Source organism: Aulonocara stuartgranti, assembly GCF_965226115.1.
Source record: "Aulonocara stuartgranti genome assembly, chromosome: 7".
Taxonomy (NCBI): Eukaryota; Metazoa; Chordata; class Actinopteri; order Cichliformes; family Cichlidae; genus Aulonocara; species Aulonocara stuartgranti.
Genome location: NC_138945.1, coordinates 63573520 through 63717698, shown reverse-complemented (window position 1 = coordinate 63717698; position 144179 = coordinate 63573520). Strand labels below are relative to the sequence as shown.

The following is a 144179-nucleotide window of genomic DNA, read 5'->3' as shown; positions in this document are numbered from 1 at the left end:
GTGGGGCAAAAAAGTATTTAGTCAGCCACCGATTGTGCAAGTTCCCCCACCTAAAATGATGACAGAGGTCAGTAATTTGCACCAGAGGTACACTTCAACTGTGAGAGACAGAATGTGAAAAAAAAATCCATGAATCCACATGGTAGGATTTGTAAAGAATTTATTCGTAAATTAGGGTGGAAAATAAGTATTTGGTCACCTCAAACAAGGAAAATCTCTGGCTCTCACAGACCTGTAACGTCTTCTGTAAGAAGCTTTTCTGTCCCCCACTCGTTACCTGTATGAATGGCACCTGTTTGAACTCATCATCTGTATAAAAGACACCTGTCCACAGCCTCAAACAGTCAGACTCCAAACTCCGCCATGGCCAAGACCAAAGAGCTTTCGAAAGACACCAGGAAAAGTATTGTAGACCTGCACCAGACTGGGAAGAGTGAATCTACAATAGGCAAGCAGCTTGGTGTGAAAAAAATCAACTGTGGGAGCAATCATCAGAAAATGGAAGACATACAAGACCACTGATAATCTCCCTCGATCTGGGGCTCCACGCAAGATCTCATCCCGTGGGGTCAAAATGATCATGAGAACGGTGAGCAAAGATCCCAGAACCACACGGGGGGACCTGGTGAATGACCTGCAGAGAGCTGGGACCAAAGTAACAAAGGTCACCATCAGTAACACACTACAACGGCAGGGAATCAAATCTCGCAGTGCCAGACGTGTTCCGCTGCTGAAGCCAGTGCATGTCCAGGCCCGTCTGAAGTTTGCCAGAGAGCACATGGATGATACAGCAGAGGATTGGGAGAATGTCATGTGGTCAGATGAAACCAAAGTAGAACTTTTTGGTATAAACTCAACTTGTCGTGTTTGGAGGATGAAGAATACTGAGTTGCATCCCAAGAACACCATACCTACTGTGAAGCATGGGGGTGGAAACATCATGCTATGGGGCTGTTTTTCTGCCAAGGGGACAGGACGACTGATCCGTGTTAAGGACAGAATGAATGGGGCCATGTATCGTGAGATTTTGAGCCAAAACCTCCTTCTATCAGTGAGAACTCTGAAGATGAAACGAGGCTGGGTCTTCCAACATGACAATGATCCAAAACACACCGCCCGGGCAACAAAGGAGTGGCTCCGTAAGAAGCATTTGAAAGTCCTGGAGTGGCCTAGCCAGTCTCCAGACCTCAACCCCATAGAAAATCTGTGGCGGGAGTTGAAAGTCCGTGTTGCTCGGCGACAGCCCCAAAACATCACTGCTCTCGAGAAGATCTGCATGGAGGAATGGGCCAAAATACCAGCTACTGTGTGTGCAAACCTGGTAAAGACCTATAGTAAACGTTTGACCTCTGTTATTGCCAACAAAGGTTATGTTACAAAGTATTGAGTTGTATTTTTGTTATTGACCAAATACTTATTTTCCACCCTGATTTACGAATAAATTCTTTACAAATCCTACCATGTGGATTCATGGATTTTTTTTTTTCACATTCTGTCTCTCACAGTTGAAGTGTACCTCTGGTGCAAATTACTGACCTCTGTCATCATTTTAAGTGGGGGAACTTGCACAATCGGTGGCTGACTAAATACTTTTTTGCCCCACTGTATATCTACTTCAGATTACTTTGATATAAGAACATTAATTTTAATTTAAGTTTTAGAAACAATTTAAGAGTATACAAACAGCTGCTTCAGCATAGTTTGCACCATATCCCTTTAAAAGAAGCTAGTGACAAAGTTTTATTGTAGTGCTGTTTGAGTAAAATATTTGTTATAGGTCTGCACAATTATGGCTAATTATGGCCAACACAATTACAGTATCAATACTGAGGATCATGATTATGCGTCACAATTGTTTATACATTTTAGTGACAAAAATCCATCCATCCATCCATCCATCCATCCATCCATCCATCCATCCATCCATCCATCCATCCATCCATTTGTATTAAAGCAGTAATTGTTTTATTAACATAAATTAAGTGCATTTCACTGCTAGATATTACTAAGTAAGTACAAGAATCTTAATGAAGTTTTCTATGTGGGCAGGAGTGTAAATGAGTGTATTTTCCTGTCAGCAGTCCGGTCAACAGGTTGTCTGGGAGTACATATCGAAGGCTGAGCAGACTGACCCCTGTACATACATAGTGTGAGCACTGTTGCACTGACTGTGGCCCTACAGACATGACCAAAGTTCAGAGGGCTTGGCTGGATATTGGGCCCTGCTATGCATAGACTTTCAGACACCCTGGAGTGAGGCTGTTTCTGCATGTCTATTCTGAAAACAGCTAATCTCTGCAATACTGGCCCACTCTTGAAAATGATGGCATTTTTTCTCAATACTAATTAAAGTATTCCTCTCAGTTTTCACATCTTATCATCTCTGTTGTTTACTTTTTTTTAGCTGCTGCTGGTTGTAGGATTTGTTTTAACTAATTATTAAAATAGGGAGTTTGTGTGCTACATGGTCCTCACACACTCATTTAGGTCATCATTTCTATTGGTTTTGATAACTCCACGCTCACAAAGAAAGTCACACGCATGCACAATGCATTTTGGTGAGAATGGAAACATAACCTGGGCTCACTTTAAGAGATAGGGTGAGAAATTGTTCCATTTAAGAAGCTCTCAAACTGCAGCCAGTACTCCTCTGCAGCAAAAGGAGCCATTTCAGGTGGGCAAACCTGGAACACCCTGGAGAGATAATGTCTCTCAGATGGCTAAGGAATGCCTCGTTATCCTCCAGGAAGAGCCGGAGGCAGTGGTTGGGGAGCAAGAGGTTTGAGCATCTCTGCTTGGAATGCTGTTATTGCAAGCTGGACCCAAATAAGTGGAAAGAAATAGACTGAGTCATATATTTTTAGAATACTAAAAGATTGTAATGAGCTCGTAAGAGATTTTGCATGCTCTTTATTTGTTTGTTTATTTGTTTGTAATCAGGCAATGGGACTACAGATGTTTTATTACCAGTTTCGTTATAGTCATGATTTCAATTTGTGCTGAATACAGTGCAGAGCTGAAATAATAGACATTATACAGAGTAAATATGCCTTTTAAAGTTACAGTGCTTAAAGAGGAGATTCCAAGGTTGCTTATCTGTCTCTGCTCTTTATGCATTGTTTGATTTTTTTCATGTGTTCCCAGATCTCAGAAATATCCAAGAAGAAATACAGCTAAACTTAAAACGCAGTATTTTGATAAAATAAGGTGAATTTAATTTTGTGAAAAATGTATATGTGTGAGATGAGAATTGTAAAACTGATATGAGTGGTGGAATATGAGAATTTCTGGCCCCTTTCTGCTCCAGGGGTGTTATTCATTAGCCACACTCTTCACTCTCTTTAACAGTCCGTATGAACCTCTTCTGTCAAATTCACACTTGGTTTTACATTTCATCTGCCCCACCATTACTTCTACTGTCTCCCTTGCTTTTTGTCTCATTTTCCTTCCCCTTCTGCTTTTTCTGAGTTATCGTTCCATTCTGCAGTAATGAGCGCGCTGTTGCTGCAGGCCTGTCCGTGCTCTGTTTTAATCCTTCCTTTCAGCTGGAGGGCCATTTAGAGCACAAGCACCCAGAGCCTATTTCAAAATTTAATTAAACATTCTTGGTGTTGCTGTTTGACTCTGCACTTTCTTTCTTTTTCTTTCAGACATGCATATGCTTGCATACTCACACATACATTTTTCTTTACTGTCTAGGCCCCGCCTGCTGGCCTTTACGTACAAGCCTGTAAAGAGTTGGGATAATAAAAACACAATGAAAAGATTTGCGAAGCTCCCGAACCCATATTCTAAACAGACACCTTTTACTATTTCATGAAAAATACTGTCTCATTTTGAATTTCATGAATTTGATGCTGGCAACACGTCCCAAAAATTTAGGATAGGGCTGAATTACTGCTGTGTTTCGACACCTTTTCTTTGAACAAAAGTTACAAATGTCTAGGAACTGAAGTTTTCAGTCACTATGTTTTCCAAAAAGAATTTCAAAATTTGATTTGTCTGACCACAGAACAGTTTTCTGTTTTGCCTCAGTCCATTTTAAGCTTTGGCCCAGATAGGGGAGTAGAACTTCTGGATCATATTGAGATTTCTTCTTTACACGACTGAGCTTAAATGTGCATTTGTGGACAGTGAACCGTCTTTATGGACAGTGATTTCTGGAAGTGTCCCTGAGACCTCGCAGTGATTTCCATATTTTTAATGTAGTGCTGCCTGATAGTCCAAAGATTGCAAGCATTCAATACTGATTTTCAGCCTTGTCGTTTGCGCACAGAGATTTCTCCAGAATCTTATGATAATATTATGTACTGATGATATATTAAAAATCAACTGAGGAACATTACTCTGAAATTATCTTACAGTTTGTAGATGCAGATTTGTTGCAGATTGGTGAAATTCTCCCACTCTTAACTTCTGAGAAATTCTCCTTCTTTAAGATGTCAGCCTATGAATGAATGAATATTCTTTATTGTCATTGTCACAGGTACAATGAAATTGAAAGATGTCTCTGGTCAGTGCAACATCACAAAAGATAAATACTTAAAAACTATAATTAAATACTTAAAAACTATAATGATAGGATATAAAAGATAGAAATACATATAAAATACAGTATTCTCATACCGTAGATACACCCAAGCAATCCAGGCCTAAGGCCCCATACAGACACTCAACATACGACCTAGTTGATATATCACTCAAACAATCAATCACTCAATCAATTTGTTAGCGCATCCAACAAAACATGTCTGAAAGCATTCCAACATCAAGGGCACAAATGACAACAGGGGCAATGAAAGTCATCTACTTTTAGTAGCATTGAGACATGATATTGCAATTGGGTAGAAACTGTGTTTGAGTCTGTTAGTCCTTGTGTATGTTGTTCTATACCGTTTACCTGAAGGCAGCAGTTCGAACATGGAGTGTCCAGGGTGTGAGGTGTCCTTTATGATGTTATGGGCTCTTTTGAGGCAGCGGGAACTGTGTAGGTCTTTCAGTTTGAGGAGAGGGCAGCCGATTGTCCTTTGGGCAGCGTTGATTACTCCCTGGAGTGCTTTCCTCTGAGCCACTGTGCAGCTAGCGTACCATATGCCTATGCAGTACGTTAGTATGCTTTCGATGGAGGCTCTGTAGAAAGACACCAGCAGTCTCTGTGTGATGTTGTTCTTCCTAAGCACTCTCAGAAAGTACAGTCTCTGTTGTGTCTTTTTCAGTAGCTCAGAGGTATTCACACTCCAGGATAGGTTTCCCTCTATGCTGACTCCCAAGAAGCGGAAGTCTGCCACCCTCTCCACACAGTCGTCGCTGATGATTAGTGGTTGGATTTCTGTCTTGTGTCTTCTGTAGTCAATTATGAGTTCTTTGGTCTTTTTCGTGTTTAGGAGAAGGTTGTTATCCTTGCACCATGAAGACAGCCGCTCCACCTCATCTCTGTAGGCAGACTCATCTCCCCCAGATATGAGCCCCACCACAGTAGTGTCATCTGCGAACTTTACAATGGCGTTGCTCTGGTGGGCGGGGGTGCAGTCGTGTGTATAAAGCGAGTAGAGCAGTGGACTAAGCACGCAGCCCTGTGGCGACCCAGTGCTTAGATTTAGGGCTGGAGATGTGTAACATCCCACTCTCACTCTCTGTCTGCGGTCGGTGAGGAAGCTATTGATCCACTTACAGGTGCTGTGAGGAAGCCCTAGGTCTTTTAGCTTGGCGTCCAGTTTGTATGGAAGAATGGTGTTAAATGCCGAGCTATAATCCACAAAGAGCATACGCACATAGCTTCCTTGCCTCTCCAGATGTGTTAATGCTACATTGAGTGCTGTTGCTATGGCGTCCTCTGTCGATCGGTTTGCTCTGTAGGCAAACTGGTGTGGGTCAAGGCTGCTGGGTAGGGCTGCTGTAATGTGGTAACGCACAAGTTTCTCAAAGCACTTCATCACCACCGGGGTTAGTGCCACTGGTCTATAGTCATTTAGGCTAGAGATATGAGATTTCTTGGGCAAGGGTATTATGGTGGAGGTCTTGAGGCAGGGTGGGACGTTTGACTGTTCAAGGGATTGGTTAAAAATCCTGGTGAAAATATAGGCAAGCTGGTCTGCGCAGTCTCTCAGCACACGTCCTGGTACGCCATCTGGGCCGGCTGCCTTCCTCGGGTTAACAGCCCGCAGGGTGCGCCTCACTTCATGCTCCTCCAGAGTGATGATGGTACTGCTGCTGTGGGCTGTATGGTGTAGCTGTTCCTCTGAGGCATAGGGTGCAGTGACCTCAAAGCGTGTGAAGAAGATGTTCAGCTCCTCCGCCAATGCTGGGTCACCTTCAGCCATACCTGATTTGGACTTGTAGTTTGTCAGCTGCTGGACACCCTGCCACACCAGCCGGCTGTTCTTACTCTCCAGGTGGTTCTCGATCTTCTTCCTATAGTCCGCCTTGGCCTTCTTAATGCCTTTTTTCAGGTTGGCTCTAGCCCTGCTGTAGCTCTCCCTGCTTCCGGACCTGAAGGCGCTGTTCCTCTCTTTTAACAGCTGCTGGACTTCCCGGGTCATCCATGGCTTTTGGTTGGTGTAAACCCGGATCTGCTTGTCTACTGTGACAGTGTCTATACAGTGTTTGATGTAACAGAGGACACTGTTTGTGAACATTTCCAGGTCTTGATGTTGGAAGATATTCCAGTTGGTTCTGTCAAAGCAGTCCTGTAGCTGTTGAGAAGCGCCCTCTGGCCATGTTGTTATAGTTTTAGTGATGGTCGACGCAGTTTTCCTGATTGGGGCATATGCAGGAATTAGGAGCAGGGATAAATGGTCAGATTGGCCCAGATGTGGTAAGGGTCTTGCCCTGTAGCCCTTCTTGATGTTGGAATAGACTTTATCTACTTCACATGCTGGTGGAAATTAGGGATAGCTGTTTTTAAATCCACCTGATTAAAATCACCCGCTATAATGTGCACTGCGTCAGGATATTTATTGAGTTTATTGTTGATGTTCGTGTGCAAAAGCGCTAGTGCCACGTTAGTATTTGCATCTGGCGGTATGTAAACAGTTGTTATTACCACAACAGTGAACTCCCGTGGAAGATAGATGGGCCTGCATTTGACAGTCAGATATTCTATGTCCGGAGAACAGTGACGGTCTATGATCACTGTGTTTGTACACCAGCTGTTATTCACGTATATGCAGATTCCCCCTCCTTTTCTCTTACCGGAATTGTTTGTTCTATCCTGGCGCTGTGCGGTGTAGCCTGCCAACTCAATAGCAGAGTCCGGGATGGACTGATGCAGCCAGGACTCAGTGATTAGAAGAATACATGAGTTTTTGATGTGATTGTCCGTTGTTATTTGTAACCTTAGTTCGTCCATCTTGTTCGCCAAGGATCTGACATTCGAGAGATATAAACTCGGGAGCGGTGGTTTGAAAGGCTTTGTCACGATCCTGGGTCTTAGGACCCAGTGTTTTGAGTTTTAGTTCATTTTGATGTTTATAGTATGTTTAGCTCATTAGGCCTCCTATGTTGATTTGCTTATTAGTTCCCCCTTGTGTTTCAACCCATGTTAAGTCTCCCCTGCCCTTCATGTCTCTCTGTGCCCCCTCTGTTCTGTTTATGGTGTGTCTTTGCATGTTTGAGTTTCTTGTTTTCTGTCACCCTGCATTGTGCATTATGTTCTCATGGTTGGTCTTTTGTTACTCCCTCTAGTCTAGTCTCTTGTGTTCAAAGCTGAGTATTTCCCTCTGTGTATTTTGGTTCTTAGACCTCTGCCTTATGGTTTGTCTCTGTTTCTTAGTTGCTGTCTCCACTGTGTCTAGTTCGCGTCTCTGTGTGATACTTCCTGTTTTACTTTGAAGGTCCATGCCTCATGTGAGTGTTTCTAGTTTTGCGTCTCTGTCTCGTCCAGTCCTGATTTCTCCCAGCTGTGCCCTCCTTCTGTGTCTCATTCCCTCGTTAATCCTCTGTGTATTTAAGCCCTGTGTTTCTTTTTGTCAGTGTCGTAGTCTCCATCATAGCTGTGTGATTTTTCCCTGTGGCTCCTTGTGCTTTAGTTTTCCCAGTTTAGTTTATTTTGTATTGTTTTTCGTGTCCCACTCCACGCCAGCAATAAAGCTGTGTTTTTTGAGTTTACCTTTTGTCTCTGTGAGTTTGCGTTTGGGTCCTACTTTTGCCTGCACACAGCCGTACTGTGACAGGCTTCCTCCTTAGCCTGGTTAGCACGCCAGCCCGGCAGCCTCGCTTCCTCCTTCTCTCTCGTCGCCGTCTGCGTCTCCCTCCCGCCGGAATAGTAATCCAAGGAGCGCCCGGTCTCCTCGCTACTTCCTCTGGTATTTTGTGTGAGTGGATAAATTCCATGGTCACGCTCACACGGTAACTCACTCCGATCTTAAGAAGATCATGTCTGCTGAAGATGTTATTCGCTTGACTGATCGCGCACAAAACAAAACACAAAACGTACAAAGATAACCAAACACCACACTGACCAGTGGTACATCGAGCTGCTGCAACTGTGTGCGCCGCCATCTAGCCCACATCCTGGATTATCATCAGTCTGTCGCAGGGCTAATGAAGTGTTCACACTCAAATTCACATTAATAGTGAATTTAGAATCCATAGTTAATCTAACCCTTCTAACTGGATGTCTTTGGCCCTTCTGTGGTAGCAGGAGTACCTGCAGAAAAACTTCGCAAACACACGGAGATCATGCAAACTATGCACAGAAAGACCCTTCATGAAGTTTAATTCAGTTTTTATTTATATAGTGCCAAATCATAATGTTGCCTCAAAACAGAAAACCCCAACAATCGTATGACACCGCCTAAGAGCAAAAGCTGTGGCAACAGTGGGAAGGAAAAACTCCCTTTTAACAAGAAGAAACCTCTGGCAGAACAAGGCTCAGGGAGCGATTCTATCTGGCAGATGGATGCTGTTTCATCAAACTGCTATTTGATTTACCAATTAACTTAATTACTTGTTCCAAAAAATGTTCCAAAAATGCAAATTTTTCCAGTATTTTTTGCCCTTGTATCTATGTTCTATTGTGAATAGAACCTTACACAGTCTTCCAACTTTCAGGGAACTGGGGTTGTATAAGAAAATCTTCCATGACTGTGTGTCAGCTTTTGCTCGCTGTTCTAGAATGTCACGGGAGCTGCCTCATACACGCACGGTTGATACATTTGATCACCTATCATACTTACTTCAGTTCATTTTTTAACACTGGCATCAGTGATTCAGCATGTCATTAAAATGTGTCAGTCATTCGTCAGTCACTCAAATGTTTATTATACCCAGTGATTCCTCACAGGTGCATTGGAGAGGCTTTTATGAATCTTTACAAGGTAAAGAGTTGCAAAATAACCATATTATTCCTCTACTTAGTGATTAGAGGAGGGCAATTTTAGCATTTGACAGGGTGGAATTTGCTCCTGGCATATCCTCAACCTCATGTGGTTCATAGAGTTGAAACTATAAATCAAACCATTATTTCATCACTATTTTACCCCACATTAACCCAACAGTTCATGTAATTCACTGCAGAGTAGCCACGAAAGTACAAAGTCTTGTGCAAATAGATATCTGAGACAATCATGCAAACAAATTTCTTGCCTGCAACTTTGATGATTTATTTTGTGTGTGTTGTTTGTGTGGTTAGCTTGGCTTGGCACATGTGTGGCAGGTTGTCATGGCATTACGATAAAACTCTCTAAGCTCTAAACCTTATTAGGCGATTGGATTTTGTCTTTCATAAACATGAATGTACAAGGAGCTGGTCTTACATGCATGTAGACAAGCTCTTACATACATAAACAAACACCATAAAAGCAAACAGATGGACAGGTGTACGGCATTGCCCTGGTCAGTTATGCTCATCAACCAATCAGGACGGTGAGTTGGTCAATATAAGTTCTTTCTTGCCAATGAAATGATGAGGAGGACCAGAATACACAGCGCTTGTTCCACCTCCCTGTGAATGTGTGTTATCTTTCCTAGACTAACACAGGCCCTCATTCATACTCAGGTCTTTATAACTGGCCAAAGAAAGACTAATTTGGGTGGAGGTTTTTTTTTTTTGGTGGAGGGGGGCAGCATGGGGGAGCTGTATTGTTTGCCTAATCCGTAGTGACTGGGAAGTTGTACACTGTGCAAATAGTGCATATTTGAGCAGCTCCGCTCCAAAGTAAAGCTCCTTCTGCCTTAAACGTTGAGATAAGCACTAGGCTTGGTTTTATTCAGAAAGCACTGTCTTAACGGTCATATTTTTTGCGGTGGGGTGGGGTGGGGGGGTTTCTCGTGGCATTTTGTCTTTTGTCTTATAACAGATCAGATAGTGTCACAGGGAATATTTTGTGTTGTTGTTGGGACAATTTTTATTTTACAACAATTTAGCTTAGCTCTTTGAGAGAAACTTTCAGGTGAAGGTTTTAAAAAAAGCTAAAAAGCTGTGATTGATTTAGTTACACCAAAATGTCCTATGTGATTGGATGTTAGGGCTTTAATCCATTTCTAAAATGACAAACTGATAGCCAACTTTAAACAGTAGTCTGCCCGTGAGGAACCCACCTACCTTCACAAACACACTTCCATCACATGGATCAATAAGCAATCATGTCATTGGCAACCTTGACCAATTACTTTACAGTCAGCAAAGTTTTGTCAGTCATTCTGTAAGTTAGATGAAGTCCAGATTCATGAGTCTCATCTGGGGCAGCGTGATCCCCTTTTACTTTTTATACTGCTGCAATATTTTGTGCAATGGTGAAGTGCTCTATTCTAAAGAGAGGAAATGGAACATGTCTGCGAAAGTGGGTTGTACAGAGCAGGGTAAGCAGGGCACAGTCAGAGTGTTTGTGGGTTTGATAGTAACCTGGCACTGTCAGGCCTCGTTGAAATGTTTACCCTAGTGTATGTGGAACAGATAGGCTCATATTGTAGCCCTGGGCTGCATGCCGAGGGCTCTGACAACGTGTCAGTGTAATTATAAAAGTTCTGACACAATGCCTTCTCAATGTTTCTTGCTGCATGGCCCAAGGCTGACTTTTACCAGTGCTACATTACATTAGCATAGCACTGGTTTCAAACACTACAGACTTTCTGGGTTGGAGTGCACCAAAAGGTTTGATAAGGAGTATGAGTACCAACAGCTAAATCTGGTGTTTATTCATTCATGTTTAAGGCTCAGTAAATTCAGACAGCTGCAGCATTTAGAGGCATTGTATTACCATTTGAATTATTGCGATAGAGCTCTGCATCAGAACTTTAAAGGCCTTGTGTAGTTCAGGCCTTTCCTAATCGTCCTGTCATCTGCATAGAACTGCATAAAACTGCTGCTCACAATGGAAGCGCAGATCAACACCAACAAGGCTAACTTGTCTAACAAAGTGCTGCTTTATTTCTGCCACCCTTTAAAACACACAAGCTATAATCTATGGGGGGAGTGTTTGGATTTGTGGTCTGAATCTTTCAAAAGCAGTGCTCCCCTTTCTTCCCTTTTTGCTGTATTGAGGAATTCCCTTATCTTGCCTCACCAGTGGTGTAGCACAGAAAAGAGCAGGCCGCTTCATTGTCAATCCCTTAGAGTTCCAGTCTTGTTTGATAATGTTTTCTGTGGGTCACTTGACAGCCCCCCCTTCCTTCTCTTTTTTCCACCCCTCCATGCCCTCTCATTGTTTGCCTCTTCTATTATTCTCCTAACCAGATTCAGGGTGTTTTTGAGGTGTTTGGCAGGGGGATGGAGGGGGATATTGAGAAGTGGGATGAAGGGAGGATAGAGAAGTTTGTCATTGGTTTGAGAAAGAGAAAGGCCTCAGTCTGCTAGCTGCCAGCCAGGGTGAACCTAAAAGGCACCGAACCATATGGAGCCTCCCGACAATCAAATTACTATTTTCTCACCTCTTCTTCTCCCACACTTTGTCCTTCTTTCTTTTTATTTTCTTAAAGAAATTAGTGCAGAGTTCTGCATTTTTCACCCCAAGGCAAGGGGCACAAGTGAAAGATGTGACCAAATTCCACCAAATGAGATCACCTCTTGTCCATCAAACCCTAATGAATCCTCGGGGGGCAATAATGCTTGCTCTAAAGGTGAAAGCCCAGAGTTAGCCAACATTCTCAAGATTAAAAACAAAACAATATATAGCATTGCCTAGCATAAAATAACACAGGAAATATATCCATGCTTAAAGTCTAAACAAATTGTTTTTGCAACATATGACTTAGCAAAAGCAAGCAAAAGGTTTTACTCTATAAGAATGTTTTCAGTTGAAACAATATTAGCTGAACTTAAAGACTTTTTTGCACCTGCAGCAAAATGTTTTCACGATCTTGTGTGCGAGCTGCTTCTGTTTGCCATGGTTACAAGCTTCCCTCTCATCATTTAAATGGCCAAGGTGAGTGGAGAATAACCGGGGGGTGTTCCATGGGACAAGAAACATGCACGTGTTTTGGGCTAGAACTCACGCCAGAGTCAATGCCTGGGTGGCCAATTAGCAAAAAGAAAAGAAAAGACCCTGTGCCATCAACCAATGACGGCTGTTCAGGCAAAGAAGGGTGATGGTTTTTTTTTTTAATGTTTTCCTCTCCCTTTCCTCCCTCCCTCCCCGCGTTCCTCTTTTTCTCTCTAACTCTGTCAACTTGGTGTCCACGGCAAAACTCTGTCGGAATACCCAATGAGGATTACAAGAGTGGGAGCAATGGCTTTCTAGAGTTGTGTGTGTCTGTGTGTGTTTATGCATGTATGTGTGGCTATGTGTGTGTGTGTGTGTGTCTCACTTGTTTGTGGAACAAAAATGTCCTAGTGTGTCCCAAGACAGACATTTGGCTGTGTCCCATTGGCTATAGAGGATTACAAACCCTCTCTTTGCCTCTTCACACTGGTCCACAGTGCTTCACTCCCCCTGGCTAATGACCCAGTGAGACACATTCATTCCTTCAAATAGACCCCAGATCTGGGCTCATCTCTGAAATTTCCTCTACATTAGGCATTTAAACTCCAGGGAGTGATCACCAAGAAACTGGGAAAGACATCCTTGGATTCTTGTAGCCCCCCCCCCCTTATTGCTTATTGGGTTCACAAAAGACAACAGGTAGCAGCGAGCAATTGATTTTACTGAGCAATCACAAATTCTCATTTATTCCAAACTATTCCGTAATCTCTAAAGCAGAACCTAAATGCAGCATTTATCTCACTTGTTCATGGCTTGAAGGCAAACACTGGTGCTTAAAGTGGCAGTGGGAAACCTGACTGTAGACTAGCAAACTTCAGTAACTGCTCAGTATCACATACAAGTGTTGCTTCCAGAGATCAACAAGGTGGCGGTTTAAGCACTGTTAGCTGCATTTCTCCTTCTAGGCCTTCACATTAATGATTCGGGAGTAGACGGGGTGTAAGAGAGACCTGTGGGAGCCTGTCTTCTACTGAACTTTGCTTCATCTTCTCTCTCTGGCCCTCCAGATATTCAACTGAGCTGATCTTCCCTGATGCTACAGCAAGCCCTGAACATGTTACTTCCAGCAATACAACTTATTTCTATAAATCAGGATAGAGAGGAATGCAACCAATGATAGGAAAATCAAAGAGGAATAAAAATTAGTTTTGATCAGAGGGTTTATTTAAATGCAGAATACGACTATTCTATACTTTTAATATATCCATTTGTTGTAAAGTAAACACCTAGAGGCTTTCTGTGCATGCATGACTCATATATCACTGTTAATACTGCTCTGAATGACCTCTTATGGTTTTTTTTCAGTCCTGCATTGCTTGCTTTCACTCTGCCGCAGGGGAGAGTTGCATCAAAATCGAAGTTAATGTTAGCAGGCTTGCAGTGTCCCAATTAAACTTCCCAACAAACACATTTTAAATATACCAAATACACTCCTTGCATTTGTTTAGAAGTATAACATATGCAATTGTGTATTTGAATGACTGTATTGGTGGAGAAGCAGCTTGTTTAAATGACTCCAGCCCTTGCTGCTGAAATTGAGAATAACTAATGAGTGTGTGCCGATTGCTATGCACTCAGATGTGTGCAAGCATGCCATTTTTGTGTGTGTGTGTGTGTCTTGAGTGTACGGGATACGTGTTGAGGAGCGCAGGCCTGGAGAGGGGTGCTGCTACTGCATTCGGGTCTTTGTGGCTCTCTGTGAAGCGGGGTCGACCTTGTGGGGCTCTCCTCTGGGGCTCAGACAAAGCCAGTGCAGGATTATCCACCCCGGGACAAAGTGTGTGATTACCATGAGAAAACCGCCAGCTCCAGCCCCATACCCGAGGACTGCCAGGCCTGCTGGAGAGGTGGGCCGCCACTCATTAGCTGCAGGGAGAAGCTGAATGCAGGCGCACACTCAGTCACACGCACACAAGAAAACACAATGGCGCACACGCACACAGTGAACCACATGCTCATACTGTTACACATGTGTATGCATGCAAGAGTGCAGTCTGAAGCGGATGCACAGCAAAGTTTACAAAACTACCTCTTTATTCATGTTCCATTCATCCTGCACTGTGTGTGCACTATAACATACAGTATGAGACGATTCTCAGAAAAGCTGCTGGATGATTACACTGAATGTTGTACTGTATAAGAAATAAAGAGGATGCTTTTGTATAATAATTAAGTACACATCCAGAAAAAGAACATAAATAGTTTGCAGATGTTGAAAAACTGTGTTTTGGTACAAACTCTAACTGACCAAAACTAATTTTATCTGTGCAGAAATTCAGTGTTATGGTTTCCTTTATATATGTGGCGATGATGCTGTTTTATTTTTTTTTCCAAACTGTGATTTATTGTAATTTCAGGAAAAAATATTCAAAATATTATTGGGATATTATTTCAGCCATGACCTAGCTCAAATGCCAACCTGTATCTCCATTTACGTCTGCATGTACTGGTACTTATCACAGCCATGCTGTGTATTTTCAGCGTGTGCTCCACACACTGCCAGTGGTGACCCGCCCTGCTGTGATGACCCCAACGAGAACCACAGATCTCTTGTAGAGTTTGTATCTTAAGCCCCAGATCAGTGGATTTCCCACATCTTCACTGAAGAGTCTCTCTGTCTACCCTGGATTATAGGGATGAGCTGATGCTCTTCTATCTCCTCATCCGTCCCTCCGTCTCCTCGGAGGAGGATGAGAAAGAGACGTCTTTTGTTGGAACGAGGCAACCCACTTGAGTTCAGCAGGAGAGGCTCTGTGGCAAGGGAGTTTGGGGGAGGAAAGGAACATAAGGAGGGTGGATGAGAGATGTGATTATTGATGAAGACCCCTACCAGGAGGTGTACCTCCATGCATAGGCATTAGAAGACACAGGGACACATGACCGCTTAGAAAAGGAAAGATTATGAGTGTATTGTTTTAATTAGGTAGCAGCTCCCGGTCACCGGTGAGGTCAAGAGTTCGGTCCCCTGCCACTTTGACCTCTCACTGTTATGGCAGTTGTTTTTGACTAAAGCCACTCTTTTATATTTCTTTGTCTTTTGCAGCTTTGTGCTATTTTATGACCTCTTTGTTCTTCAGCACTGGGTGGTTTTGATGTAGCAGCGAGGATGACAGATTGAGCTGGTGTGGAGACACGTTTTGCTAAAACGTTCTTGTCATACTTTTATCTAATCCAATCCCCCTTTTCTTGTCTTTTTGTTAAAAATAAACTTTCATTAATGAAAGTGAAATGCACACCTGTTTTCACTCTGATAGCAATGATTTCGATTAACTTTGTACTTGGGATGGTATTTTAATTTGTCTGGAGTTTACATCTGCTAATGCATATAATCGGAACAGTGTTACATGGGCAAAAGTGATGAATATGTCATGCATTCATCTCGCTCAATGGCTGTCTTATCTCTTTTAGCGGCTCGCTGAAGATGGATGTCCATCGTCTGTTGAGTACCGCGGTTCCCATTATTGTGTTGGACTTCATTCTTTAAGACTTTGAATTTAAAACAAATTCTCTGAAGAGGACCAGTTCAGCTAGAATCCAAGCTGTGTGTGTGTGTAGCGGGTGGGGGGGCATTTATGTCAACATACAGTGCATGTGCAGAAAGAATGCAGAAAACCAGCTTTTGGGGAGCCGATTGAAATGTCAGCCAGTTTGCGCCTATTTATACTGATAGAGGTGTTTACACAAAGCAAGTTATTCTGCTAGGTTGGGTTTTTGAAGAGATTATAATCAGAGTATTTGGGACCATGCAAACAAATCTGTTTATACTTACATAACCGGCTGACTGTGGCTTGCAGCTTTCTTGAAAAGTGCTCATCCTGCAACAGATAGGAGATCTGTTGTAATGGCAGAGTGGAGCCAATTGAGGGGGAAAACACTGAAAGTGTATTATCTGGCAGAAGACGAAGGTTCACTAACATCCTTGTGATTGTGAAAGTGTAACACAACCGAAAACAGCTCGTAGCAAAATATGAATATCAATGTAATATTCAACGGTGCACTTTGCTGGGTCCCCATTAATAAATAAACCCAGAAAGTGCAAAGCAGATTGGATGGATGAATGGTTGCAGATAAAGGCAAATACCAGCAGAAAGTCATACGCTCCCACATACACACACAAGCAAACACCTTCCTTTATATTCACTACAGGGTTCACTACATCCACGCTTCTTTCCTTCTTTCAATCCTTCTCTTTTCCCTTCCTGTTCCTCTTCCCTCTCCAGGGTGGCAGACAGGTCACAGCTGTAGGGGGACGGCAAGCCTGTCACATGTTGCTTTGTCTCGGCCTTCACCAGAACATACCGCCACATGCTGCCCTGGCAACTGCCTTTCCTTTTAACCACCATACTGTAGTGTGGAGGAAATGGCAGCATTCCTCTTAGGCTGGTATTCTCTAGTGCCTCAACAAAAGGTCACAATTTCCCTCTTCTGGGTATGATTCATGGTTTGCTCTCTTATACGGGCTTGTTGATGTTTATATTTGACTTCTACTGGAGCTAAAATGAATTTAGATCTGATTGGACACTCAGCTATTTCTCAACCTGGAGATGGCTGCCAAAGCACAATTTGCTGAAGAAGGAATTAGAGAATGTCACGAGAGAGAAATGGATCGTGGTGCGTAGCTCTATAAATATTTGAATCTCCTTCTTCGAGCCCTAACGGCAAGAGGAGGCTCTGCCTACTCCTGCTCTCCTTACCAGAGGGAACAGGGTGGCAAGGAGTCTGATTAATTGACTTAAAAAGAACATAGATCATGTTTTTTGGGAGACCTAGAAAAAGTTTGGGCCTATCCTTAATATCCAACAGAACGTCTTATTCAGCAGTAAATTTGAACCTGTTATCAGTGAAACATTACACTGGTAATGCATGCCCTGCTTCTTCCCACATTCTTTTGCAGTTGCTTCTTTGAAGTGAACCATGTGTGGATAGAGATCTATTTTCTCGCAATGCCTAAAATCAGAGGTGGGACCAAGTCATTGTTTTGCAAGTCTCAAGTAAGTCTCAAGTCTTTATCCTCAAGTCTCAAGTCAAGTCTCAAGTAATGTCAGGCAAGTCAGAGTCGAGTCTCAAGTCACTGGTGTAAAAGTCCAAGTAAAGTCACAAGTCTGAAATTTTGAATTTCAAGTCCTTTCGAGTCTTAAAAAAAAAAAAACGAAAAAAAGCATGTTGCAGTTATATGCTAAATGTAAATATTAGACCATGTAATTTTTAAATCTGTGTTTTTCTCAACACATGACAAAATAGTGAACTTAGAAAATATACACAAATTGTGAAATTGCACCTCTTTAAAATGCAGCTCAATTAAACCTAGCTCCAAGAATAATTTTCACCGACAGTTCTGAGATAAGCTGCATGTTATTCTTGGATGCGCTTGTAGGACCGGCTTTAAAATCGCATGACAAAAATATCATACATAAATAAATGATATTTTTTTTTAAAATATCATTTAAAAAAAAAACTGTATCACCAACGTAGCCTGGAAAACATTTGCTAGTTAGATGAAGTCAGCTATCTCATCGTAGCATATTTATATGCATATTTATAATTATACGCTTCTTGGAGTGAGTGCATACACTCATGAAGTTTAGTAACTTCAGGTCACTGCAACAAGCCCAGGTACAGTTTACCGACGGATGGGTGCAGGACCTTGAAATGCACCGTGTAGAAAGTAAAGACCATCGTATGTATCATAAGTTTACCAGTCTCACAAATCGTCGTCATAAATACACATTCGTTAACCGTTTATTAATATAACCTTTGAGCTCAACGGTAATTAATTAGCAGTGGAAATAATTTCTGGTAGCATCACAGAAATGTAGCAGTGACAATAATACTGTATGCTGTAATCGCACTGGGCAATTAGTGATACAAAACAACAGTTTTATCCTGTGAATAAAAGTATATGTTTTTGTCAATGTACCATAATAACAGAAGCGAAACGCAATATTGTGTCAGGACAATTCACTATTTATGCACAATAAACACAATAAATAAAGGAGCATAGCGCGACAATTTCTGTTCAGCGCCAGACTTGCTTGTAACCTATATCACCAATTATGTTAAGAAAAATGACGCATTAACTACAACAGCAGACTGACCTGTGTGGAAATGCTTGGAGCAGACTAACCTGTGAGCTGGAGTGTTCTGGGACGTTATAATTGGTCTTTGAATGGCTGCAATCCAGGCCATCCGTCGCCTCTTTATTACTTCGGAAACATGGCTCGAACAATTTCTCTTCAACGACGTAATCCGATAACAACCGATCTCTTTACCCGTCGGCTTCCCGTGGCTGTCATGCGACCGGCTATTGCAGTTAATAATACAACAGCTTCTTGACATTTTTGTGTTTCTTTTTTATCGCTGTGTGACTGATTTCAATTGAAAGCCTGCGTGCGCTAGTACCGCTTGCCACGAGTTCCCAGAATCCTTTGCGGTTCTACCCGTGAATGACGTTACATTTTCAATCTCCATATAATATGCGTGTTAAATTTTATATTTGGGGTAAAATATCAAGTCTTTTCAAGTAAACCGGTTCAAGTCCAATTCAATTCCCAAGTCATTGGTGTAAAAGTCCAAGTCAAGTCACAAGTCTTAGAACATTTTTTCAAGTCAAGTCTAAAGTCATAAAATTAAGTAGCTAGCCGGTCGTCACGGCAAAGCTACGAGAGCGTCTCTCAGCATGGGCCCGAAAAAAGTTCTGTCAGCCGAGGAAGGAGACGATATTAAGAAGTCGCTGGAGTTTATGACAGAGGAGATTTCTACTGTCAAACTGCAGCAGAAAGCCATCCTGGACCTGGTCGAGGAAGTTAAGGCTCTCCGCATCCAGAACGCCGAGAAGGATCGGCGGCTGGCGTACCTGGAGAACAGAGTGGCGGATTTGGAGCAGTACACCCGGATGAACGATGTTATCATCACGGGGCTTCGCATCAAACCCCGGTCATACGCCCGGGCGGTCGCCACTGACAATGTAGGAGGGCCAGGAGAGGAAGATGTCAACTCCACGGAGCATCAAGTGGTTACCTTTCTACGGTCCAAAGGTGTGGAAGTGGATTATAACAACATTGAGGCTTGCCACCCTCTACCCCGAAAAAATGACAGTGACAAACCAGCCATCATTGTGAGATTTGCAAACAGAAAACAGAAAACAGCACTGTTAAAACAAGGAAGGAAACTGAAAGGATCCGATGTCTTCATGAACGAACATCTGATAAAAAGAAATGCGGACATTGCCAGGAAAGCACGTTACTTGAAGAAACAGGGAAAAATTCAAAATACATGGACCACCAACTGCAAAGTATTCATTAAACTCAATGGAACACCGGAACAAGCCAAAGTGTTGGTCATCAGAAATATGGAGGAGCTGGACAAATACTGAGGTCAACTTACTCTGGAGGTATGAATACACATGTGACGTGACACACAACACAACACATGGCACAGTCCAAAAGAACTTCATCTGCATCCGGCAACAATATCAACATGACTCATTGGAATTCTCTTTATGATAATCTGGAACTGAGAACATTTCGATACACAGACCATAATGTTCTAGACTTAGAAAAGGATATAGACCCGGAAAATAATTTCTTCTACAACATCAGCTGTAACTGCTGCTACTTCACTGATGAACAGTTTAAGCACACCATCAACACGGAAAATAAATTATCAATAATCCATTTTAATAGCAGAAGTCTGTATGCCAACTTCAACAATATAAAGGAATATCTAAATGAGTTGACAAATCCATTTGGAATTATTGCCATTTCTGAAACATGGATCAATGCGGAGAAAGGAATGGACTTTGGACTGGAGGGATATGAAGTGAATTTTGTAAATAGAAGGAACAAGAGTGGAGGGGGAGTAGCTGTGTATGTGGATAAAAACCTAAACTACAAGGTGGTAGAAAGTATGACAACTGTAATTGATAATTTACTAGAATGTATAACAATTGAAATTTATAAGGAAAAAGAAAAAAATGTAATAATTAGCTGTATATATAGAACACCTGGCTCTAGTATTCAAGTATTTAATGACTTCATAGAGGAAATATTCTCTAAAACAAATCAAAAAGTTATGTTTATCTGTGGTGATTTTAATATTGACCTGTTGAATCCAAAAAAGCATAAAATGACCGACGAATTCCTAAACACTATGTACAGTTTGAGTTTACATCCTAAAATAACCAGGCCTAGCAGAATTACACCACATTGTGCCACCTTACTTGACAATATTTTCACTAACAATATGGAAAACAACATTGTGAGCGGAATATTAATTAATGACATCAGTGATCACCTACCAGTTTTTGCAGTTTATGACACTAATTATAAGAAAAATCAGCATGAAGAACAACTGAGATACAGACGTGTAAGGACAGAAGAAACTATGACTGCATTTAAGAACGATCTATTAAATCAGGAGTGGGACAAGGTGTACAAAGAAGCTGATATTGATATTGCATATGGCATATTTTTAAGAATATTCATGGAGTTGTACGATAAAAACTGTCCAACAATAAAATACAACAGAAAGCACAAATATTCAGATAGACCATGGCTCACTAAGGGTTTACAAAATGCATGTAAAAAGAAAAATACACTCTATAGGGAATACCTAAAACAAAGAACAAAAGAAGCTGAAAATAAATATAAAAAATACAAAAATAAGTTGACCAATATTATACGTGTATGTAGAAAGGAGTATTATAGTAAAATATTGAACAACAATAAACATAATATGAAAGGAATATGGGATGTTTTAAACGGTATCATTAAAAATAATTCTGGACAACAAAGTTATCCACAATACTTTATCGATAATGGCAATATTATGGAAAACACTGCTGATAAGGTCAACAGCTTTAATCATTATTTTGTAAATATTGGACCAAAACTGGCAGAACAAATTCCTGAGTCACTGCCATCAGTAGAATGTAGTGAAAACCTGATTGATAGGAACCCTAACTCAATGTTCCTCACATCAGTGGAGGAAAAAGAAATAATTGACATTGTACACATGTGTAAATATAAAACATCCACTGATTGTAATGATATTGACATGAAAATCGTCAAGAAGGTCATTGAAGGAATTGTAGGACCTCTAACATATATTTGCAACTTATCATTTCAGACGGGAAAAGTGCCAAACAAAATGAAAATAGCTAAAGTTGTGCCGCTGTATAAAACCGGGGATAGACGCCACTTCACAAATTACAGGCCTGTTTCTTTACTACCACAATTCTCCAAAATCCTAGAAAACCTGTTTAATAAACGATTAGACAAATTCTTAGATAAATATAAATTACTCTCTGACAGTCAATATGGATTCAGATCAAAAAGATCAACATCTCTGGCATTAATCGAATCAATTGAGGAGATTACGAATGCTATAGATCAGAAACAGTATGCAGCTGGAGTATTTCTGGATCTCAAGAAAGCATTCGACACAATCAATCATGACATATTAATTAATAAACTGGAAAGGTACGGGATCAGGGGGGTTGTACTGCAATGGGTGAAAAATTATTTAAGTGACCGGAAACAATTTGTGAAGCTGGGTGTCCATTCCTCATCATGCTTGGACATTGCTTGTGGTGTTCCACAGGGCTCTGTACTGGGTCCAAAATTATTTATTATTTATATAAATGATATTTGTAAGGCATCTGATATATTAAAATTAGTATTATTTGCAGATGACACAAATATTTTTTGTTCTGGGGGGAATCTAAAGGAGCTGCTGGATACAATTACTTCAGAAATGTGCAAAATTAAAAAATGGTTTAACAGGAACAAACTATCGCTAAATCTAAGTAAAACTAAAATTATCTTATTTGGGAATTCCCTTAGAAATGCACAAGTGCAGATTCATGTAGATGGTGTGGAAATTGAAAGAGTACTTGAACATAAGTTTCTTGGTGTGATTATAGATGATAAATTAAACTGGAATCATATACATAACAAAATTTCAAGAAGTGTCTCAATCTTGAGTAAAGTAAAACACATTCTGGACCACAAATCACTCCACATTCTCTATTGTTCCCTGATTGCACCGTATTTGAATTACTGTGCAGAGGTTTGGGGCAATACTTACAAATGTTTGCTATCATCAATCTTTATATTACAAAAAAGGGCCATAAGGATAATCCATAAAACTGGTTACAGAGATCATACAAATCCACTATTCTTAAAATCAAAAATTCTAAAATTCACAGATCTGGTTCATTTTCTCACAGCACAAATTATATATAAAGCAATAAATAACCTGCTTCCTGACAATATTCTAAAAATGTTTTCTAAAAGGGAACGGGGATACAATTTGAGGGGGGAATTAAATTTAAAACATCCTCGTATCCGTACAACATTAAAAAGTTTTTGCATCTCTGTGTGTGGAGTGAAGCTGTGGAACAGACTAAGTAAAGATATGAAGCAATGTCCAAGCATGGCGCAGTTTAAAAAGCGGTTTAAGGATATGGTTTTTACAGGGTACAGGGAAAAGGTAGAGATTTGATAGGGTGTTCTTGTCTAATATTTTCATGTGTGTGCGCATGCACGGGTTTGTTGGTATGGGTATATATGTATGTGTATATGTATGTATGTATGTATGTATATATATATATATATATATATATATGTGTATATGTATATGTGTATATATATATATATATATATATGTGTGTATGTGTGTGTATGTATGTGTGTATGTATGTATATGTATGTAAAAACACCCAGCACGCCCCTGCGGGCGGTTTATCCTTCAAGCTCGGGTCCTCTACCAGAGGCCTGGGAGCTTGAGGGTCCTGCGCAGTATCTTAGCTGTTCCCAGGACTGCGCTCTTCTGGACAGAGATCTCCGATGTTGTTCCCGGGATCTGCTGGAGCCACTCGCCTATCTTGGGAGTCACCGCACCTAGTGCTCCGATTACCACGGGGACCACCGTTACCTTCACCCTCCACATCCTCTCGAGCTCTTCTCTGAGCCCTTGGTATTTCTCCAGCTTCTCGTGTTCCTTCTTCCTGATATTGCTGTCATTCGGAACCGCTACATCGATCACTACGGCCGTCTTCTTCTGTTTGTCTACCACCACTATGTCCGGTTGGTTAGCCACCACCATTTTGTCCGTCTGTATCTGGAAGTCCCACAGGATCTTAGCTCGGTCATTCTCCACCACCCTTGGGGGCATCTCCCATTTTGACCTCGGGACTTCCAGGTTATACTCGGCACAGATGTTCCTGTACACTATGCCGGCCACTTGGTTATGGCGTTCCATGTATGCCTTTCCTGCTAGCATCTTGCACCCTGCTGTTATGTGCTGGATTGTCTCTGGGGCATCTTTACACAGCCTGCACCTGGGGTCTTGCCTGGTGTGATAGACCCCAGACTCTATGGATCTTGTGCTCAGAGCTTGTTCTTGTGCTGCCATGATTAGTGCCTCTGTGCTGTCTTTCAGTCCAGCTTTGTCCAGCCACTGGTAGGATTTCTGGATATCAGCCACCTCCTCTATCTGCCGGTGGTACATACCGTGCAGGGGCCTGTCCTTCCATGATGGTTCCTCGTCTCCCTCCTCTTTCTTGGGTTTCTGCTGCCTGAGGTATTCACTGAGCACTCGGTCAGTTGGGGCCATCTTCCCAATGTATTCTTGGATGTTCGTTGTCTCATCCTGGACTGTGGTGCTGACACTCACCAGTCCCCGGCCCCCTTCCTTCCGCTTAGCGTACAGCCTCAGGGTGCTGGACTTGGGGTGAAACCCTCCATGCATGGTAAGGAGCTTTCTTGTCTTTATGTCAGTGGCTTCTATCTCCTCCTTTGGCCAGCCTATTACCCCAGCAGGGTACCTGATCACGGGCAGGGCGTATGTATATATATATATATATATATATATATATATATATATATATATATATATATATGTATATATATATATATATGTATGTATATATATATATATATATATATATATGTATATATATATATATAAAATTGTAGGTTGTGTATCCTTCAGGTGTTAATGGGGTTATTGAAAATGTGTATATGTGCGTATGTGTGTATATACGTAGGTATGGATAGATAGAAACATATATGTGTATATATTAAAAAAAAAAAAAATTACACATAACATATAATGTAATTACAAGGAGGTATTTCTGTAGTCTATTGATACTAGATAGTGGAAAAGGGGTGGGATTAAATAAGCTTATGCTTCTTCCTGCTCCTTTTTGAACATGGACGTTATTTGGAGTTGTGGTTGCTCGTTTTCCTTTTGTTTGCTTTGTTCATTTGTCTCTTTTAATTCTATTTTTTTTTATACTTTTTCAACATGTTCAAAATAAAGATTCAATCAATCAATCAATGACTCGAGTCTGACTCGAGTCCAAGTCATGTGACTCGAGTCCACACCTCTGCCTAAAATCTTCTATGTGTCTCTGTCTGATTTCTAGGTCTTAGTAAAATAGATTTTTTAAAATGTATTTTTTTAAGCCCATGTGTCATTTGTACAGGCAGGTCACTTAAGCATGGTAGAAAACATGAAACTGGCAATTTTTTCCTGAAATTGATAGCTATGCAAGTTAAAAAACAAAGTTTGGTAAGGCTTTTTAAAATAAATCTCTGTTTCCTTTGTCAGACTAAAGCCACAAAAGTAGCTACAAATAACGCAATGACCAAATCCTTGGAAGAGAGGACATTGAATGGAACTTTGCATAACCCACAATCACAACCGGTGAGAACAGGACTCAGGTTTAAAAGCTAATTGAAATGTAATTTAAGACATTTAACCCTGGGGTGGGAATCTGAGAAAAAATGAGAAATTGCAGAGGTTTTGGTTCCTCTCACACAGTTTGTGTTTCAGTGTGTGTAGTGCATCACACTATGAGATCAGCTGTGAGTATCACAGATGGCTTGGGGTCCTTTTGCTGACATGACTCTCATTTATAACCATCAGGGGTGAATGCTGCAACACTTGCCTCTCTCGTCTCTCCAAACATACACACACATGTTACAATCTGTTTGAAACTTAAAGGCATCACAGAGGTTTCTGGTCCAATTCCACTTCACTGGAATCAATAGAGGCCTGACACTTGATTGTTCATACTGCTGCCCACAAGGGGGGGTGTTTTGTCTTTGCCGATCAGTTATGACAGCACAACACTGCTATCTTAACAGATATGTTAGGAATAAAATGATAATTATTACACAGATAGTGAACTTACTGCTCCCCCTGTCATTTAAATGATTACAAGGATGCAATTTTAAATGTTTTAATAACTCATCGTTCCCTCTATTCAACAGTTACTATAAATTTTTGAATTCCATGAGTAAGGGAACTCAACAAGCTGTTACCCCCACTTCCCCGACCCCGCCACTCATCCTATCCATCAACACAACAACCAGCGATCACCGAAGAAAAGGGATCAGCTCCTTCTGGTGTGTTCCCTCGGCTCATTTAGCATAGGTCCCCACCCTGAGGCCTTTGGGCATGGCTCTGTGCCCTGACACAGGAGTCTGGGGGAATGCACACCCTGCTGAATGCTTTCTAATAGGTCAGAATGGTCTTTAATGAGCTTGAAGATGCAATGCTCCGTATGGCGTTGTTCACCTGGGAAAATCGCAATCTGTGCGTGCGAAGACCGGACACAGGCCTACATGAATAAACATACCCGCGCGTGCACGTACACGAACGCCAGAAACACACACGCAACTGGCTTTTTGCAGCTTCAGCACACCATTGTGCTTCTTGTGAAAAGAAGTGGAACGTGGTCAGTCACGCTTCCATTAGGGTCCTGTGTGTCTGAGGACTGATTGAGTGTGTGTGTGTGTTACAAGTTCCAATTTTGTCCTCATTGTCTCCATTCCTGCCTTCCCTACATCTCCAAAGATTGAATGAATATACACACACACACATATATAAAAAATAACTATGACAAAAATGGTAACATTTTTTAAATAGTCATTAAAAAGGTTAACAGTCAGTGTCTGCACCTTTCTTAGTGCTAGAAACTGTTCTCCAATTATCAGTAGTAGTTTCCTCTCTCCAGCCTTCCAGCTCCTCTTATTCTGCAAGTCTGATATCTGCCTCACAGGTCTCCAGGGTCTAATAAAGTAGCACACTGAATTTGGATAATCCAACATGTACTTTGTTTCCCCTGACCTAGGGTTTCTCCTCATTAATAATTCCTGTCTGCTGACCTTTTCTGCATAATCCTTATCCTCTACAATTCTCCAGGTTAGCCTTAATATATTTTTATGTCACTCCTGTTTAAAAAAAAATCAACTTCTACATACTTACCAGTTTAAAAAGTTTGGTGCATTTTTTTTCCCTTTGCTTCATTTGTCATCCTAGTTTTTATTTTGATTTCTTAAACATCATTTTGTTTTCGTGTCTGCTCCCGACCATCTATCTTCTCCACCCTTCCACCTCCAATTGTGTCTAAGCAGCTGCAGGACTTCGTAACATCCATGACCAGCAGAGAGAGGTGCTCTATCTGAAGAGGGTGTGAACGTGACCAAGCAGGGACTTCCCTCTCTTCCTTGGGCCACAAAAGCAGGATGGCCTGCAGCAGAACATCAGCACCAACAGAAAGACACCAGCTTTTGTTTGCATTTAACGGATGCTGCCCATTCACTTATGCACTCCCCTCCTCAATCTTTTTATTTTTGGCTTCTGCCTTATTTGAATCAGCACAAACTGCTATGAAAGGCGTTTCTCTTTCTTTCTTCTCTTTCTGCGCTATCAGAAATTAAATGTGTTCCACCAGCTTTACAGTTGAGTGCACATACCACACAAAAGTCAAAGGTGCCTTTGATGTCAACCTATGTAAATCCTTTACTTTCCCCCTTCCATTTCATTAAGAGTTCCCTGCAGATGTACACCAAGTCCCCCTCCTCACCTGAGCTTTATGGTTCCACTTGACAGAGCCTCAGTGGTCAGGTCAGCAGAGCACGGTGAGCCCCGTCTTTTGGGGCCCCCGAGTCAGGAGTTTGGGGCTCTTACTGCCCCCCAGAGGGTGTGCCTGTGGATGCAAGGGGAGTGCCCAGGGCCGCCCCGTTTGACAGCTCAACACGAAGGGTTTGCTGGTGACCAAGGGGCCATCAAGGGGACCTTAACTATATACTGCTTTAGTCAGAACCACACCCATCCCCCAAGCCTTAGGGGCTGTTGTTCCCTCAGAGAAGAGGGTTGGGTTTGTAGGAGAGACCAGGCGAGGAGATGCATGGCCCGGGACAAAAGGCAGTCCTCTAGCCAGCACTGTTCTGCATGGTAGCAGTTGTATTCTTCTCCCCCTTTTTTTTGGCTTTTCTTTTGGTTAGCTGCCTTTGTGGGGACACGATGGAAGCTGAAAGGGGCAGATATGATGGATGGAACAAGCCGGGGGGGAGGCCCAGGGAAGATAAGGATGGAGGGGCCCTGTGTCGTGCTCCCTGTTTGAAGGGAACGTGCGAGGCATGGGGTGGCTTTGGGTGGTAGGGAGACTTGGGCCAGGGATAGACGTATAGTTTCTATGCTGCGTGTGTTTCATTTTAAAAGTGTGAGGGTGGAGCTTGGGGGAAGGGTGGAAATATTGGTGAGGAGTATGATGAAAAGACATGAAAGTTCATGTATGGATGAGGATGCACGCATGAAGATAGATGTTGCGGGTGGGGAATTGTTAGGGAACATGGCACGTACTGAGGAAAAAAAACAAAAGACTTTTTGCATCGTGGGAGGTAGCTCGCAAGATGAGACCACCACATGCAGATCTGTTTTCAAGCTGAGGAATATTAAATATGGGGGAAGTATACATATAAGTGATTTTAAGATACCTAGCTCAATTTTAAATGTATGTGAAAGTTTAAAATAGTATCAATATATGGTATTTTTAAGGGGTAGACACTGGCTTACTGCCAGTGTATGTGGGATTGTAGTGAGTGTATATGTGTGTGCATGCACTGGGTGCTGCTTTATGTGGAGCTCGGTTCTCTGGGGGTGAAAAGACAGATGAGGGTGCAGAGCTGGGATGAGGCCACAATATTTCATCATAGACAGTATAGAACTAGGCCTGGATAAATTGTTTAAAATAATCATCATCATATGACTATCCTTTGGCCGACAGCATATAATACCACACGCACGCTACATGATGTTGTCATTAATTCTGAAGCTTCACACTGGTCTCCCTCTGCTCATGTATTTCATGTAATCTACAAAACACATCACATCACAAGGATTAGGAATTGAAGTATTCCCAAAGGATTAACCTCCTCCTCTGGCCTCCTTACTGCACCTTGCACTGTGGAATGTCCTCTCAGCAAATCAATGGCAGCCTTTTCCGAGACTCGCAGTGTCCACCTTGCAGTGTGGAATGTCCTAATCCACAGAGAGGGATGCTTGAGTGCTTATAACCACAGGAACACCTTTCAACACTGCATTAAAATAAAAAACCCACCCCCCTCCCCCTTTACACTTCTCCCAAAACCATTAATTTTTTCTCCATTGTTCAACAGAAATACAAAGGTCAACCAACTATTTGTTTTCAAATCTTTGGAGGTCACTCAACATGGCTTTGAGGCAACCAGTAAAAGTCTATCAGATCCACTGGATCTCTTTGTTGACGCATACAGACCACCTGCTGCATGACAAAATGCCTTACACTACATTTTCACTTCCCTCTCACCAAGAAAGATAGCAAGCCTCCTCCTGGTGCATCACAGATAGAGGAGAAACAAAAAGAAAATCGGGACAGACGCCAATCTTCCGCCCATCAGACACCAATCAGAGCCTCGCAACCTGCTGGCATCCCTCTGGAGGACTGAGATCAGTATCTGGCAGCATGCTGGTTGTCCAGGAGCAGGCAGCCTGGTGGCTGTCACCCAGTGCCCAGAGAGAGACATCCTCTTAGGGCTGGGACAAAGGTGGCCGGTCCTCAGGGATTACCCATTAGCATGCTAGTTTGTGTGTTTAACACTGGCCTGAATGGAAAGGACAAGAGCCAACACCCCGGCCTATTCTTAAGCAGGGAAGTGTTACTGTTTCAGCTGCTAATGCTGGTCTGACTTCTGCATATATGTGCATAAATGCATATATATTAGGAATTTTTGTTTCTATCGGTATGCTGTCTGACTTAATGATACCTCTGCTTTATTTTTAAGGGGGAACTGGATAGTTTTAAAGTTACGTACAAAAAATTATAAATGCATGTTTTAATATTTATGAACTAATCCAATAGAATTTAAAAGACTACATGTAAAGAGGCCTTTACATTTGTATATGATGAACATGTCCTTGACTTTTCTTTTGAATGGCCTATGAACTTGTACTTTTTTTGTTTTGACTATCAGACTGTGACATACACCGATTCAGGAGCAGAAATGCATGTTGTCTGCTGCAAGAAGTGCATATTTTTCACTTTTTCACATTTACGAGAATCTGTCCTATTCTGAAATTTATTGTAGCGTGTGAATAGGAGCAAGACAAGCCAGGTGGCAGTTCAAAGTATTGCTGATTTTTTCACTCAGAGAAAAAAGCTCATTTCTGAAAGGTCATTCAGCTATCTGTGCATTTAGCATCATCATAGTCTTTCTTTTCCTGCTTGTGTGTTAGACTAATGATGTGGAAAGACGCCTGTATGGAAATGTGTATTTGCGATTGTGTTTTGGTGTGTATGTGTGCCGACGATTGTGTGAAATGGTCCTCTTTTCTGACTGCAGTGTGTGCGATTATGTGCTCAGCCTTGCTGGCTAGTGGTTGATAATCACACTAGACGCCGTGTGTTTGTGAATCTCTTAGCTGAGGAGATTCCCACCGTGCTCAGTGTGTCTGGCCTCTGTGTGTTTTTGGGGTTGCACGCGTGACTCCGCCAGCTGTTCTATTCTCCTGTTGGCCCCCTCAACCCCACACAGCCCTTGTCCTTCGCCGACCCCTCCTTCCCTCAGAGGCCTGCTCTTCATCTGATAAGGGCTCCACTGGCCAAACCCTCAGCAGAGCTCCTCAGAGCTGCTCCTGCTAACAATACGCCCTCCTTCCCCTCTGTGCGCACACCATTTACATGTGAAAACACTGGGTCTTATCTTCAGTTCACTGGAGCAGTGGCACAACAGCCAAGTAAGTGTGCGTGCTCGTGTATGTGCGAGCAAAGTGGCCCTGGGAGAATTGCATGAATCCAAGCAAAATGAACAGTAAACACTTACGTGACTAAATCCATATTTATATCCCTCCTTCATTTTCTGAAATAATGTTATTAGAAATTAAATAAAACATAAAATATAGAGTAACCTCATCAGTCTCATCTAGTGCTAGCTGAAAGAATGAACCTCTTTATTACAAGTGGGATATAAGCCAGATTTTATCACACTTGCACTGTTTCCAATAGCTGAGAGCTATGGTAATGCTAAATGAAAGACCCTCAAGAGAGTAAAACTACTTTCTGGCTCATCTCCTTGGAATGCTGCCATGGTATCTGTTAACAATGCTTCTCATCTACATGAACATTAACATCGCCTTTCTCCTTACTACCATCATAACAGCCAACCCAGTTTCTAAACATAGTCCTCTTCCTGTCATTCTTTGCATCGTCTTCACTGTTCTTACTCCACTGACCTAATATATTTACAGGGATGGCCTCCACTGATCCAGCCACACACTATTCAGCAGCCTATGCAGAAAGTCCAGATTTCCTCTTATTCACCGGACAGAAAAAGAGAAGTGTGCAGGGTTTTAATTAAAGGTCTGTGTAGTTAAGGGCTTGGGCTAAGCAAACATGGGCCTCCAGCATCACAGTTTAAGATGAGGTAAAGGAGTGCGGGGTGATCAGAGTATAAGCGGCTTGCAATGAAAGGGGGAGGAGGAGGCAGAGGAGAGAAAATGAGAAAGGGCAGAAAGATAAAAACTGAGAAGAGTGGAACAAAGAACAATTAGGAATCAGGGAGCAGGTAGAACGATGGAAAGGACAGGAGAGGGCCGAGTGCTGTCAAAGATGGTATCACGCTATCTGTAAAGCGGATATTAGGGTGGGAGGGGCCAGATGAAACGGGGGGCTTTGAGGGATGTTGCAATAAAAATTGAGGTGGCTAGGGAGATAATATTTGTTTTGTACCCATTAAATTATGTGTAACACATTTGGATACTTGCCATGAACACAAATCATCTGACGGTATAAGTTTGAATTTTGTTTTTATCAAGCAATACATAAATAGCTGTACGCACACACGAACACAGCCACACAAAACAATATTTGATACGTATGCTAATTTGGCAGAACAGAAATCAGCTTCTGCACAGGCTTGAGGTTTTTTCATGATGGTGAAATGCTTCCATCTGTTGGTAGAACTGCGACATTGCATGACTCCGCGCAGCTGCCACTGAGGCATTCGAGAAAGTAGTAAAGGAAATCAATACTTGTGGGCAGAAGAGCACTGACTCATGCTAACTACTCACCAACCATCTCTGACAGAGGTTGTTTGAAAAGGTTAAAGAGATACAGCAGCAGAAACAACCTTGGGGTGGGCCATTTACTGTTACGGTTTGCAAATTATTTTAAACTGTTGCAGGCTTTGTTGCCTCAGTGCTTGGTATTTATCATGTGATTTTGTTGTTCACTGGTTGCTAAGGGGAACGGCCTTACTTTGAGACTGCCCCCCAAAATACACGGTGAGTGGCCTGAATATATCAAACCTAAGAGAATCCATAAGTAGATAAATCAGCAATAAAAGAATTAACATTGTATCATTGTTGAAATTGACTGTCAGTAAAATTCCGACATTTTAAATAATAAAAGCATTTTAGTTACCAATCCTCTTCACCTGACTATTTGTAAAAACACGTCATCAAAAACGCTGATTTGATTAAAAAAAAGATAATGGTTCTTGTTATTAAAAAATATATCATTAATATATTTCATTATTGCATCCCTTTGCTATGTTAGTTGCCCATTTTAATAGAAAAAATAAGAGAAAGCTGAAGTTTCGAAAGCTGTTTGCGTCTGTGAGCAGTTATATTTTATTAGATCAATTAAAAAAAAATTAAAACAAAATACTGGCAGCTGTCACCGCTACCCCTCAGCCTCCTAGTCAACACACCTGTGGTGCAAATTTCAAAATCCCACGTTATTCACAAACCCGCCCAGTGGGGTGACCACAATACCCCATCAGCCTTGTACATTTGAGAGTTAGCAATCCTTATTAATCATAATAAGTTAACAGTTGAATGTAATATGTAAGATTACTGTCCCAACTGATTTACAAAAAAGTGGTCCAGATTACCTGAGGTCACCTCACTGAAGTGCTGCACAATTTCATGTACTTTATTCTGGACAGAGAACGTGGAACATGGAGCTTCCAGGGAAAGTTTATGATTTCAGGATGAGATGATATTTTTTTAATTTTTATGTGTGTGCGACACAGAAATTGAAAAAAAAAAAAGTTTGAATCCTGGATGAGGAAGTTGAATCTTGGACGAGGGTGTCTAGTGATAATGGCCAAAACATCCGATGAATCCAAGGTCCACTACTGACGATGTGTCCCAAATCTTAATATGATAACCTAGATCAGATCTCTAATCCCCCCAAAAATGGCAGATTAGCTTGGGTAAAAGACTGAAAGTTGAGGCACACAACGATGTGTGCTGCTGGTAAAGTTTGTGGGCTGCCTTTCCTCATAACAGCCATCCCTCAAGATTCTCACCATTTAACGCAATGCATTATCAGGGACTACAACATCTAGTCCTTTTACTGAATTACTACATCTAGCTCATTATTGTGCTATTGTACTGTTACACTGTGGTATGTTGCTTTTACACTCTATCATCCAGATGATAATAACATTATTATCAACACCTGTATTTAAAAAAAATATTTAATGTCATAATGACTATTGTGACTCATGACAAATAAATATATAAGAATTGCATACAAAAAAGCCATACACGTAATATCTGAGTCAGAAATATTTATATTATTTCCAATGTACAGAATACAAAGGGTAAAAAGATCATCATGGACCACTTCACAAATATGTATGAGAACAAATGAGAAATAAAAAGAGAAACTGAGATATAAACTGAATCGTCTAACTGGTACAATCTGTCCTGAGAACCATTTTCCAGTTTTACAGCAATAACATGAATTCTGCTTTACCCAATAAACCTTTGCATGTTCTGATATAATAAAGTTACAGGCATAATAAATGTTCCTTTGGAGGGAAATAGGTTTATATAATGACTATCTTTGGTTTGATTGTTTTTTATTTTTGTACCTGCATCATCACCGCTGCCTCTAGGCGAGAACTAAAAACTTAATTTCACTGTTACACATTCATCTCCCACTTTTAAACTCCAAGTAGCCTTCTACTTAAAATAGATAACTTTCTCTATTTTTTACACATACATATGTATGCATGTGTGTGTGTGTGTGTGTGTGTGTGTGTGTGTGTGTGTGTACAGTGTTGAACAAACCATTTGAAATGAATAAAAGAGCATTCGGATATGAATTTTGTGATTCTAATACTACTGAGGATGAATTTTCTGAATCACAAAGTTATATAAATACATTACATTTTGGAAGACAGCGTGTTCTTAAAAGGTTGTCTGACAGCTTATTGTTGAATACCACAAACAAAGAAGGCACTAGCATAAAATAAGGCCTCAACACAATTCTTTGTATTTTCTATTTCTTTGTGTTTACATAAAATACTTACAGGCCTTCAGATAGAAATGCATTACCAGCAGGGTGGTTCTTTTGCTTAGAGGAATTATTTATGAAACTTAATACTTACATAACTTCTGCTCTTCTAACTATATAACTTATATAATCTATATAATTTCTAACTCTGGTCCTCTTCACATTTTCAGCTGGAATTTAACCAAATGACAAGAAACAGTGAACAAACAAATACTGAAAGGAAAGAAACAACCTCCACTCATCTTTAACAAATATCAATAAAATCCTATTAAAGAATCTGCAACTGTTAATATTTATCACTAGCCATATTATTAGTTCATGTTTCACATCAGCACTTCAATCAGATAAAAACTCTCTCTCACTGAGACGCTCCCGTTTGCCACAGCTACATGGGACTCTGTTAAGTCTGAAATCTTCTCAGCAGGATAGATTTGATCTATTATTAGAGTATTTTGCAGTTGAATCGAAAATAAAAGTCAGACATTGTAGACACGAAATCTAAAATTGAGAGGGGAGTGTCGCAAAGTGCTGCACGACTCTGACTTCGCTCTCCAAGTGCTGCAGAAAAGTAACGCACAAAGACAAATATCATCACTGACACACAACATTACATGTTAATGAATATGTTGATGAAATAGCTCCTACTTCTTTAGAGATACAGTTTGTGGTCACTGGTAGGTAATATACACAGTAATTCTTCAGGGGGAGAATTCAACCAAACTAGTACAGCTGTGATCCCAGCAGGGGGCGCCAACACACAAGCTCAGTCCACCAGGGAGAGATGTTCTTCAGTGATATGTCAGCAACAAGCTGAGGTCACTGTTCAGCCTGTCAGTCCTTGTTGAATCACCTCAAGCGGGTCTTTGCTGTGGACTGTCCTGGCATCATGCTGCCCTGCAGCCTGGTCCTTGAGTCCTGCAGTCTTTAAGGTCTATCAGTCTCCACTAAAGCAGCTACAGCTGGGCCGACTCCTCTCCGGAGCGATCGCTCGGCCGCTCGCCTGTGGCCACAGTTCTGGGTGTTGAGGGGGTGCAGGGATGAGCCGCGGGGTGGCTCACGGGGTCCTGTGGGGCCTCATATTGAGGAAGCTCGCCTTCTGAAGCAAGCTCTCCATCTTGGAGGTAAGGGGGCGGAGGGAGGTCAAACCAAGGAGGTCGACTAAAGACAGAAGAAACATTACACTGGGTTGTACAATCGTTTCTGTGCCAGCGATCAAGAGCAAGGAAAAAGAACAAAACAGGATGTATTCTCCCATCTGAGAATATAATGGAGTTAAGTAAGAACTATTTTGAACTGAAGTTTCACCTTTTCTCATTTAGTTTCCATTAATATGAATAATTATGCAATTGTTTAGTTTTTTCCCACTGTTTGAAACAAGAACACTGAGTGTCTGTTAAAAGAAAGCAAACTTCCTTCTTTTTATCAGGATCTCATTACTATTATTTTGCCATTTTAGCAAATGTTCTCTTTTTTGGAGCTAATATCTGAACAGGAACATTTGTGTTTAATAATAAATGAGTATACAACAGTTACACGATTGTTCATTGCAAATAACATAAAAGCACCCGTGGGAAGCATGCTGACAGATTTCTGATTGGAAGTAGATCATAGTTTGATAGAACAGCACATTTGAGCACTGTTATTTCTTTTCATTTTTCTTTTTGGATCAGTCTTAGGTTACAGTGTGAAAATGTAGAAATATGTATACAGACACTAGAACTATTTGTTCATCTCACCTGACATCTAGAACAGCTTGTGAGTATGATGGAGGGGAATCCATGGAAGGTGCTGAGGGATACAGGGTCCCAGACAGTAGCTGCAGAGCTCGAGGTGTTGAGCTGTATTGACCGGTTGTGGTGGGTGAGCCAGGGGAGAGTGCCGGACCTCCAGTGTGTAAGTGTCCTCGGTCCAAGATGACCAGACGGGACAGCAGCAGGGGCTGGTGATGGTGGTGGGTATGTGAACTTCCTCGTACGCCTCTGGGCAGCAGGACGCTGCGTTTTCTCTGGTGATGGAGAACCAAAGCCAGCAAGGCTACCACAAGGACAAAGATGACGGTGCTGCCGATGACGGCGTAGGTGATGCTAGGGTAGTAACGCAGGTGATAGTCCAGTGTCACAAAGTCCTGGCCAGGAGCTTCTGTGCAAGAGAGGAAGGAAATGAAGAGCAAACTAAGGATGCATAATGTAGGTGGATGAGAAAAAAAAAGGATTAGTGGTGCTGAGGGACTCAGAGGGGAATGGAGGAAGGAAGGATGTAGAGGAGGAGGAAGAGGGGAATTTAATTTAAGGAAGATGAGTTGTGGTGTTGGAGAGCCAAGGGAATGGAGAAGGGAGTAAAGGAGGCAGGCATGAATATCAAGCAGTAAATTGTTTTTAGGTTCATTTGGAAATGTATTCTATGTGATTCAACAGCGGCAGCCTCTCCTGGAGATGAGAGTGCTAAGCAATACGCATAAAGCAGTCAAACTCACCCGAAGAGCTCCAAGAGACAAAGAGAACAAATCAACCATGGTGCACCAGTGCAGAGGCTACTTCTAAAGCCTGGTTCATAAACAGGGACTCTTTAGTATGACAGAAAAAGAAAGGAGAGGGAAGCTAAATAATTCATAGTGAGGGCAAAACAGCTTATAGCATTTTTAGAAAAATGCAACTTGAAGATGAGAGCGGGCAGCGAAACACCAGGGGCCGTCACACTTTGCCATGTTTGTCCCAGGGAGATGCAGAGTTTGCAAACTACTCAAGAGTCCAGTGAACCTAATGTTCACAATGAGAGCTGGAGCCAAACACACAAGCGCAGAGCAGCCTACCTGCTGCATGAAATGAGGAAAAGGATGACAGTAATGCTACAGGGCACTGCAGCTTATTATTTTAGATAGGATGAGGAAGGGCCGCTTAAATATTTCCGCTGACTGATATTACAGTGTGAGAATTTCAATCAGGCGTCGGGATGGGGCTCATGTAAATGGTGTTTCAGCTTACCAGCTGACTGTACTGTTCTATTAAGGAGAGGCAGCAAGAGAGTGGAAAGAAATCTATTTATTACAGAGCTGCAGAAAGGATGTGCTGAGGAAAAATGACTATATCTAAGTATTTTACAGTTGCTATTTCACTTCAAATTACACTAATGCTAACTAAGGCTGTGAATATCAAACCTCAAAGTTCAAAATACTTTCCTCGTTCTCTGCTCAAGGTTTCCATTTGCTACTTAAAAGGCCATGTGCATTAAAGCCTAGGAAACTAACTTCTTCGTCCACAAGCCATCATGCAGACAGTTGAGGCTATTGCCCAGATAGCTTGCCAGGAAATGACCATTACAAGACATCTTAAGGTCAAATCAATAGTCTGAAAGTGCTTCTAACTGTAAGGATTAGATCCCCAGAAAGTGCAAGGTAAGGCAAGCCTTTTTGGAGCTTTTTGAAGTATTCTATGCTTATACAGACTTACAGGCTCTTGAGGGATATTGTGTTTAGTACAGAGTAGAGATCTTCTCCGCATTTATGAGGTAGAGGTACAGAGACCCAGAGAACAGAACCACAAAAAGCTCAAAGTCAACTAACGTGAGTCTTTCATAGTGATTATTATACCAGCTAAGATGCTTATGAAATGGAAGTCCACTTTCTGATTTCATCTGCATCAATTTACACACTACTAATATGCAAGGAAACAGGAACATATGTAAACCATCGGACTAACAAATGAAAGCTTTCCAGTTCAGTCCCAGGAGGATCTGCCACATCAAATATGTGGCGCTCCCTGCTGTGGTAACCTCTGGTGAATAAGTGAGCAGCTGAAAGTAAGGACGGAAATTCAAATCATGCTATGATTCCAATGTGTACACAAAGGGAAAGTTCTACATTTTTGGAGAGGGGACAGCTTGAAGCAGCAAAAAATTAGAGCCTGACAGATATTTAAGGAACCTGAAGGACATTTTTCAGGATTTTTAAGGCTGATATTGATACTGCACAGTTTAAAACCTTCACATTCAGGAACACTGGATGATATTTGTTAACTGATAAAATATAATATACCTTTGGAGTTTGTATTTGTTTATTTAATCATTTACACGCATATTGGCCGATATTAACTATCTGTATCTGCTTTTATAATGCTGAAAAATGAAATTTTATTTAATTTAAAAAGTAAGGAAAAAATGTGAAAGTTCTGATGTTCCAGTCTCTGCAAACAATTTTACAACAATTTTCTTGTATGTTTTAATATAGGATCCAAAACAGGAGACATTTTTTAACTTCTATACTAGATTTGAATGTAAACTAAGCCTACTATTGAATTGTGTTTTTATATTTACTCTTTACTCTTAGACTGCTGAACACAGCCAAAGCTGCAGCTGTAAGAATAAAAACTAAAAATGCCTTTTAAGCATTAATTTAATAAAATACTAAATTATGATCCATCACAGTCCTTATCTTAAAGACAGAGCTGTCACACTGATAAATCTGTTAACTTATACAGTTTTCTTCCCCAAAAAAAGCTTTGACTAGGCTGGACTTTATCAAAGTAGCAGCTCTGTTCCAGTTCCAGTAATTGTGATTGGTCAAATGGTGCCAGCACCACCCCTTTCATGTGAACACTCAGAAGAAACCCTTATGAAATTAGGCTTCATAATAACTTAATAATAATACAGTTTTGTGTAGCTGCTTATCCTGATTCCTAATGTTAGGGTCAGTAAACCCAGATAATGGAAGGAAACCCAGAGTGTAATGAAATCACCTCATAGCACAAAGCGCTAGCTGCCTCAGCACATGGACACAATAAGTTTTGACTGATTGAAAGCAAGTACAAATCATCACTGTGCAACACACAATAAAGCATAACACTATGAGAAACATTTTTTACAACCAAATTTTATTCTGATTTAACTGCTACGTAACATTAAGATATATTTATGCCTCTAATCAGAAGAATTGTTTGTTTTGACAAACCAGCAACCTTCTGTCGAGACAGAAGATGGTTTTCAGCTTCCATTCTCTCTCTTCCAGACACCAAGCTGCAGGTTTCCTCTGCCTACCTGACCTTGAAGGCCCAGGGGAACCTCTGCAGTGTGTGCGTGTTTGTAAGTGTGCTCACACATACTGCTGAATTCCCATCAACCAGCCTGGCATACAGCCTATTTGTGAACCAGCGTGTATAGTCAGGGCCCCCATGCCTTAATTAAATCTAATCTAATTCAGATGCTCCACCCGCCTGCTACCCAACCAGACACCAGCAACTAAAACAAGCCCCCTCGACCCCTCCCTTGTGATTTTTAAATTGGCCAGTCCTTCACGCTACCAATTAATTATGAACTGGACTCAGTAGAGAAAGGCAAAAACAAAGAAGAATCATTTCCATAATTACCTATTTAAATAAAAAAAAAAAAAAAAGGCGCAAATAAAGAGATCCCACCACTGCCAAACTATGCTGCCTATCGGGTTTCAGTGCAGCCTTCTGGGAGCAGAAAGAAACATACACAAAAGAAACTCATATTGCTGTAACATTAACAATGGGAGCCTATTTGGTGCATTAGCGGCAGAGGTCTGAAAGGCTGTTCAAATCACACAGGAGATAAAAAGACAGGGAGAAAAGAGGGTGAAGCAGAGACCCTCTCTGTCAGGGGGAGAGAGAGGGGGATGGATCCTGTGTGGCAGCCCCCCCACCTCCCACCCCATACTGTGTGCGTGATTGAGCCCTGCTACCTATTCTGTATGGTTTAGTTGAAGTTATGGTACAAAGAATGGTGTCATCATCACATGCAGAGATAGGTGAGCAGGTCTCATCATCAAAATGGAATTTTTGATAAGCTCTGTAATGATGCTGGAGCAACACGATACAGAACTTCAATAATTATCTATAGTCAGTGCAACACGGTGGATCTGAAACCAAATTATTTGTAAAAATATTCTAATAAATGATATAAAATGAGACACAAGGTCATTATTTACATGAATAAAAACATCTTGTCTGGGCTGGGCCTGTGGACTCTGCTGTGTGTTAACTTGCTGCCAGACTGAAGAGAGAGCGAGAAGGCACAGCTGGTATCTGTGCATCAATACTCCATTTACTCCATTTATTTTTGATGACAGTGACTCTGAGTCCCAGTCAAACTCCCATTCTTTACAGACACACAGTCACAGCACACGGGATATAATTATTTGCTTTGATCTGTAAAGCTTGCTATTATCTGCCCGTAAACCTAATTTCTGTGAGGAACAAGTTCACACATCTAGTGCAAAATCTAGTGCAGTCGTTTATTATATAGGATACTGCAAAGACTTTCGGCACCATAGACATTCAGATTTGTAAACATCCAGTGGCACAAGGTAGAAAACTACCTTATTTGTCTGTGTCTATATGTCATGTTGGGTCTTACACTCCACCTTTCTGGGAACTCCCAGGCCCTCCAAAGGCCTATCTCCCCTCACCACACTCCCTGCCGGTAACTGATGCCCTCAGGGGTTGGTGCGTTGGTGGTTCTTGGTGTCCGGGCTGGGCGCTCAGGTATGTACCAGCTCACTCCCGGTGACTACTTGGCGGTGCCTGGTGCCTGTTGCTCAGGCCTCATCCGGGGCAAAGGGGGCCCTCGGCCCTCCAGCCTCTGGGCCTGCGGCTCGGTTCACTCTGGCAGAGCTGGCTGCTGGCAGAGCCGGCTCCATGCCTGCTTCATGCCCTGGGGGACAAGGCTCTCTACATCCTCTAGCAGACCATTACATGGGGAAACCTTTTGAATACAAGCGTGCTGATCCACACAGGTGTGCACACGGGTGTTAATTTTTCATAGACATAAACTACACCTCTATTGGCTGCTATTTCCAAGCACATTGTGCGCTGTCGGTCCTGCTTGCTACACAACAACATTCAATATTTAGTATTTACTGCTGTTTACACTTAGCTAGATTAACGTGATGGTGTTGTGTTTAGTATGTTGCTCTGTTTTTTTTTTTGCTTGTTGTCTCTTCTTTTTCTCTCAACAGGTGACCCAGGAGATTTTATTTTCTCTTCTTTCTCTTTTTAAGTGCCCTTTCTCACGGTCCCTCTTCCCTTCTGTTTTTCTTTTCCTTCATTTTTCTTTCTCCCTTTCCTATCCCCCAGTCATGTCTGTCCCGTCTGTAACAACTGAAAATAAAATAAAATAAATAATAACAACAAAGGTCGATCAAATGGACCAATACGGCAAGGCCGTGATGATCCATTTGGCAAAGTAAATCCATTGGGTATCCTTGTTGGTCTTCAGACAACAATTCTGACGGCTAAAGAACCAAATGGGACAGGCAAAAAAAAAAAAAAAGGTAGAAAACTACCAGGAACTCCTGGGAACTGATGTAAAGTTCACATTTCTGGCAGTTTGAGGTAGCTTAACCGTGCCGAATGAATTCTTCAACATGACTAAAACTACAGTCGTATAGCCCTGCAATCCCATCACTGCATCACTCTTTGATTACTAAAAGACACACAATCAACAGAGATAGTAAACCTGCATAACTACAAGACCACTGAAAACCCTGTGAAAGTGAACCAGGAGGACTGCTACCGTTTTAAAGACACAGGTTGGTTTCACCAAACACTGATACTACAATTTCTGCAACTTGTTAATTGATGAATAAAACATGTCATCATAGTAGCAATCGCAACACATTTCTTTCTTTACTCGTCGTGAATGTCCTATTAACCTTCTCCAATAGCTTTGTCAAGGAACTCTAGCAGGACATTCCATTTGACCTAAATGTCATGATCAAAGCTCAACATCAAAGATCACTACAAGCTTTCCTGTCTTGTCAAACTAGACATGAAAGGCTTGAATACTTTCGTGCTGTTGAGCAACAGCAAAGCCGCTTGGCCACGTTTGACTTCATGATTCCAAAGTGAAAGGATTTCTCATCTTATTTAATTGACAACCATTACAAAAACTACACTTTTAAAATCCTGCTTTTTCACAATTTACAAAGTTGGAGCTTATGAGTGATTCCCAACCAGGAGTACTAACCCACAAAGTAATTCTATAGCTGTCAATGGTTTTAACAAAATAATTGGCTACAATGAAATAATATTACAAAAAAACAACAACACCATACTGAGTGGATAATTGGTTAGGATAAAAATGGTAAAAGTAATAAGTGCATTGTAGTATATTTACTCAGAATAATCCCCTTCATATGGCAGCATGTTGAAAGGGGCTGCACTCAGCGCCACTGGCACCTCTTACACTGCATCGACACTGCGTTTATAAACTCGTAAAGCTTCCATATGTGGAGGCTTGGGGAGAGGGGCGAGGTGTAGCCTTTCAAAGCCCCTCTAATCACATCAGAGTGCCTTCTCCCCACATCTCTCCACCTCACACTCCCCTCTCGCCTACACTCAACTACCTCTAGTGCCTTTTGTTTTCCCATCTTTTTCTTCTTGTCTATTGTCTGCCTCCCCCTGCATGGTGCTCCCTCCTCTCCTCTCCTCGTCTCTTTACTTGGTGTTTTCTTGCTGGTCATGCTGGTAATTTACTGTCATGGATATTTAATGTACTTTGCCATTCTGATACACCAAGCTTGAGAATAAATTAAGCAAAATTGTTATAAATAGCTAAAGGGATCATTTAAAAAAAAAAGAAAAACAAACAAACAAACCCCCTCATACACCTCCCATCCTTATCTCACTTTTTCTCTCCAAATTTTTACTACTTACTTTTCAGCAGTTCATTATATCCCACCTCTATTGATCTTATTACCTCTGCATGAGAGAGAAGATTTAAAGGAGCGCACAGAGGTCACAGGCGGTTGTTAAAAGAGGACACAGAAAGAAACATGTCCAAAAGGGAGAGGGAAGAGAGAGTATCTTTTGAAGCTTTATGCACACAGCTTTGCCAAACTGAACTCCACCTAAAATCTATTAAATGAGATACGAGTCATACAGACCCCCTGCTGTATGCCTTCAGTACCAGGAACACACTCCTTTTGTCTGCATCTCTTTGTGTCATCCTTTCTAAACCTTGCTAACAGTTTTTATTTTTTGACATCTTCCCTTTTTCCTATTTTTGTGTGAATTAGAAAGGACTAAAACAAGAATGGGAGCTGTCAGGAATTCAGCCTTGATCAAGCGAGGTCCTACTAGGTAAAAATAGCTAAATGATAGGCTTGCACTCAAACTGTGCAATTCTTAACTGGTACCTTTTATTTAAAACAACAATTTGGCCGATAGCTCATACTATTTTTTTTCCCCGATTTCATTTTTGTTCTTGACATTTTCCTACTCTGTATCATAAAAAAAAGACATCTTGAGTCTGAAAATTACAGTTTGACAGAATTTCAGGTCGTCGAACCTTATTCCATAATTTACTGAAACGTGCAAAAGTAAATGGAAATATAGTATACAAGACAAAAACTAAGTTGTACAAATCTATAAAGCTTAAGAACCTTAATTTGTCAGCACAACCTAAACTTTCTAATGTAAGCTTTCTTGTAATTTCTTTAAGCAGGCTTCAGGAATAGTTCTCCAGGCTTCTCAAAGGACATTCAAAGCTCTTCTTTGGATGTCTGCTGCTTTTTGTTCTGCTGTCTGTTGAGCCACACTGCTTCAGTAATGTTGAGGTCCAGACTCTGGGGAGGCCAATCCATGACTGATAGTGTTTTTCTATCCAGGTATGCTTTGACTGCACTGGCAGTGTGTTTGGGATCGTCGTCATTAAGAAAGATTAAGACATTGCCAATCAGACAATTTACAAATGGTATTACATCAAATTATTGGATTAAAATCTGATGGTGCTTTTCTGTGTTGATAATTCAACAAGATCCCCAAATCATGACAGAGCCTCTACCGTGTTTTACAGATGGCTGAAGACACACACTGTTGTACCTCACTCCTGATTTTCATCGTACATACTGACAGTCGCTCTTTAAAAAAGAAGGATGACCTGGACAAGAACTATCCAAAGAACAACTCAAGTTCAAAACCACAAAAATGAAAAAACATCTGGTTCCTTGAAAGGAGAATACAAAGAAATTAGGTGTAGCTGAAGACTGTAGCTGATGAAACGCTGAAGATAAAGCAGTTTAGAAATAAAAAAAATATAGCAACAACATGATGAATTTAGCAGAAAACATTAAGCACTCAGAAAGTTGATGTTTTCTGATAATATATCAGTACTATACAGTAAGATTTTGTTACCTACCAATCAGACAGTACCAAACGATGTGTGTACACTCATATTTTGGTCAATAGTCATTGGAAAGCACTTTCTACTAAGATTCACATGATAATGTAGGACAGCCTGTAGGCAATCAGAGATTAAGCTTCGACATCAACATATGCCTTAACTGAAATTAAAAACAAAAATTCACTGAGGAACTGCCTCAAAGCACATGAGACAGAATACTGGTGAAAATATAGTACATGTCCACAAACACAGAAAACTGTATGCAGCTACTGAAGCAAAGTGAGGGCCGATGTTAGTGCACAATAGGCTATTGAGAGTGCAGTGATTAAAACAAGCTCCAAAGCACTCTTTTGTCTGTCTTTAATCAAACTACTCTGCAGATCAACGGCTGACATGCCGCTGGGTTGCTGAGATACAAGCATTTTTTTTTTTTTTTTTTTAATGGAGCCCATTCCTTTGGCTACTTGCCAATGAATATGCTAACTAGCCACTGTCAGAATACACTTATCCGAAGATGAACGAGCAAAAGAAAAAGAAAAAAAAAGAAAAAAAAAATCGGCCTAATAAAAGACTCCACATATCTTAATTGCCACACTTAAAACGCCTCTGAATAAAGGGAATGAAGATATTTCCTCCCTCTGGCTCATTCCTGAGGGATAAGATAGGGGCTGCACAGATGTTCTGTACTTTCCCCATGCACAGAAGACTCATTTCACATTCACAAAGTCTCAAATTTAAAAAGCGCTCAAAGTAGGGTGGGGTGGAGGCTGTGTGTGCGTGGGGGGATGGGTAATCATCCTCCACTTTCTGCATTCCAGGTTTGCTTCAACCCCCGGAGTGCGCCTGCCTTCAAATGCTAGAGCTGATATAGGAAAGTCGCCGCTGTAGCCTATATTAGATATAGTAACTTTGTCTGATGCTGATTATGGGTACGAGGTTTCTGGCTGATTTGGAATTTCTCCTGCCACCGTTGCAAAAGCGGAGTGATAAAATAAGGTGTGCAATGGATGAAATGCCTACCATCATGTATTAGCACACTGGCGAGCAAAGGGAACAAGAGTGCACAACAACGGAGAAGAGAACCACTAGGTGTCAGGCTGTTCACATGTTTACACATGCACGGTGCAACGTTTAGTATTAGGCGGGCATCCAGGGTAAGGAGAGGGCGTGCATTGGGTTTGCAGAGTGTGACGAGGAAGCCATGCCATCTGGCTTCAAACACACCCACAAACAGATACACACGCGTGGCATTAAGACCCGGTCCATTGAATACAGCGTGAACATTAGTCAGGAACGTACATTCGTGAGCAGAACTTGCTGAAAGTTTAGCAGAAATAAAGTTCAAACATTTTCACGCGCACACCCACGTATTCACAGACAGACTGCTCTCAGATCCTCATACGAGTGAAAACAGCAGTACAAACAAAATTCCATAAATCCTTTCATCCTTGTCCAGAGCGTGTTAACTAAACCCACGCCACATGGTGATTAAAAAAAAAAAAAAAAAAAAAAAAAGTGGGGTGTGCGGGGAAGATACTACAAACCACAACTTCTTTGGTTCATTAATGCCTTTATTCTCTGTAGACGAGACTATCAGCAGAACGGAGTCTAGAGGGTGAAAAAAGCCCAAACTCTTAAAGTGATGGTTACAGTTTCAATGAGCACAGCTACAAAAAAAAAAAGGGGGGGGGGGGGATTAGAAAAGTACTTTCACTGTCTTTTGGAACATGTTTACACCTGCAGATAAACTGAAATCTGCATGTAGAATACAACACAATTGCCACACTTGGATTTAATACTAGCAATCTATCCTTCTCGTTGGCATTCTGCCTGCATTGTGATTTAGCTGATTTTTTTCCTTTAATTTTTCATGTACACTATGTAAAGAAGGAGAGTAGGTGTGAGGGTGGGAGGCTTATCCGTTGTCAACAAAAACACGCAGCAGAGGTAGCAACACTAGATTCTTTTTATTTACGGGAGAATGAGTATGTGCCAGTTGTTGACTTTGGAGATGAGAGCTTTAGCAGCAGAGCAGACATTTGTAGTGGTTTTATTTCGATCTCTTCACACCATCTAATGCAATCCAATCATTCTGAAATCCAGATCAACTCCAGCAGGAGTCTGACTGTTTCTCTCACATGCTGATAGTGTTAGTGTAGCAGATAGCGTGTTAGCACCTCACTAACACAATCCCCTTTATCTACTGCAGATAGGACACCCAGATACACATCAAAGTTTTGAGTTCCCCTCATAAATGGGACCCATGCCTCACATCTATCCCAGCTCATGTTTTCGGCACTGCACTCGAGACGTATGGTGTTTGCTTGTGTGTTGTGTCTTACAGATGAGACGCGTCCACTCAGGCAGCACTGATAAATGGCTTTTGGTACAGGCAAAGAAACTGTGAAACACTAAGGGATATTTCATCTGGAAGATACTTAAGAAACATGTGATGCCTTTTACTCCTTCTTTGAGCAAAGTCTGTAAGATCCAATACTTTCAATGAGAGTACATTAGTAAGTGAATTTGAAGCAAATGAAACAGTGATTTCTGACCTACTCCCATTGCCAAAGCCTTCTGAACAACTGCCTACATGCAAATAATTTCAGGCTGGCAGTATTTTCAACCAAAGAACAACAGCTCGATTTATTTCAGTCTGCTCTAAACACGCTTAACTTGTGCAGATCAAAATACAGCACAAGTGGTTGCTTTTAAAATTGCACTAGAGTGTTTGAACCCTGGCACTTTCAAATTAATTTAAACCCCTGCTCTCTCAAAATATTAGGGTTATGCACCCAATACTTCAGCATCTGAGCCTCCTTACTGTTCTCTGTGCATTACTCTTTTATAAACTTTTACTGCCAACAAACATCCTCCTGGTGGGATATAAAAAATTGATTGAAAGCTGCTCTGTAAGCCAAGCTAGGAAGCAAAGCATGTTAACTGCTCTGCAACAGTGCCGTTCCAGATCCCTTTGGCATCCTAAAATTAATATTCATGCTCCATGTTGTCACCCCGTTCCTGTTGCTCGTCATGTAGAGTGTCTCCTCTCGTTAGCATGCGTAGAGAAAGCGTGAATTAAGGACAGGCTGTGTGTATGCATGTGTATAGGCCTGCCAGTCTTTCTTTCTCACCTCTTTTTGTTTTTGTGGAAGAGAGCAGTGAAAAATAACATCTATATTTGTGCTTGCATGTGTTTTTGTACGTCTATCCTATTTCTTTCCTTCCATCTGTCTGTATATTCTTTAGTCTGTACATGTGTGTGTTTGTGTGTATATGTATGAGTGGTGCTTTAGGGAAGGAAGGTTTTCATGCTTCATCGGGCCTCTATTTGCCTGTCCTGTAATAACTTGTTCGCTCCATTGCTTGCCACTATCAGACCCCCCACGTGCCCCCCCCATAACACTCTGTCAGAGCTTACCGTGGGCGGCAAGAAGAGTGGAGGGGAGGTGGGTTAGAGTTAATGGATGGCTCCGGCATCTGGAAACCATCCACAGATGTAAAGAAAGAAGAACACAGTACAAGGACAGAGGGGAAGGACTGACTAAAAAGGTGAGGAAGTTTGCTTTAATCAGTGCAAATTACATAGGACGATTTAATATATTGATGTATTATACAAGGCAATTCAGAGAGTAAGAGAGCTCTGCATTGGTAGGGAATAATTATATCCCATATTTAAAAATAAGTAGCAGCATCTTTTTCAGCTGAGGTGGTAAACTATACATGTATTTTTTGGTTTTTGCATATATATTCAAGCATAAGTATGGAAAAAACTGTAATTGGTCAGCTGTGGGATTATCAGTTATTAACTTCAAAAAGTAAATTTCTCATCTAACCATGGCTGTGTTTTGTTTGGAGCTAGTTAAGTTTAAACAAGAAAAAAGAAAAAAGGGAAACTGAAAAAAAGAACAAACAAGCAAATTCTTTAAATAATTTAAAGGCTTTCACCACTTCAGTGTACAATGCAAACTATTAAATGTTGCTGCTATTGAGGGATAACAGGAGAGCCATGAGAAGTGAGACAAAAGAGTAGCCACTCAAGCAGAGTGGTGAAGTACTCTCAGGTATGTTTATCAAAAAAAAAAAGAGAAGAAGACAAAAAAGATGGGCTGTGAGTCACTGTTGACTGTATAGTTCACAGTGGCAGCAACAAAAATGTCCCACTCATCTTTCTTTTTGTAACATGTTGAAAAAGAAGCTCGCATGTGGGAGCTTCAACTCTTCGTTTTTACAGAAAACCTTTCAGTGGAGTGGCGTGGTTGTTGAACGGCTATTATTTATTTGATTTTTTTCCTGGAGGAAGAAGAAGAATGGGGAGGGTGAGAGGTTGCTCAAGATCGTTGAGAGGCTTTGACTACAAGCCCGTCCCACCGGAACCTGACGGGCATGGTCTCCATGGTAACTGTTCTTTGGGGCCATAAGGTGAGTTAAGAAAGAGCGGAGGGGCGGAGGCCAGCCTGAGAATGGACACAAAGCAAACTCAGATGCCTCACAGGCATGACCACAAATCCTAGATGTGATGGACATGAGTGATAGGGCTGGAGATACTCAGGTGTGTTTGTGGATGTTCATGAGAGATATATATATATATATATATATATATATATATATATATATATATATATTATTGATTGATTGATCTGCAAATGATGCTATCGTGTGGCTATTTGGATTAAAAAGTGACAGTTTTAGAGCCACACAGCACAGGAAAAAAACAATTTCAACCAAAGTCCAATTACTGACAGTCTGGCAGCAGCAACAATATATTTTTTTCTGTAACGGGACAAGTCTTCTAATAACTGGTTAGCACAGAAGCGAGGACTGCTCAGTACATCCCACATGTTCTCTGTTCTCACTGTACACACTCTTATCTATGATGTTGTTTCTCCATTCTTGTGTCAGTATCTCTCAAATCTTTTGTTCTCTTCACCATTAATTTAAGTTTCACTGTCAGTCAGACTTATTTCATGGCTCTTCAAAGCATTCGGATCTCCATGTTCCATCAACAGCATAGTCTGAAAGAGTTTCTCAGCTTAATAAATACACAGACGCGATTAAATGTGCATCCTTTCTCAGAAGCATCTGAAAAAATAAATCTATTTAAATGTAAAACATTGGTGACTGATGATTTTTAAAGTCATTCATTTTAAAAAGAAGTAAGATTTTTTTCTAATCAGAGGAAATGATTTTTTCTTTCTTGCTCATTCTGTTTGAGAATTCATTTGTGGAAAAACTCGCACTGGCTGACACAGCTAATCCATCACCATGAACATTACCACGTTTTGCTTCATGGTCATTGTGTGCTCTGCTTTTGGGAGGCATTTTTGGAGACATGTGGAACTGGAGAAGCATCTAGGTGTTAGGTTTCTTCATATAAATGTCTGGTGCAATTAAACCCCCATTAGGACTGTGTCAAACAAGGAAACAAGAAAGAAGTGTGGTAAGAAGAGGCGTGTCCCCAGCTGAACAGGAATCATGCACTAGCATTTATGTGATGTCCCCTAGATTATAATCATTTCTCATAATCATATCCATTATCATTTTTAGGGAACAAAAGCCAACGATGTAAGAAGGCAATATGAGTGTTATGTGTTTCTAATATCACAACACTCTTGAACACTCTTGCTTAGCTAGGACAACAACATGAAAAGCTGTCATCCTTACAAAAATGATCCACAGTAACTAGTGGTGGGAAAAACATTTAACAATATAAACCTGCTGTTAAGGTATATACAATAGCTGTCAGAACTGTCACAATATCCTTTTGTAAAAGCCTGCAGTTAAGACTGCTTATTCGACTCTCCAAGGGGAGCTGTCCCCACATCCACACACTGCTGTAATCAAACAAGGGAATGGTTATTGCTACTTGTTTTAAGTTGAGTGAGCATGTGTCTAGTGTAGATGTCAATTTTATTGATCATATAAGTGGCAGTGAAGTCATTAATCATTCAGAGGCTGCCACTCACAGGTTCACCTCCTGAGCTACTCCCAAAGTGCCCTGGTAACTGGCAGGTCTACACCTAAGATCAAAGCAGGTTAAATGGTTGCTCCTGTGCAGCTTATAGTATCTATGGTGAAATAATGACACACAGAGGGGCTCTGTGCACATCTGTATAGATTCTGTGAAGAATCCACCCGATGTCGTTAGCCATTTTTGGGTCCAAACTCTTCGGTTTCCAAACTCAAACAAACACTGTCATTTAGAAACTGCTCAAATTGTTTCATCTTCAATAAAAATAATCACTGTGGCTGCTTTTTTCCCCAGGTGTTACAATAAAGTTTAAAATCATGGCATCCACGAAAAAGATGATTTTGGGTTTAACAGTCTTAGAAGTCAGCAGGAAGCTAGCTCACTAGCTGTCTTCTAAAGATGAAATAACATGTTTTGACTGAGGGATTCTTAAAAAATTAAAATGACAGCTCTGCTATCACTCTGGACATAAATGAAGGCAGAAAACTAAACAGCAGGTTGTAGGGTTGAAGTTGGGCTAGCTGTCATAACATGAGGTGGCTACCTACAGAGCTATAGTTAGCATAATATAAACACATTAGCAGAGCAAGATGAATGCTAACTTGTGAGGGTTCCCGATGAGCAGAGACAAATGCAATCATATCTGAGCGAACAGACACTGAAAACCAAACATTTGTCAAGAGAACATATGCTGGTAGATTGTTTCGATGACTCTATGGAAAAATACCTGGCCCTAAGTTTCAAGTACCTTAGCTAGCCTCAAAGTGTTCAAGTTTTAAATATGTGGTGTCTGACAAACCGCAAGCCAGTGGACTGTAGGTATGTTATAAGGATTTAAAATAAATGTTTTTATTAAAATAAACCAATATATTTAACAATTGAACAGACTTAGAAGTCAGCAGGAAATTAGCCTTGCAAGTTTCCTTCTTGTCAACAAGATAACACCCTTAACGAAAGCAATAGGAAGCTGGACACAGAAGCAGCGTTAGTACGTCATCATTTAACAAACACAGAGACAATGTGTGACCTGGGAGAAAATAACATTCCCCTTTCTACATATGAAAGGTAATGTATGAAGAGCCTGTGTTATATTTAAACAAGAAAAAAATGGAACAAAGTATTAATATAGTAATATTTTGTCGATCCATCAATTTTCTTCAACACTGATAACACATGTACTCCGATACCATAATGCAGTTATTAAATAAATAATTATTCGAGCTTTTTGTTTTTGATAGCCATTTGTTTTCTTCAATTGCACAGACAATATAGATAATTCAGGTGCTGCAAATAAATTGCTGTATCGCAATGCCATCATTATTATCTGTTTCAGGAGTCCCTTGAAAAAGAGGTTTTTAATCTCAATGGGATTTTTCCTGGTTAAATAAAGGTTAATAATAATTGTGGGCAATGTAACACAACGGTATTATACTATACTGAAGTTACTTTATCGTTCCCACCCCTAGTTCTATAGAATACTTCACACAGGCTGAAACAAAGCAAGTTTTATCTAATTCTAAATTCTGCAGCACTCGCAACTGGGAAACAAACAGTGCGCTCAAGAAAACTGCTCACTATCCCAAACACTCATATTAATAAGCACAAAGGATTAAAGTTATCTGGCAATCTTTCAACAAAGAACAGTGAAGAAACAAGACTTTTCCTTTGAACTAAATTCCACATGAAAAACTTTACTTTGTTCCAAGTGTCTTTGTTTCTGTTTGCACGCAAAAAAACTACAGGCCATTCAATGTCAAATTCCAGCATGGGGTGAGCCTGCTCAAAATTGTTAAAGATAAACACAACGGTCCCAATTTATTCTGCCGGGCTGTGCTACAATAAGTCGGAGCTCAGAGTGAAGATAAGTGTGCAGGGAAGTTTATGAGCTGGGTTCAGATAAAATGGGATAAAACCTGTATTCATAACACACACACACACACACACACACACGACAGATATATAGACACGACAGATATATAGACACGACAGATATATAGACACGATAACATGGTCTTTTTCAGGCACACACATGCACACATACACAAATCATCATCACCCTGATACACTGCCAGCCCTCCCTTGTGTACACTTCTGTCCTATTCTTCTGCTGCTTAAGAAACAGAACAAAACCCCATGATGCCCAGTCTACCATTTAATCCCCTCTCCTTTAACAATAGGTCTGGTCAGGCTAACGGAAGCGTAAGGAGCCCCTGCGTGTTTTATCAAAGTCTAACAACAGAACAACATAGCCCACAAGTGAAGGTCTATGGCTCCTATTCATATCTTTCTCTAGAGTGGAATCACTGGCCTCTGTTTCAGTGATAAGAAATGAAGCATTATGGTCAGTTATGCAGCTCGTGCACATGCACTCTAAATGTGATGGTTAGAGTCGAAGAAGCGTGGAGTGATTGAGGGATACTGCTTAAGGGAAGACCGGTCCCTGTGTGCTTTCTGAGATAAGTGCTTGACCCTTTATGTATGGCAAAGCAAGCTGAAGCAATATGTGAAAAAAGCAAGTCATGCACTGTATGCGGTCTGAACAAATAATGAGGAGCTGTGCTGATGAAAATGCAGGAGGGAAAAAATTCCCAACAGAAATTTGATTTGTCTCACTAGAATATGCGCTAAGTATGTCACCATCTCTGTGTGGTTTTTGCACAGTCCCTATCTATTATTGCATCTTAGTTTTTCTTGCCTCGCTCTCCCTCGCTCCTCTTTTCTTTCCCTGCACACCGATTTGCATGTTTTTGAATATCAAGCAAAAAGCACAGTTGGAAATAGCTGACTGACATCTTCTTTAAGAACAAAGAAGACTGAAAGCAGTGGTCGATCAGTTGTGAAGACACGCTGAACGGTGTTCTGTGTAACCTCCTATGCTGACTAATTACGACACTATGGCTTCATTTAAAAAAGAAAACAGAAAATAAGAAAACAATAATCCACCTCACAGCTCATTAAAATCAATCCTTATAAAATGAATTATGCAGTCCATTATACAGTATATGTAAGCATGCACAAAAGCCCTGTGGCTTATTGACTAAACTGAAGCAGGAGAACTCAGTTTAACATTTGTAAGTGAAAAGGAGATTTTATTTAACATCTTTTGCTAATTCTTTCCCATGTTTTTGTCCATCTGCTTTGACAAGATTCTTTCTTTTGCTTGCTCATGAAAACACCCATGTGTATTTCATTTGATTCTCGCCCTTAAACATGGCTATGAAGATATCCCTTACACGTTTCCCAGTCCATATCATACAATTCGACTTCAGGTCTTTAGGCCTGCTAATCTTTTATACACCTTATTCTCAGCAAGAGCCTCAAGTGAGTTAGACATCCACATTAACCTACATCAACAACCGCCAGGCAAATATGTTAACACACACACACAGGAGCATCATTTCCAACGTTATTGATCCCCATTTGTGCACTCACACATCCACTGGTTTTACCCTGCAATTAATTATTCTGAAATAACACATGTTTGCCCATGATCCCATCTATCAGCACTGGGCTCAGGCATGCACGCACTTATTCTACAACATATAAATGACATCTCTCTCCCACATAACCGCAGCTGAGGCAGACCACACATCAAGCTGTCGCGCACTGTGCAACAGAGTCTATGTTATGCGGATCAAATTAATAATGCAGTTTTAAGCTTTGCATCATCCATAGCCTGAGGGAGTCATATGATATGGTTAGGCAGGGTGATCATGAAGCATGCTGTGGATTGCTTGTGTGCTGAGGCACAATTGTGCAGATACAAACATGACTACAGCTGTGTCCCAATTCCTTACTGCATGCTAAAGCTATGTAGTGCTGATGCACTTGTCTGTCTGTCCACTAAAAATAACTTCAAATGTGTACTGGCAGGCATCAATCAGTTTGATACTTTGGAATATTAATGCCACTTCACAAAGCAAATGTGTTTTCCTGAATATTTTGTACTGTACTGTTTTTCACGTTCAACATCTCCCTCAAGCCGTCTCACTAATTTCATTCAGCCTTTTCCAACAATAATTAGTTTAATTTCCATTTTGCATGTGGATTTTGTATTACTTGCATTGCATTAAAGTTTTTAGAGATAAAAAAAGATAAAACAGAACACACAAATGAAATTAAAGCTGGTATATAGGCAGGTGCAGAATTTCTATCATTAAAAACGACTGTGTGTACCGGTAATGTGAATTTAAAAACAAAACATAACAGCGCTTGCCAAAAGGTAAATTAACAATATATTTGCTTCTGCATGGAAATGAACTCCTGCTAGTTAGAAGAGGTTTGTTTCAAGAGACTTATGAGGGGAAAAAAAAAACCTTAGAAACAATAGAAATCAAAGAATATCATAGGCCTGAGATATTTCTATGCTAACACTGCTAAAACGTTTCCCAGTAGACTGACAGAGATGGAAGAAACTGCTTTGAGAAACTAGGCTAGCAACTATAAAACATCACTCGAAAGCCATCCCTCAGGAATGCACTCAGTTGGTCTAAACATTGACATCTATTGTGGATAGTATACTAGGAAATTGCCTGCAGCACAGTGCATAGAAAGCAAAGGTGTATAGAAAGAGTTTCATAATTAAAAAAGTAAATAACCACACACTACAGCTCCTTTGAGATCCTCGTTAGAGGCAGTAAGAGTTCAACATTTGCACCAGACCAAGTGTGTGGTTTTTCATCTCATATAAACCTTTTAAAGGCAGATATTTTTCACAATGAAACAATCTCATGGTTTGGAGAAGAATAAATAGTTCTTTGTAATTAAAAGATTTAAGTGAGGCTTCTTTTGGAACAAACACATCATGATAGAAGTGATGTGCAAATTTCTCATAGGGGGCAAAAGTCCAACTCTGGTAAATATTCTGGTAATCCCAGGCATAAGCAGCTACTTGTAGGTTGTGTTATGTTCAGTACTTATCCAGCATGATAGTGTTGTAAAAAGCAATACTGCAACACTATAACCTCAATCTACAAACAACTGAAGTGCCTACTTACTTCAAATCCCTATATTCCTAGTGGATCACAGCATTCACAAACACATACAGTACTTACCCATGTACAGAGAGTTACATACACTCCTCGTACACTCACTTCCCCACGTACAAGTTAAAAGTATAGGGACTAACTTGTTACAATAAGTCATCAGTTACTCGTTTACATGCTTGTTTGTTGAGTTCCAAACATGTGCTGCCAGTGACGTTGAGTGAATCTCCACAATCATAACATGGGTGAAGGGTGTTTCTCCCACTTTTTCTTTACCTTTTAAAAATTTCATTCACTGGTCATTATAAATGCGGATAAACAGGATAAATAGCTACTAAAGTCTGTCACACTGAAATATCAGTCGGCAGTAATGTTAAAAAAGCAAAACATGCATTCATCCAGCCATCCTCTTATCCTTATCAGGGTCACAGGGAGGCTGGAGCCTATCCCAAGTACCAAAAAGGTGGGGTACACCCTGGAGAGATCGCCAGTCTGTCGCAGGGCAAACACAGTGAGGCAGACAACCATCCGCACTCACATTCACACATATGTTTAATTTAGATTCACCACACCTACACCACCCACAAAACAGTCAAAAGAAACTCTCTCTGTATTGTACTGTTCTGTTTTATAACTGATTATAATTGTCAGTTCTTTTACACTGACAACACTTAAAATATCACCTATAAAACATTTCAGGAAAGTAAATACATCTATCCAGTTGACAAGGCTGAGGTTGATCAGACTGCAGCTTGTGTCCAGATGGCTACTCTGACCCCATGGCTCTCCTCTTCTGACCCATTTCCATTATTGTAATAAGCCATAAATACCTTTAATGTACTCACTCAGAATACACACAGATTTGCATGTATATATCCAGCAGGCACACTTATGCTCACTTTTTTTACACATTGCTTCTATCAAGAATAGCTGCTTAGAAGAATAACCAAAAGTGCAAGACAACAAAACAATCTGTCACTATAATTCACTATATGTGTTGCTCCTTTTCTGTCCCTGTATCCAGGCTCTCTTAAACTCCAGCATAGGATGTTTATGGCTCTGCCCTTTGGGTGGCCATATGGCAACATAAAACAATGAGAACAACACCAAGAGAAAAAAAATGTGTGTGAGAGAGGGTGGAAGACAGAAAAAAATACGAAGTTGGGTGTTAGGATGATAAAAACATAAAAAACACAGCAGGAACCAAGAAGGATTATGATCTCGAGCATTCAATTTAAGCCTTGTGCATGTGAACAAAGTGACCACAGACTGCCAGGGGAGGGGAGAGCAGAGAATAGAGGAGGGGAGAAAGCCTGTGATGAGTGGAGTCAAGACACTGGGCAGGAGGAAGTGAAACTGTAAAAACATGTGATGTGAAAAGAGCGGAGATGGGAGCCAAATGCTATAGACTTGAAAAAAAGTGGATGGGAGACTAATGTCACATGAGCAGGATGAGTCAGAAAAAGTGGCTAGATAACAATAACAAAAAGAAAAAGGTTCAGAATCTCAGTAATTACCATAAATGAGACCAATTTTGCATACAGGGACTAATCCAAGCGCTCTGATTCAAATATGACCCATTTGAAAATGCTATTTTCTCAATTTCTCTCCTTCTCTAACTCTCCTGTCAACATTGAAACGCCATTCTCTTTACCGTTTCAATCCTTTCCTGAGTCTTTTTTTCTACCCCGCTTTGTTTCATTCCCTCCTCACCACTCATGCTCGTCTTCAATCCGCTCACCTGACTTAGTCGTTTCCCTTTCCCCCGTGCCTCTCTCTGTTCTGCTTTTACCTTTACTTCCTGTACCTGTCTCTCAGGTTTCTGTCTGCTGGTTCCCCTTTCTGCAGATATCTTGTTTCCTACTTTCTTTCTAATCTTTTCCAGTCAGTTCCTTTCTTAACACTCCCTGATGTTTTTTCTCTTTCTACTAGCACCCACGGGCCCTTTCCCCATTTACGGTTTCCATTTCCCTCTGCTTCTCTGTCCTTCTGCATGATTCCTTGTCTCTTCATACAATGAATCCAGAGGGTTTTATCTTTTTTTTTTCCCCCCAATGGCTTTGCCACTCTCCCAAATCCCTCATCTCCATCAGCTCCCCTCCAACCCTGTATCACTCTCTCCTTCCCTATGCTTTCCTTCTCTCTTCCGCTTCATCGTCTTCACACGTTTTGCTTCCCCCCCCCTCCATGCCATATTCTACCCCCTCGCCTCCCCTCACCATCCTCTCACATTTCTATTTCTCACACTGACATGCAATCCCTCTTTTCTTTCTCTCCAGGGCACTCTTCTTTTCCCTCGTTCCACTTAAGCCCTCGCCCTTTCATTTCGCATTTCCCCAACAAATGCATTCAAGCCAAACACGCATTCGAGCACTTACATCACCACCCAAACACACATCTGCAGCCTATCACACCTTTGTAACTGTTGAGGCCCTGTGTCATTTCAGCAGCGCCTTAAGTACAACCATATCATGAGACAATGCGCTTTTACAGTGCTGGCAGAAAATGCATTTACAGGAAATAACCCAGCCCATTAATTACAGTGAGAGCTAGCTGGCCCCAATTCGTCACTCAATAATGCCCTGTCTGTGTACTTGTGATAGCTGCAAACCGGATAATGCTGCCACTTAGTAATTAATACTCGATCCGTGGCTGTCTCACTAAACAATAAATAAATGCACATCAGAGAATCATGGTAAGGCATCAGAGTGTTCAGAACCTAAATAATGACTGGAAAATTGACAGCTGCTGGAGGTTTGTCTGCTCCGATTTATAGTTCAGTTCATACTTTATTTAACTTTACCAAGGCTTTTTCAGCCCTATAGATCTGTGAGGATCCCCCAATGATTCACTCCCACAGACTAAACCTGTAATGTTACTCAGAGGCTCTGCTACTTATGGATGAGTGCATTAGACATGCCTAGAGAAATATGGTTGTGCCGGGGAAATTAAATTGAGCTCTAGACACACAACAATCTTGACATTTTTTTCCAAAATTCATCAAAGTTATATCCAAATGACTGAAATCCTATTCAGTCCGCCTCTTCGCTAAAGTCTTATCCTTTTCTCCATTTTCAATTCAAATGAATGCAGTTCTGAAATGTTAGAACAGCGTTTTTACTCGGCCACAAAAGGATGAACAGAGAAATAAAGTGCAGGGAACATTTCTAAGCGAAATCAAAAACAAGAAGTGATTATATTTTACTTTTAAGTTCTTTCTGCTGCACAGTGAACTTATTAGGGACTTCATTAATAATGTTTAAAGTTTCCCAAAAAAGTAGTGAAATTATCTGCCACCACTTTACAGCTATTGAGGACTTGAGCAAAATGACAAATGAGCATTCACCATTTAGCATTAGTTCAGCTTCAACACCTCTTGGACTTTTTCTTTGATGCCATATTGCCCAAAAAAAAAAAAAGTTTGCAGACTAGGCAGGTATATTTTCTAGGAAAAAAAAGCTAGTGTACTGTGAAAGGTACTGTAAATTACTTAAATGATTCATATGCAGAGATGGAGAGGAAAAGAGCGGGCCTCATTGAAGCACCACATACTTTTCATTGTGCTGTCAGCCAGTCTTTGAGTGTGAGGGGCCATACAGGAAAGGGGCACGTATTTCAAGCCAAGTGTCGCTGAAGCAGGGAAATCTGGCAGTTGAGGCCAGGTTTAACTTACTGTAATGTAAATGTGATGCTCGTTGAAGCATAAATCAGCACGCAAATTAGCTTGTTTTTTGTCCCTTTTGGGTATTTTACATTTTATGGTGTCACTTAAGTATTTTTTCAGTATTCGGTCATTCACCACTATTCCAAGTCTTTTGGCCATTGTACATCAGCCATCGATCCGGCTCTACGAGGGACTTAACACTTGTGCCCTTAGCAAAAACCCTGGACTTTCTTTTGACTCATCAAGCCAGGACACTTTTATAGAAGAGTAGCATCCTCACATACACTTAAAATCTATTGGTAAAATAATTCATCTGATATATAATTAGCAACCATTAATTCAAATGTTCAAATATATAAAAAAATCCAAATTCAAATCAGAAGAAGGCATAGATGGGTTGGATTTTCTCCTTTACTTTCATGCAAACCACATCCAATATAAAAGTAAAGTGGCGCATCCCATGCAGTCAGACAACACATGCACAGACAAGAACAAACTTCGTGTATTAGGACTCCAATTACAGACTAAGGTCATTTTGATCTCTACCTACTACTTTGTCAAAATCAACTCTCATGCAAAAAGAAAGAAAATAAAATTCATCTCCTGTGTAAGACATCTGAACTAGAAAGTCATCCTCATAAATCACACCAAGATTTATCCATCAATCCCAATGCCAGCTTCTGCACTGCTCAACAGAGGGACAGGAATGCCATTAGCCCTCACATTAAATGTTAATCAGTAGAGTACACTTCTCTGGAAAACAACCAACAGCAATCAAAAGAACAAGCATTCAAAATAGAAGTTTCCAAACTAATGGGTGATGTTACAAAGGCTACTGTAGTTCTATACGTGTCATACACATAGTCTACTTTCCTGACATCTACTTCCTCTATATCAGGCAGTTTATTCCCATTACTGACACTCTACCTCTTTTCCTGTTTGGCTGCATCCTATTATGCTCTTTCTCTGCTAATCTGTGCAAATGATTTGGTATGTTACCAATAAGTCCTTGGAAATGCCCTTCACTGGATCACATTAATTCCAAGAAAAAAAACAGCACATGAATATGTATTAATGTTTATATATACTGTCTGATACCATTTTAATTTAATATAAAATAAAATGTCCTAAAACACACAGATCCTCGTTGGCTGCCCTGTCTTAGTTTCTTGAATATTCGCAGATTCACTAATGTCAAACTCTGTTTTTTTTTGTTTTTTTTACACTTTTGGTTCATTGTATTGCAAAATTAGATGAAAAAGTACAGCTCCACCAAACACCAACAGTAGAGCTTTTGTTCAGAGTGAAATTCCTCCACTACTCAGTGGTTGCAGGTCATCACTTGACCGGCATCACCATGGTGACAGAATAAGGATTGGTTTAGGAGGGAAAGGTTGCTAATTTACAGCAGCCTGAACAGCGACGCTTGACTGATCCTGATTCAAGGACAGGGATGATTCATACAGACTCTGGTCCCGGGAGTGACCCCCCTGTATAATGGCAACGAGGCCCTTAAGCAACAGAAGCCTGGAACTGACAGTTAGCCTTGGTGAGAGGGAGAGGGTGGGAATGGATGCCAAAACGATGAAACAAAAGCACATACTTTCAGTTTAAAATAAAATAAAAGCACATACTTTAAATAGAATGCACACGACTGCATATAAACACAAACTATTTTATTCAGTTCCACAAAACAAAAATCCTACTATTACAACATCCAGACAGACTTAAAAAACAAGGAAACAGGAAGCAACATTGCCTTAGCTGTTGGTGGCAGGATCAAACTAACTGCATCTTGCCAACTGCTTGGCCTTCCTTTCTTGCAGACCAAGAGCTGAGAGTCTCTTAGTATTGCTTTGTGATCACTTTAAGCTACCAAAAGCAAAAACCTGAAACTTTTCCAAAGCTGAAAACCATGGGCGGTGACATGTGCAACCTCTCCTATTTGTGCCTGTCAAGTGTGCGTTGGCTCTGATGAACTGGCACTATTACATTCCACTCCCACACCTCAGTCTACTGCCATTATATTCCCCTACACTATTTCATGCTCCCTCCCACACCTTTCTATCTCCGCCGGCTCTCTGAGCTCTGCTGATGAAGGGCATGAACAGACCAACATCTCAGCGTCATATACGTCTCTACCACAAAAAATGCCCATGGACTAACTTTTGATTTTAATCTATAGCGCCTATATTATTTGGGGCCAAAGTCAAGCAGCAGTCAGTGGGGGGAGGATGTAGCTGTTTGAGAAGCTATTAGCAGACTAAAAGGATATCAATAGTGAATAGAGGCTCAGGGACTTTTAATCACTCTGCCATTCTTTGTTCTTTATATATCAGGCTGACACTATATATTAATGTCTAATTTACAGGCACTGTTATTGGGGAGGCTGGAGTTACTGCTAAGTGTCAGAACACAGTCACTGTATATACAGCCCTATTTGAATTGCTGGTGTTTATTGGCCCAGTAAATGACAAGGCTGTGAAGACAGGTTGTTGAATACACAGTGCTTATGCAAAATAGCAGATGCAGTGCTAGTGGATCTATCTAGAAGTTCTTACACAGCCTTAGGAGGATATAACAAATAGAAAGCTGCAGATTACTCTCTGTGGGAGGGGAGCATCCCTGGAGTTTAAAATGAGGGATTTGACTTCTCAGAGAGCGTGCTCACTATACCAGCTAGAAGGTTAAAACTGCTTATTGTACTGCCGGTGTGGATTGAAAAGGGTTTGTGGACATGTGCGGCCAAAATGAAGCTTTTTAGCATATTAGGGTTTTAGTTGGACAGGCGTTTTTGGAATACACCAAATTCCTCTGACAAGCACTGAAAACAAGTGATTCTCACTGAGAAGCTTATCGAAATGTACAAAAGAAACTGGCAGATTTAATTAAACACAGTCGAGTTATCTAAAAAAAAAAGCTGTGATTCAGTTTAATTTTTCCAGATCTTGGATCGTGTTTAATGGGTGGGCTAATTTTCATCAAACCAGTCAGGGGTCAGGGGTGATGCTAGCTGCCAATGTTTTGACAGTGTACTCATGTAGCAGATTAATGTTACACGTCAGCTCGGTGCTCAGTGTCTCACTCTGACTGACAGCTCTCTGGGGACCTGCAGCCAATGATTCCTCCTAAGGAGACATTAGTAAAGACCATAATGATGAAAAACATGTATATTAGGACAGTGCAGTTTTCAGGTCCCTGCACAAGCTGCACAGTGTTTTTAATGAGACATATTCAGTTGGCTTATTTATTGCTCGTTTCTACTGGGGTTTGAACATAGCCAAATAAGTATACTATACGACACACAATAAACAAAGGTCTACCCTTGGGTGTAATTCCCTAATTTTAACAATGATGCAAGACACACTTGTGTCAAAAATACTATAAATAGCTACAAATGCAATGCACATGTAACTGGCTCTATCTTGCAAACAATGTCAATGTATTCTATGACGCAATCTGAATGCCAACATATTTAAAGAGTTTCGGTATTCAGACCCGATGTCACCCCTTTTGTTCAAAGAAGGAACTCAATTACTGTTGTGAGGCTTTCAAAGTGTTTGTGCAGTCTTCAGGAGTTTAAAGATTTATTATTTGCCCAATTATTACCCTGATATTAAAACAAATGTAGTCTAGGGGAGAGGCAGCAGAGAGGGCATAAATCTTACTCATGCAAATTTGAAAGCTTATGCTAAACTTAATGCAGGGTTTTAGAGCTTTGCTACTGCATGCTTCACACAGTTTTTTGTGTATGAAAACACAACAGGAAAAAAAACACAATTCTTTGATGGCTGTGACTCTACAAAGCATGCCTTATCTTCAGAAATGCACAAAGCCAGCTGAGAGGTTTGTGAAGCCCTCAAATCATCCCCTGGCCCTTCTGTTCCTACCTTTACATCATTTCCCCTCCCTGTTTCTCGCTTCTAAACTTAATTAAAAAAGGACAAGATGAATTGTCTTTGAGATGGGGGAGGTGTGAGTTTTAATCATTATCACACTTTTCGACAGTCTCCACGCCATCTGATACTCTGTCTACTTGTGTTAATTAACGTGTAACGACGCTGATGTGAGTGTTTCAACTGCTTTTCTTAAAAACCTCTAAGGGGGATCTCCAGTTTTTAAAACAGGTCAGCTGCAGTGAATGGAGCTGTGCTCATCACTTTTGTTCTGAGTCCTTTAACTTGTCAAGTGCTGCGACCTTCAGAAAGTTTTATGTGTCCTGACAGCATTATTTTTCACATCAAATATGCAGAACAACCAGCTTCTGACACACTGTAGCTCTGTGTGTGTGCTTATCCACTCATGCACATGCTCTTTTGGATATGCAGAGAGGCTCTCTTGTTCTCAGTAAGGGCTCCCCCAACATCTGGACCTGTATGTCCTGTATGCCCTGCAGCAGTGTTTCAATAAAAGTTTGTTTCAGATGCAAACATGCACAAACATTGACTGCACTCTATCCTCTGCTGTAAGAAGAAGGGAGGACTGGGGAGAGCAAAGCGAAGCTCGGCTGTGGAAAACCAGCTTTCAAGTCATTTCTGTTTCCAGAGTTGTACCGGTCGGCCTCAGGGCCCGATGTGATAGATGCTGCTCTCATCCTCTCGAGCTTATCGCTACCCCTCACTCACTTTTATCCAAATCCCTTCCTTTCTCTGCCAAATCGCCTGTCTCTCTTTGCTTACCTCCATCTTCCTGCCCATTGCTATTCATTGCTTCCTGCGACTCCATTTCTGGTTCACTATATTATGTTTATGTGGTGCCCCTTTCAATTTCTTTATCTCCGATATCCATTACAGTGGACCCATCCCACTCCTCCTATCTCACTGTGCGATGATTGCACAAATGCATTTATAGGAATTGTGTATTGTCTGCCACTTTGGCACCTTTCTGCTATTTGAAAAATCAATTACCTATCCAATAAAACATTAAACAGTAAAAGCAGCTCTGTGCTCTGCTCTGTTAGTGCCTAACTGCGCTACATCGTTTAAAATCACTCGGATGAGAACTAAAAACACTGGAGGCATAACAAAGCCGAGAGGATGATGCTGCCTTTGTAGATTTCATTGCCTGACCCCTCCAGGGCAGGATAACCAAATCCTAGCAGGTAAATGCCATCACGAGCTATCCACTGACAGACTTGGGAGGTGATCTCTCACTACACTCATTCACATAGAAGAACCAAGTGTAGAGACACTGAAGCGAGTAATTATGAATAAGGAGAAAGAGTGGTTGAACAGTGGAAGCGAGGAAGAGGATGGAGCGAGGAGGGAGATGGTATGGTCGAGCGGCTGAGAGCTGATATTGCATGCCTTATCAGTCACCTCCAGGTCTTTGCTTATTATAAAGAGAGGCAAAGTCAGAGTCGAATGTAAGGTAAAAGTGAGTGTGTGGGCCAAGCAGTCCTCTTGTTGTGGGGACCTAAATGTGTTGACATAGTCACATTATGGGGTCGGGGCTTCCTTATAGAAACTGAAAGCAAGTCCTTATGACATTTAAATAAATAGATTGACTATCAGACACAAGGTTAGGATTTTGTTAAGCTAAGGTTAGACAAGCAGAAGATTATGATTTAGGGTCGAGGAAATCGGCACGAAATTAATACATTAATACAACAAAATGTCCTCTAAAGTGATGAATTGATTGTGAATGTCTGTGTGCAAATGGAAAAGAGATCCCAAGAGTCAAACCACAGCGATACTTTCACTCCTTCAGAAGTAGTGTGCGAAAAATGGAACTGATCTTCCTTGATCCTTTTCTGGGGTCAAAAGAAGAAGAGCTCACAACTTTTTAGCACTTACACTTTACGTAAGGCTACAGTACACAAGCCTCAAGGAGCAAATATGAGCAAGAGAACATTTAGGTTACTTGCTCTCCATGCACACAAATATTACCATAAAACCTGTGCTGACACGAAGTCTTGAGGGAATACAACAACATACCCAAACAGACTTAGGTTAGAAGTTGGTGCGCAGACACATTTCTGTGAAATCCAAAAACTCGCAAACTAGATAGCTGAAAATGTAAGCTTTTTGGGCGGAGTTTCCTGCGATAAGGAAAGGGTAAAACTTGGCACTCCATCACCTGCAGACAGTTTAGACGTAGATGCATTCTGAGAAACCACTCCGTCAACCATTGCAGCAGTTATAATAGAATTGCTTCTAGGCAGAACACTTTCTCTCTGTAGTTAATGGAGCCAAATAATTGCACTCAGGACCATCAAAATTCCCAGTCATGTGTCACTTGATAGATCTTCACTGAGCCCATATTGATGCAGTTGAACATTTTATGACATAATGTAACAGAGCTGTAAAAGATTAATGCTTTCTAATGCATTTGGAAACAAACAAACAAAAAAATCATCTACCATTAGGTTTTCTGTTTGATCATTGCAACTCTCCATACAGTGTGAAGTAATGCTTTCTGAGGTCTAATGCTTCAGAAGCCAAAACTACAGCCAGCAGGATTCTTCCAGCAAGTAGTGGAGTTGGTATTGTTCACTTGTCAACAAGGAAATGGAGTGCAGTGGACACAGATATCGATCAATATTTCTGCACCACAATACAGTGCTATTCAGCATTCTGTGCCTTTGCATTGAGTTGTGGAGGACAGGCTTGTAATTACAGATAGACTGCCTTTTCGCTCTGTCTCTTTCATAACACAAGCAAGAAGAAATAATAGTAATGCATTCATTAATTCAGCTTCACAAAAGTGGGAAAAAAGTTGGCCAACTCCAGCTTATTAATTTTGACTTGAAAATAATAGTTTTTGAAGGAAAATTGGGCAGAATAATTAGCTTCAGCAGCTACTGCTTGTACTTTGTCAGCAGTGGCAGTTGAGGAAAAGCTGGACAAAACTTTTTGACGGCTGCTGTGCGACTGCTGCAGTGCTCCTCCCTGTTTAGTAGACATGTTTTGCCTCTTGAGTTTCAATCAAGTTTCTGCCTGACTCAGTCCTGGTAATAACAGTAGTGTGTAGTGGGCTATAGATGCTGATAGTTTTAACTTTCCACTTTACTTGTTTTTGTTTGTGTTACTTTTGACAGACTTTTGTTCTCAAAGTATAAATCAATATGACAACAGCATCCTGGCAGGACAGTTATATACTGATTTTTTATTTTATTTTTTCTAAAACATGAAAGAACACCTAACAGCAGGTCCACACTGGGTTTCCGGTGGTTATACGTGCATCAGGATTAGACTGCTGGCAGAAATCATAGGCTTGCCAGTGGAAGAACAAGTGAGGTGTTGACAGTAGCTGGCTGTCGTGCCAGGAAAATAAGAATGCCAGATATAAGTGCTACCTGACAGTGAATAAGGCATTCTGTACCAGAAGGCATCATTCTCACTATCAGGGATCATCCTGCTACTACCTGAATTACACTACAAGTCGACACATTGCCATCAAACATTACACTAATGATGCTGTGGTGTGTGTCTCTCTGTTAAATAAAGGCACAGTGAGGTTTTTTTTTTCCAGTGTTGTGGGAATAAAATCACAGCAGCTTATGTCTTCTTTGGCATAAAGCTTAATCCGTCAGTGGTTTTGTTATAAAGCACAGACTGCAGAATATCTCTTAAGTGATGTCTCCAAAACATCAAGTTTTATGACATATTGAGTGACTAAACACTGCAGCTCTGCTATCCAGTTTAACAGCGAATCTACAAGCTTCCACGTGTTTGGAAATCTGCTGCAAAGTTTACTGCCAATATTTCTGATAAGGCAGAAATGTGCTTGGAATTAGTCTTGCATACAGAAAAAGTTATTAAGATTAATAATTGCTTTTTTTCATGAAGGACCAGCTTTAATGAGATTAGTATTGGTGGAGTAAGACTGAGAGAGAAAGGCTGAAATAAAGTGTGTCTCACTCTTGTGTTAATGATATTAAGGTTTTCTCCAAAAAAGTCATGGCTTTTACTGAGCTGAACAACTGCAGGAAAGAAACACATGCACAGTTGTAATCATGTGTGCATCCATGTGAAGGAATGTATTCAATGAAACACTGTATTGAAATTGATACGTGCATGGATGCAGGGGTGTTTCCAAAAGGGGGAAATGGGGTGGCATCAACCCCCTCGGTATACGATTAACTGCTCCAGTGCACACCCCGAATCAAAGCCGTTGGACTACATTTACTCTTTAAAAGCCACAACACCAAAAGATTACACGATTCCTTTAATGTACTTCATGTACTTTATTAAAGTACTTTCATGCTATGCTGCTTTCTGCTTTCACTCCATTATAATGTTGATGCGAATAATATACTTTGTAGTCCACAATACTTATTTTAAAGTTGTAGTTACTTATTATTTTGCAGATTAATTGCAATATTATAGTTCAAGCTCCCATGCAATAAGGTTATTAAATCTTCAACAGCTTCAACATTAAAGAGATAAACACATCAATAAATCAGTAATTATTATCCAACAAGTGTTACTGCACATAATGAGGTACATTTACTTTAGATACTTCGATATATTCTGAATTGCAGCTCCACTTTCCATATAACAAATCTGCAACAGGGCACAGGGTTTTTATCTTTCATCACTCTAAAAGGTTATTATAAATAGCACACAATTAGTCTGGGTAATTATGGTATGGGTAAAATTGATTGGTATTTGTTTGCTGCTATCATTTGATTTTTGACATTCCTATTATTTGATTCATGTGCAGTTCATAAGATAATTAAATAAACCTGGTGCTTGCATATCTTAGATGCAGTTCACACGTTTGCACATTACGCTCCAAAAACATTATGCACTCCACACTGTATATAAATGCCACTTGTTTTGCACATATTCAACTCTGTATATTTTATATATTTTATTATTATTATTATTATTATTATATTTTATTTTTTTACTATTTAATTTGTAAAAATGTGTATACACACACACACACACACACACACACACACGTAGGAAAATATTTAGTATACACATCCAGAAATGCATACACTATTATATATTGTACATATATTTATTAGTTTCAGGTTGGCCATTCTTGTATTTTGCTCGTTTGTGTTGTTGTGTTTGCACATCTCTGTTGCTTGTGGGGCTCGCACACAAGAATTTCACTCGCATGTGCTGTGCCAGTGTGCCTGCACATGTGATGTGACAATAAAAGTGATTTGATTTGATTTGATTTGATTTGAAAAATGCATCCATAATGAACATGAAACATATACATATATATTATAGATGAGCTTAGAACGTGCGTAAATATTATATGTAACACTGTGTATACATCATACATCTGTATGGAATCTATAACTGATATTCTTACATGTTTCTAATTTCACAATTCTTTGCTGAAGCTGTTTCATTTTCATGTGATTACAGAAACAAATCATGCTTTATTGTATTTTACCAGGAAAGGTGTGTGTTGAAGCTGCATAACCAGATAATCCTGTGTGTATGTTAGATTCTCAATGCCTCAGTAGATGTTCCATTTAGTAAAAAATTAAATTAAATAATAAAAAAAAACATTACCTGCTGTAGTCAAGCAAATCTCCTCGTCACTGTTGTCCTGACAGTTGTCCTGTCCATTACACAAGAAGCTGCGGTCCACACAACGGCCATTTCGACACTTAAAGCGAGCCTCCGAGCACACCAAGGGGTTCTCCGCTGTGGTCGAATCAGAGCAGAGGTAAAGGGTCAGCTGTTAGCTCAAACACCTTTACAGGGAAAAGTTTTCAGCTCAGATTGATCTGCTGTATCTGACAATTTGTTTAAAGTCAGGTAAATATTATATGGTGGCATTTTAGCAGAAGATATGAAACATTTAAGAACTATCGGCAAGTTTGTCTGGAGTTTGATAAAAATCAAAAATCAGTCATTTAAAAGAGAGGACAAAACCTTTTTAAAACATTCAAAGTCCTGCAGAGAACTACCATTCCTTTTTCAGTACGTTCTGGTTTTTGTCTTTGTTCAGGCCTCTGCAAAATGAGGCATAATTATCTTGTGAGAAGATCCAGACAATTACACAGTTGTGACGCAGTATGTGCTGGGAGCATAGAGCAAAGCTCCATTTAAATGGCTAGATTAGATTTGTGAGCATGGGGCCCTGCAGGCTAGAAACACTGCCTCTGACAATGGTGAGTGATTGGCTCGAATAACCTTCCCCACTGGGAAAGCGGCAAAGGGGTCATGTGAAAGCCAATTATACTCTAAAAAAACAAACAAATCTTGTACACCTACTACAACAACACTAGGGTAAAAGATGGACAACAATATTTACATTGTTAAAAAGATGTAAAACAGTAAAGATAAAATGATGCATAACCATGGAGTTATGAGCAATGCATAAAAATGATATTGTCAACACTATAATATACAGATGTGCAAAATTCAGTTATTGAGACACAGCAACTCTGCAGAACTTGGACTCTTTATAGAATAACTTTTCCCCTCTCAAAGTAGTGATGTAACTAAAAGTCTAGCAGGGATAGCTGTGCCAGATAGTGCTGTGTCCACTGAAGCTGATTGTGCCCACCATGTGCCACAGCATACTTCAGAAGACTCACAAAAATGGATCGCCACTCTTCTCCACTAAAAATACATGGGTTCACAGCTTTGATGGAAGTTTCACAGAGCAGATCACTCCAGACAGTAAAGTCAGCTTGGTATTTCATAACCCTGCTTTACCATAGTAGAGACACACCAAAGACAGCTTTAAGGCACATAGGTTGTGCGAATATGACAGACTTCAAAAACCCAGAAATGTGTTAAAAATGATCAGAAAGAATCAAACTTTTGACAACATAAATTTGTGGGAGTTTATTCTGCTGAGAATAAAGTGCAACTTCCACAGGACGTATCAGGAATCTCCTGCAAACCACTTTAAACTCAATAAGGCACCTGTACAGGTGGGATTAATCCTGGAAATGCAGTGCAACTTTCTACCAGTTCCTGTGCAGCTCATCCAGCTCCAGCACCCTTTCTCAAGAACATTTTTTCGCCAGAAAAGCCTATTTTGAAGTGAGAAGATGATTATAGCTTATTTATGACTGCAGGAGACACATACTGTCAGGAACTTTAGGGGGGAAAAAAGTGAAGTGAGATCTTGCAAAGTTACATAACTGAAAGTCTGAATAAACCGTGGGCTGGTACAGCAGTCAAGGTTTTAAAAACCTGTCAAGTGCTTGTAAAAAGTTGGACAGAGCAGACAAAAAGCACAGCTTCTGAAATGCTGCGTGGTTTGTTGAAGCCACATGGTGGAAACCTGTCTATAAAAACAGCTACATCAAGATGTGGAACTTAGTCAGAGAAGAATAAAACCTACAGGATAAAGTGAAGGTATTTAAATAGTGTGCACATGATCCAGATGTTAAACCTAACTAGATGGATTGCAGATTTAATACCTGGATTGCAAAGAGTATTACAACCCTGTATTCTTTAACAGATAAATCGACCCTGAAAAACTTACAAGCCCTCCAAGCAAAATTTCTACAGATATCTTCAGCTACGCTACTACTTTGACCAAACTATAAAAAACACATGCATAATGATGACTCAGTGATTAAAGAAATGTTAAGAGTAACTTCCTTAAGAACAGGGGCATTATATCAAGTTTATACAAAAAACCCCAACTTAATCCACAGAAAACAAAGCAAGAAATTTTGTAATCTCAAAAGAGGAATAGTCTAGCTGCTCTAAATTCTTATACATGGAGAGAATTTGGGTGGAAATGCCTAATAAGTTTTTTTTTATTACTCCAAGGCAGAAAGTTAATATTTCAACAGAGAAGTCCGAGTGTTGGAGGCTCTGTGGAAATCATGAAGCTAATCGTGGTTATCAAAGTAACATACCGTTCCAGTTCAATGTCTTTTTGTTGGGAAACACCGATTTTCATTTAAATAGAAATGTATATTTATTTGGTGTCCTGATATCAGCTGGTAGGAAAGCTCTAACCAGACACTTGTTACAACCAGACCTCCCCACAAAAGAGGAATAGATAGAGGTTGTTGGCAGCATACAGTACTGTGCAAAGGTTTTAGGTAGGTTTGAAAAAATGCTGTAAACAAAGAATGCTTTCAGAAATATAAATGACTGTTTATTGGCTTCAAATGTATTCTGCAGTTGGACAACGACCCCAAACATACAGCCAAAGTCATTAAGAACCATCTTCAGCATAAAGAAGAACAAGAAGTACTGGTAGTGATGGTATGGCCCCACGGAGCCCTGATCTCAACATCATCGAGTGTGTCTGGCAGTACATGGAGACAGAAGGATGTGAGGAAGCCTACATCCACAGAAGATCTGCGGTTAGTTCTCCAAGATGTCTGCCAGCTGACTTCCTTCAAAAACTGTGTGCAAGTGTACCTGGAAGAATTGATGCTGTTTTGAAGGGAAAGGGTGGTCACACCAAATATTGATTTGATTTAGATTTCTCTTTTGTTCATTCACTGCATTTTATTGATTGAAGAAAATAAAAGATTAACACTTTCATTTTTGAAAGCATTCTTTGTTTACAGCATTTTTCTCACCTTTGCACAGTGCTGTATATCTAATGGAAAAGATCCCATAATCACACAGATTACAGACGGAAAAGTTTGTCAACATTTAAACTGAATGGACTCTCCAGACGCATTAGACACAGACACTGGAAGGGCAGTCGCTCTGAATCTTCTAATTTGTCATACAGAGATGCATTTATATTATTATTGTAACTAACTGAAATTTTTGGGGTGTGGCAAATCGATTAAGCTTAAGCAAAAGTATTTTACAGTTTACTGCAGAAGCATATTTGTAGTTCAGACTAGAGATGGCACGATACCACTTTTTTATGTCCGATACCGATTCCGATATCATAAATTTGGATATCTGCCGATACCGATATGAATCCGATAGTGTTTTTTAATCAACAAAACTGTTTTTTTAAATATCTTGCTGCATTTTGTATAAGTTCATACTCAAGTTTAAAACAACAACTACACTAAAGCTATTCTGTTATACCTGTATGCAAAAAAAAAAAAATTTCATAGTTCAGCAATACTGATCAATCTAATAAACTTAAACCTACACCATCCTCCCTATTCTGGTATTTTAAAGAGTACTTAGCGTAAATATTAAGCAACCTAACTAATAGGGTTCCAACTCCCAGCAACAACAAAAATAAATAAATAAAAAATAGGGAACCACCCCTCACGCTCCACCTCATGATGCTTAATCGATGTAATCAACCTTAATTTGATGCAGTGTGAAAAAAAATGCACAGAAATCAATTATTTTTCAAGAAATATTAAATAGATTCAACATCTTTCTTCAACAAAATTGCAGACTGCACAGATGGTACCTTCCCAAAGGAAAAAGTACTATAGCTTACTAGGGTATATATATTAGACTTAATAGTCACTATATACAGTAATTGACTTCTATTCATTTTACATCAAATTAAAACTTTGGGTGTCAAATAATTATTTATTAAAAGCTAGACATTTTAAATGAGAATAAGAAAGCAAAGTATGTCTTTGTGCCCCCTTTCCCCTGTTAATGCCCTATCGGCCCCCCTGGCTAAACTTTGCTAGATCCGCCCCTGCTCAGTTACCAGCTGTCAGCTACGTAGAAAAAGATCCTGGAGTAGGAAGTAATATTAAATAAATTCTAACAACAGCTTATCAAGCTTAAACGTGCTGCTGTTGTTCAGCCACTGGTTTCCTCTTTCTGGTGCAAAGTGAGCCAAAAACAAACCAGAGAGACGGACTCGCGACAGAAAAGCCGATCAGATGATCATTAAGCAGTTTCATGATTGAAGTAGCAGGAGGAGAGGCAGTCGCTCCATATATCGTTTGTTAAGCTTAATGCAGGAATGCTTTACAAACATTCAGAGATGGACTTACACACTTGCTTTACTTCTCTCGGGGATAACTTTGTCGGAGATGAAATGCCGGGTTGCTAGCGAAGCTCCACATGCTATCCAGACCACCACAGGTCCCGCATGCCACAGCCGCTCTATCACGTGATGCATACTGCTCCGACGTGCTAACATTCTGAGGTGAGTTACGGCGCGTTGCAAGTTTTGTGAGGTGCTTTCGTGATATTTAACGGATCGGATTACATTTTTTATTTTTCTCCGATGTCCGATCCAGTAATTTAGGTCAGTATCGGACCGATACGTAATATCGGATCGGTCCATCTCTAGTTCAGACTGATGTTAGTTGCACCCTATAATTTTGCTGAAGAAAAAAAAAAACCCACATTAAAACTGCTATAATTTTAAAAGGGCTGTTTAGCAGAGAGATATTTATACTTTAGTTTTTAGTGTGTATTAATCTCTCCAAGCAATGGAGCCTGCATTTTTTTTCCTTTAACCTGTTCGAAATTTATAGACTCCAAGCCCATTAAACATAACTCTGATGGTGACGTCAGGGTTATTTTCTCAGATTTGATGAAGCTCCACCAGAGGAACATAAGACATACAACATATATATTCCATATGTTGCTTAGATCTGCTTTGATATAAACAAGACATGGCATCATCTGGCCACAGATCCATGTATCTGGGTGTCATGTGAGACTTACTGCAGTTTTCCTCGTCACTCCCATCAGGACAATCACTGAAGCCGTTGCAGCGGAAGCGTCCAATGATGCAGTGGACACCGTTAGCGCAGGCGAAGAATGTAGGAGAACACTTTGACTTGACCTTAGCTAAAGATATAAGGGTTGGGGGAAGTGGTGAAAAACAGAACAATGAATTAGTGTGTGCATGATGCAGAGACGGTGCAGAAATCTTTCAGACATCATGTTTTATGACAGCATTTGCCTTGGCTGTGATGAACAAGGTAAAGGAGAGACCTTCACTAGGAGACAGTGCTTGTATTACACTTAGGTCCATGTGTTTTTGTGACACTTACACAATTTTTCCTTTCTAGAACACCATGATAGATTTAAAATGAAACAATCAGGACACAGGAAGAGGAATAAAATCAGTGCATACGCTTTATCTTTGCTTCGAAGTGTTGAACAAAAACACTTCTTAAACCATAGTCCTCTACTTTCAGAGGCTTGAAATGTATTTGAACTATCCACTTTAAAGCAGTTTAATGTAACATAACTCTAGAACTGGCCAAATCAACAGTTTGGCACATTCTGTGAAAAACAACACAATGGTGAACTCAACAGCATAAGGTCTAGATTTTATTTGAAATCAACAGTAATGATCACAGCATCGGTCATATGCTAAAGAAAATTCCCATCACAATATTCAGGACTTAATAAGGGAAACAAAAAGGCTCAGCACAAGGTACAAACCAATGATCAGTCTCACCGAAAGAAAGGCCAAATTAGACTTTGCCAAATAAACACACACACGTCAAAACATAGCTTTTCATCTGCCAGGTGATCAGATTAGCCTGTAACAGAACGACACAAAAAATGTGGATGTTATGGCTTATTATCAGAAACATAATCATCTGTAAAAAAAACAGCAAAGTTAGTGGTTTCCAATGGCAACGGGTCACTAGTTCTTACTGGTTATATTCCAAAGTTATCCCAAAGTGTTTAGGGCTATCCATTTTAAACAGATGCATCCTAATTAAGCATAACCGACTGGACAGTGCAAATAGAGATCCAATAGTAACGGAATATTTTCAGTTGCCCAAGTCAGTCATCTGATTTCAACCTGATCTACAAGACATTTCACTTGGTAAACAGGTAAAACTAAGGGGAAATTAACCCATGATCAAACAATAACCAAAGACGGATGCAGGAAAAGGTTCAGCAAAACATCACAATGGAGAAAAACTCATTTTGGTGACATCCATGGTTCCTTGGCTTGATAGTCATTGCCTCTAAAAGATTTCTTCAAAGTATTAAAAAATAACAGCTTATGTATGATCATGATAATTTAAAAGCTGACAGTCTGTATTTCATTTGCATTTGTTCCTTTTCATATCTACTGCAGTTAAAAATTGTCATTGTCCAAAAATGTCAAGACCTAACTTTATACCTGCGTGTTCTAACATTCAAAGACACACAGCCATTCAATATTATATAATGTTCAAACAGTTGCTTACGGATAAAGAATCATTAAAGGTAGCCCATTTTGTTCTGCATTGCTAATACTCCCATTTCCACAATTATGACACATAATGGGTAAGATCTTGACCAAAGAGTACTGATAAGAGGAGAGAAAAAAAAATCAGTTAATGACAAAGAAAGTAAATCGTGTGGGAGAGGGTTTGTATGGATTCTGCCATTGATCAGCCTAAGCAGGCCATGGGCCTTATCTCTCAGGACAGCCCTGAGACTGAGTGAAGAGCTTGCAGAACATCAATGCCTGGCAACCTCAGTTAAGCACCAAGCCCTAGCTTTTTACCTCAAACTCATTGATCTTCCCTGGCAGAAGAAGAAAAGCAAGATAACAGGTAGAGATACAAGCAAAGACATCAGAAAAGACCCTGCAAAGTTACTGTAGAAGTCGGATTCCAACCAGGAAATACACACACACACACATTGCTGCAAGAGAACCATGGTTGCTATATTTACAGTTTGCATTACTGAGTTATATTATTATAAAATACAATGTTTCAGACTTGTGTTTCCCTATTCGAGACTTTTAAAAAAAAAAATTACCTACTGGATGCATTTTTCCCTTCCAATAATAAGCATTTAAGTAAAGCTGGCATTTGGAAATCTGGCTTCTAATCAGAGCTGCTCTCATTGTAACAGTATTTACTAAAGACAGAGAAAAGAAAATCTAAGAATTACAACTAAGACATTGTTATGATGCTTTGGTAAATAACAGAGACGCATGCCAGTGAGGAAGTAGCATGATACATTTTATGAACACTTGGAAACAACAGAAGGATGGAGCAACCCACACATACAAACACACAGGGAGGAGGAAGTGAGTGGGCATGCTAGAAATGTCAAAGAAAGCCACCAAACCTTCTATGTGTTTTGTTTCCCTGTGTTGAATGCGGTGGGTAGAATTGGCTCGCTCATAGGCTGGCAATGTGCTGCTTCAAATGCCAGGGGTGCACATTTTTCCCTCTACAATTTATTGCGGTAGCCTGATTTATGAGCTCTTTCAAGCTGTGGCGATTATGTGTAGCAGCACGGAGGGCAAGGCGCAATAACCACAAAGCTTTGGAGCACCCATCTCCAGGATGAAATGTAATCCTCTGGATGCGGGAGGAAGCTGGGATAGTGCCCGATCTATGTGTCTATAGTCTGGGAAACCTTTGTTTACCTGGCCAGCAGAGTCCCTAAACACCCAAATCTCATTTTTTGCAGCATATCACATTCATAAAAGTCTTCTTCTGTAGCTTTCAGGGATATTAAAAGATTAGTAATAAAACAAAAACACGCGCTCCCGCTGGGGGTTAAAGTGAGATTCTGCTGGCCACAAACAAAGGAAACATAATCCTTTGTTATCTATTTGTATTCATTTACACTGGTGTTTCTTCTTTTACCAATTTTCTTTTCTATTTCTATACATAAGAAAGAAATGTTATTGCTCTGAGATTCATGTGAATCCTAATTACCACTTATCCAGCTGGCTAGGATTCTTCCAACCCAGCGTCTGTGCACAAAATTAACTTAAAAGTCACATCAAGGGCAAGCTTATGAAGGGGAATTGGTGGGTGGGACAAACACAGCTGGCTGGACAGATATAGCTAATGTGCTTAGCTGTGTTTTTGGGTTGCATATCACCATAGCCTAAGCCAAGCTGTTTATGAAGCAAAAATGCAAAAACTTAATTAGACCCATCAAACTAGAGTGGAAGAGATGGCAACACAAAACCATATATCCCGGGCATTAGCAGTTCAACTTTAAATACCGCTGCTGATCCAGGTAATGCTGATTGATTTCAGGTCCTCTGCTACACTCTTCAATTTACATTGTATAAGCATCGATTTCATCCTGCCTTCATCCCTTCTGTCATCACTGTTTACTGCTTTACTTTTGTGCCAAATTTTCTCTCGCTCCTCTAAGCCTTTGTAGAAGTTTGTTTATGAAAAGCAGACAGGGCGTTCGGTGGCTTCCAAACTTAGTTCCAGTGTTCAGCTGAGCAGCACAAATGAAAACGAATGGGGTAAGCAGTCGAGCAGATTTCGTGAAGTAAGACTACCACTTGCAGAAAAACATGCCTGGTTCACACTGAAGCTCACAGGTGGAGGACACACAAACACAGGCACAAAAAAACAAACATGTCTCTGTTTTTTGTTGTCTGATATATGCAATTGCACATAACGCTTGACATTTTTATTAAAAAGTATACTTCTGCTAATCACCTATGTGACAACTGTCTTTTAATTTTAACTTAAAGGTAAATAAATAAAAGAACACTTGTTTTTTCCCCCTTTTTCATAATCTACAGGTTAATCGTAGTTCAAATCCTGACCTGGATTTGTAGTACCGTGGCATATTTTGTACTTAAATCATTGGATGATACAACAGAAACTGAAACAGAGCACTGCTCTTTATATTTACCTCCCCTGTGGCTTCACTGTTCATGTCGGGTGGAATCCGACAACCCTGTTGGCGATGGCATGCTTTTGCTCTTCCCCCGGTGTGCGCCTCTATGCCCTTAAATTATTCTCCCCTGATTGGTTCTTCAGAGAACAGAATGTTCAGCTCAGGTAGTCGCAGCCATGATGGGCATGCATGACTGACAGAGTAAGGAGAAGGACTCGCTGAAGAGACTAACAAGAAGGAAAACACTTGGAGTGAGGAGAGAACAGAAACTAAGAGTAGAAAAGACTGATGACTTCAAAGGTTTCTCTGACCTTGCAGAGTATTTCTGAAAGGAAGAAATCAATAGGTAATGGAGTCAGGGTGCAAGCAAAAAGTGCATGGGTAGTTCCAGTGCAGTGGGCCTAGGGATCAAAATAATCCCTACATTGCACTGTACATTTCACTGTCTAAGCCCTGCACACTCTTTTGTACAATACAATAGCACTCCGTGAGGGGCACTGCAACATTATAGAGCTGCCTTCATCTTAAGTGTTTACGGACCAATGGTGTTCTGCAAAGCCATCAAACTTTGTGCTAGATGGGGTAGCGAGAACGGCTCGTATACCACACAGCGAAGGCGTGTGTAAAATATCAGTGATATTTCAACAAATTCCAATAAAGGGAAGAGAAGCAAGGGCATATGGTGAAAAAGCAGCGCACGATCTGTCAGATAATAACGCTGCTGCAATATTCATCATAGAAAGCAACATACTGCTAAAATTGGCTCGTTTGAACTGATAGTGTCCAACAATGTGTTCTAAAATGACAAGACAGCATTTCTTATTCCTTTGAAGCATCAGCAGCAATCATTTTGGCTCATTTGCGAAAATCGATGGAACAAGGATCGCGTTCAGTCGAAAGTGAACAAAGAGTCAGAGAAGAAGAAAGACACGGCACCAGAGTGAAAGACTTCATGCAGGAACCTAATAAATATTTCAGCCCCGTTCCTTGGTATCAACTACACCAGCTTATTGATTAATCAACCATTAAGCTCATGGAATCCACCAGACTGACCCATTAAACCTTTGTCTGTTTTCCATCTTCCAAATTCTTTATATTTTAATATTTTATTTCTCATTTCTTTTTCATCGGGTAGGCTGATACCAAGACCGACCCCTCTCGGGATGCATGATATTTATATTGGAAACCAAACTGGATATTTGTGACTACAGATTTCTCAAAGTCATTCTAGAACCAAGACTTGACACTCCAAAGCCCACTTTATTCTTCTTCTTCCTTCTTCTTCTTAGTTTAATTTTTGATACTAGGCCATGCCTGAAACACCTGGCTACCCAAGAGGTAGCCTGCTCCTCAATTTGAACATTTCAAAACAGAAGACTGCTGGCTCTAATCCAAGTCCCCCCCACATGACACCCTCTGGAGGAAGCTCATTCCCACTGCTTATATCTGCAATCTTATTTTTTTGTCACTAGCCAGAACTTGTGACCACAGGTGAGGGTAGGAATGTAGACTGATCTATGAATTGACAGCTTCACTGTCACACTACAGAAGATTGGTACAGCATTCCAATTACTAAAGAAGCTGCACAAATCTATCTGTTACACTCACTCTCAACTCTTCCCTCACTCGTAAATAAGACCTCAGAATGCTCCTCCTCTTGAGGCATCAACTTGTTCCCGACCTAGAGTGGACACTCCACCTTTGTCCAGCTAAGAACCGTGGCCTCAGAATCGGGGGTGCTAAATCTTGTTCCTGACACTTCATGCTCAGCTACAAGCTGGAGGTCATGGTTTGATGAAGTCAAGAAAACCACATTATTTGTGAGAAGCAGAGTCAAAATCCTGAGACCCGAAAACCACCTCCTTCGGCTAGGCCTAGAAATTCCCCCCTTAATTATTATGAAAAAAATCTGTGACAAAGGGGAGAGCGGTGGACCTGAGCACCCACTGGGAATGAGTCTGATTTATTGCTGGCAATGCAAACCGAGCTCTAGCTTGTACAGGGAGAGGAAACGATTCAAAGCAACTGAAGCTAAACACAAACAACAGGCAGTTATAGCACACAGTTTACCTCATGCTATGCTCAGGACATGCTGGCATGTGACAGGAGGAGCAAACAGTTTCTACCTTCCCGTTTGTAATTCGGGAGCAGAGGTAACACCTTTTTCAGGCCAAGCACTGCAGTCACATCAGCAGGTGGAGTTTTCCTCCAGGCAATGTTACAGCAATGATGGGCTTGTTCTTGAAACTATACAAAACAACTAAATAAATACATTAATTTATTAATACTGCATAGGCAGAATTTTGCTTTTGACTGGGGTCAAAACATTTGTAACTCCAATAACCACTAAGACATCACTAGGAACAAACTGATTGGCAATTCATAAAAAAGGTGAAATGACAGAAAAAAAACCTGATATTTTGAGTAGATGTGATATCAAATATACTTTAATATATATATTAAAAGCAGTGTGGAGCTAGAAAAACTGTATTGTGAATCACCAGTCCGATGTGGGAAAAATGTTGCATGTTGCATTGTCCATGTCGCATTAAGAGTTACTATTATTAGCACTGCACAGGTAGGCGTGTACATGTAGCTCCTGTTCTAGTTGACTTTAGCATACAGACTGTAGTAGCCGGAGAATCGATCCACCAGCCTTCCAGTTGGCAGACAACCCACTTAGCCACTTACCTTAGTCACAGAAAGGATTTCTTACACAAGTTCCAACAATTTGTTTGCAATAGTTTGTGACGTGATTGTGATTTATGGCAAACAGAGGTCAGGTGAGCTCAACTGATGGTGAAGTAAAAGCACCATTTCATTTCTGTTGGCTTTGCTCTCCCATCTGTTGTTAAGCCTTTAATTACATTTTCAGTAATAAAACAACATTTACATTTTGCTTTACAATATTAGGAAACTATTTAAACTAAGCCCAATCTTGGCTTAAGCATCATAAACAAGTAATTGGCACATAAATCATTCACACTATTAATAACTGAAGTCACCTGCATATCCTTCTAGTCTGTCCTCATAAATTAAACACACACAAACGAGCCACATACAGTATAGAAACACTGTCATGTAAAGCTGGGAGCATTTGCCCAACTTTACATTGCTCTTGTGTTAAAATTAGGCAAACTGGTCACTTTTCTTATCGTGTAAACACACACAGTCCTAATCTTAGCCAAACCTTATATACCCACGAAGAGTTTGGTAAAGAACCATTCTGTGTCAGGAATCTTTGTAGAGACAATCAACCCTACTGATGTGGAGAGCTTTGTTGCTGATGAGCGTTTAGTGGTTCTTTTGAACTCGGGGATGTCATTAGTATTTTGTGCGAAGGCCAGTACACACAAAAAACAAAACAAAAAACAAACAACAGCACTATTGATGTTGGTCCCGGCTTTAATATTCATTTAATCCAATAAACTGAGGAGTTTATTTTGCTCCTAAATGTTATGAAGATCAAAGTGGATCAATAAAAAGTGGAACAAGAAATTAAAACTTGAAATAGTGATTTTTACACTGTTAATAGAGTCTTAATAGAGACTTCAATAGCAGACCACGTGTGAGGCTACAGTTCACAAGTAAAAGTTTCAAGCATGTCTGGAATAACAGACAGATTTAAGTTAATATTGTTTAAAGATGTCAAACACATCTGCTGCTAAATGTAAGGTATAAACCAAGCTTTACTGATTGGCATGACAAATGAATGGTATTGTAGCTCAGCTCAGTTAGCTGTAGTAATAGCCCTTTTGGTTTTTACAGTAACTGTTGGCTTGTGTACTCTGTTTCACATTAAACAACTTCTGAATAGCTCCCTGATTTTATTATTTATTTTTGGGCAGAAGTTCTAGTGAAGTGTTTTCCCCCCTCATAGCTTGATTTTAATTGACCCACTGTGCAACAATTACAAATGTTCAAGATCAAGTTCAAGCAGTGAAGAGTTATCAGAGTTATCGCCCTAATTAAAGGCATGCTGCCATGCAAACCGCTTGAGTTTAAGCATTGAATTAGGAGATGCGCAGCCTTTCGGTATGGCCAGTGGCCTTCCTGTTGGGCCCTGTAGTTCAAAGCAGCATAGAAGTTTCAGAGAAGTTTGTGAGTGCAGAGTTCGGAATATGTGAACTCTCCCACACAGAGAGGCCAGAGCCTCAGCCTGCAGGGCCACTAGTTCAGAACAATCATTGCTTTGAAATGCACTTCTCCGTCTTTTCTCTTTCTCCTAACTACATTTCTGTGTCTTTGATTCTACACTTCTTGCGTTCTAAATCACGTCCACTCACCCTTTTGGCCCTGCTATGTATCCGTCCTCTCTCGTCTACTCATGTCCTGTCCAGACAAGGGCAAAGAGGCTAATCCTGGCTCTGAGGCCCAGTGAGCTCAGTCAGCTCTCCTCCTTCTCTCGTCTGTCAGCATCCATTTCGTCTAACACTCTCCCGGGCTGGCGCTATGGACACCAGAGAGCAGGATGGTACTTCTGACCTCTTTGTGTGAGGAATTATTCAACAGCCTGCCTCTGAATCTCAGTTTAAAGACCCCTTTAATCTGCCGACATACATATATACACAAGCACTGCCCATAGATGGCAGATCCCCAGGACTGAATAACTGCAAAAAAAGAGACAAATTACAAATGACATGTTTTAATCTAAAATGTAATTAATTTAATGTACAGCAAAGTAGAGGTTGCACTCCAGGAGAAAAAAGGCTCGATCAAAACAATACTTTGGGGGGTCCTGGCCTCAACTAGTGAGGCGGAAATACAATAAGATTCATCTTAAATGAAATAAGACTCAGGCTGGAGATATTGCCTTTTTCCCTCAGCCAAAACTGTTATTTAAGAGCCAGCAAAAAGTATTTACACAAATCCAGTTGACCATTGTGCTACAGGGGACTGGAAGAACAAACAAACAGCAGAGGAGCAGTGGGGTTTGGGAGGAACACAGGAGTGGCTTTACAATTCCTGGGCTGACAGCTGTGACATAATGAGATATATCTACAAATAAATAAATAAAGGATTGAGAAAAGAACATGCAAATGCAAATGAGAACCGTCTAACTGGTATCAACACTGGAATAAAATGTAACCAGGTCAATAAATAAGGCAGAAAGAAGTTTATTTTGGAAGCAAAACAACTGCTGGCAAAAAAATCAAACTCTCCTAGAAAATGTCGTCCTAAGTTCATGTGTAGGTGGATCCATCTTCCAAAATAGTTTTTTTTTCTTACTGATTGGACCACTGCACACCAGCATGAGTGTATACGCTTGTGTTTTTAAAAACTATGTTCATGTTTTATGTTGAAGATATCAGAACGAGTTGAGACTGATTTGTTGTCTCTTGTGTTTCCCATTAGCTACATGGTGTTCAAAAATAAAATGCTCATTAATGAGACACCAGGGGGATGTCCCCACATATGACCTTTACCTCAGGTACAGGATAAGTATTCCTTGGTGAGAGACTTCAGCACAATCTGTTGGCTAAAGAGCAGGGGCTTATGCGGGATCTACTTTCTGAGTACAGCTGTCTTCTGCAAATGAATGAGATAAAAATAGGCACTCCTCTGCGGCACAAAAAAAAAATGTAACAGAGAATTTTATATGGTCACACATATGGCAAAAATAAACACAACACAAAGTCACCAAATATATGCATGCCTGCAAAGCACAATCTTTCCATGCTTATGAGGCACACAAAGAAGAGAATTGAATTGTTTTGTTGTTCTTTCTTAATCCACTAGTGTGATACTTAAAATGGGCCAAGAGACGGAAATGATGTAGACATCGACACGTATCAACAATTAAAGCGTGTATTTATGGAAACCTTTTGACAAAAGCCATCTGCTCACATTACAGATGGAAGGAAATTTAATATCCAGTAGTAGTCAACACTGCTCTGCCTCCATGGTAATGACTATGAGTGCAAAGGGCAGCGGATGGACACTGGACACCCTAGAGATTTATGATACTATAAATATAAAGAAAGCAAGCCTTGCAGCAATCATTTGTAATGATAGTAATATTTAGAATGTGTTTTTCTGAGAAGTATGCTCTCAAAAAAAACTACCCTTATGTCTCAATGACAGAAGGAAAGCAAACAGAGTCAACAAACCTACCACATATACCCATAACTGAGTTTATTTGTGTTTTCTTAGAGGGGGTGTCTAATTATAAGTCAACCTGCAGAGAATGCATAGCTGCAGTCACAAAGTTTCCAGGCACTGTGTTCTCCTTAGATAATACACATCCTGACAGAAGTCTTGCTGAAGCCACAATAATGAGTCCCCCTTTTTGCCCCCTCTCTTTCTCTTACTCCCTTGTTTCCGATCCCTCCATCTGTCTGTCTGTCTCTGCAGAGCCCCTAATGGAGCCAGAAGTTTGTCTGGGGATTTCGGGAAGCAGTCGCCAGAGATACCAAACGACAACTAGCCATCTACTTGAGAATAATAAGGCCCACTTATGCCAGAGCAGATAATGTAGATGTCTACAGCAAACACAAATAGCGCACTGACAGCCCAAGCAGGATGAGCGTGATGCCTTGTGATAACTTGTTTTAATCTTTAGCAGTACATTGTACATACAGTACATGTTATGTCAGCGAGAGACACCGCGTGCACTATATACATTCAGTTTATGTTGGCAGTTCAGTGATCTGCTTTCTTGAGAATGCAGCAAGGAAGTTAACTGAATTCAAACTCCAATCACAAACACAGTGGGGCGTCTCATTCCTTTTGTGTTGTGCCAAAGTTTAAAATTGTTTGCAGATATGGATATACTGCTTCTCGTTATAAATGACATGTATTTGAGGAAAAGCACCAATGCAGACGCCTCCATTCACTTGCAAGAGAATTTTCTGAGCTAACAAGTTATGCTAGTCTAACCCTGATCATAAACAGCTCATGTTATCCTCATCTGTTATCTCATTTAGAGGCTACCAGACATTCCTCAAATATTTTTTCCCCCCCATTTAATTTGTCAGTTTTGTCATGTTTAAAATAAAAACAACTGCAACTATAGCACTAATTGCATGTTGTTGGAGTGAAAGTGGCTGACCAGAATGATATAGAGGCTGTATTATACTGGAAGTATCTGATACTTCATATGCATAAATGATAGTATTCCATGTCTGACAGTTGTTGACAGATTAAGGTCAGTGAGCGATGAGAATCTGAACGTATAGTCGTCTATTAATGCAACAGTCTTTCTTTAAGTTAAAGGGCGTCACAAGCAAAAGGTATACAAAAAAAGGTTAGTGTATACAATAAAATTCCCTATGAATATACATCTTAGATTTCCAAGTCATTCCAAATTAAGACAACCAATAACCTATACAGTAAGTTTACCGACTGTAGTGTGACAGTGTGTGTGTGCTTGTATGCCAGGGAGCACACCTTTGTCAAGAGTCGTCTGCCTTTTCCCTGAGCTGCTAAGAAGAGAACAGTGAGAGAAGTGACTGTTCGAGGAGGAAAAAACAAAGAATGGAGGGCAGACCATATGTTTTGTTTTTGTTTTCTAACTGGGGAGAATTAGCAGGGTTAGGAAAAACAAAACCAAAAAAAGATTTAAGAGGAGGTTTATTGCTTGCTAAATGAAAACAGGCATCTGCAAAGCAAATTACAAGCCAAAAGCCAAAAATGATCAGATGAGATAAACTGGGATGGTGCACAGAGACGACTGAAAACGGGAGGGCGAGACATTCAGAGAGATGAACATATCGGGAGATGAGGGATTCTATTTGGTGTGGCAGCTCCTCAAAGTCGATCTTCATCAGCAATCCCATCTTTGTGTGAGCTCTGGCTGAGATGGGCGGGAGAAAAGGAGGAGCTACAGACCAGAAAGATCAAAGCCAACTAAAACTGTGGATCAAAACCAAACTATTACTCTAGTGTTACAGTAGAATTATGCATGCGCCACTATTTGTGCGCACAGAAGTAATCGGCCTTTGCTTTGATGGTATTAAATTTCATCCTGGTGCTAAACTGAGGCCAAGGGTCTGGAAGAAAAAGAGGAAGGCTGTGCACTGAGGGGAGAGTGATTTGAGGATTGAGGAGGGAAGTTCATTTAAGTTGGCAGAGAATTCGTTTTAAGTGGCCCTTGTGGCTCTTTGGACGGGGATGTCAGAAGAAGTACAACTGCTGGATCGCAAAAAGAGTTCAGGAGCTGTGAAGACTTGATGTAACTCTAAATAATCAATTTGGCTTCAACTGTAAAGGCGGATCTAGTCGTTAAAAAGGGATTTATTAATGACGAACTTACGACAGCCTTTCTCGTCACTTTTGTCAAAGCAGTCGGGCAGTCCATTACACTGCCGCCCGCCTGGGACACACTTGCCATCGCCACACATGAAGATTCCAGGGATGTTGCAGTCCGTGGTGAAGTTATTCCCTGGAAGCAGCTGGCTCTCTGTTGATAAACAAGAGAAACAGAGGAGAGGACAGACTATTACAAACTCGCTCTGTAAAGAAATCAAACAGGTAGAGCGATTGCATTACAGCGATACTCATCACCAGAGTCAAAATGGAAATCTGTTATTATCTCCATTGTCTAAAGACAGAAAAATATTAAAGGCAGCGGCTCTATTTAAAAAGCCGTATCAATCTATGAGCAAATAAACAGAGGAAGATCTCATGAATACAAATCGGTCTAGGTCATTCAGTGTTAATAGTATTGTGGGTGAAAATCACGATAGGGAAGATAAAGATACAAACATCAAAGAACACTAATATACAAACAGAGCACATATTTCACCCTAGACTTACACAGATGCACCAATACACACGCGCAGAACAAAAATAAGCACACCGTCGGCACAGTAATCATGAGCCCCGAACCAGTTTGGGGCATTTCTACTGGACGCAGTGCAGCTGCGGCATAATGGGCTGGAATGTGAGACACGGCCTTTTGGCTGAGGTTTGACACTATGTGGTGAGCAGTTTAGCTCGCAAACAAAGCTATGTGGCAGTAATAAGGCGTCTCGGACAGACCGCGGAACACTTTTATGCTGCAGTGCTAAAAAGGGTTCAGCTGCTGTGAAAACGTATGGACCTTTGCATCTTAAATGGCAGTGTGGCTTACCAGAACAATGACTGATGGAGTCCTCAGCTCAAATGACTCCAATTGTGAAGTGCAGCGATGTGAAAATGTAATTATTATTTACCGTGCTCTTTCGGTTCTTTTTCTTTTTTAATTTATTTTCATGACTGAAATGAATAAAATGGAGGGATATATTGATACATGAATGACCTGCACAGTACTACACAAACTCTTAAGTCCTTAGTTTTTTTCATATTTGTTTTCATGAAGCCAGTAATTTTTTTAAGTGGTTTTATGCAATAGTTCTCCAGGCTTTCCAACAGTCTTTTTACACTGGCAGGTTTTTGCTCATTTCCAGTTTAATTGTTGTACCCGACCATTTTCAGAGGAATGTTGTTGTTTTTTATATATTCTATTGTTAAACCATTTATCACTGACTTACCCGAGCATACAAAGCAAATCTAACCCAACAGATGACCCAGTGTTTTGTCTACACATGACAGAAAACTTAAAGCACCAATCTTAAATGGCATATTTGTTACTAGCAGTGTGTTGCAAAAACATATCAACTGTTCCAATTTCTTTAGTTGAATCTATGAAAATGCCAAATATAGCTCGACATCTTATATTTTCACAGCCATAAAATAGAATTTTGCATCAACAAGGTGATTCCCAAAGTGCTTTTAGCTTTAAAAAACAAAACAAAACTGGTATATCTTGGTCAGGTGTGGTGTGCAGTGTATGCTTAAAGAAAACAGACAAGTAGGGGACAAAAACAGGTCAGAACCCCCCCGCAAAAACTAAACGATCTGCAGCGTATGAACAGTATCTGTCACGCCCTTAAGAGAAAACCCCGCAAAGACCTGACACACGACCTGAGAGATTCATCTAACCTTTCAGTTGATCCATCTGCTGTTCAGTGAAGCCTCATTAGAGATCGTCTCAGTGGAAGGGAGGCTATCGTGAACATGAAAGGAAACAGGGAGAAAAGGTTGAGGTATGCCAAATTACACCATAACCTGACTTAAATAAGTGGAAACAGGTCTGATGGAGTGATGAATCCAAATTTGACATTTCTGGTTCAAATTGTCAGCAGGAGGAAGTCAGGAGAGAGCTACAACAGTGAGTGTCTAGAGCCATCTGTAAAACACGACAGGAGCTCTGTCATTGTTTGGGGCTGCATTTCAGACAGTTGAGTTGGAGATCTTGTCAAAATTGACGGAGTTTAGATTAGATTAGATTAGATAGTTATGAATGGAGTTAGATTTTGATCCACTGTGCAACACCATGTGTAATACCATGGAAATCTGGAAAGCGACGGATTGGCAACGGATTCCTTTTTCAGCACGATCCCAAACACACTGCCAGTGCAATCAAAGCATACCTGGATAGAAAAAACACACAATGGAACACTATCAGTCATGAACTTGGCCCTCCTCCGGAGCCTGGACGTCAATATTATTAAAGCAGTGTGGGATCAGCTTGAACAGAACTGAACAAAAGGCAGCCAACATCCAACGAAGAGCTTTGAACGCCCTTCAAGGAGCCGACAGAACCACTGACTGCTTAAAGAAATTACAACAAAGCTTAAAAGAGCCTAAAATAGTTCAGGCTGTACTAAAGAACTCAGCTGGTCATACCAAATATTGACTTTTTTTAAGCTCAAGAATTCAGCACAATACTTAATATATGTAGGTACCTGCAGCTTTTTTTTAATTTTGTTTGACATTAAATATTTATAACAAAAGACAGTGATGGATGTCTAAATGTCCTTCTCAACAAAATCTGAAAATGAGAAAAGGGATAAAAATGTTAAATGCAGAATAGTAATGACAAATATGAAAACCTCTAAAATGCTTGGATGGATACAGATCATAGATATCGCTCTGTATTTATGTTCAGATGCCGCTTCTATTTGTTCAGTCCTTTAAAATAATCCAGTTAAATGAATTCCCTTTCTCCAGCAGTGACACTGTTCATTTTCCTCAAATAAACCATTACAGGGACACATTCTCAATGAAGTAATCTTCATTACCACAAAATCCACTGCACCCCACTTCAAATAAAAACCTCTGACTTTTGTGAATTCATAAGTAAAACTCCACATTTTTTACCACAGCTTGTTGATATTCACTTAGCACATGTAGCCATCCTCCAGAGTGCAGCTGAGTAACTGACACACAGAAATAATCTGTTCTTACATCATCCTTCCACTGCTGCTTTTTTAACAGCAGCAGGTACTGGAAACCATGTATAGATTGTCTCTTAAATGAGACAGCACAACCCTTCTGGATCTGAATGCATGACGCAACGCCTCCGTTTGTCTCATGCAATATGAAACAAAAAAGCTGAGTGATAAAAAAGAAAAAGCTCCTGAATCTTATGAGGACAGGAAAACATTCAGATTTCTATTTCTTTCATTATTTATTACGCTGATTCATCTAAACTGGAAATGAAAAACATCGCCGTGATTATCTTTTTGTCAAACAACCTTTCCAAAAAACAAAATAAATAGCAGGCTTACTCTTAGCAGCTTCAGCTGATTGGTGTGATATTTCAGTTTCCACTTCTCTCAACTTCAACATATAAACATTAAGGCTGGTTTGATATAAGAACAATGAGTCATCTCTTCTCTTATCTTGAGTCGCTTCAATGATGTTTCAGTATCAAGTGAAAAAAAAAATCCAGCTTAACTTCAAGAGCACAGTGAGGCATAGAGATGGTGCAGAGATAGCAGTCGCACATTAGTGTTAACTATAATACAGAAAAGGGCCATTAGATTAATAAATAATGTAGGGTACAGGGACCATACAAATGCACTCTTTGTCAAAATGCAAGCTATCAAATTCCAAGACTTGGTGAAGCTTAAAACAGCGCAGATAATGTATAAAGTAAGAAATAAACTGCTTCCCAAAGAAATCTTTAAATTGTTCATAGAAAGAGAAGGTGGGTATAACTTAAGAGGGAGATGGAATTTAAAAATACAAAGTGCTAGAACAACTTTAAGAACTATGTCTATCTCAATTGCAGGAGTTAAATTATGGAACAGTCTAACAGAAGAAATAAAAGACAGTCAAAACATAAAACAGTTTAAAGTAAAATATAAAAACCTAATTTTAAATAAGTATAAGAATGAAGAAAACGGGGTTAACCCAGGACGGTAATGTTGCTGGAAATGGTGTTGCGGTTCTTTTTTGGTTTTTTTTGTTTTGTTTTGTTTTGTTGTTTTTCCATAACTTGTGTATCTGCAAATATACACATTCTGTATTTTTCATATGAAAGAAACTATACTGTGGTGGGGCTTGCTAATTTCTTGTTTTGATTTATGTATGTTATGTTTTGTTTTACTTCATATGTTTCATATGTTTCATATGTTGTTTGTTTAATTTAAGACAAAAAAAAATTAAATGAATGAGAGGTAAAACTTGAGGGGGTAGGGACAAATAAGTAAATACTTCAGCCTACTCCTTTTCAAACAAATAATGGAATGATATTTTGTAATGATTGTGAAGGCACATGTTTGAAATGTTTGAAATAAAAATGAACTGAACTGAACTTATAGCTCGGCTTCAAGGAGACACTTTCAATTTCAAGTTGCAATCAGCTTACATACAAAGCTACTCACACACTGTTCAACCTTTGACCCTCATCAACACCAGCTGGCTTATTTGCCCATGTTAACTTGCAGGAAACAAAAAGGGTGAAGACGATATTTTACAAATTAACAGATCAGATCGAGCTGCAGTCAATAAATACATGCCTTGGAAAATTTCCTTATACATTTTAGAGCCGATAAGAAGATAAAGCCTATCTGATTAAAATATTTATAACATAACCATCGTCAATAATCAACTTATTATAAACCTGATGCAGCATTTATGCCATCTGCTAATTAACTATGCTTCGAATATAACTTATAAGACTAAAATATGTTCAGGTCACTTTCAAAATGTAAATATTACATCTCACTCGTTTTATCTGACCAATTCTTCACAATGAAGGCACAATGTGCACACTGACAACAGTATACTCTTTAGCAAAGGGATCAAAATGGGATTTGGCAGGTAAGGGAACCTTAAGTTCTGGTGTAGCACTGCAGTGGGGGAAGTGATTCACCTCAAAAGGACTGATCTGATTTGTTGAGTTAAATAGAGTTAGCCATATATTATATAAGCAGATGTTACACGAGCTATCATGGCTGCTGTCCAAATGCTAGATAAAGGTGGGAATTGGCAAGTAATCCTTAAGAGCACCATCAGCTTAAATTTAAATTAATGACTGCTACCCCTGACCTAACAGTGGGCATGGCACCAGTCCAACATGGGCCATTATGTCCTAATGGTGTTTCTTGCCAGGTCTGCAGCTCTTTTTGAAATTCTTCATTCCATATTTAGACTACACCCAATATTAACAAAGAATAACATAGCGTGAACGGCAAAACAGGAGGACAGAAGTAAATAGAAACAGAAGTTTTCAAAAATGTGAAATCATTTCACGCAAAACAGACAAAGTTGAATGCAGACTGTGCAAAGCAGCGCTTTCCTTCCATGAAAGCACTACTGCGGTGCACACGCATTTAAAACACCGACACTGTGGAGCTGTGATGTCAACTCTGGGTGGGTCAGCTTTAGAGAATTAGTTGGTGTGTCGCACTGATACCTTGTTTATGTTAGCTTACCTGGCAGAAACTTCTCATGGTTGATGCTTGCTGAGTGAACACAATTTCAGTTTTGTTAGCTAATGAGTGAAATGTGATAGTAAACCATTAAACTGGAGTAGCTACACAGCTACACTTTTCTTCTCACATTAATATTAGCGTTTATTCTGAATAGTAAACCCTTTTCAACAACAGGGTGATATTCACAGGTGGGCAGACTTGCACAGGTGAGGTACTGGAGCCTAGAACAGGAGGTTCGCCCACAGGAAGAGGAGATAAGAATTATTGAAATAATCATTAACTAATCAACTAATTAGAAAAACCTGGCAAACTGGTCGACTACCATTCATTCGTTTCACGTAATCATGCACGGACTTGTAAAAACGATCGGCGAAAGGCTCAGCCTATCATCGACAGTCGATATATTCGTCCAATCGCCCAACCTTACCATTCACATAGATACAGAAATTTGTAGCAGACAGTGTGTCTACATATTACCTATGCTACAGTAATTATGAGACTACCACAATACATGGATACAAAGTATCCAATTGAATCTCTACATATTAATCTGTCCAGTACCGTCACACAACTTTTGAAACAAAAAATTATCGTTTTGTCATTTCACAAAATTAAAGAAGATAGTTTCAGTGACACGTTATGAACAATGTCTGCTTTAGTTAACTCTGAAAAGAATGAGGACATCACATTTTATTAAATGTCAATTCCTGAGCAGTTCTTGACTTTCAGTTCTTACCTAATCTCTCACAATCCTAGTATATTTCTTACACATTTCTCAGAGCTGTTTCTTTCTTCTGCCACTGAACTACAGCAACTGCATCAACACATCGACTGCAAGACACACTGAGTGTCGAACTGCACAGAAACAGCTTGTGCGCGTGCGTTTGGTAATGTCTGTTGAGCTGTTTGAAACGTTCCATTTGAAATTACTTTCTACTTTGAAAAAAGTAACTTTAGCTGATCCTGAAGTGCTGTGACTGCAGCTTTTTTGGCATCTGCAGCATGACAGGAATGAGACAGAAAAAAGAATGTGCATAGTGTGCATCAGGGACTGTGGGGCGGTATTACTTTCTGCATTGTTATCTTCATCGTGGCACCAGCTGCAGGGAACGCCAGCCTGCAGCACATGAAAATGAACTTGCTTGAAGTAATTATGTATTGTAATTGAAGGTGATGGAAGGCCATTCAAGCTTGTTCCAGTACACTAACCTCTGCTTCAGAAGCTTATTTTTCATCAGACTTTTTAAATATAGTGCCAAATCACAACAACGGTCATCTCGGAGGTTTTATACTGTTCAGTAAATGTCTTTCAATATGACAGAAAAGAACGCAAACAATTCCCTATGAGGATTTGGCGACACTGGGGAGACAATTAAATACGAACCTGTTACAGAGCTGTGAGTATTCACAGACCAAACACCGCACAAAGAAGCGTGATTAGGGCAACACATTGTTGACAACCCAGAAATGTCCATTCAGAGCCCCACAGAACAAGTGTAGGCGAGAACCATATAAAATGACTTCAAAGAGCTGACGGAGATACACTGGGTTAATTGGAAAGCTGCTTTGGGAGCACAAGAGGACAGGAAAAGGACTGTCTCTCATATATGTGTATGTGTGTCTGCGTGGGTGTGTTTGAGGAGTGACCAATAAGAGTGAAAAAAAAAGAAGAAGAAACAGTTGATGGACAGCTCGTCTTTTCCCACGAGTGTAACACTGCCAGTAGCAAACCTTTTGCAGTACTTCTTGCAACAAGCTTGTGATGAATCCATCTTTTGGCAAGCCTCTTATCCCAATGCCCCTGTCATTCTGTCAATTCAGTAATAAGCCTCAATACTTGTTCGCCACTGAGGTAATGAACAAAAACCCACCTCATTACCGCAGAAAGTGTAGCTATACAGGTCATTACAGATGGCACTACAAGAGAAACGAAATAATAACAATTCACTATGCAATAATAATTCACTATGGTACTCTGGGGTTTCTGCAACACTCCCAAGGTGACCTGGGCAGTTTTATTGGAAGCAACTGTGTCGAGCATTTATCCCTTATGCTTTTAACCATTATTTTGTGGACTGCTCAGGGCATTGTGCACAATCCCCTGTGTATGTGTGTGTAACTGTGGTCACACAGTGAGTGTGCGAGGGAGAACAGGAGGAGATAAGGCAGGGATGAACCTGGAAGTGTAGACCAATTACTCTGAGTAAATATTGACTACACCATCCTTTCCTCTGCACACCCACCGTCTGCATCCCATCTTTTCTCACCCTTCAGCAACCCTGTGTCTACTAAGGCCCCATTTAAACTGTTAAATCATAGAGCGTAGAGACATCAGCTGGATACTCCCCCCCCCCCTTTTTTAATTTTTTTTTTTTTTAATTAGCATGTACATTTTTAGTTTGTGCTACTTTCACAAAGTTTCAGTGGCTCAATCTGGGTGAAATCTTCCTCTCTCTATTTGTTCAGCTCAGCTTCTGTTGCAGTTATATTGATTGCACCTCTCTTACCTCAATTATAATTTGACATGAAAATGAACTCCCAGCATAAACACAAGCTTAATTTCCCAGCGGTTCTGAATAATACTCAAGTTATTTCTCAAGTAAGCTTCCACATTGTTTCATGTTAAGTAAGTGATATGCAATATGATGGATGATTTTTTGCAAGATTATATACAAAAGGTGTAATTACTAGACGCTGGCCGATACAGGATTTTTAACTCCGATACCGAGGATTTTGTGATATTAAAGAACCGATATAGTGGATGATAAAGAGATTGCTCTAACATTTATGAATAGCTATTTATGAGCCCTTAAGGTAATATAAAAATGCAGCTTAAAATGAATCTTGTTTTATTGTTGCAGCAAGTCATGGATTACTCTTTTACACCCTGTCTGACTTGGCTCAGATCAGCTGGTTGTTGTGTTTGTGGTGTTGCCAACAGGGAAGTTTCAAAGTGCCTTTTGGAGGACAAACTATGTAATGTCAACACTCATTACATGGTTGAAGGCTCTTTCCCCCATTTCTTCTATACTTTTTAAAATGTTCATTTATTGGCTATTATAAAATTACATCAGCTTATTGTTCCGTGCATTATAGAAACTAAAATCTAAAAAAATGGTAGGTCTTGTTATTAAGAGAATAATTTCTCTGAATTAAGCTGAATTTAAGTGAGCAAGGAGAAACCCGAGCAATTTAAAACTCAATCGTAAAACTGTTAACAGTTTAAAAATATCCAGGTCGTTCACAGTTTGCAGTAAACCACAAAGAAATTTGTGTTTCCACAAAGACGAGAAGATGTTGAACATGGATCCAAATGATGTAGCTTTCATCAGTTGGATTTATAAATCTGGGTTTGGAAAGTTGGGAAATGCTATTAATGTTGACTCTAGGATCTTTAGCGAATAAAAGAAACTCATTTTAAAAAATAACTACCTTTGTTTTTTTTTTTAACCCAAACAGACATTTCTGGGTTGTGTCTGACCTTGAGAAATGCCACAAGTGAGAAAATAAATCAAAGTGATCCCACATGCAAAGAAGATTAAGAATTGCAAATATTGGAATCAAATTGGAAAGATCTGGGAAATATGTAACCACAAAATTTCTTAATAGGTTAGGACTTTAATATTTAGGACCACTGTTACCCATTTAAAGAAAAAAAATCATATGAGTGCACATGGAAAGCTTCCAACTTTCATTCCAAGATGTTCCATGGGTATACTTCATGCATAATGATTCTGGAAATGGCAGTCATGAGACTTTTCAGAGAACTGCTTAGGGTGCCTTAGTTCTCTGAATATGCAAAGACAGGTCCAACCACCCACATCTGCCTCTGTCTTCCAGGCCTTATGAATATTTTCCAACCAAATGTCAGTATGCTGCCTCGACAATGAACAGCTAATTTGGTAATAAAAAATATATATTACTCTTGACAGTAGCTATTGAAAACGTATTAAACCTTAAAGCATACAGATGACCTCCCTTCACCTATAAGACTCTTCTGGGTGTGTGTATAGACTCTGGGTTGTACAACAGAGATATGTTACTGCAATACTCCACAAGGGTAGACAGGAAAGTACTGTGTAAAGCAGAGTAACACACAACAAGATGCAATAAGGATTAAACCAACACTATATAGGAGCATGTAGCACATACGTTTTTCTAAAAATTCTGTTTCAAAAAAGATGAAAGGAAAGAAATGAAAGGGGGAGATCAAGATATGACTGGATGTGAGTCATATGGAGCAATTATGAAAGGAAAGAGTACAGGGGTAATAAAAAAAAAAAGAAGCAGGGAGGTAACCAGTAACATCATTTTCTGTCCTTGGGTTCCCAGTAATATCCACCCTAAGCAAATTCTGTTCTCTGTGCTCTGCACATAAAAGGTCAGTGATATAAATCTGTAGCTGAGGTGACTATTGGCTTGGCTGTTACTTCTCTAACCCCCATCTTCCCCAGCAGCCTTAGATATCTGCCCTGCATTGATTAGCCCTGAATAAAAGGTTGAGCCTCAGATTGAAACAGCACCCCAGAATTGATTGGCCCGACTTTGTAAGCTTGAGTAGCAGTAAGAAATAGTACTATGGGAGAAACATCACAATAAAATGGTTATGGAGGAGAGTTTTTGAGCTTTCCGGACAAAAAAAAAATGTCCTCAGAAATAAATCCGCATCAACCACCCCTGAACATAATCTTTTTGTCCACACTACCAACACCATGCTGCTAAAACTATCTCCAGCGAATTATGTGAAATTGTGTCTGAAGCTGTAAAGGAGCATGCCAAGTTACATTACAGACAGATAATGTCAATACAAACATGGGCAGCAAGGGCTGCTTCTGCTGGATGATAAGGGAGGAGTGAATCAATATAGCCCAGCTCGGAATGAAAACTAGCCTTTCAGGTTCAAGAAAAGAAACTTATTTTTCAATTACACACCGCTCTAAATGGGCTAACTACAAGTAGGGGGCTCTCAGACGCAGCAGGGGGTGATTTGGCTGTCTCTTTCATTGTGTGTGTGTCTGTATGTGGCAAAGGGAGACAGATCTTCCCAGAGAAAAGAAGAGATTCTCCATCCTGTTACTTTGGCTCACTGAAGCATCCAGTATAAATAAGTGCAAGTGTAAAGAACCTGGTCTGCATCAATTAAAGGCACCCTATGGACAGACAGACACACACACAGGAAGGGTAGCATAAGCACAGAGCAGCAGAGCAAGCAAAGCAATAATGGTGAGAGATGGAGAAAAGAGCAACCATGCATGAAAATAGGCAGCAAGCCGGAATAATATGAAACCAGCTACAATGTAGCCACAGTATCTTTAAGCTGCTGCTTTGCCTTTTTTGGTTTTGCCTCTAAGGATGAATCTACTGTGTGAATCCATTTGTTCCCGGGACGAGTCGCTGACTTCATAACCTGCTGTGTAGTTACTTTATTTGCAGTGTCAGTTGGCAACAAGGGCTAAATGAGCTATTGATAATATCACCGAATGGCAAACTGAGCAAGGACCGCGTCTGATTTAAAGTTAATGTCATTTTAATGTGAAAAGAACACATGGTGAGAAAAAGTCACAAAATGTTCACATTAAGTCATCCACGCTGTGCGCACTCAGTTACTCAGTAACTAAGGGTGATTACCTGAAGAACACAAAAGCAGACTTCAAATGCAATCAGACTTTTAAAAAGTGCTAAAATCAAAAGTTACCAAGCAGAACTCCTACAAGGCAAATAAAACCTGCCTAGCGCTGATGTACTTAAAATAACCAAGAGCCTTTCAATCTATAGATTAGTTACCCTTGAATTTAATGAAATGTATTTTTCTTGTGCTTTTAATACCTTTTTCTGTCTATAGATGATATGTACACCCACTTCACTAAGCCTTTTGATACATCGTTTAATAGAACTTATTGTGCACAGAAATATTGGGGTTATCTGACAATTAATTCCTCATTAAACACACTGCACACTCAAAGTGACAGGTGCTCAGACACTTAACTTTGAGTTCCAAAGTAATTGCAGTAAAATCATTGAGCCAATGTAATAACTCTGTTCCTGACACAGCTGCTAAAGTAAAGAAATTCATGAAAATAAATACCATAAACCACATATAATATTTAGGACAAAAAAGTTTTAAAGAAGCTGTAAGCATGTACTACCTTTTCAATAAACCAAATGCATTTGAACATACTATCAAATTACACTCATCATTAGCAGTTTATCCTGTTTATGCTGATTCTATGGTGTAGCTTGTTTACTTAAGAGGCAGCGCATCTCTTTTGTTATAGCTTTTAATGTGTAGCACACTCAAGAAAAACAACTTTCTCACAGGGGAAAACTAGTCTAACAGCTTCAGAGAAACAAAAAAGGAATGTAAGAGGTCAGGACAATTATTTCTAGCTCCAGATTCTTGTGATACACATCACTGATGCACACATACATTCCTCTGTACACACATCTTAAACGGGCATCACCGGATCAAAGAACTAAATATAACTTTGTCCTTAAGTGCGCATAAAAATGGTGCAGGAGAAAGGGGTTGCTGTTTTGCTTGGCAGACTTGCATTTTCATCATGACTTACAACATATTTTTTTTATAATACTGACTCACTAAGTTCCTAAATCAGTTTTACAGCATAGAAATTCTGCAGCTGTGTGGCCAGGCGTCCAACGTGTCACCTGGTAGGAAGATTCTGCAAAAGATGCACGAGGAAGCTCAAGTTTGCCAGGAGAGCAATGCTTAGCTAAAAAGAAATGCTAGCTTTTATCCCTGCCATCCTGTTCACCAGTGGTCATTAGCCAAGTGGTTAAGCTTATGTTGAGTTTTCTGTTTTATACATGAAGTTAAACTCAGGGCAGCCAGACTAGAAACTATACTGGCCATTACCCTCTTTACAACGTTGTCTTATGTAAGAGCAGTCAATTCCAACAGTGCTCAGGTGCTCGAGTACCTTCGGAGAATGCTGAGCGCACAAGTTTGCCAGCACAGCTCAAGGTTAAATTTATTCGTCATGGGGTGGTGGTAGATTGGATCAATTTAAGGAACTACGCGTGACTGGTTATTTCGCTGTCTGTCCTGTCCTCCAATCAGACTGGCACTCCAGGCAGATTGGTGAGCCTATGCTTCTGCCGCGACACTCACTGCATGTACATTAGCCTTTAAAAGGGGACTTAATGCTAACAAAACAGACCAATTTAAAAACCCAAAGTAAAGTGATGCTTCTATATCTACCAGTTCCACCGGTGCCTCCAGCAGTGTCCAGTCAGTTAACACTAAAGACACAGACAACAGAAGTGAGGATGAATGCAGAAAAGGAAGGATTATCAGGCTGGTTACAAAATGGAATTTCTTTGCATAGCCTACAGCTCTGAGGTTTTGTGAGGTCTCTGCTACAAGTAACAATCAAGAGTCTCTGAAAGCTTTTGTTAAAGATGGATTTTCAAGCTGGGCTAAAGCACTTGAAACACTCAGATTACACGAAAAGTCCAATCTGCAGCACACTGCTAGAATTGTTGCCGCTACTAATGCAGGTGTTAATGTTGCTGCTTCTTTGTCTGCTGGTAAACAAAACCAGATGGCTGATGCTAGAATCGCTTTGTTGGGTATTCAATCCTCTCTGCTTTCTTTTACTTCAAGGATTGGCAAGTCAAGGAAAAACAGATGCAGAGTACAAGATGACGCTATGACAGCAAGCCAAATGTGTAAAGAGGTTAAAACTCCAGCAACACTTAAAGTATGACAAAACCCTATTACTGCTTGACCAACATGTTTTGCCCTGTACATTACACAGAGAACTTTTATAGGAAAACATAGACTTTCAGTCATTTTTATTGACACAGCTGGGGAAGCAGAAACTCTGGTACCTGCAGCTTTACTACAAAGTCCAAAGGTTAGAGACATGACTAATGCTATAGCCAGATAAGTTTTAAGGAAATTGTGGATTTACTCTGTTAAGCAAAGTGAAATTTCGAACAAAACAGTCACTGCATGCAAACTGGTTTAGTAATTATTGAAAATTCTATGAAAACTCTTAAAATTAAGAAAAAAATTAATTGAAAAGGACACATGTGGTCAGATTCCTAATGTAACAATGCTACATTGAACACTAATGTGCACTATGTTATCTTTTAAAGGTTTGGTTGTCTATTCTTTCTATAAGTAAAGGGTTATAATTTTAAAAAAGACCCGTGCATGTGGAGGTAGCCTGTGTAACACAGATCCTAATTATATTAAAAGTGACAAAATGAGAATGAGACAGAGCTTTGAGGCATTCTCAGTTATCATTTCTAATCAAATCTAAAATTTGAGGGTTTTTATTGGAGGGTAAGAGACATAATGACTTCTCATCTGATCATCATCACTTTGTTTGTGTATTGGAGAAGTTAGTCTGAACTGCTTAACATTCTTATTCATAAGGTTTAACTTAATATACCAGTGGATATCTATATCCTTGTGACTGAAAGACAGTGCTTTAAATAAGAATAATATTAGGGCAGTCCTCAAGTGTTTGTTTCATCTTATTGCATACACTGCGATATTGATTCTCAATATTACATGTACTTTCATCAGCTTTAATCCAAAACTTTGTAAAAATTTGTTAAACTTTTATCAGATACCGACTTCTAAGTCTATGTACAACAAGAAATACTTAAGCATAACTATTCAAGAATACAATATTGGTGTGCTGATGCAACAGGAGGGTAACAATGCTAATTAACAAATATGTCAGCATTTATTACTTTGTGGTGCAGTTTGGAATTGATTTCTTCCACATTCACATGCACACATATGGTCTTAATTAAAACTTCCAATGCATTGTTTTGTCTTCTTCTCAAAGTTTTTCCATATCACTTTGTCCAAACTATAAAGTGCAACAGTACAGGTGATGAATAGATAACTGGCCTTTGTGTGTAGTGCCAAAGACTTTCTAGGAGGAACTGATGACACAGTGTTATTTACCCGTTCTGTAGGTTCCTCTTCTGTGTTTGACGCACAGCACAGAGAACACAGAGTAATGGGAATGTCATTTAAATTCATGTGATCTACTCATTTTATCTCTATCGAGGATGCCGCGCAGACACACAGCCAGAGAGATATATACATAGAACGAAGGAGGAATACTGAGCAAGAAAGTTAAACAAAAGCAGCAGGTTGCTGCTGAAGAGAGAAAAACAATGTTTAAGAATCCTCCCCCGTCACTTGTGTCTGATTTCCACATTTCACATGACATTTAAAATATTCACCAAGCAGCAGTGTCATTTCTGAGCCGCACGCACACCCATTTATCCGCATAACTAAAGACGTGAAATTTAACTACACATATTTCAACATCCTGAGGAAAGAGACTTTAATAAAAACAGGACTTTCTTATCCCACGCATCCTGCTGAAAGCAATGCTAAACAATCATAAAACAAAAACACACGCTTAGAAAAAGCTGCTAAACTTATTCTTACTCTGACATAAATTGTGTGGTTTGAGTGGCTGTGTTCTGATCGAAGTGTAATGAGACCAGCAACGTTTCACTGGTGGGTGTGACACGGCTCACCGCCGCACCTAGAGGCATCTCTACATTTGCATATTCATGGAGCTTGGAATTTTTGATGAGAAACAAGTAGTAGTAGACGTACTTCTAATTCTTTCCGTTAAATTATCGAGCATGTTTTTGTCGGGGAGAAAAACATATCGCACATAAAGCCTCTTCACTGCAGAGTATCTTGCATATATGATGCCGAGGGGCTCCTTTTTTCATCTTTAGTCTAAAAATAAGATTAAAAACAAACAAACCATCAAACAAACAAAAAAAGGCTTAACACTAGGTAACCAAGCTTGAATTTGGGTGTTAAAGGACATCTCAAAAAAATTTGCACCGTCAAACCCAATCAAGAAACTCCTGAGCAACAACTCTCACAAGGGGAGAGTGATTAATTCTCGGCTGGATTTTCCACAGCACCGGTCAGCTCTCTGTGGGTGGGCAATCAGCAAATCCCCCTGTGTGCATCTGAAGAGAAGCAAACAATAGACCACAAGCTTGTCCTCTTACTCTAGGATGAGGGAAGATTAGTCACCAGTTGTTTGGAGGACTTAACATTTGCTTTTTAATGAAATAAGGATGCCAGAATTCAAGGAAACTCACAAAACAAAGGAGTATTGCTTAATACCAACCTTTAGATGTGCAAACCAACTCCTCGTTATTGATACAAGACAATAATTTAAATAATCATTGATTCAAAATTCAAAAGAGGCAATAAAAACTGAATATGTGACTTGTTGTATAAACTAATTACAACCAATCTGGTAAATAAGTGCTGCAGATTTATAGCCCGTCAGACCAGCAGGAAAACTGAAAAGCCAAATTGCATTTCTAAAGTAATGCTTTTCTATATACAAGAGTAATATGGCAATGCTACAAATCAATCATTCTCTCAAAGTGCACATATTATTTTTGCTTTTCTTCAATGAATCTATGGGCTTGTGTCATTCAATATGCCCGCATAAATGTACGTTTTCTGTAGCTTATGACATTATCACAGACATTGAGGGATAGCTGTAATTTCAGTACGCATTACTCAGAAAACCAACAGCCTCCGTTTCCTGCAGACCTCCTTGAAACTAATCCAAACACACATGCTCCACACAGAATTAAGCAGTCTTTACCCACATGGGTTTTGCCCCAAAAGATGTTGGGGCTGTTTGGGATTTGCAATGCCTCGCCAGCCTTCTGTTTGGTGCATAAAAATGTAAACAAGTATTAAAGTGAAATATGAACTTTTTGTGACCCTGCCTGTCTTCTTGCTTTGGCTGCCATTTTACTCTGTCTACAGCTTAGGCTTTACATCCCTGGCAAGACGCTGACTTCTTGGCCCGCCAGTAGTAAGTGTGCTCTAGCTTTTTCAAGCTTGAGAGGAAACAAACTCAATAACAATATAAATAAAGATATACAATGTCTGTTAGCAACAATTTTATTTCTGGTTTCAGTATAAAATCAAGGACTTTTCCACCAGGACATGACCACCCAGTGACTAGCAGGCATCTAGAAAGGAGGGGCTTTGACAAACCCTCTTAAAAGCCTGAGCCTTGTTAAAGGGGCTGAATTATTGATAGTGCATCTGTGGGCTGAAATAGCACCGGAGTGAGTGGAGTGAGGCAGACACACAAGGAGAGAATAGACGTGGAAAATTAGCAGCTTAAAGAGGCAAACTAAGGCCAGACAGAAACTGTGATTAGTTTACATGCATGTACATATTTTATGCTTACAGTAGAACTCATTGTGTGACTTTTGACGACATCTACACTACCAGTTAAATATTTGGACACGTCTTCTGATTTCATGTTTTTTCCCCCTCTTTTTTAGGTTCACCTGTAGGCTGAAGTTCAAACTGAGCATCAAAATGGGGAAGAATGGTCATTTAAATCAGACCGTAGCGTGACTGTTGGTGCCAGATTGCTAGTCTGAGTATTTCAGAACCTGCTGATCTACGGGGGATTTTCTCACTCAGGAATCTCTAGACTTCACCGTGAACAATCTGAAAAACAAAAGAAATATTCAGCTCTCTGAGTGAAAATGCCTTGTTGATGCCAGAAGTGTGAGGACAACGGGTAGATAGCAGATTATCTCAAATAACCAGACATTACAATCAAGGTACAAGATATGCAGAAGAGCACGTCTGAACACACAACATGTCAAAACCTTGAAGTGTAATTACAATTCACACGGGTTCATTAAAATTGGACAAAAAGTTGTCGGGTCATTCAGATATTCAGAACATTCAGAAGCGTAGATATAGCCTGCTTTGGTATCAACAATTCAGACTGGAGTTGGTGGCACCGTAATGGTGTAGGGAATATTTTCTTGGCACACTTAGTCCCAGTTGAGCATCGTATAAATGCCACAGGCTATCTAAGTCTTGTTGCTGACAGTGTGCCCATCTTCTGATGACTACTTCCAGCAGGATAATGTGCCATGTCACCAAGCTCAGATCATCTCAGACTGCTTTTTGAACATGACAATGAGTTCACTGTGCTCAAATGGGGCCCACAGTCATCAGATCTCAATTCAGTAGAGCACCTTTGGGATGGAGGATTTGCACCATGCATCATTCAACACATTTACAGCAAATATGTGATGCAATTATGTCAATATGGGCCAAAAGTGCTTATTTGTTTTTCATGCTTTTTAAGCCTGTAAAGTCTGAACCATAAAATAATTGCTAGCAAACTATTTGTTTGGAAACTGCAAGTGCTTATTTAACTCTAACAAATTAAAAAAAATAAAATATCATTTTGAATTTGAGTTATAATTTGTATAATTTTTACTACATCTGGCATTTTTGTGCAACTTATTTTGTCTTTTTTTCTTTGAACACTTTACCCCACAATAATAGGTACATGAAAAAGTGATTGACATTGATCCATAAAAATGAAAACACAAACCCAGTTTAATTTGGAAATTGCTGTCAATTCCCCTTCAGTCATCTATTAATATATCTCTAGAATGATTTCAACACAGGTGCTATTAAGAAGTCCTATTAAGATTTTTAGACTAAAAAGTCAATAACCCGACTGGCAAAGTCTCTACATAGGAAACAATAAAGGGAACCGCTGACCAAACGGCTTTCAAACTTGCATCCACATACAGCAGCTATGACAAGATGTTTACAACAGTGTTTCATTAGTTCTGCATGATAGTTTTATACTATTAAAGCAACAAATCCAATGTCAAACAGGCCTTTTTATATTGCACTTGAATCACTGCAATGGTGACAGGCAAAATTACCCTGGCTTGGCTAAATAAAACTCCGTTAATCACACAATGGTCCCCCATCAATCTAGGATCAAAGATCTCAATGAGCCTATAATCCCAAAGCTTTGATATATTTTCGCTGTTTATGAGTCCATCTGTAGTTACATTAAAAAGGAGATCAGAACATCAGTGCATACCTATGCAAGCTCAATACTGAGCACATAAAACCCAAAAGCTGTAATGTTAGAGGTTACTTGCATGCTGGCAGTATAAGGCACTTTTAGAAAAGTTGTTTTGTTGCAGTTTTCTTTGAACTGCTTGGCTTGGCCTTCATAGAAGCAATTGTCCATCTAATCCTCTAAGAGATGACAGTGGCAATTTCAACAGTATCCCAGCCTATTAACATCACCTTGGGATTACCTTCACAGCATTTAGGAGAGAGAGGATGGAGGGAGGGAAGAATGGGGGGCAGAATGAAAAAAAAACAACTAGATTTAGATGTTGGAATCGAGGAAGGGCTGCTTGTCGCTCAAATGCAGACAAAAAAAAAAAAAAAAGCAGTATTGTCTGACACACAGGAAAAAAAAAATACAAAAAAGTATCACGTATTTCCAAGTAAAGCGTGCACAACTACACACAGTGGCAGCTAGGCAAATGTCTTCCTATAGGCTTGCATTTCTTCATCAAACAAACTCACAAAATCTATTCCATTAATTCTGCTTCCCTACACTGGCCATCAGTGGCACAAAACTAAATGTCAACACTCCCCTGCGTCTCTTTCATCATGCAGTCAACTGTCGCAGAACACACTGGTAAACAGGACATATCCTTCATCCAGCGCTATGCTGCGAGACCCCTCGCTGAGCAAATTGGCATTTCAGCAGAGCCAGCCAGATAGTGAGAAATGATGCAGACAGTGCCACAGAGGGAAATCTGACAAAGCTGACCTTACGTTACACCTGTGAGGCTCTCTCTGTTCCTCAGCTTGCTTTTACTTGTAGACCCTGAGCTCTGAACATGAAAATTTATAAGAGTTTCAAATTCCAGTCAAATTCAAATTATTATTATGTATAAATAATTTGTTTGCAAAACCTGAGGGAAAAAAGGAGCAGTTTTCTCTGCAGGTACATTTGATGACTCACATTAGCACAAATGCATGGGTTAAGGGGAAAATCACAACATCCGCTATAGATAAGGAGTATTCAGCTCCCTTTGCAGCTGTGTCTTTGGTGGGGTCAGTTTAGAACTCTATTTAAACCTACAAGCCAAAGTTGCATAATTATAACTTTACCATAAAATCACGATCTCCAAATAGTCATTTGTTGTCACAGCTATATTGATAAATATAAGAAACAGCTGCTTCGGACAAAGTTACCAACTATACATGGAAAAGCAGCCTACACTAATTAGTATGCATATATTGCTGATACCAAACAAGATGATAGCATACTAAACGTCACTGGGCGGACAAGATAAAGTCTCAGGAATGAGATGTTTGGCTAAGCAGTAACAGCACTATTTGTGAAACCCAGCTCACGCCAATAAAAGCTATTAAAAACGCAGGTAATGTGGATCTTAAAGTAAATCCAGCTCTCCTAATCATTCTTAAAGTTGCCGAGAATGATTAACAATTGAAAAAGTGCAAAGAGAATGTTCGCCTTTAAAATAAAAGTTGTGCATCACAAACTTTTGGTTGGCATTTAGAAACCAAAAGCAACTGAAAAAAGGCTTTTCATACAGCACCTTTGTGACTCTCAGACTGCGGCTGATTGTGACATTGACCAATGTCTAGGCTTGTATGGCTGGGACTTTAGCAATCACAGCGACTGCTGTCAGCCTCATGCGACCAGCAGCCAACCCATGAGGGAATACGCATTTTTCCCTCTAGCAGCCAGTGGCTGCCAGACGGCCATGAACCAGTCTCTAGGCCTGTGTCTGTCGAAGCCTAAGGATGCAGACACAAAACATTTGTCTGATGAATGTCATCAGTCATTGGCGCTGATGACATTGTACTCTGATACTCAAATATGAATACCAGAGGATGGCTAAAGCTAAGAATGTTTGCTCACATTATTATAATGTCATTCTAACCTACCAAAATTTATGATTTAAAAAAAAGAAAGAAAAAAAAAAGATGGATCTAACATTAGAATTCTAGAAGATTTAAACACTTTCCCATTTGTTTTCTGCAATCATTTTTGTGTGTATGTGTATAATCCATTAAGAAACAAATGTCAGATTTTCCTGTAAGCAGACTTTAAGCTTGCTGGATGCCAAATGAACCAGAATATAAGAATTGGAGATTCAAATGTCTTAGGTGTAAGGGCTGAGAGTATATCCAATTTCACAAAAACAATGCTTAAGCGATGGAAATTGAACTATTAATTCTTCTTAGCACACACAAGCTCATTATACACCATGGAGAAGATGTATTGTAGCAGAGGGTGAGATGAGAGAAGTGAGAAGAAAAAGTGCCTGGGGAGAAAGAGATATAAAATGATGGAAGCAAGGAGCACAACAAAAAAGCAGACTGCCTTTGTCTGTCTTCTAGTCTATGTATTAGCAAGTAATGAGCTCCTAATTGTGTAGCCAGGCCATGGAGTCACTTCAGGGCTTGAAAATGAGTGTGAATTGACTATATCTGCCAAATGTAACGGGCCAAAGAGAGTGACAGAGAAACACAAAGGCGAGAGGGAGAAAAAATAAAGGTACGTGGGATAGACGTTAGACTCAAGTGAAGGGTCAAAGAGGGGAAACCATCAGGGCAGTACAATGAAAACACTTCCCCCCCCAATGCAGATATGATGAAGGAAATAGTACAGGTGACTCTTGACTGTAGTCCATTTCCAATGTCTGTCTTCTCTGTATAATGTTAAATCCACTCGGCCAAATGGTAGTATAAAGTGAAATGAGGACGACATTTTAAAAAGTAGAAGGTGTATGTGTAGTTCACAAAACGGCATCTGATGCCGTAACTAAAGGTCACTCCAATAAGACTTCAGTCAGTGTGCTACCTCCAAAAATGGCGACTCGCATACGAAATAATGTTCATAGAAAAACATGACTGGTGATAAGGAAGAAGGTCACTGCTCAATTCCAGGTGACCCTTTTCCCCTACCTGTTAATTACAGTAAAGGCCATGAGCGAACAGGTTAGGGATATCTCACTTTCTATTAACGCCACAGTATACTGGACAAAAACTGAAAAAGTGATATGATTCAGATGTCTCAGCGTGCACCTAAAGAATAATAATAAAACAACAGAGTCTAATAGAACAGCATGGTTCAGCAGCCGCCGGTTGAGTAAACTGACTCACCCCGCCAATTTATTGCTTTTCTTTTTGAAACCAAATCTTCCCTTTTCTAAGCATCTCTCCTGCTCCTCTGCGGTGAGATTGCAGACCCATTGTTCTAAAAATAAAGAACAGTAATTTGATATATCCAAGAATCCTTAAATCTAAGTAAATAATTTTATATCAGGCCAACTTCTTTTTTAGGTTAGTCATGGAAAATGAGAACCATGTGAGTCTTTTAATGTCACAGCAGTTATAGCATGAAATGCTTAAGTAAATTGGCCTCACTGAGGGGACATAGTGCGATTACTGCTGCCCATGGGAACATCGCAATGTTGATGCTGAAAAGATATGCTATGCAGCCCTGCTTTCTATTGCTCTCTGATAAGCGTTTAGCCTTCCTGTGTGATAAAAAGTGGATGTGACTAAATCACTACCACGTTACTGCAATTTCACCCCCCCCCCCAAACCAACCCCCGCCTTGTTTTTCTGGCTGCCACTTAATTCTCCTCTGCTGGTGAGCCCACTTGCTCTGGCTTCACTTCCCCTTTGTTTTACTTAGACCTGTAATTCTCTTACATAGTGCAGAGCCCTAGTCCTCTATGTTGTCATGGCAATGCCTAAAAAGTACTCTCAGAGTACATTAGGGCAACCATTTGCTTTTCTCCATGTAACACGCCAGTGCACCTGCTGCTCAGTATCGTATGCAGAGTCACGGCATCCAGCGACGTGAAATCTCTTACAGCCTCCCCTGGGTCAATATCACCATCAACGCTGACATTCTCCCACTTTAGCCATCACTGATGGCCTTTGCCCTACATCTGTTTTCTTTAGTGGCTTGTTGACCAGGTGACTGAACGTACCTCAGTCTGCACCGGCGATTAGTGCCATCCACCTCATTTCTCATCATGGCTGCTACACTAACTCCATCTGTGGTAATGGAACGAGGGGTGGTGGTTGTGGGTGGAGGAGGTGGCTGATCTGACAGAGATGCACTACTCAAAGTGTTCTGCACAGCACCGGTAAAGACACCAAACAAAATCAAAACAAATGGCCTGCTGTGAAAGCGGCTCTCCTTCTCTGGGTCTGCTTTTAGATTTTTTTCTCCTTTTCCCAGTGGGTTTGTGAGCTTTCATCTGAGTTTGTGGCGAGTTAATTAGGTTCAGAACTATGTATTACTGATCAGTGGCACTGCATTATCATTGTACTTTCATACAGCGATTTTATAAAGAATGTGTTACTGTATGGTCTATGCTCGCCAGTGGGTAAAAAGATCATTCTGTTGCAGAGTGTCTTTCAAAGTGTCACCATTGTGAACATTTACGTGTGTGAGGGTGTGAAAATGCAGTCGGGGAATGTGCGACTAGCTGCAGAGGACAGTCAAGGAGGGATCTATCATAATCCATCATAATCAGCTGCTGTGCTGCTCCTTCAGGACATAAGAGCTCCTGACCCATGGCGGACACGGTGGAGATGAGAATCACATGACAGTGAAATGTGATGTTTACCAGCTTCACTGGTTTCTGTATAAGACATGTTCAACTCTGTCCAGGGCTGTGTAGACAACTCATACAGGTCAAAGCATCTCCAGTTTGATTGTTGCAGGATTGTTGATTCTTGCAGTTTTCTCTTTATTATTGTAGGGTCTTTTTCTTTACAATATAAATCACCTTGGGGAGACTGTTGTTGTGATTAGTGCCATAAAACTAAAATCGAACTGAACTGAATTCATGAGGATGTGGTTACTGAGGCACTGAGGTACTGTCACTTAGGGAATTTAGCTGCAGAGAGATCAGATCACCAACTGATGAAGTGGTGAACATGCTATACTTTGCCAAGCAAATATAGCTTTGTCTAGCCTTGATATGCTACTTACCTTATTATATAATTCCTTAAAACTTAGAAACCTACTGCTCCTTGATAATACTTTAATACACAGTGCCGGCAAAATGTTCCCCACAGCTAAGCTGAGTCAGATCCCCACGCTATGCTGAGGTCAAGGTTTAAGATTTTTGCTTTAATTTGCCTCTGCTCTGTCTGGATATATATCTATAAGCAAAGTGCACTTTGAGGACATCAAAAGCCTTTGAGTTTGCAAGTCTCCCAAGTGCACTATGAAGTACATTAATATAAACGGTTCATTCATGTTTCTGGAAATCTCACCGATCCTTCATTAAGTATCTGGAGTCATTAGACACAGGACAGCCAGCCTGACATATCGTTCTGAGCATAGGAGAAATTAGTCACCCCAAGGCCTGCAGCTTCTCATTAGAGCAGGCTATACAGAGACAGGCTCAATTACCATCTCTGACACACTAGACCAGGGGTGGCCAACCCGCCGCTCTCGAGCCGTATGCAGCTCTTTGCCTGATACGTTCATATCAAAGTTTGTGTTTGGTACGGGGTTTTTTTTGTGTTGTTGTTTTAAAATGTGCGCGTTTGCATCGCTTGAGTTCAATACGGTATTTTCATCAAATGTGCATGTGTGTGAGATGAAAATACTGCAAAGTTTCCCAGTAGGAGCAAGTTCGCCCTTAAAATGGCAGGAAAAAATGCAAAGCAAAAAGAAAAATATGAAGATGAACACAGGACGTTTTTAACAGAGTGGGAGAGTTTTTTTTTTTTGTTGAACGCAATGGCAAGCCATTCTGCCTTATATGTCAGACGTCATTAGCGCATTTCAAAGCTTCAAAGCTTCAGCGCCACTTCAGCTCACTCCATGCTAACATCGACCTCGAATTTCCAAAAGGGACTGAACTTCGCAAGCACGAGTTGGCCACTTTGAAAAGTCAGGCAGAAAAGCAGATACAGTTTTTCCAAAAATTTACGAAGCGGTCAGAGACCATAACGCTCGCATCCTATCAGCTGGCTTGGAACATTGCACGGGCTAAAAAGTCATACAATGAAGGGGAGTTCGTTAAAAAATGCCTCAGTGACGTTGTTGAGATCTTGTCTCCTGAAAACGGCAAATTAAAACGCATGGTATCAGACGTCCAACTGTCCCGCCACACTGTTGAACACAGAATATCGGACATTAACACGGCTATTGAATCACAGTTGCACTCTGACCTTCAAGCATGTGAGTATTTTAGTGTCGCATTGGATGAGAGTTGTTTTATACAAGACAAGCCTCAGTTGGCAATATTTGCACGGTCTGTGTCAAACGATTGTGTGATCAAAGAAGAACTCCTGGATATTGTGCCATTAAAAGACAGAACCCGTGGCATAGATGTGAAAACCGTGATGGCTGCATTAGAAAAAGAAAATCTGCCCATAACGAAATTAACTGCAATAGCCACGGATGGAGCACCAGCCATGATGGGATCTGTGAACGGGCTTGTGGGGCTGTGCAAAGCTGACCAAACTATTCCTGACTTTTGGAATTTCCACTGCATCATCCACATGGAGCAACTCGTGTCTAAATCATTGAATTTAGATAACATCATGAAGCCTGTGATGGAAATCGTCAATTATATCCGCACATATGCGCTTAACCGCATGCAATTCAAGAATCTCATCGCTGAGCTGGACCAAGGGCTTCCAGGTGACCTGCCGCTGCACTGCACTGTGAGGTGGCTGTCAAAAGGCCAGGTACTCTCTCGCTTCTTTGAGCTTTTGAATGCCGTGAAACTGGAAGAGAAGGACAAGGACTATCCCGAGCTCTCGGACCTCAAGTGGATTATGGATCTGGCCTTTTTGGTCAACATGCTGTGTCACTTGGACAGACTGACCCTGACCCTGCAGGGTAAGTTAAAAATACTGACCTGGTGCAAAGTGTGTTTGCGTTTGTCAACAAACTGAAGCTGTTCAAGACACATATTCAAAAGGGAGATTTAACGCATTTTCCCACTCTGCTAAAAGCCAGCGGGCAAGTCGCCAGCGCTGCCCTGAGTAAGCAAAGAGCCAGATATGCAACACTGATTGAAAACTTGCACGAAAGCTTTGTGACCCGGTTCCATGATCTACAATTGAAAAGGCCACAGATTACGTTCCTCGCCGACCCATTTAATGCAGAGACCGGCTGTTTGAAAGTCCCGCTAGTCACAGATGAAGCTGCGGCTGAGTTGGAGATGATCGATCTTTGTGAGGAGGACCAATTGAAACCTGCTTTAAGGGAAGGGACCATTGAGTTCTGGAAAAGTGTGCCAATGGAAAAATACCCCAATGTCAAACGGGCTGTGCTTAAGATACTGTCAATGTTTGGGTCAACATACGTCTGCGAGTCTGTGTTTTCTACCCTAAAACATGTGAAATCAAAGCATCGATCTGTTCTGACTGACACTCATGTGAAAGAATTGCTTCGAGTGGCAACAACGGAATACAAGCCAGGTTTGAAGAGGATTGTTCAAGGCAAGGAATGCTAGAAGTCCCACTAAACAACATGCATTGTAAAAGTAAATGCTATTGTAGATTATTATATTTTTGTTTGTGGACTTGGTTGAACTGAGAGTTTGTGTGTGTGAGACAGTGAACACAATGTTCATTGTTGAAAATGACTGGCCTGTGGTTTTAGTACTGGAGGAGTCCATTTCTGTCATTATCATGTTGGTGTGTGACATTTACAATAAATCTGGCTGAGCAGAGATGTGTGTATTTTGTGTGTGTGTGTGTGTGTGTGTGAGACAGAGAGAGAGAGGGAGGAAATGATGGGTGATGTTCATGTGTGCCCATGCGCATGATGTGGCCCTTTGCGGTAACACAGTAAAAAAAAAAAAGTGGCTCTTGGTCTCTGACTGGTTGGCCACCCCTGCACTAGACCCTAGTAAGACTAATAGTTCTGGTCTTATAATGACCTAAGATAGGTCTGAACTTCATGCTTTGCCCCCATTTCATATGATAACAACCTCCACTTTCATTCGCCCTCCCATAGATCTGTTCTGCTTTCCTTGCTTTTAAATTTGAGTAAATAAAAACTGATTCTACTTTGCATTCCTGGGGAGCAGAACTCCCTTTTGTCTTTGGCATTCATTGATGAATTAAAAAAAAAAGAATTTATTTTGTGGCCCGGTGCTGAAGGCCGCTGCCAAGCCATGGTTGACAGGGAAGCAGCATTAAGGCAATTAACATGGGCTTTGCATTTGATTTTGGCTGGCAAGACTGCCTGTAAACAGCAGGCGGGATCGGGTGATTAGTTCCTGTGAAGATGAGCGCCTCGCCTCCTCTGGTTCCTTTCCAAGAGAGGATTACCCTTTGTACATATTGCACATACACTCTACACCTTATACCTCCACAAACACAGCAGCATGCACTGGCTCACAGGAATGATAACTGGCAGAGAAGAAAGACAAATGTGGGGAATAAAGTGTGCACACCCAAAGCAAGGTGCTGACAGCTCAGGGGGTTAAGCCATATTTGTGACGTGACAGAGGTGGAGTTAGTGCTCCTCTGCATACTTCAAACTTCCAGTTTCTGCATGACTTCTCTCTCCTTCTTGACCTTTTTAATCATCCATTCAACACAGAAACTAATTCTTCAGATTCAGATTCATTTCAGGAGCAGGTAATAATGAAGACATTCAATATCAATATCATGGGGTCTTGAGTCAAGGCTCTGAAATTAATTGTGACAAATAAGCAATTACTTCAGGTCGGACGAATTGAGATTGATCTTATTTGCTCATTTACGCACTCGCCTGGAGAAATAGCATCAACTGCATAATAGCTTTTATGTCTCTAGATTGGAATTTCACCTGAGAGCTTTCTAAATCAAAACGTGTGTCCGTGTGAGTGAGCACGCAGTAATAGGTGAAGAGGCTTCAATTGGCACTCTCAAGTAAATGTCAATCTGGTGCGAAAAGAACTGCGGTCAGATCGCTCCCTTGTGCTTTTCCTCGTAGATAAGAGTAGATATCAGAGTACCTGAGGTTTAGCTGTCCCTTTCTCCCACTCTGTCAGGCCTAGTCAAACACAAGTTACGGAAATATGTCACATAATGGCATTCAAAAACCTCCAAGGCGATAATATTCACTCTTAAATCTAGAATCTGGCAGATTTCTATTAGTAAGACATAGAGTGTGTAAATTTCACACTCTGTAGCACCTCAATTATAAATGTGAGGCTTGTTTCCTGAGCCAGCATTTCTCTTGTTTTAGTTTCAGCTGTGAACTCTTGACCTACTGAGCAATCCTAAATTATAATCCTAAAGATTAATCTAATCCTGTCAATGAATACATTAGCGGTAACGCTTTGCTTTGAAAACAGCGTTCACCTACAAAGCTATTAAGACAATTTGCATATTTATCACAAGACACTAAATGCTCATGTACTCACAGTTGGTGCACAAAAGATACCAGCAGGGGAAATAAATGTCTATGTGATTGCAATCAAAAACATCATCTAGTTGAAATGAACATTTTTCTTATGATTACATGTTTGGAAAATTGCACCTAATTGCAGCTTCCAAATCTGGTGGATGGAGCTGGGCCACTCAACAGAATGATGAAACTGCCAGGGCTGTGTAATTATTTTAAAACAATTATGTGTGAGGTTAAAGATGTACACACACAAAGGTTTAGTGCTGCATAATTTTCACCACAGGCATTTGGTAGCTAATATGTACATCTTGTAATAAAGGTGGCAAAAAAGGAAAGAGTAGAAAGGAAATGCAGGCATGGAAAACTAAATCAACAAGAGATAATTAAGTACAATTTTTTTCCATATATCTCAAGTCAAATTCACATGAACCCAGCAACATGTAACTGCGCTTACACCCCATATATTTTCACATAGTTCCACTAACAAACAAAGTATCAGCTGCCCTGATGGTATCCATTTTTCTCTGTGGGTTTTTGTTGACCTTTAAGGTAGAGTTTGTTTGGTTTGACAGTGGGATGGTGGAATTTCAGTCCAAAATAGCCTGTCAGTGTCCACACTGGCTCCCATTGTGGCCGTGAGACAAAGTACAGCAAATGACTGCTGATCACATGGGACAGCAGGGGAGCCAGCTGTCAGCATGCCAGGATCTCTTCCCTGTGTGATAGGAGGCAGAGCAACACAGGGGACACATACAGCAGGTCATTCTGCTCTCACAGGGAGCACCTTGGATGAGGATGAAAGTAGAGAAACCAAGGTGAGCGGGTGGATCGAGCCAAAGCTGTTTAAGATCCAAACAATGTAATCTCTATTCAGCTTAGGATTCATATCCAGAGCAGTGTGCATTTCTGGTCTGAAGTAATAACACTGGAAGCTGTTCAAGGTCAAACATTTTAAAAATTCAAAAATTTCAACAAGACTCAACGTACTGACAACAACACAGTCTGATTCTGACACCTCAAACCCAGTCATGGAAAAACAAAACAAAAAAAAACTGTAGCAGACTCGACATCCATCCAACTCGATCAGCTAACAATTACAGTCCACTGTGAGTCCTGCACTGGAAGAGCAAACATAGGCAGGCTTCCTGATACTTTGACATTTAAAATCAGCAAGTGTGCAAGCTTAACTGTCCTCAGGGCTCCACAGTATAAACAGGTTATATTTATACATACATTTACTGTACATCAGGGTTGTCATTGTTATCGTACAAAACCTGATAGACATAGCTAATATGGCCAGACTGCAACTCTTTGCATTTCACAAACCTCCCTTGGAGAAGCTCAGTTTGGCAATTTACTGCTTTCTTGTTCCAGTTTATATACATTAGACAAAACGATACAGATCGATGGATAAACTCCATTTGAAATTGCATTGCAGCTTTTATTTCTGCAGTAAAATTTCTTAATTTAGATTACATACACTATGAACGTCAGACATGAGTGCTCTGCTGATCATTTCTTTCCCACCTAAGCTGTAACTGAGCACATTGTGAGTGTTTTGCTAGTTCACAAAGCGAATGAACGCTGTTCTGGAGCTCCATCAATGTCACAGTGTGAAGAGTGTCTTCACAGTAAAAGATTATTAAAAATCATAAAACAATGGGATATCAATAAAGAGGAATGAGCTGTTTGAACTAATAACGGTGACCCACGAGCGGGATTTATTAAAAACATGCAGGGTTCCTAAGTTCATCTACCTCACCTCCAGGAAAAACTAAAATATAAAAGGTGTGAAATGTGACTGTTTTATAACAGACTAGTGTCAGACTTGACAGGAATGGGAAAACCTGCTCTCCTCCTCTTAGCTGCTACAATATGTGTGTATGTGCTATAAAAAAGTCACTAAGACACTGCAGCAGTCTTAAAAATGCTACAGAAACATTCAGTGCTTAAACAAAGTTCTGAGCACATCTCAAACTACTTTATGGCTCTGGCACTGCAGACAGCTACAATCAATGTCTAGCACAAACTATATTCAAGGTTGACCCCACCAGGAATAACTATTGGCAGTATATACTGTAAAAGTGTAGCGAAAACACTGTTTGTAAAAACTGAAAATGCCATATTCTTGGGGTGACAAAAGAAAAACTACATATTTTCATTTAAACAGCTCAAATCAGTAAATAAACAGAAACAAGTTAAGAACAATCCAAAATCAATACATAGCACTGTGCAAAAGTCTTGATCCACCCTTCATTTCTTTGCCCTTTATTCCATTTCCAAGAACAGAACAACAGACAAGATTATCACATACTGCTTCAATGCTGCTGAGGCTCTGGGGAGGCCAGTACACGACTGTTAGTGTTCCACTGTGTGGTCACCTATCGTGTACGTTTTATTGCATTGGCAGTGTGTTTGGTATCATTGTTATACAAAAAAATGAAGGCTGTTGCCAGTCAGGCAGAGCCATGACAGAGCCTCCACTTGCAGACTCTTACAACATTGTCTCTTTCCTTACATCCTACAGACATATTGATTATGTTTTGAACCAAAACTCGGATCACTCCATAAGACGTGTTTTTTTAGTCCAGTTCTCGTGTAATGTGGCATACCTCAAGCCTTTTCTCCCAGTTTCCCTTCCTTAATAATGGCTCCTTGACAGCCAACCTTCCAATGACTCGATTTCTGATGAGGCTTCAGCAAACAGATGGATCAACTAAAGGGCCAGATGAATCTCTTAGTTCCTGTTTCATGTCTTGGACTTCCCCCCCCTATTTCTTAAGGACACAACCTTCAGATACTGTTCATCTGCTGTAGATAGTTTTTAGGTATGCCACTTTTTATTCTTCCCTCCACTTATCTAGTTTCCTCAGACTTTCTAAGGCCACATTGTACACCATGCTGAGATATGCAAACTTGTGGGAATTACCTTGTCTATGCATAAATATTCTTTTTTTGCTATGCTTGGCATTTCTCAACTAAAGAAATTGGAGTGGAGCAATTTGTGTTTTGTGACAGGTTACTAGTAAAAAATGTCTAAAGATACCATTTAAAATATTCTTTGTCAGTTTTCTGTTATATGTAGGAACAACACTGGCTCACCCTTGAATGAGTCACAGGTCAGTGTTTAGTGGCTTAACAATCTACCTGAAAACAGGTACAAGGACTAGAAAATGAGTGAAAAAGCCTGGGGGCCTTTTGCTCAAGAACACTTTTAAAAATACAAGAAAGTCTGGCTCCTTGGAGCCAAAGTATAAAGAAATGAGGGGTAGCTCAAGATTGTTGCACGGTACTGTATAATGTGCTGTTTCCTAACTTTTTCCACTATACAACAACAACAACAATCTTTATTTATAGAGCACATTAAAAGCCCGGGGCATGCCAAAGTGCTTTACATGAAACAATAAAACAATAAAATGATTTACACTAAAACATCAGAATCATATAGGTGTGGGATTATGTTCACAGGTAAAAACCACTAATAGGAACAGTCAATAGCACACAGCTGTAGCAAAGAGAACTGTACCATCATACACAGTGATAGAGGACATAGGCAACGCAACAATAAAATAATAAAATAATTAAGACTATAACGTCAGAGTCATATAAGTGTGAGATTATGTTCACAGGTAAAAACCACTAATAAGAATAAACTATAGCACAGAGCTATAGCAGAGTAAAGCTGTAAAGCTGAACCATCAAACACAGTGATGGAAAACATTGACAGCACAGGACAACGCAAAACAACCAGACACATTAGAACATTAGAACAACACACTAGAAGCAAGGCGAGAAATTAACTGGTAGGAAAAGCAAGTTCAAACAGATATGTTTTAAGCCGTGATTTTTCTTCCTCTCCTCCAATACACATACACAAGGATTCATGAAATATTTAGCATCATGACTTCTAGATCAGAGCTGCTCGAAGAAACAGGACAGAGCACATACATTTCCCATGGAGGGAACACACATAACAGCCAAAAGGTCCAACTATGTACAAATCCCTTATTTGTAAATGTCCTGCAGTATACACGTCACTTCAGCACTAACTCTGTGATATAAGTTATCTGCAAATATTAATTATTTTGTCACATCTTCAGATTTGAAAATTATTTTTGGGATGTTTACTTCAGCAAAATATCACATATTGCATTGTTAGATGCTTTGCAATGGTATAAGCTCAGTAGTCCTTTTGGAGTTAAAAAAATAGTCTAAAAGGCACTAACACCGGGCAAAATCACAAATTTCAGTTCAGTGAGTTGAATTATCTAAGGTGAAGCCCAGCTGACAGGTTGCAGTGCAACCATCTGTGCCACGCCATAAATAAGGCAAGTTTAAAGCCCTAAAAGGGTCAAAGAGATCTGTTGTTTCTATAGAGAACCAAAACCGTTTTTGTGCCAAGCCTAAGTCTATCGACAGTGACTTGCTTTTGGCACTGGCATCAACCACAGACTGTATATAAAAAGATGCACAACATCAGCCACTGGCTTTGTCCACTGTATTTTGAAGTCTCAATGTTAGTAGTGCATCTGTAGCCATGTTGGTTTTGAGGTTTTAGAGTTAGATGCAGAAATGTCTTTGTAGATTTACGGCCAAAAGTGTGTGTACATGTGCGTGGTTTAAAGTATGCGGGAGGTCTGCACATTTCTGCTGCATGTTTTTCCTCTATAAACACTAGTTTTGGGGAGGAAATAGAGACACGCTGTTCCGGTTTGTAAACACTGTTTATACATGGGCCTCCTGGTGACTGCAAAGGCCATAGGATTTAACCGACTGCATTTTGATGTTCGTCAAAACATTCAATACTTACTGCATTTTTGTATGGGTGGCACTGACGATCACAACATCTTCATCACTGGATAAAGACAATAAAAAATAGCTTTGTGTTGATTAAATGTCCCTGTAACCGGACAAGTGAGCCAAAACCATTCCAGCAGAATACCCCAGGTTTTTATTTTAATTTGTCCCTATTGTGTATTAATGTTTAACTTACAAAAAAGGCATAAACCACACAATATGTGGTCACTACAGTTAATGATGCTCTGTTCCCAAGGACTGAAACATGACTCCAGTCATGTGGCTTTGTTTAACAACTCAGGGAATTAAAGCCACACTGGTCCTCCTTTAAGTCTAGGCATACTGAGCAAAAGCAACTAAGGCTGAAAGTAGGGATGGTTACCGTTAAGACAAGTAATATAAAACAGAAAAAAAAACCCAAAACATTTCATTTCTACCACTGCCAATACCAACGCTGTTAGAGGAAAAGGTGGAAACAAAAAAGCAAAGCGTTTGTTGCCAACAAATCACTGAATTCCTCCCTGCTCTAGGCACTCTGAAACTGATGTTGAATTTCTGAATAACAGTTCAATTTATGCGCTGAACATTTCCATTTGAATTTATGAACACACCCACACCTAGGCAATGAGCCTGCAAATTCTATTTTCCTAATTTTTCCAGTGCTGAGAGAAGAACCAATAATAACAGCATTTACTGATACTCCTTTCAATAGTTTACCCCTGGAGCATGTTTAAAACTGGGTTTCAATACTCATGCTTTGCTGGAAGCATATCAGCTAAGTCAGCCACAGAGGAGGAAAAAAACAACACAACATCTCTTTCTCTCTTCCCTGTTTCAAAGACATGCAGTGATAAGCACAAACACGCAGAGTTTTATGGGGCCAACTGGCCTGCCTTCGTGAACAAACACTGAGGAAATACAAAGCACAATAAGCGGCAAACAATGTGATTCTGTCGTTCTGTTCAGTAAGAGAAATGACCCGAATAGTCTTTCTCTGGTTATGAATGGAAAAAAACCTACCTCCTGGCATTTATGTGTGGCCTTCTAACACAGAGTGATCACTGGAGTGCAAATTATGTTGATCAAGGAAAATGGCTATGTCAGGCTGAATATATGGTGTGGTTGTTAATGTTCAAGACCACACACCCACACACACACAGTAATTTTGCATGCTGCCATGTACTTTGGGTGAGCAAGCCAGTTCAGTGTACAGTGAATAACAGTAACCTGTAAAGCATCGAGGTTTCATTCAAAATTCCCCACTTAAGTAAGGTGTGGGCTTTGGCATCTCTTTGAACTTACTTGTGTGGTTAGCAATCTAAGGATTTAATAAAAAAGTACAAGTAAGGTTAAAGCTTAAACATACACAAAGAAGCTTAAAGCTAATCCTATGTTTTATGGTAAATAAGTGTCACAGAAACAGAGTCATCAGTTTCCAAAATTGTGTTGACTTCTCAGTGTTTTAGGATGTTTTTCCACCTTTGCCATTTAATCTGTTTTAATTGAACTACGCCTCATTTTCCTCCTTGGGGTGACTCCTTTGTGCTGATGTGAACACTGTAATCACATTTAATCAAGGACCAAAACAACCACGCCCAGACTAGTTGGACGATAGGGTCCCCTTCCAGTTCCAAACAAACTCCTGAGCAGTTTGTTAGCAATAAGAACAAATCTCAGTCCGACCCAAATAACATGTATACACTGCAAGTTTGAACTAAATGCCTTTCTGCAGTCGGGTATGTGTTGCATTGTGGGATGCGGTAGAGTACCATAGACATACAGAAAGAACAAACTATAGCAACTAGCTGTAATATGGGCTCACTAGTTCAGATCACAGCAACTTCACACTGTATTTATTTTGTTGAACCTTTTACGCAGAGTGAAACCTGAAACCAAAACCAGGCAACCAGAAAACGGCTATAAGTTTAGAAACTCACTCAGATCAGAGTAAATGAACAATAGATATGTGACCACTCTTAGTGTTGTAAGTGACTAATTTACTTGGATCAATTCTATTGGACAATAGATAAATATGCCATTAAAGGCCAAACAGGCGTTACAAAATAACCTAACCCTAAGTCCAGTCATAAGTCTGACCATTAGAATTTAGAAGATTTAGAACCTTATTTTTAATAAAATTCAACAAAGAAAAATTATCTTTATAATGTGTACACTCAAAAACTAGCTACATTGCTTTTTCAAAACCAAGCCTGCTTTGCTCCAAAATACAGGGCTGGGTTGGTTTAGGGTAACCACCTAAGATGACTTGGGCTTAAATGAGTGAGTAACTTAAGCTGTGGACTGCAGTGTTTTTGGTCTGCTACTAAAAGGAATATGTTAAAAAGAAGTAAAAAAATAACTTGACAGTTGATGAAGACTTAATGAGCAGAACATCCAAAACACTCCTAAATGAGGACTCTACAGCAGATGATGAATTACTAGAGAAACTAATAAATACAGTGAAACAGGTGACCACTTTCCTCATAAGTAGCTCCTGATTTACTAAACCAAAACTAAGCAAAAATTATTAACCATCTTTTCATTATTGATCACTTCATCAGTAGTTTGAACAGTAAGGTAAAGCGGCACGTCATACTGAGAAACTCCAAACTATCTTCAACATATCATGTCCTGTCTGCTCATTATCTATTAAATCATTACCATTATTAACATTTTATACAATCATTATCTACATTATCTTTTGTTATCATTATCATTTTATTGTCTGCATTATTGACTATCAATACCTCATTACCTCAGAGGCATTTCTTTAAGGCTTAATTATCAGGTAAATCTTCTGTAACTACTGACATATTATGCACTAATTTATAAAGTGTAATATACTCATTCTTCACAGCTCATTGGTCACAGCCGGCTGTAGCTAATGGACAAATGCTGTGCTATTGTGTGTAAAGAATATTAAATGCACTAAAATATCATTTGAGTATTTGCAGATCTTCAACATTCACAATTACAGGCATAGGGTAGGTAACAAACTATCTGAATCTGCAATGTATATAGAGAGTTTTTAATGTAAGGTTTGTATATCTGTAGTGACATTATCTGTTGCCAAAAGTTCAAAAGTCAATGTTGTCATATTTCCCCATTCCCCCAAAACAAATTAAAACTAGAAAAAGTTGCATTTCCTGCGAAAATGCAGTGTGAATGCTAGGGATGGGTATTGATAAGATTTTCACGATTCCGATTCCATTTGATTCTGTTTAACGATTAGATTCTTTATCGATTCTCTTATTGATTCTTTTTTTTTTCCTTTTTCTTTTTTTAAAGGGGGAAAAAAAAATTGTACATGTAAATGCACAGTAATAGCAGGTTTTGTAATAAGGCAGATCGCACTAACATAATATGCACTGTTAGTTGATTATTTACCTGCTGAATTAACGGGAGAGGACGTGCAAACGTTACCGCTGCTGCTGGGTTGAGATTCATGAGTCCGGAGCGGAATTAAAATCACGACATTCATTTAAGGTCATCGCGTGTTTTGTGAGCAAATGCTTTTGCATATTCGTAGTGTTTCCTCCCTTAAATGAAATATCTACTTTGCAAGTATTGCAAGTTGCCCTGTTGTGTTCCGTTCTCGTAAAGTATAACCAAACTTTTGAGCGTTTGAGCCGCTTAGGTGCCGTGTTTCCTGTCAGGTAAATGACGCTCCGCAACGTGGTGACGTCATTCGGGGCGACTGGAATCGATAAGGGAATCGTTTGCAATTTTGGCAAACAATTCCAAGGAATTGAAACAGTGGGAACCGGTTCTCAACAAGAACCGGTTTTCGATACCCATCCCTAGTGAATGCCGTGTAGTGGAATCTGAAAACAGCATAAGGAGAACTATCTGCTGAAAACACTGTGTACAAGCTGAACTGTTTGCTGAAAACTGCTTTATTTGAAACACTATACTGAAGAGTGTCAAGAAAGCAGGGAGAGTGCAAGGAGGGAAGACTTGCAGCAAGTGTCGCAAGTAGAATTCGAACCTTTGCTACCAGATCTCACGGTGGCTGTTCATCCCACTGAGCCAAACCAGTTCTGGTCTCAAACAAAGATATGATGAGAGAAAAAATGTGCACTGTGCAGAAACAGCTAAATTGTGCTGAAAAGAGGTGATGAAGCTAAATGTTCAGCAAAAAAGAGATGAAGAACCTGAAAATTTTGCTGAAAAGAGCAGAAGAGGCTGGAATTTGTGCTAAAAAAAAAAAAAAAAAAAAAAGAGGTGAAAAAGTTGAAAATTCTACTGAAAAGAGCAGAAGCGACTGAAAATTTTGCTGAAAAGGGGTGAAAAAGCTGAAATTTGTGTTGAAAATACTTAAAACAGTTGAACTGTTAACTGAAAAAAATGTTGCCATAAGCAGGATTCGAACCCGGCCCTCCTGCTCTGAGAACGGCTGCTCATCTCACTGAGCTAAAACATGGCTCAGCCCAGCAAGCAAAACTGGTGATCACACTGATAATGTTGTCCCATTCAGCAAAATGGGGTAAAAAAATGGCATAAAAAGCTTAATATCTGAAAAAGTATAAAGGTTATGAGCACCAAAAGATAAAGCATACATCAATGCTGTGAGGCATTCACACAAATATATTATTAATATTTATTGAGAGAGGAGAGAAAGACTACTGCTAGAAGTTGGTTATGACACAACCTTGTATTTACTTTGGACTTGACCAACATTTCCAGTATAGCACAGCACTAACCACTATCTAACGTCCTAGTATCCCACATACTGATTGTTAAATCCTATGCTGTGTTTTAGCTTTTATGCTGGTTTGGACAACAATACAACACAGTCACATAAACAGAGTCTAACTCATATTAAGCTGACATTATTACCCTGGTCAGGCTATGAGCTAATAAAACACTGAAGCACCGTTTATCTATTCAAAGCTGAGCAGACGTAAGCCATACAAAAGAAAACAAACTACCGTAATATTTCGAAAGAAAATTTCTTACATTAATCACAGATACATCCTCCTTTGCTCCTGCAGAGAAAACCAGAGTGGGCAGCTCACACTAAATCTCTGTCTGAAGCTAATATAATGTTATTTGCACTTCTGTTTCAGTGACACGAGCAAAAACATTTTTCTTCTTCACTGCAGACATTTCAGTTTTTCATGTCAAGCGAATCACAGGTGTTGCTAATCACATTAATGACGGCTCCATTATTTTCAAGAGTCCCAGGAAGTCATGACAGCGTGACAACCCACAGCACCAGGCCAATTATAATGAAGACGTGAAAGCGAATTCAGCCAATAGGAATGCAAGAACAACCGTCTTGTGAAAGAGTTACAAGTGTCATCTTTAATGACTCTGAACTGATTGCAAAATATACTGTTTATAATTAGGTTAATGAGATTTTGTGGGTAGAGGGCAACTGCAAGTACACAGAGCTGTAACTGGCCTGTAACCCTCATCAAATCCTGCTAACTTAACTTTCACAGTTAAACTCCACTTGCAGGTAACAGCGTAGGCTACAGGAAAGGAGTGGGGCACACAATGGACTAAATAGAGTAAGAGCCAAAACAAACACAGCCACCTCACCCACCTTCTTCTTTTGATTAAATACCCAACACCCCACCAGCCACAATCCACTTATTTATTCACATTGTGTGTGTGTGTGTGTGTGTGTGTGTGTGTGTGTGTGTGTGTGTGTGTGTGTGTGTGTGTGTCTGTCTTCTGCTGGGACAAAACAAGCATCATCATCACCACCACAAGCATCTTGGCTCTTTTTAAATTTTCCAGCCACGCCCATTTAATGCACCTGTAGCTGGGAGACCGTGAAAATCCACCTAAAACCCACACTGCTGGAAACATCAGCAATGCTGTCACTGTTACACTCCATAAAAGCCACGCATTTTTTCGTCATTAAAAAGCAATAAAAGCAAATCCAATTATCTGTGACTGATACTGTTTATTTCTGGGTCATATATTTATTCACTGTAGGTCCTCACTGAAGCATTTGAGCATCCTGTAATAACCACCGGGGAAATTATACGTCACTAATGTGAACATTAGCTCAAATCTGCATCATGTTTAAACCAAGTAAAAGAAACAAGTGGCTGTCACAAGTGTCCCATAAACTACAAGACGTCATTCTCCGGGCCCCGTGCAGCTTCCACGGCGAGGCTGGAGAACAGCTTGACTTGTCAACGGCGCCCTGTCAACAACCTCTCACTTATAACGTAGCAGGGGGAGACCACGGCGTCATCTCAAAACAACCCGGTGAACGGACACGCCACGGAGGAAGTCTCTAGCAAAAGAAATACTTTGTCTCAGAGGTGAAGGGGACATGTAGCGAATGCGAGACACTCGACATGCACGAAAAACTCTGAAACTGCTGCCAATAATCCAGATTTACTGGCGCGTACGCACACACAAAGTCCAGTTCAGTCGAGGGAAAAGAAATGTCTTATAAGTTCTTTTCAAAGACGTCGTTTCGCTAACTTTGAGGAAACTCGAGGGAGAAAGTAGTGCACCACACAGCCCGTCCTTAAGAATTTTTTATATCAGCGCCCCCTCTTCCTCTGAACTCGCACCGAAGCGTGTCCGCGCCGTGATAACTACGTTAGTTTCACCCTGGCTTTGAAAAACTTACCAACACTTCTTGAGCCTGACCCCGAACCAAGCAGAAGGTACCAGATCCACATCATACGGACGCCTTTTTGTGCACCCCCCGGCCTACTCCTGCTGTCCTGCCCCGCTGCAGGGCAACAACTGAGGGCAAGAAAAGGGAGAAAAAAAACTTCTCCTTTGCTTCGCTACTCTTGCCTGTTTATGCTCTTAAAGTCTGGCTCTTTGACGTCTTCCGGAAATCTAAGAGCGCATTCGGCGAGGAAGAAGTGCTTTCGTTGGGACGGCCGTAAACTATGGAGTCCAGTTTGGGGAGGAGGGGTGGGGTAGGCATGAAAGCTGGAGGTGGCGGTAGGCAGGCTGAGTGTAGTCGGTCGTTCGTGTGTTGGTGCTCAGAGAGAGGCGGAGTCGGAGTCAGAGAGCCGGGAGAGCAGAGGCCGGCCAGTCCGGGACACTGGTTCCCTAACGGTGCCGTATGCGCAAAAGCGGGACCGTAACTCCAGCAATAACAGACTTAACTAACTTTGAATCTGTTCAGAAAAAGTGAGCGAAAGAAGTAACTGAAGGCAAATAAAAAAAATATATATATATTAAAGAATCCAAAAAAAGGTTAAAAACAATCCCTAAGTGAGAAGGACCTGAGGATAAAATGACCATATTGGTCTTTGTTAAAGTAAAAGGTAACAACACCAGCTGTACCTATCAGGCAAATATATAGCTACCTGATTTCAGTAGGAATGAATATATTCTGAAACTCTAAAATAAATACATATGGTAGCAGATGGCATGGAGGAGGGGGAGCTATTTGGAGCAATCTTATAACAGATGGTTAGCCCTGATGAAAGTTAAAATAGGGAAAACACTTGTAGAAAATCAAAGTATGGATGAATTTGTGGTGTTGGCACAAAAACTGAGAAATGCACACAGAAGGAGATTAGTTCTCTCCTGCATTTCTGGTGTTCCATCTCAGCTCTAGCAACTTCCACACAAGCAGAAATGTAAAATTTAACAATCCACGGAGAGCACCAGAGCATCCAGGCACAAAGCGTAGGCTATATACAGAGAGACAGGGAAGAAAGTAAGAAGGAAAGTAATCCTAGTGCTATATTTCGGTGTTTGCATGCCAGTGTAAGTTGGATTCAATTAGAAAGAGACAGGGAGAGGGATAGAAGGACAGGAGGCTTCACCTATCAAACCTCTTTTTATCATAGAACTGCAGCTGTGCACACAGGCAACCTCGCTTCAAACGAACCCTTTATTTCGATAGCAGGCGAACCTGGAGGCATAAGACTTGGATGAGGCCCAAAACCAGACTCCTCCAGCTCACTTTGTATTCATCCAAACACTGCCTTATCAAGCCAGAGCTTCATGCAGACTCAAACCCGTGGGAAGGGTCCTGGCATGTCAGTCGGATCTGTTGAAACTTTGTCAAAGATTCCAGCTTGATAGCTTCTGCATGGTCCTGTTGTCCTCATGTCCCCCTATTGCTGCCTTTCAGGCCCTTTGCATTTCATTCCAAGTCCTGGTGCTTCATGGGTGTACATGAGGAGCCACAAAGTTTACTGTTGGCAAGCATGAATATTTTAAAGATCCCCGCAGTTAACAAAGACAGACACAAGTCTCCTCAGCAGAAATCCAGACTACAATCAACACTAATAAACTAAATGTTTGTTGACAAGAAAGAAGATTTGTCAGTCAATGTTAAATGGATTTTTATTCCGCTCCCCTGGAGATATCATTAATGTTAATGCTGAGCTGTCTCACAAATTATACAGCCTGATCCATGAACCAGAACGGCATAATCTGTTTTGGGGGGCTTTGCCCGAGAGAGCTGCAAGCTAAAAGCAAAAATGTGCTCAAATGCATTAGTGATTGACACACAGTGTTTCAGTAATGCTCATCAATTAGTATAGGCTATCTATAAACAGCTCAGACCTAATTAGCCAGTGGCCAACAAATGGACTCGTTAGGGGACATTAAACTCTAATATGAAGGTTGTTATTGACTTAATCATAGGAGAAACCCAATTAGTGGCCGAATTTGGAAAATGACTCTGAGGTAGTAAGTAGCAACCTGGGATGACTTTGCCTGTGGGCGAGTGGTGGCACTGAGAGAAAGATTCATCCGCAGAAGCAGGGAGGGGTAAGAAAATGTATAATGGGAAGTGCGCAAAGAGCATGTGTGTGTACGTGTGGGGAGAGAAAACAACACTTACAGAGCAGTGCGAAAAGACAGCGAGCAAGTATGCCGGCGGCAAGACAAGTATCAGGAGGAGGGTGAAAAAAGTGAGATGGAGAAGGTGAAAAAGAAAGTGTGGGAATAATGTATGCTGTGATAGAAGGAGTGAAGTGAGAGAGGAAAATATACCTGACCAAAATTCCCCTCGACTCCTCAGGTGTTGCCTCATATAACAGAGACTTACGTGCAAGCTGTGGTGTACTACTGAAGGTAAATATAGTGTAACTCTGCCAACAAGAATAGCTGAGTCCGCTGCCACGGAGGGCGCTGCTAATAAATCATTTTATCTAATGAGAACGTGAGCTGAGGATGAGCGAGCACAAATATAGCTCTTGAGAGCTTCAGGGTGACACGTCCTTGTCGTGTCAGGCTGCCATCAAGGTAGCTGCGAAATGCCAAGGCCCCTGAAGGACTGGCAACGGCAGGTTCACTCTCTAGTGTGAATCTCTTGACATTCGTGTTATTTTTAATAACCAGTATAGTGGTGGGAGCGATGTCTGTGAGTGTATGAGTCAAAAAGAAATAGAGAGAAAGAGAAACACAAGAGTGAGGACACATCGTGCATCAGTGCAGCAATGATTTCAACAGAAGTTTCTATTGAGCCATTCAGAAGTTTATTTTAGTGACTACCCTGCACACCCATACATGCACGTTTGGGTGTGTGAAGCATGAACATAGTTATGCACTGTGGGATACCACACCCAGCCTCCTTCATGCATTTCCAAATGCATTAATTGGGTTAATTAGCCATTGATCACATAATTACTCAATTATGTGATCAATGCTGTGTTTCTTTGACATTTGTTAGCAAAGCTGATTGTCTTGCCTGCTGCAGGGACCTCAGATAGGCACCAGCAATTGAATCACAGGGAGATGTGCAGACTAGCTTCTGTGTGTGTGCATGTGCGCACACATATCAATCTATATAGGTCTCAGGCTGAGAGTCAAATTAGGAACAGATATTGATTTGGGATTTCAGAGACAAGGGGAAATAACAATTTAAGACAGAAATGCCTGAAGCACCAACCATTATGTTCTTAATTAATCTAGATTTTAAAACAACATGTACAAACTGGAATGAGTTACATTATGAAGTGTAAAATCAAGATGATGGAAGAATGTGACAAATAGAGAACAGTGTTATTATAATGCAGCAAGAGTAAGTCTATTGATCTATTGTAAGTCTAAGTTTATTAATCTTGTTATGGCAAATTGTAAAAACAATGTAAATACAAATACTATACTATAGTCGGATAAACAATAATGTATTCAATAAATATAATGTTTTAGCAGCACTTTAGCATCCACTAGAAAACAGGACTCTATTGTAGTCTAATTTTGTTCACATTATAACTTAATGCAAAAGAAGCTCAGTGTGCTTCCAAGGCCACAGCAGTCCATTATCGCTTCTGGTCTCCAAACAACAGGCAGAGGCATTTCTAAATAACAGCCTTAAACAAGGTCAAACTGAGCTGAGTGATGGCCAATCTTCTCTCGCTTATACATAATTACATTGAGTTAACTTTGAATAGTCATCAAGATTTCTTCCTTCGGATTCTGCCCTTGATTTTAGGAAGAAAAAAAAAATTCAATCTCAGCTAATGCTCGTACAACCTTATATGTCACTCTAAATGATGAAATTATTGTCAATCGAGTTTAAACAACCGTTGATTAGAGAGAAAAGATACACCAGGGGCAGCTTGTCAGAATGAGACTGTCGTCCGCTCTGAACTAAAAGGATTTAGAGTACAGTTGAAGCTTTTGGGAATATTGTTAGATTTTAGTATTAGTTCTTAAGCTAAACATTAAGTTACCTAATGATAATGTTACATGTACAATTGGGGGATAATGAAAGCATAAATATCTGAATCAAATCCAAAATAAACACAAAAGCAAGACACTGAGGACTAAACCCTTCAGTTTGTTCTGCGTTGCTAGTCGGGAGCTTCTCTGCGCACAGGTTTATCTGGTACACGGTGAAAGTACATGACAAGCTGCCTCTTGAGTATCTTTTCTTTCTAATCAGTCATCATGTAAACGTCATTTGGTACATGTTGTGGAATTTTACTGGATAGCTGAAAACCTTGGCATACCAACTGAAAATTGAGGACAACATTAAAGTCATTTGATTTATCTTCCACAGGAATAATACAACATATATTTAATTGCTGAGCCATTCAATACTTAGATTGTTAACATCAAGGTGGTGCTCAGTCAGTATTTGCAAAAGATATTTCAGTCTTGAGCTAAGGGGTGGGATCAGCTGCTGGTATAAATGATGCAAGTGTGTTGGTGAAACCAGTTAATGTTGGTTTTTATTACCATTAAAAAAAAGTCCTGGCTGAAACTAATTCACTGCAGGTGGAATAACAGTCATATTTTGACAACAGTGGTCCTAAAAGAACTTTAAGTATCCAAGGTAGCATTAAAATGGGTTTCAGAATAAGCTGAATTGAAAAACTGAACCCTTTCCATTTTGCTTCACTGCCCACTGCTCAGAGCAACACGTGACTAACAGCACACACAAAATCTAATAAAATATTTAAGAGAAGGAATAGGAATATCACAGAGAGTGAGCCAGCGAGTCGAAGAAAATGGGACAAGGACAGACGAGAGCATCGGGGCCACCGGGGTCATGTGATAGAGATAGGCTCGGATGAGAAGAAGCGGCAGTGCTCCCAGCAGACTTGGCCTGTTTTATAGCATTCTGGTTTGGCCCACTGCTCACACCCGCAGGCCGCCTTCATTTATTGGACCACCAACTGTCACAGGTGGGGGGGTTATGGGTGAAAGTAGGCCTTTCATTCCCTGCCTCCTCGCCATGCCATGACCCTAATCTATGCTATTTTTTAATCAAAATGCTCCATATATTTGTGTTAGATAAACCACCCAGATTAGCATCAGGAGAGTAACCTTGACAGCATTAAAGTAACAATGTCTGTCAAAGACAACGAGTACGTGCTTGGTGGTGAGCAATTAAAGTGTGAGTTAGAATAGGAGGAGCAGCAGAAAGCAGCTGGGTAAATAGTGAAAGTTATAGGAAACATGGAAAAAAAAAGAGTTGGTTCACACTTGAGATTCAGCAGTAAAGTGCATAAATATAGGTGTCTGTAAAATGGTTTAGGAGGAAAGGGAGCATTAAATATCTTAACTAAACTGAAAGTTATGGGCACTCAGAGAGGACTCATCAAGAGCATGACAGACTGGAATGGATTCAAGAGACTAAACACAGGGTTGGGCGGCGAGCAGTGTAACGGCATTGTAACTGCCTAAGGTTGTAAAAAAGCCTTGGCTTGAACGCAGTGGTTTATGTCTTGGTGCAGTTAAAGCATGCAGATTGACCATGACAAGGGGGGAAGTTGGGTTTGGAAGGCTAACAGTCAGCACAGTGAGGGGTTGTCAGTCAGGCAAGACCAGTAAGATCTGCAGGACTCGGGGATAGCAAGGAACACCATGACAGGGTTATTGCTCAGCCATCCCTGCTCTTGGCTATGACCGGAGCAGCGAGGAGAGACGAGGGAAAGGGGAAAAATAGGAAACAGAGTGAGGGCGTTAGGGGAGCTTGCTGGGAACTGGGCCTTTGATCACTGGGTGAAGAATTGCCAGCTCAATGCCCACTGCTGCTGGGTCCCAACCCTAAAGCACTATGGGAAATGTTCATATTCAAATATCAGCTTCTTTTCTTCCACCACATGCCTAATTCAGTTTTTGGCAGCCAAGTAGACTGAAATACATGCACAATGCCTACACACTGAAAGACACACAAATAAATTGCTTTGTTCTGATGAGTTGCCCTGGGCAAACTCTCATTAGAGTCATTGCTGTGAAGCTTAGGGCCGTGACACGAGGCAACACAGTGTGGAGGCATGCCTCAAACACAAGCACACACATCTGTGTGTCAGCCACTGTCACACTCTGGAAAACAGGTGGCAGAAGGCTTATATGAAATATTGGACATATTCTGATAGCATCGAACAGGGTCTGTTTATGTTTTCCACTGATTCACAACGATGCAGCCACTCAAGCAGAAACGTTGTGTAGGAGTCTTCATATGGCCATAAAATACACCGGAATATAAAATATTCTGAACTGCTTAGCAAATTTTTGTTTTGTATTTCGCTGCCCTGTCGAGCATGCCCGAGGCTTACCCTACTGGCTGGTACAGAGGTGTGCGTGCATGTGTGTGTGTGGGCCAATGGGGGTTTCCCACCTGCTGTTAGGAGGGATAAAAAGTGAGTGTGGAATGAGCATAGCTTTGATCGTTTCTAATCCTCAAAGGAGGTGGAGGGCAACCTCAGCGTGTTGCCAGGGGAAGGCCAAAATAGCATTTTTGAAGAAGGAGGAGTTCTGTGTTGCATGTTTATGTAGGGTGGATATCGTAGCTTAACTGCACACACTTGAAATTATTATTTACAAGCTTAAATTGTTTATGTTTGTGTGTTTTTTTTCCTTGTGGAGAATGAGTCATCCTCACTTGATAGGGATAGGAACTTTCCATTGCTCGACCCGGTCATAGTCCCCATGACTCCAGTAGGCGCAGCAACTTTAAAAGCTACACCTCCTGCGAGGCGCAGGTGTATCAAGTTTTCTAGTAGCTTTAGTTTCCCGGTGTGTGCCAACCACTTGTCTACCTGTCAAGTCTTCGGATAGTGATGAACACGTCCACACTACAAGTGTCGCTCGAGCTTTAACCTCTTAAGTCTTTGGATCCTTGCCACGCAAGAAACTTCCCTCCCCGATTTCTCTCCAGAGGCCACAGACCTTTTACCAAGCCCTCTGCCTTTCTGAGAATCATCTTTACATATTCTTGCGTTTTGTAAATAAACCCCTTGAACTTCCCTTCAGCCTCCTGCTTTCATCATTTTTAGTGCGACTGTTCTGGCAGTAAATCTAAACAGACCCCACAAATCTGTAAATGTCATCTGGGTGCAAGAAGCACTGCCTTCTGTCTTTGTTTCCCTGTGGATAATTTAATTGAGAAAGTCTCATTAAAAAATAAACCCACTGCCGATGGTGCCTGGGCTGAGGCGCATGCTGAGTCTGACCTTTTGTCATAAGAACAATTAACTTCAATGGGTGCTCATTAAATAAGACGGACATTTTATTATCATTACCTTAATGGCGACTCATACATCAAGATTAAAGTCGAACCCTGTTCACCGAGCTGTCCCGTGAGGTTGACACCGGGTTAAATGAGCACTGTGAAAGGCAAGGATAGAGCATGGCTTCAAAACAGTTTTATTGTATCTACTCATTATTCCACTCAGACATACACAAAGGATTCTGTATACTGTGGGAGTATGACTCAAGTGAAGTGTGGATAAACAGATACTGGCTCTCAAAACAAGCTGGTTATTCATGTTCCCCTCGATGATTAGGTAGGGGGCTTTTAGTGTGAATTTGCATGCGCATTGTTGTCATCTTCTTGCCCATGCAAGCCCCACACTGTATAATGGCGAAAGAGATGCCACGTTTGAAGTGATTACATGCAGGTTTAGAGATGGACCTTTTGTAGTCGCAGCTTCCTTCCGTGCACACGTACACGACAGATGAAGCAGAAAACACAGATGGAGGGAGAGAGCTGTTTTTGTTGTGTAACTGTATGAAAGCATACAAAGCACAATCAAAGGTGCGCTTGGTATTCCAACCACAGGTAGGGATCACAAGGCCACTCTAAAACAGTCCAAAGCTACCTTGGGACAGCTCCAGCTCCTCACTTCACAAACCAGTATACAGCGAGACCCTGCAGGGCACTCGGAGGGGTGGTTAAAATTGGAACACATTCATCTCAATCCCCTGCCTGCTAGCACTAATGGATGTTAGACAATGAAATCGAAGAAAGACAGGATTTCAGGCTCCTGTGGACATGACTGAAAAACACATTTAATCCCTCTGTGCTACAAGCCTGTATGATGCACGATTTGAATTGAACAACTGCATCTTCTTAGCTTTGAAAACAAATCTTTTCTTTCTTGCCGTTGTTTCAGTAACCCTGATGTGTCAGTTGAGTGCAGTCAGTTTGGAGGATAACGTTACTTTTCATTCTGCTCCGTCTCCGCATTGTCTGCTCTTTCTGATGAGGCCCGTGTCCCATTTCCCCTACTGCAGATAAAAGAGGCATCAGTAATGCTAAAGGATGATTAAATAGGCGCTCCTCGGCTACCCACCGAAACACGTCATTGTGTTCCTTATTTGCTGGAAAGGTATAAAAACATCCCACAGCATTTGTAGTTTTGCTTTGTGCTCTCCATGCACATCACAAGACGTCTTCTATCTGCTTCGCATAGGTGTAGAATGTGCCACACGCCTTCTTTGCTGTTTTAGTTTCTCTACTTTCTATGCATTTCAAAATGCACCTCTGCAATATGGGTAGAGAGGTTTCTGTCTACCTGTATTGTTGTACCATCTTTTCCTGCAGAAGAATATCACCCCTTGAAATCTCAAACGGAAGTATCTGTTCTGCCAATTTGCTGCTCCGGTATAGAAATCCATTAAAGATCCCAGAGGTCTCCAGGTATCTTCTTTTTCTTCTGATTTCCCCTCTTCTGGCTCGTGCTTATATTTACTATCTAACCACCATGAAATACTATATGCCATTGTAGAGTATCAGCTGTAGTCTCTTAGCAGCAGTTTGGATGATAGCACTACTTTTCATAAAAGAGTGTGAGCAAAGACTGGATTTTCGTGCGGCGTTCCCGACGCTGCACATACTCTGGAAAGTTGAGTATTTTTCTGTAATGTCGCTACCTTGGAGTACAAGTGTAACTGTGCCGTGGAGTGACACATGGATCAACAGAAAAGTGTGTCTAATTCTATACAAGTTTTACTTGAGAGGAGGAAATATCTCTTGTTGAGAGGGAGACGGGGTTTTTCTTCAGAATACATAAAGCGTTCATGTTTAGTTAATGTCTTATCATTGCCGCATCCAATTAGGATGTGTTTTTTAAGCTGCTTGTCATCTCGATTAAGCAGTCACCATGGGGAGTCTTCTGAAGAAACACTTTGCGTGGGTGGGAAGTACAAGGACAGACATAAATACAACATGTCAGTAAAGAACCAAACGGATAAAATTATGTTGACTGTGCAAATTCTTAGAGATACTCACATTCCCTGTGTGTATACTTTCTGCAATTTTTTCTGTCATTTGTCTAAACTGTGAGTTAATCTCAATCACTGCCCCTCCCAAAACACATTTAATCCTGAGTGAATACTATAGTGTACATCATGTTGGATAAGACCGAAGTACACCAAAGTGCTTTCCATTAAAATCGCAGTACAAATAAAATCACAATAAAATATAAATTACAAATATATAAAATAAGATAATTACATAATCTAAATATGTAAATTAGATGTAAATTACCCTAATTCGCCTAAAATGCCAGATCAAACAAATACGTTTTTAAACGTGATTTAAAAGACTGAATGGAATCTGACGCGCGAATATGAAGAGGGAGAGTATTCCATAGCCTGGGTGCAGCAACGGCAAAGGCACGGTCTCCTCTGGTCTTCAGCCGAGACCTAGGTTGCACCAAGAGCAGTTGGCCCGATGATCTTAGTGCTCTCTGAGGGCCGTACAGACAGAGGAGATCAGCTAAGTAGTCAGGTGCCATATTGTTCAAAATTTTATAAGTAAACAATAGAATTTTAAAATCAATTCGATATTTGATAGGAAGCCAGTGTAAATTTTTCAGAACAGGGGTGATAGAGTCAAACTTTCTAGTGCCGGTCAAGAGACGTGCTGCGGCATTCTGGACCAGCTGCAGACGCTGCAGAAGAGAAGATTGTAGACCCAAGTAGAGTGAGTTACAATAGTCCAGTCTTGACATAATGAAAGCATGAATGAGTTTCTCCATATCTTTGTTTGATGAAAGCTAGTTTTTACCACAGTAGAGACCTGTTTGTCAAGTTTGGTGATATAACGCCCTGAAGTGCATGTTCGAGGCCAACTGATCTCACAGGATACCAAAAAGCAGGAGCAGTAGAAAAGCTTGACACACGGTGGCTGACTCCAAGCAGGTTTTTCTGAAGAAATGAAAGACCATTACGAGTTGCATACCGGGCAGGAGCTTGGTGGATGGAAAAGTATGTAAATTTCAATGTACTATTCCACTCCAGAGCACAGCAGACTTTAAACCCAACAGCAGACTGTGAAATAGAGCAGATTGCTTCGTTCCTACCTGAAAATGGTTAGGATACTGAGTGATATGCTTGAACTTTGCTTTTACATTTTTCATTTCTGAGACACATGCTGGGCTTACATGATAAAAACACAATAGATTTATTACACTACAGCTTCCAAATATTCATTTTTTTAATGACATTGTTTAAAACCACTTTTAAAACTGCCAAAAAGAAAATGATTATTCTTGCCACCAGTTCATGCAACCTGTATGCCAAACTCAAGCAAAAGCCCATCATGTTATACTTCATTAATCACTATGATGAAATTTGTCTTCTGTGCTTTACTTTATCCACTGACCCAGCTGCTGTTTTTAATGGCACAGAACAGTTTTGCTGCTGAGTAATATAAGTCCAGGCAGACAGAAAGGCTTTCACATCTATTGATTCTCATTATTTAAAATTGTACAAATTGTTCAAGCATCAAGAGTTTTTTGTTTTTTTTTTTATTTCGTTGCAGATGGGTAATATTGTGGCCCAACTTGACAGCAACCCCAAAACCAAAATGAGGCCATCAGCTTCTATTTCAGTACATTTCAGGAATCTATAAATATTTTACAGCACCAAGCTCCCTTTTCTTGAAAAAAAAAATCATACTGCTTTCTTTAGATTAATTCATGAATAAATAGCCGACAGATTTGACATTATTCCCTCTGAATAGTCCTTTTTAGTTATTTAGGACACGATTTAGGCAGAATCATGAGTTTTTTTTCTCTTTTCTATGAACACTTGATAAATGGAGGCCACCAACACTAGCTAACAATCTGGCGAGGAAGCTATTTGTGCCAACAGGATGCATTTAATTCTGCCGCTCTCGTGCATGTGGCTCTACACATTATGCAAAGCGGTGGCATTTGATCTCAGTCTTTTAGAGGGAAGAGAAACAAATAAATTGAATGAGTAACACATTGCCACTACCGTAATCTAAAGGCCAACATGAAAGCTTTTCAAGCCTTTCTTTGGTCCAGCATGCAAAAAGAGTGTTTTTTTTGTTATTTTGTTCATGTTCAGTTTACTGGAGTATTGTACATTCTTACTTAAACCCTTACATTGGAAAATATTGTTTAATGTAACTATGTTATCATAACATAGTTACTAGTTATTAGACCAGGGATTTCAAACTCATTTTGAATAGTGGGCCACATACAGCCCACTTTGATCTTAAGTGGGCCGAACTACCCTCCAGGGTCAAATTGTAAGAAATAAATATGTAAAATTACAGAAAAAGTTATGTTAGCTCATTGCATATACTTTCCTGTAATTATGAAATGCGAAAATGCTGTTAACTGACAGAATTTGTCCTTTTTTTTGTGAAATTACTGTAAATAAAAAAAAAAAGCATTTCTACAGCATATAGTAAAAAAACAAGCACTTTCTGTGATTTATTTGTTCTATTTCTTATTTACTTGTAGCTAATGGCAATGGGGGAGGTTGTAATAAATCACAGACGCTGTAAAAGTTATGAAAAAAAAACCAAATCCAAATATTTATGCAATCCTTCCACATTTTGTAAAGTTGTGCAGTGAGCCAGATTGGAGTCTCTGGCAGGCAAATTCTGGCCCCCGGGCCTTATGTTTGACCCCTGTGAGATCTTAAGTTAGAAGCATTATTTAAACTTTATTTAGGCCATCTCTCAGCAATGCAATTAAAATTAATGAGGAAATAAAAACAACATTAAACGAGCGACTTAGCCAAATCAGAGCGCATTTACATTCCTATTTAGAAATTCTGTAGCCAGGATCACATGTGACCCAGCTGCTGCGTGACCTTTTTAAATTCCCTGACAGTCATCGGTTGGCTGACATTCAAACAACCAGTCACAGCAGAACAGAAAAATGTTCAGGCTGATCCAGTCTTGCATTAACTAAATGAAAACGTATCACATGGTGAAAATGCCTTCCTTTTTTTGGGTTGTTTTGTACCCGGAGCAGCTGGAAAATGGACAACAAGCGCCCAGCCCAGTAAAACAGGAACAATCCGAATCCATTTTATTACTCTGGCCATTAAAAAAGGGAAAAGGCTTACCTGATTTAATGATTCTCAACAAAGTTCTCCTTTTGAACGTCTTCTGCACCACTTCCAGGGATGCTGCTCTTCTTCAGATCACACCTTGTTGCATGCAGCCAAATGTGGTGAGTCACAATTCTCTGCAAGTGCCCAACGAACCCCGGAATTGTGATTTGTGGCTGCATTTGCGGCTCAGAGGCCCAAAAATAGACATCCTTGCTTTATGTGAATCACAAAAACGTATACATACTTGATAAGCAACTAACATTCCTCAGTTAAAGCAAAACAGGTGCTGTCGAACGAATTAATTAATTGCAGAAAAGCTTCATTTTGTATGTAATTATAATAGAATGGAATAAAATAGCTCGAAACCTGAGACTGCAGTTTAGGGAAGGACTCAATGAGGAGTGGAGGTGGCTCCCAGGCCAGGCAGTTTCCTATGTACTAATAAGAGAGGAGAAAACTGAACAAAAGGGTTGGAAAGAGTACAAAAATTTGAATAAACAGTCCATAGTGGAGTGAGGCATATATAGTTTAGAACCAGAAAGGGTGTGTATGAGGTGTAGTTCCACTCCTGAAATTCAGATAAATGATCTCCAGTTAAGCATATTTCAATATAAAGATGATTAGCTCTTGTACTTTGTCATTAAATAAAGCTTAGAGAATTCAAAGTGGCATTTCATGATCGGAATATAACAATCCCAAAACCACAGTAGAGGTCTAATGGACTCAAATTCTTGTATTGTCTTATACATACAGTAACTTCTGTTTGATAAAAAATGGTCAGATTTGATCTACAAAGTCTAATGTAATTAATTTCCAGTAATATAAGATTTGAACATTATTTCCCCTCTACTGCTGGGATATTAAAGGGTGCTGATGACTTTAAATCATTGATCAGTTTTTGCGAACCATCTGTTGACGCGTTAGCACATCACTTCAGCTGCTCCAGCATACTCCATTCTGTATCGTCCAACAAACCCACAGGAGGACAGCGGTTCAGGTTTTATGGTAGACACTGTCCCTGATAAAACTGCTAACACCATCCATCTCATCAAACATGGAGGCGTGTATCTAATCTCCTAGCCTCAAGGCAGACCTGGAGGCCAGATGGCCGCACCCTTCCTTCCCCTCAGGCCAGGCTGGAGCAATTACTACTGCTGCTTCACACACAGACCTGTGTCACCAACGCAATTAACAAGTTCCGGAGGAGTCTGGGCAACCAGAGAGGGACAGACTGTGTACACAGCATGAATGATGAGAGGAACGAGAAAGGACGCATCAGGTTTGGTTGCCAGGTTTTAGTGAATATTTAATATGGGTTAGACTAGACTTGTAGCTGCTGCAAAGGTTTTTGTAATTTCTAGAAGTCTTGCATATGTAGATATGCTTGTTCTATGTTTTCATATTACAGCGTGTATACAGGGAGTGCAGAATTATTAGGCAAATGAGTATTTTGTCCACATCCTCCTCTTCATGCATGTTGTCTTACTCCAAGCTGTATAGGCTTGAAAGCCTACTACCAATTAAGCATATTAGGTGATGTGCATCCCTGTAATGAGAAGGGGTGTGGTCTAATGACATCAACACCCTATGTCAGGTGTGCATAATTATTAGGCAACTCCCTTTCCTTTGGCAAAATGGGTCAAAAGAAGGACTTGACAGGCTCAGAAAAGTCAAGAATAGTGAGATATCTTGCAGAGGGATGCAGCAGTCTCAAAATTGCAAAGCTTCTGAAGCGTGATTATCGAACAATCAAGCGTTTCATTCAAAATAGTCAACAGGGTCGCAAGAAGCGTGTGGAAAAACCAAGGCGCAAAATAACTGCCCATGAACTGAGAAAAGTCAAGCGTGCAGCTGCCAAGATGCCACTTGCCACCAGTTTGGCCATATTTCAGAGCTGCAACATCACTGGAGTGCCCAAAAGCACAAGGTGTGCAATACTCAGAGACATGGCCAAGGTAAGAAAGGCTGAAAGACGACCACCACTGAACAAGACACACAAGCTGAAACGTCAAGACTGGGCCAAGAAATATCTCAAGACTGGTTTTTCTAAGGTTTTATGGACTGATGAAATGAGAGTGAGTCTTGATGGGCCAGATGGATGGGCCCGTGGCTGGATTGGTAAAGGGCAGAGAGCTCCAGTCCGACTCAGACGCCAGCAAGGTGGAGGTGGAGTACTGGTTTGGGCTGGTATCATCAAAGATGAGCTTGTGGGGCCTTTTCGGGTTGAGGATGGAGTCAAGCTCAACTCCCAGTCCTACTGCCAGTTTCTGGAAGACACCTTCTTCAAGCAGTGGTACAGGAAGAAGTCTGCATCCTTCAAGAAAAACATGATTTTCATGCAGGACAATGCTCCATCACACACGTCCAAGTACTCCACAGCGTGGCTGGCAAGAAAGGGTATAAAAGAAGAAAAACTAATGACATGGCCTCCTTGTTCACCTGATCTGAACCCCATTGAGAACCTGTGGTCCATCATCAAATGTGAGATTTACAAGGAGGGAAAACAGTACACCTCTCTGAACAGTGTCTGGGAGGCTGTGGTTGCTGCTGCACGCAATGTTGATGGTGAACAGATCAAAACACTGACAGAATCCATGGATGGCAGGCTTTTGAGTGTCCTTGCAAAGAAAGGTGGCTATATTGGTCGCTGATTTGTTTTTGTTTTGTTTTTGAATGTCAGAAATGTATATTTGTGAATGTGGAGATGTTATATTGGTGTCACTGGTAAAAATAAATAATTGAAATGGGTATATATTTGTTTTTTGTTAAGTTGCCTAATAATTATGCACAGTAATAGTCACCTGCACACACAGATATCCCCCTAAAATAGCTCAAACTAAAAACAAACTAAAAACTACTTCCAAAAACATTCAGCTTTGATATTAATGAGTTTTTTGGGTTCATTGAGAACATGGTTGTTGTTCAATAATAAAATTATTCCTCAAAAATACAACTTGCCTAATAATTCTGCACTCCCTGTATGTATTGTTTTCGCTTTTATGTAACTTCAGGGAGAGGCTTTGTGGAGTGAGCCTGCAAAAATGTAATATTACGCTTCTATCTCCTTTGCATTCTGCATTCATGCTTGTTGTGAAAATGATTCATCACAGCTGTGGCAGAGAGACTAAAATGTGTTACAGCCCCCAGAAGGAAAGGCAGTAGGTGTTATCTAGGTGAAATGTCATTTTATTCATGGGCACATTCCTTTATCCGCCAGAGGAAACCAGCCCATCACAATCATCATTTCTGTTACCTTGCAAGCCACCAGCCACCAGTTTTATGACTCCTAATTGCCTTCCTAATTTGAAACTTTCATTCCTTATTACATACCTGGGTATAAACCTTTTCTACTCTTTCATTCATTTACTCTTCCAGGTAGGAAACTTTGACAGGAAAATATTGCATAAAGGTGGGAGACTGAGGGCCCTAAAGGTGTCTTAGCTGAATCTGGGATGAAAGAGTGATGGAGACCGTCGAAAGGAGAGATGGATTCTCTGGCCTGTCTCGTCTCCACCCAGTCATTGTTCATGAGCTAGGTTTTCCAGACAGCTGTCTGTACCTGCCACCTGTGACAGATGCCTGCTGTCAGTCAGTCTGGGATGGTCCACGATCTGCATCACCTTCTCGCTCCAGTTGGATCTCATATGAGCCCCAAAAACCCCCAATGAATGTGAAAAGATTGATTAATTCCCTGTTACTATTTCCCAGAGGCACTTTATATGAAGCAGAGACAAGTTAGAGGTATTAGGTGCAGGTTGTGACATAAAATACTAACAACCAATGCAGACAAAGGTCATAAATAACCTTTAAAGCTGTTTTAAACTGTTTTTTTAATCGATTCATTCCCACCACAATAAAAAAGATCATTTGTGTAAACCAGTGATTTGCAAACATTTTCTGGCATGACTCCACCACACAATTTTATCAAACACTAAAATCATTTACAAAATTCATAGAAGGTCAACACTATAGCATTTCAATATTAATTTGCCTTAGTTACTCTTAATGATTTTCGCCTGGTTGTTTGCACCAATTTGCACTTGCTCTGTGCCCCAGAGTCTGAAAAGCAATGGTGCAAAACGAGGAGGCCAAAATGTGTTTTATCAGAAAGACAATAGACTCTAGAAATGTGTTCCTCATCTTCTACTTTCCTCACAGTCTTAGTTTTGTCCAGTGCTCTCAATGACACCAAATATATCAGAAAATTATTAAATGTATATATTTCAGAATCTGATTTAAAGAGGACATAATGTCTACTTTGTAAACAGATCATTCATAAAATGCTATGTGAAGGAACCATACTTTTACTGCAACAGACACACTATTGAAGCCAATTCTGTAAATGAAAGTAAAAATAAAAACTCACACAGCAATGCAAACAACAAAAATTGTGGAGTGTCTATGTCTATGCAATCTATCCATCTAGAGATGTAGTGTGGAAACCAAGGCGCAACTTTTACAGCTGAAAAGTGTTAAAGAGGCAAGAGGCAAAAACTGTAGTTCCTCTAGGTACCAACTGAGGATGGCTCCAAACAGGCGTCTGTCCCCACAAAGTCCTGCTTTATAGCATATTTACCTCCATGGATAGTTTCCCCTTTATAACGACTCTGACTGAGAGGTTTTTTAATAACTCACCAGCCTAGATAAACAGCACGTTTAGGTCTGTTAGGCCTCATCCACCACTTTGACCCAAACATACTTTTTGTGTGTGTTTGCAGTCAGTGCCCTTTGGAGCATTTTTAATTGATTATCTGACAAAAAATTGGTCTTGCTTTGTAGCACAGACCATCTGAGACATATGTGCTTCAATTTTGGTGAGTGTAATGCTGTAATTTTTATTAGCATTGATTAACCTGCCCATGTGTTGTACTGATACAGTTTATGAATAGTTAGCTTTCTACCCAAGCTAACTATTGTAGCATTAGCTGATAAAGTAGAGATTAGATTAGATTAGATGAAACTTTATTAATCCCTCAGGGGTGTTCCTCCGGGAAATTCAGTTTCCAGTAGCAAAGCACCGTAGTACTCTTATAGTACTCTTGAGAGCAACTGTCTGAACTCGGATGATAAAACATGCTTAGGATGGTTAGGATAAAGGAGGCAAAATACATCCTTAACATTCCTGACCACGTTTTGCCATCTGAGTTCAGGAAGTTGCTCTCAGGTTGCTGCTAACTTGAACCCCAGTGTAGAACAAATATAATAGGTTGTTTGGGTAAGCTGCAAACAAATAGTCCTTCTGTGGGATTAGTAAAGATATCTTAATGTGAAAGTCCACTCTTTAATTCATATTGAGATTGTAGAATACTATGTGTAGATACCACAGTAGCAAACCGGTGTTTGGAATCAGTACACATCCTTATCTGTCTGGCCACTGATTCTCATCGACTTAACCATTAGCTGCACTCTTCTGCATCTTCTGCTCTGTTGTGGTTCTCTTGCTGCATTGCCACACATCCTTTGCCTCTTTTATGGATGGTGAAACAGGCTCCTCCATGGTAACAAAGTACATTTAAGTCTTATAAATATGTTCACACAACTTTTATGATGTGCGCTTGCGAGTTTTGTGGATTTTCACACCTAAATTGGCTTTTATATGTGTGAATATGAGCATACTTTGGTGATATAAAAAATCTATTCAACAAAGAAGAAATATAGTTTAATCAAAGACAGAAATAATAGGCTATTATATAACAATTATGCTTACCCATTTGCCTAAATGTGCAAAACAATTTGCAATTTTTGCTACAGAATTAAAAATGTCCTGAAAACTTCAACTGTCAAAGTGGAAAAAAAAAATAACCCTAATAACCTAATCAAATTTTTCCACTGCTCTTCATCTCCCTCTCTGTAGGGTGCAGATTGAAAACCCTTATAAGTCGACACAGGTGATGAAAATATTGGCTTTCAAGGTGACACTAGCTTTGATTTTCACCACCACGTCAGGTGTTATAGCAGTCATATCTGGTTGTAGCGAGAGTGCTTAAACCGAAAGCCAACTGATGAAAATGTAAAATAAATAAATCTCAACTAGCAACCTCAGACCGATGCCTGTTTGCTTGTTTGTATTTGTGCAGGTGCGCATGTGTGTGCATGTGTGTGTCTGAAGAGACCAGAGGAAAAGATGAATAAGAGAGTGCATTTACTGTGAGAGAAGCAATACATTCTACTCAAAGATACATGCCAACTGGGCGAGGGTGGAGGTGTGGGTCTCTGCAAACGCACATCCTAACAAATACTTAAAAAAGCACACACATAAATAAACACACAGTGTGCACGTGCAAGATACATTTCAGCGCAGTGTGGAGCCTGTTATTAGAGAAATTTCCTATTTCTCTTGCCGCTATTGCACGCTAATAAACAGAATCATTAGGGCATGTTTTGGTGGGTTGGTGAGTGGCGGAGTTGCTCCATTACTGGGAAACCCACAGACTCTGACTGCCTTTTAAAATGACGGCAGAGAAACAGGCTCCATTAATGGCGGCAATCAAAGCTTCATCCCCACCACTAGCAAGCCTGTCACGTAGCTAATTCAATCTCACAACCCATGAAGCAATTAATTCATGTCAATACAAATACACAAACAGCTTTTTTTCTTCTTGCCCCATAAGAAAAGTGGAGGTCTTAAGACTGAGCTTCTGTTTATTTGCACACCTTTGTGACGGTGTGTGATCATGCTCGGTGAAGTGTACGAGGAAGAGCAGGTGTAATTGGGTGTGGAAAAAAAGAAACCTCGTGGTCTCCCAGCTAAATGAGATCCGACAATCGTTTCCTCTGCATTTTCTCCCCTGACAACGGGCACATTGTCCCCCTCCCCTCCCTTCTCAGGTTTGTCATTATTGCTCCATGACATAAGCAACGCACATGAAGGGATAATAAAACCAGCCTCCATTTGATAACACAGGAGCTTGTATCTGACTATGCCCACGCCTAACTAACTTAAATCAATTTAGCCGCAGACACTAAAACGCTCACAACAAAAGAGAATCTCTAAAGGGGTTTAAGTGCTCTGGGGCTTTGACAGGAGGCAATGGCTTAGTAAATGTTGGAAGATCAAAAGTTAAACCAATTAGAGAATACCAAACTAGATGTTATCATCTAGATAGCAACCAGAGGCTAAATGAGTTTGTCAGAGTCAATGTCTCAGTGTTTTGTTTGA

At 40.3% G+C, this 144179-nt stretch overlaps 1 protein-coding gene across 4 annotated transcripts; it reads right to left on the bottom strand.

Annotated features, from left to right (window-relative positions):
* Nucleotides 1-33313: 33313 nt before the first annotated feature.
* On the bottom strand, nucleotides 33314-125101 carry ldlrad3 (low density lipoprotein receptor class A domain containing 3). 4 transcript variants are annotated; one of them, XM_082539066.1, is made up of 8 exons: nucleotides 124614-125101; nucleotides 87562-87647; nucleotides 87157-87220; nucleotides 85487-85633; nucleotides 73333-73458; nucleotides 68302-68436; nucleotides 35796-36198; nucleotides 33314-35217 (listed from the first exon to the last, which is right to left on the bottom strand). In XM_082539066.1, exons 3-8 carry the CDS (start codon nucleotides 87170-87172, stop codon nucleotides 35013-35015), a joined length of 1032 nt encoding a protein of 343 aa, XP_082395192.1. In that variant the 5' UTR covers nucleotides 87173-87220; nucleotides 87562-87647; nucleotides 124614-125101; the 3' UTR covers nucleotides 33314-35012. The 4 variants fall into 4 exon arrangements, with proteins under 4 accessions (XP_082395192.1, XP_082395191.1, XP_082395190.1 ...); XM_082539065.1 differs by lacking the exon at nucleotides 87562-87647; XM_082539064.1 differs by lacking the exons at nucleotides 87157-87220; nucleotides 87562-87647 and having other exon boundaries at nucleotides 124614-125091.
* Between the last annotated feature and the right edge of the window lie 19078 nt (nucleotides 125102-144179).

Coding starts and splice junctions, on each gene's coding strand:
- ldlrad3 (XM_082539064.1), bottom strand. CDS start 124,668: ATGATGTGGATCTGGTACCTTCTGCTTGGTTCGGGGTCAGGCTCAAGA. Junction 73,459..85,486: donor AAGTGACGAGAAAGGCTGTC/GTAAGTTCGTCA, acceptor TTATATCTTTAG/CTAAGGTCAAGTCAAAGTGT. Junction 35,218..35,795: donor CAAGCTGTTCTAGATGTCAG/GTGAGATGAACA, acceptor TTCTGTCTTTAG/TCGACCTCCTTGGTTTGACC.